The sequence below is a fragment of the Polypterus senegalus genome, chromosome 10, assembly GCF_016835505.1.
Source record: "Polypterus senegalus isolate Bchr_013 chromosome 10, ASM1683550v1, whole genome shotgun sequence".
Lineage (NCBI taxonomy): Eukaryota > Metazoa > Chordata > Cladistia > Polypteriformes > Polypteridae > Polypterus > Polypterus senegalus.
In genome coordinates, this window is record NC_053163.1 from 497,838 (window position 1) to 641,268 (window position 143,431).

At 45.3% G+C, this 143,431-nt stretch overlaps 6 protein-coding genes and 1 gene segment (V, D, J or C); all 7 read left to right on the plus strand.

Annotated features, from left to right (window-relative positions):
- The first annotated feature begins 6,799 nt into the window (after positions 1–6,799).
- LOC120536421 lies at positions 6,800–33,743 on the plus strand. Of its 2 annotated transcripts, XM_039764760.1 has the most exons (12): positions 6,800–7,288; positions 11,740–12,078; positions 12,192–12,470; positions 17,183–17,275; positions 18,380–18,745; positions 18,836–19,135; positions 21,346–21,708; positions 21,975–22,325; positions 22,417–22,752; positions 28,437–28,766; positions 28,843–29,193; positions 31,588–33,743. In XM_039764760.1, the coding sequence occupies exons 1-12, from the start codon at positions 7,243–7,245 to the stop codon at positions 31,626–31,628; spliced, it is 3,195 nt and encodes a 1,064-aa protein (XP_039620694.1). In that variant the 5' UTR covers positions 6,800–7,242; the 3' UTR covers positions 31,629–33,743. The 2 variants fall into 2 exon arrangements, with proteins under 2 accessions (XP_039620694.1, XP_039620695.1); XM_039764761.1 differs by lacking the exon at positions 17,183–17,275.
- Positions 33,744–37,717: 3,974 nt separating this feature from the next.
- LOC120536329 lies at positions 37,718–44,330 on the plus strand. Its single transcript, XM_039764655.1, has 7 exons — positions 37,718–37,754; positions 39,136–39,222; positions 39,452–39,507; positions 40,061–40,436; positions 40,528–40,827; positions 41,939–42,268; positions 42,383–44,330. Exons 1-6 carry the CDS (start codon positions 37,718–37,720, stop codon positions 42,124–42,126), a joined length of 1,044 nt encoding a protein of 347 aa, XP_039620589.1. The 3' UTR covers positions 42,127–42,268; positions 42,383–44,330.
- A 2,206-nt stretch (positions 44,331–46,536) lies between these two features.
- On the plus strand, positions 46,537–59,244 carry LOC120536422. Its single transcript, XM_039764762.1, has 11 exons — positions 46,537–47,484; positions 50,104–50,199; positions 50,554–50,787; positions 50,874–51,024; positions 51,114–51,158; positions 51,800–52,099; positions 53,469–53,831; positions 54,045–54,392; positions 54,475–54,804; positions 57,218–57,262; positions 58,252–59,244. Exons 1-11 carry the CDS (start codon positions 46,897–46,899, stop codon positions 58,299–58,301), a joined length of 2,550 nt encoding a protein of 849 aa, XP_039620696.1. The 5' UTR covers positions 46,537–46,896; the 3' UTR covers positions 58,302–59,244.
- A 1,377-nt stretch (positions 59,245–60,621) lies between these two features.
- Positions 60,622–85,414, plus strand: LOC120536423. The gene is made up of 14 exons (XM_039764763.1): positions 60,622–62,579; positions 65,043–65,381; positions 65,496–65,774; positions 66,715–66,807; positions 68,489–68,860; positions 68,972–69,271; positions 70,745–71,095; positions 74,824–75,174; positions 75,278–75,607; positions 76,198–76,557; positions 80,395–80,751; positions 80,955–81,299; positions 83,627–83,959; positions 85,107–85,414. The coding sequence occupies exons 1-14, from the start codon at positions 62,528–62,530 to the stop codon at positions 85,163–85,165; spliced, it is 3,921 nt and encodes a 1,306-aa protein (XP_039620697.1). The 5' UTR covers positions 60,622–62,527; the 3' UTR covers positions 85,166–85,414.
- Positions 85,415–109,747: 24,333 nt separating this feature from the next.
- LOC120536426 (tapasin-related protein-like) lies at positions 109,748–118,312 on the plus strand. Of its 2 annotated transcripts, XM_039764765.1 has the most exons (6): positions 109,748–109,898; positions 113,919–114,257; positions 114,401–114,679; positions 116,120–116,212; positions 117,787–118,142; positions 118,227–118,312. In XM_039764765.1, the coding sequence occupies exons 1-6, from the start codon at positions 109,853–109,855 to the stop codon at positions 118,281–118,283; spliced, it is 1,170 nt and encodes a 389-aa protein (XP_039620699.1). In that variant the 5' UTR covers positions 109,748–109,852; the 3' UTR covers positions 118,284–118,312. The 2 variants fall into 2 exon arrangements, with proteins under 2 accessions (XP_039620699.1, XP_039620698.1); XM_039764764.1 differs by lacking the exon at positions 109,748–109,898 and having other exon boundaries at positions 113,778–114,257.
- LOC120536424 lies at positions 118,285–139,560 on the plus strand. The segment is given in 6 exon segments: positions 118,285–118,526; positions 121,075–121,434; positions 126,162–126,512; positions 126,590–126,919; positions 132,369–132,719; positions 139,523–139,560. Coding segments are annotated over 5 exon segments (1,365 nt in total).
- A 3,228-nt stretch (positions 139,561–142,788) lies between these two features.
- Positions 142,789–143,431, plus strand: part of LOC120536427 — a 20,744-nt gene continuing 20,101 nt past the window's right edge. For 2 of the 3 annotated variants that reach the window (XM_039764766.1, XM_039764769.1), the window contains exon 1: positions 142,789–143,370. In XM_039764766.1, coding sequence (XP_039620700.1) covers positions 143,325–143,370 — 46 coding nt within the window. In that variant the 5' untranslated portion in view covers positions 142,789–143,324. The remainder of the gene's footprint in view (positions 143,371–143,431) is intronic. The other variant, XM_039764770.1, reaches the window with a different exon arrangement.

Sequence of the window (143,431 nt, forward strand, 5' to 3'; positions counted from 1 at the left end):
TGCACTTTGCTACTAAAGTGGCGACATCAGCCTTTTCGTGACTGTGTCTAAGGTCAATCATTTTAGTCTCAACTGCCTTATTAAGATCTCGTTCAGATCATTGTGTATTCATTTATGAGTCTGGACAGTAAGTGTCAGGTAGTTTTCACCATAACGTCGTCTTTTGCTTCTCTCTCTTTTATTTCCCTCTCGCTGCCTCTCTCGGCTCTCACTTCGGATGACCATCCACGTTTTCTTCTGCGGCGCTGATCGTGCCCTATTAACTCATATTTTTATTTTAAACCCTTTTCATTAGCTCTCTAATGACAGGTTTATCACCATGAGGGTCGAAGTGGGCAGTGGTGGGTGCCAGGCAGTGCGCTGCTGCCAGTGCTGTCTCTGAAAACTCGGACTTTTCCTCTTATTAGCACCCGCGTCACTCCAGTGGCACTCGACCGAGCAGACGCGTGTTAATTCAATCCTATGTTCGCATATTCTGTTGAAAGCAATTCCAGTAAAGGATCGCACAGAACAAACAGTGCAGTCTAATATGAATCTGTGATTATTGTAATATATTTGTATGATAAACGTTACTCAAAAGCCCAATCACATGAGTTCTCGTTCGCCGGAAATGATTTAGATCTAAACTGAGCAAATCCTGAACTAGACGGTCGCTACTTTCACTCGCGCTTTAAACATCTACAAGAAGGAGGCGGACTGCAGCACGCATGCGCTTTAACACCCCGTTTAAGTCCTACTCAATCGATACTTTCACGCTCGCGACTCCATTTCCATGATTCATTTAACTCCAAAATGTGCGCTCAAGACGCTGAAAACAGTGAAAAAATACCCACCAGCACTGTGATTATCAGGATTAAAAGTTAAAATTTTGTCATTTAAATCCTCATGTGAACATTTATTTTTTAGGAATTCTAAATATATTTGACATCTTCATGCAACAACATTATTATTATTATTATTATTATTATTATTATTATTATTATTATTATTATTATTATTATTATTATCATTATTATCATTATTATTATTTAGTTTATGATCGCTGTGGGTTTACTGGGAATGTAAGGCATGTGGCATTATATTTTAGGTGTCCTTGGGGATCTCCTCCCAGACCTGGATCAGGGCATCAATCTATGACGCTACTTGGTGATGTCAGATACACCATTACATAACATCCCAGTGGTCCTCAGTTGGATTCTGGCCTGGGGGATGTGCTGGCCAGTCAATGGCATCAAAGGCGTCCTCATCCAGGAGCTGCCCGCACACTCTGGTCACATGGTAGAGGCTGGGCATCGTCCTGCACCAGGAGTATCCCAGGGCCCAGTGCAGCAGCATAAGGTCTGACCAAGGCTCTGAGGATTTCATCCTGGTAATTAACAGCAGTCAGGGTACCGTTGCCTGGCACCTGGAGGTTTGTGTGACCCTCCATAGATATGTCCCCCTAGATGATCACCACTGACCCACTGCCAAACTGGTCATGCTGGATGATGATGCAGACTGTACAACATTCATCATGGTGTCTCCAGACTCTTTCACATCTGTCACATGTGCTCAGTGTCTATGGGGCACCAACAGACAGAGCTGCCAGTTGTGGTATTCTCTTGCAAATGCCAATCAATCCAAAAGTCAAAATCTAAAATAAAAATCTAAAATCCCCAAAACCAAGAAAAGCTAAACCTGAAAGCTCACAGCATCAGTAACCTTACAAATGAGTTAAGAAGATAAAGGAGCACAGCGAGTGTAGACTGACGTCACTGTACTCATGCAGAGACAGTCCTGGGTCTGAGGCCTAACATCTGAGTGCCCTGAGCTGATTTGGGGTCTCACCCTCAGACTTTACACAATAGACAGTGAAATAGGAGGTGAGACACGGAGAAGATTTCACAAAAGTACCAGAAAAACAAATTAAAGGACCATAATCAACAATTAAGAACAACATAAATAGAAGACAAGATGTACAGCACGAGGGAAAGAAGAAAAGGAATAAAATGGAGCAGAATAAGAAACCATAGACGGGGGGCGAGACTCCTGCATACCCATAAGATTTGGTGCGGCTTTGATCAAATTGATTGTTGCTTCAGTGATGGCATCTCGATATTGAAGATGATCTCCATTGTCTGCATTCTCAGTTGTCCACACACACTCTTGACCGGCGTCACCTGATGTCACACTTGATGGTTACACCTCTGTGTCCTTCGTCAATCTGTGTCCTTCGACTCCCACCATCTTTAATGGACACACCGCACAGCTTTACTTCTCCAAACCTTCTGCCCTTTCATAACCACAATTAATGACTTGGAATTATTTTAATTTTCTTTTATTTTTCTTCATCATTTTGGGTGCGTTTACTTTACTTTAAATGTTTCTCAAATATAGAGAGTCCAGTTTTGTCATTTAAATCCTTATGTGAATATTTACTTTTTAGGAATTCTAAATATATTTTTAACATCTTCATGCAACACCATTATTATTATTATTATTACTATTATTATTATTATTATTATTATTATTATTATTATTACTATTATTATTATTATTATTACGATTATTATTATTATTATTATTATTATTATTATTTTCTTTATGGTCGCTATGGGTTTACTGGGAATGTAAGGCATGTGGCATTATATTTTAGATCAAGATTAGCATTTAGTGTTTTGTGTTCTGATTAAACTGCGGTGGGTTGGCACCCTGCCCGGGGTTTGTTTCCTGCCTTGTGCCCTGTGTTGGCAGGGATTGGCTCCAGCAGACCCCCGTGACCCTGTAGTTAGGATATAGCAGGCTGGATAATGGATGGGTGGATGGATGTTCTGATGAAATATCGGGCAGATTTTTTGGTTTAGAAGTGTGGTTTGGTATTTGAGTGCGTCTTTCTCTTGGTCTCCATTAGAACAGCTGAGCTCTAAAGATGGTGCAGTAAATATTTTTCATTTTGTTCTCCTTCATTCCTTGTCACTTTTCTTTTGGTCTGAGATATTAGATGACAGTCATTCCAGTCCCACTCTTGTCTTCACTTTCATCAGCATCACAAATGATAATGGACTCTGCTGAAGGCCCTTTCCTTCTCCCATCATCCCCATCGTCTTCAAATGTTGACTTCACTGTAGGCCACAAATATTCACGACGTTCTCCCCTCTTCTTATTTGTTTCCTCTTCCTTGTTATCTGATGGTTTTCATACTTTATGATGAAGATTGTTTTCTGTATTCTTTTTCTTAACATAATCAGCAGGATCCATTCTGTCCACTCTCTCCCTCCTGATGTCCAACTCTTTCCACTAACTGTCACTACTCCATCCCTACTGTACTTTTCCATAGGACTCTCACTCTGATGATTTATGTCTCCTTCCCAGCATTCATTCTCTTCCAGTTAACCACAATCCTTCCTCCAGTCCAGTCCCGCGGCTCCCAGATGTTCATGTATTCCACTTTTCTTCTTCATCCTCCTCCTTTCCTTTTCTTTTTAATCGTCCTTGACAAACTCTGTTTTTCCATCTCTGCCCAGTCCTCAGACGTCTCTCCTCCATTTTGCCCTCACACAGAGTCAACTGAAAGAAAGAAAAGTTGAAGTGAAAAAGAGAACTGAAGTGAAGGAGAAGAAGCTGAAGGAGATGAAAGAGACGGTGGAGTGGATTCAGGTGAGTCTCCTGCTCCATTCACACCACCATGAAATGACATGAAGGGACGAGAGCTGATTTAGGGTCAAGGGAGGAGAAACGAAACAAACAAACAAACAAACAAACAAACAAACAAACAAACAAACAAACAAACAAACAAACACATAATTCACCTGAAATACATTTTAGAGCCTTTCAATAAAATATGAATATCCACACTAAAATGTCAGGCTGTTACAGTTTCTCTGAATTACTGAAACACTAAATCCCTTTTTAAAAACTAAACTGTCAACTACTAAAACTCTTTCATCAAATCAATCCCACAGTTGTCCAAATCTTAAACACCAGTCATCTGGTCAGGACACAATTTTCAAATCTGAATCTCCCATTTACTAAAACTCTAAGCACATTCTCAAACCCAAAACCCGTTTAGCAGTGTGGTGCACTTGTACCCAGAATGATGCCCACAGGCTACAGAAGTTCAACACAACTAACACACTGTTGTCATCATTTACACGCCAGCACTCCAAACTGAAAACACACACTCGTCCAATCAGTGAGCCCAATTAGTAAACAGTTTATAAGCCTCGTGAAGTGCAAATGGCATGAGTGGATCCAACAATGGAGCAATACAATAGAAGAGGAAGAGGAAGAGGAAGAGGAGTCCGTGTCAGAGGTGGTGGGCCAGGACTAAGACCAAGAAGAAGATCAGTAATTTCAAATGACATTCGAGCAGCTGTCATAGATGATGTTCTGGTGCGTGGCATGACTATGAGGGAGGCTTGGCAACGTGTGCAACCAAACCTAAGCAGGTTCTCAGTGGCTACGATAATCTGGACCTTCAGAGAAGAAAACAAGTAAAAAGTCTACTTGTCTCAGTAAGGGGACAATGAAAATCATTTCTCCATGGTAGTGTGTTTGAAAAAATTTACTGAAGACATAGATGTGTATATATATATATATAAATATAAAGTATACTTATAACTAAATGGAAAGACGGCCACATGAGGGTAGAAGAACACGCATGTGCTCACAACACCAGGAGACACTTATTGTGGATATGGTCCGTCAAAATAATGCAGTTTGACTGCGTGAAATACAGCAGCAGATTAGAGAAGACAACATACATTTTGAGGGAGTAAATAGTGTGAGTCTGTCCACAGTTGAACGTGTCCTGCAACGCAACAAGATGAGGATGAAACAAGTTTATCGGGTACCATTTGAGCGAAACTGTGAGAGAGTGAAAGATCAACGATGTCAATATGTGCGAGTAAGTAAACTGAGCACTAGAATGTATCCTGCATTGTCTGGGCTGCAGCACATGTGTACATCATACTGTGTCAGTTACAGAACTAAATGTAGTTTGGTGTCGCTGTGGACAGAGAATCCTTGAGCTTGACTCAATGGTTAGGCCTCATGAATACATCATCGTGGATGAAGCTGGATTCAATCTAACAAAAAGGAGAAGAAGAGGTCGTAACTTCATAGGTCAACGTGCCGTTATTGAACTGCCTGGCCAGCGTGGTGGAAATGTAACTATCTGTGCTGCCATCAGCCGCTATGGGGTTCTCCACAGTCATGTCACTGTTGGCCATACAACACCGAACTTCTAGTAACATTCCTGGATGGTCTACCAGGTGCTTTGCTTGAGCAGAGAGATCGCGAGCAGGCAGAGCATCCAATGTATCTTATCATCTGGGACAATGTGAGCTCTCACCGTGGTCCAAGAATACGTGATTGGTTTCACAATGAGCAGCATTTTATGAATGTGTTTCTTCCACCATACTCTCTGTTTTTGAACCCGATTGAGGAGTTTTTCTCGGCATGGAGATGGAAAGTATACGACCGAAACCTAAAGATCTGCTTCAAGCAATGAATGGAGCGCGTGGTGAGATAGGAGCGCAATCTTGCCAGGGCTGGATTGGGCGTGCGAAAGGATTCTTTCCTCATTGCCTTGCAAGGGAGACCATAGCATGTGATGTGGATGAAGTCCTGTGGCCTGACCCAGCACAGAGCTGTGAAGCTGAGGCAGAATGAATGATCTGAACATGCTGGGAAAAAAAATGTATATATACAAGTAGATAACTTTTTGGCTGCAGTTCTTTTTTTGTTAAAATGTGAGTACAAGAATAAATGAATGAATAAATAAATATTATTTTCCCGCTATCCCACAGTGTTTTGTATTTATTAATTTATGTGGTGTGTAATCGTTGCTAAGTTGCGTTTGCACATTGGCTGGTTTTGTGTGGTTTTTGACAGTAGTGCTTGATTTTAAGTAAAGTTAAAATAGTTTTGGGTCAAATGTTTGGTTTTGCAAGACAAGTCGAAGGTTTTGTGAGCGTAGCTTGAATTTTAGAGTTTGTGTTTAGTGTTTTGAGGCAAAGAGATGAGATTTTAGCAAATGTGTTTTAGCAATTCAGAAAAACTGTAATAAAGCCCCCTCAGTAGATGTTAACAGATTTGTGAAATCCCAGTATGTTCCTGATTTTTAGGGGGGTCTCGCTGCACACAACCACACGGCCCACTTCAGGTTTTCTACATCTGCTGGTAGCCCACCATAAATTCAAGATTTCTTTTTTTTCTGCATATTAGAATTTTTTCCAAAGCCCAAAGATCCAACTTCATCTGCAGAGCCCTCTTCCCAGTTCGAAGAATGGCGGCAAGGAGTCCAAGAGGACCCAAAGGACCCATCAGGGTGCATCTATATGAGTGTAGGTGACAGCACTGGACGGGACGCCATTGACTAGCGGCGCTCACACACTCACACTCACTCTCACTCACACACATCGGGACTGACACTCGTGTTTTAGGTTGGAGGAAACTTGACGTGCACACGAGGGGGACGAGGGGGGCGACCGGGAGTCGAAGAGCACAGAAGAAGCAGGCAGTGAACTGATACCGGAATACGGAAAATTAACGACACAGACGACCACCTGGGGCGTCATCACCCGAGGGGCGCGCGCGCTCCAATAAAATCGGCTGCACGTACACAAAGACTGGACACCGAGGTGGACCCCAGCAAGTCCTCCAGTAAGTCAGCTAATGCTGACAACCCGAGGGGCGCCGTCGGTTCACCCCGCCTTGGGCTCCAAATTGGCTTCGAACGGGACTGACGGAGGGGCTGAGATAAAGCAGATGACTCGTGTGTCGTCTAAATGGAGGGGGGCTTTGAGGTGCCACACAGACCACGGCAGGGGAGTTCAGCTCGCGTTTGACGTCAGAAGTCCCGTCTTGTCCGTGAAGTGCAGGAGCCAAACTGGCAGTCGCTTCGCATTACGGGCGCGGCGTGTCAATCCAGCGAGTCACCGACACACACACTATGGGCGACATGATCTGCAAAAAAAGGGAATGAACATTAAAATTATACACTGAACATGCAATCTTTCTTTCGCAATTTCATTTTTCGTTTACATTTTATAATTTAAAATTTCATTCCCTTTTTTGCAGAAAATGAGAGTCAAACGCCGTGAGCTGCCACTCGGGAGGTGTGACACGCTGCTATTTATTTAGTTTATTTGACTTTTCCTGTGAAACATCCAACAAAACCAGACCAGCTCACCCTGCGCCTCCAGTTTTCTGTTACACCGAAAGTGAAAGTGAAGAGTCGGTTCGTAGTCTCAGCTCGACATGCGTCTCCTGCCGCTCCTGCTGTTTCTTCTGCTTGGGACTTCAGGTTAGTTACGACCCCCGTGTTAGAGGTGGGATGTGTGTGTGTGTGTGTGTGTGTGTGTGTGTGTGTGTGTGTGCTGGGCCGCAGAGAGTAAAGCAGAGGCTCTGAAACTCCAGAAATCAGAGCCGAAACAGACGGGACTCCGTTTTGATGCGATGGCCGAATAGCTGACTGGTAACGAGGAAGAACAGAAGCAAAAAATAGTAATAAAAATAAAAAAAAAAGATTGGTTGAATGGATGGCACGAAAGGCACTACTGGCGCCGAAGAAAGACGTGAAGTGTGTGTCTGAAATGATGAGGGGTCCGTGATATACTGGATTAAACTACCAAAGGAGTTTTACTTTCACTTTGACTCTCACCCCTAAATAAAACAGGGTGGTAGCAAAAAAAAGTGTAAAGCTTATCATTGTGAACTCTGTCCACTTCTCGATTTACTGCACTAACGTGTAGTCGTCCTCCAGCACTCCCCTTCCTTAGTAGTTTTAATGTACCAGACCCGCCATCAGTGCGGTAGACAGACGTGCAGTGGGCCTGTTTGGTGACGTTAATCCTAAATAACTCGGGGGTCTGTCACTGGAGATCTACAGTGGTGCACCTGTCACTTCAGTTTGATTGACTTCATACAGACGTCTGGACCTGAGATACAACATCACGGCCATCTCTGCTCCCCTCCAGTATTTATAAATATAAATTCCAGATAAAACACACAACAGAGTCACCGTGAATATAAAGTCACCAGTAAGCGCTGCTATCTGAGAAGATACGACAGTCGACTGAGCTAAACTGAGCTAAGTAGAAATGCAGTAATGGCGTCAGGGTTGGTGTGAAGAAGCCAGGAGACTCAGCACTGCGCTGAATTCACACCAAACATTCCTACCTTGCTTTTCCTCCTCTTGTATGAAGTGAGGTCTTGGGGGCAGCAGCCTTACCAGTGAGGCCCAAACCTCCTTCACCCCAACCACACTTGCCAGCTGACACTATGGGATCCCAAGTCGTTCTCAGGCCATCTGGGACATATAATCCTGCCAGTGAGCCCTTGGTCTTCCCTGGGGGTCTCCTATCAGCTGGTGAAGCTCATAATCCCCCCACAGGGAGGTGTTCCTATAAGACACCTCAATTGGCTTCTCTCAATGTGAAGGTCGGCAGCTCTACTCCGAGGCTCTCCATTGGATGTCTGCCCTTCGCACCTCATCTCTAAGGGAGAGCCCAGCCACCGTGTGGAGAATCCTCGTTTTTGTACCCACAATCTCGTTCTTTCAGTTATTACCCAAAGCTCATGACCAGAGGTGAGGGTAGGGATGTGGACTGAGTGGTAAATCGAGACCTTGACCTTCTTACTCAGCTCCTTCTTCCCAGCTACAGATTGGTATAATGATCACATAACTGTGCTCTCCGTCCCAATCCATCTGTCGATCTCACCAACCCTTCACTCCTCACTCATGAACGAGACCCCGAGGTACTTAAACTCCTACTTTTGAAGCAGTAACTCACCTCCTGCTTGGAGAGGACAGTCCACCTTCATCCTAGTGATTTGGAGGTGCTGATCCTCATCCCAGTCACTTCACACTCGGTCACAAACTGTCCCAATACCTGCTGAAGTTCACAGCTTGATGAAGACAACAGGACCAAATCACCTGCAAAAAGCAGTGACGTGATTCTAAGGTCACCCAACTGGACCCCCTTCTCTCGTCAGCTCTGCCCATTTATCAGATTCATGAAAACCACAAACAGGACCGGAGACAAAGCAGAGCCCTGGTGGAGTCTCATCCTCACTGGAAACGGTGCTGATGCTTGTCTGAGTATGCGGGCACAGCTCTCACTGTGATTATACAGGGACTGAATTGCCTTTATTAGGGGTCCTGAAGCTCTGTACCACCCCACAGCATCAAACTCCTTCTCGAAGTCCACAAAACCACGTAGACAAACTGGGCGCACTCCCATAGCCCCTCCAGAATCCTCACGAGCCTGGATGGAATCCGTGTTGCTGCTCCTGGATCTGAAGTTCTACGGCTGGGCAGAGTCTCCTTTCCAGTACCCTAGCATAAGCTTTTCCAGTTAGGCTGAGGAGTGGGAACTGCTGATCATTGGAGCGCACCCTAAAAATGGGGACCACTCCAGGGGGACAACTCCTGATGACCTTGTGCCACTGAGTAGGTGTGTCGGCCATCAATGTCCACAGCCTTCGACATTTCTGGACAGATCTCACCCACCATGGGGGCTTTGCCAATGCAGAGTTGCTTAACTTCCTCAGTGACCCCCTTCAGCTTCTGGCTGTCCCTCCTCCTCCTCAGAGGGTTCACTTTGGGTTTGTTTGCGGGTACACTGGCTCTCCAAATAAAATATTAGTTAAGCACCCCTCCATTCACCACTACCCATCTATCCATCCATTATCCAACCCGCTATATCCTAACTACAGGGTCATGGGGGTCTGCTGGAGCCAATCCCAGCCAACACAGGGTGCAAGGCAGGAAACAAACTCCAGGCAGGGCACCAGCCCACCACAGTGCACACACCAGGGGAAATTTAGTATCGCCAATACACCTAACCTGCATGTCTTTGGACTGTGGGAGGAAAGCCACGCAGACACAGGGAGAACATGCAAACCCAGATGGGTCTCCTAACTGCGAGGCAGCAGTGCCACCACTGTGCCACTGTGCCGCCCCTTCCTCACTACCATATATATTAATAAAATTAATACTCTAAAAAGTGTTTTTTACAAGCCGATAAAGTGATCCTAAAAATAATTTTTCAGAATCATATTATAAATCTGCCTCAAAATCTGCATTAAAATAAAATATTAAAAATGCAAATAAATAAAGCTGAGGTAGACGTAAGTTAAAATAGTATTTACAGTAATCCCTTGCTATATCGCGCTTCGACTTTCACGGATTCACTCCATCACGGATTTTAAATGTAAGCGTATCTAAATATATATCACAGATTTTTCACTGGTTTGCGGATTTCTGGGGACATTGGGTCTTTTAATTTACGGTACATGATTCCTCAGTTTGTTTGCCCAGTTGATTTCATACAAGGGACGCTATTGCAAGATGGCTGAGGAGCTACCCAATCAGAGCACGTATTACGTATTAAATAAAACTCCTCAATGATATACAATGTGCTTCCCACGCGGTGCTTCGCATACTTGAAAGCTCTAACAGCCCGTATTGATTTTTTGATTGTTTGCTTTTCTCTCTCTCTGACATTCTCTGCTCCTGACGGAGGGGATGTGAGTAGAAGGGCTATTTGTACAGAGGCCATTTGCTTAGAAGATACGGACGCTCCTGTAAAAAATGCTGAAAGACTACCTTCACATTGATCCCTTCATTGTGGCCACTTTTTCGCAGCTGCTTCGTATACTTAAAAGCCCAACAGCCCTACTGATTTTTGATTGTTTGCATTTCTCTCTCTCTGACATTTCTGCTCCTGACGGCCCACCTTGAAGAGGACAATATGTTTGCATTCTTTTAATTGTGAAAAAGAACTGTCATCTCTGTCTTGTAATGAAGCACAGTTTAAACCTTTGACTAAAGGGTGTTATTTCATGTCTAGAGGGCTCTAATAATGTTAACAGTGTGGGAGAGTTTATAAGGGCTTAAAATATATAAAAATAACCATACAAACATATGGTTTCTACTTTGCGGATTTTCATCTATCGCGGGGGGGTCTGGAATGCAACCCCCGGCGATCGAGGAGGGATTACTGTATTCTTTTTGAATCAAAAAATCAGTTAAAATTTGAACCTTTAATAAATCGATTATCTAATTATATCTAAAATTAGTACAAATGAGGTGCTAAAAACACATCTTAAAATACGAAGGATATGTGGGTTAGCAGTGGGACCTGAAGAACAATTCTTAACCTCAGGGCCGCAGTTCAGTTATTAAGATTAGGGTTAGAGAATCAAATTAGGATTAGGGGAGTAGAGTGACGTTCAGCCATAGCTTGTCCACATTTTTGCCAGCCATATTGTCCTGAGCTGCTGGTTGTCTTACTGCCCTCTGTCCCCCCTTTCACCAGCGGCCTGTTTCTGACCACAGCTGTGCCATGTCTTTGGCTGGTGGTCCGTTCTCAATACTCTCGTAATGCCAGCAGGTCACAGTGGTGTGTCTGCCCTCGTTTGTAACCCTCACTCATTTCTCCATTATTACTGTCCTTCCTGCTTTAATCTGCTGTATGGACATCTCTGTTTGATGTTTCAAATGGACATCAGAAGTCTGGTGAAGTACGCTGAGATACACGGAGGGTCATACCTTTGAACTAAAGGCTGATGGCCTTCACTTTGTCTTCTTCTCTGTTTGTGCCTTCAGTGCTGACTGAGGCTCTTTAAGTCAAAGTGTCTGGAGACCTAAAGGTGACGACTGACCAGTAGAGTTTCTAGTCCATAGCTTTAGCCACTAAGCCGTGCTGCTTGTTCCCAGCTGTCCTCTGATGTCCCCTCTTGTTGTTTCAGGGTCACAGGCAGGAGTCACCGTGTTGACCTCACAGAGAGAAATCGTCGCTCTACGGGACTCTGATGTCATACTTCCTTGTAGCTTTTCTGTCTCACCGGGCACAATGGACCTCAAACTGCTGACCGTTTCCTGGTCTCACTATGGCTTCGTGATTGCCAAGTTTGAGAAAGGAGAGGTGACGGCGAGAGAAGAGGCCACTCTGTCTGAACAAAACATCAGACAAGGAAATGCCTCCCTGCTCCTGACATCCATCGTGAAGCGAGACGAGGGGCAGTACGAGTGTGAGGTCAAACATGCAAAGCAAGAAGGAGCGGCCAGCATGGCTCTGATCATCCAATGTAAGTGACGCTCCTCTGACAAAGCTGTCACATCAGTGTCCTAAATTTCAGATCATAAAGGCAGAGATGATGTCCTCATTTCTTGGTGGTTTTCTTTCTCTTTGTCTCCTCAGTGCCTCCTGAAGTCCTCCTACTGCCAGAGTCGGTTCATCTGCTAACTGAGCAACATCTGACCTGCTCTGCCAAGAACTTCTATCCCAAAAAAATCAGTTTCTTGTGGACGAGGAGCGGAGAGGCCGTTACACCTTTTAATACCACAGAGTCACAGCGGAACCCCGATGGCACATACAACTCATTGAGTGTTTACCGCTTTACACCCGTCAGCCGGGACCACCTGACCTGTGAGGTGCAGCATGAGGGTCTGAAGGAGCCGCTGAGGAGATCAGTCACGTGTGAGTAGAGCCGCCGACCTCTGAGGGGATCAGTGGGACTTTCTGAAGGCCGGTGTGAAGATCCTAATTCTAATTCTAATTCTGATTCTAATTCTAATTCTAATTCTAATTCTGATTCCGATTCTAATTCTAATTCTAATTCTGATTCTGATTCCGATTCTAATTCTAATTCTGATTCTAATTCTAATTCTAATTTTAATTCTAATTCTAATTCTAATTCTGATTCTGCTGCCCTCTCTTGATCCTCAGGTGCCTTTTATGGCAGAACATTTAAACTTCCATCACTACTCACAATCCATGGCTGCTCTTCTTAATCAGAAACATGCGGGTTGTTTGTTGTTTTGTTTTGTTGTCAAAATGGACCCCCAAACAAAGAATATTTATATAAAGATCAGAAAAAATATATAAGGATAAACATTTTTAAAGAGCACACACTGGCAATTACACCTTCTGACAGCAGATCTGTGTAGTGCGTCTCCACTGTTGAGGTGGTCCATTCAGACTTTATGGACCTGACCCTCCTGAGATGTAAGGAGATCTCCTGCTGAGGTGAACGTACAGCTCCTTCTGAACAAAGACATCAGATGGTAGGCACCTCCAGTGACCCTCACCACCCATTTGGTCTGTCCAGGTCTGTCCACCCCATCCTTCTGAACAAACTGACCACCCAATGGTGAGTAGTGACAGCTCAGCACGTCTCTGTACTTGAGCGTTTAGAATCAGATGAAATGACTACAGACTTGGCCGATGTCTTTTGATCAGCCTTGAGTTCCAACAATCCATGACAGACACAGAAATCCACCTAAAAATCACCACTTGAGCTCTGGTGTGTCTGGCTGTCACTCACAATGTCACACCTTCAGTATCTCCGTCATTCTCTACGTGAGTGTTGATGTCTCCCAGTGTGTCTCCACAATCAGTAGATGGTACCATTCTGAGCACCACAGCCAACCTCTCTGAACAGGCTGAACACTCTGAATAGTCGTAAAGTTCAGACACACAAGAAAAAGCCAAGGTGTGACTCTCTGCAGCTGATGAACCTTCAGGAGGGTCTTTGACCACAGAGTCCTGATGCATCAAGAGATACAATATCATGACAATGGCCAATGTGAAGCCCACAGCATGGTGGCACCTGAAGACAAAACAAAATGGTGTTTAAAAATCAAAGAATCTGCATTGCCATTTTCACTTTACAGCACATTGGACATCTCGCGCAGTTTCTCTCAGTCAGTTCTAATTCCACACGTGCTATTGACGTGCAAATCACATATAAGTTGTGCCAACTGTGCTGCACACCAAGTCAGTAAGCCATCGACAGGCACTCCAGCTATGAGCAAGTTATACAGAAGCTGCTGTACTCTTGTTCAGCTCTACACATCGCACAGAAACGACACAAATTATATTCAGATTAGAACACAAAATGTATTGTCAATGGAGAAATGTCACACAATTCTTCACAATGGCTCTGGTGTTCGCTGCCCAGCTTACATTTTTGGTCATGGGGATGCCAAGTTGCTTGATGTTCAACTCCAGTGCCTTTAATGTAAATTGTTTGATAAGATCTGGTTTTCTTCCAAACTCCAAAATAAGTTGTTTTGTCGTTGAGTACCAAGTCATTGTCATTGCCATATATGATGAGGGTCCTGATCAGCTGTCAATGTTCAGTTTGGTTATTATTATAATAGAGAGACCGAGGACTGCTGTGTCACTTGTTGTTCTTATAAGTGGCTTTACAGTCATAGCTGGGTAATGAAAAGAGTTTTGGACGTAAGCAACAGTCACGGGCTGCTCCTGTGCCTTCTGGTATTGAGGAGAAGGTCCCACCATCTCTCCTCACCACTTGTGGTCTGCCTGTCAAGAGGTCCAACGTCCAACTGCACTGAGAACTGGGAAGTCTAAGTCCCGTGAGTTTCAGCAGAAGCTTTGTAGGCCTGATGGTGCTAACGGCTGAACTGTAATCAATAATCAACATGCAGACATACGGAGTTTATTGTTCTAAATGCATGAGAGCAGAGTGTAGGGCTGAGACGACTGCAATGTCCACTGACCTGTTTGAATGATAATGCGAACTGCAGGGGGTCCAGTGGGTCAGGAATGACAAACTTCAGTATTAGTTCATTCAGGCATTTCATGGCTACAGAAGTAAGAGCTGTTGGACGGTGACGGTCATTCAGACGGGTCACTTTGGGGTTTTTAGGGACAGCAATAACAATGGAGCTTTAAAAATATTGAGGGACTGGCACAGTGAGATGCCATGTAGACGTCTGCCAATTTCAGAGCACAGACCTCCAGGAGTCTTGGGTGAATTCCAGAGGCTCCGGCTGCTTTATGTGGGCTTACCTGCTGTGGTACCCAGTAAGACAAATCCGCCCTGCGGTTCCTGGGCTTTGATGGCAACGTCACCGTTTGTGGCATTGAAGTGTGAGTTAAGTTAAGTTTGTCACGGAGGGCACCGTTAGTACGACTGGCGCTCACTTTACTCCCCTTATGATCTGTAAGCAGCACCTGAAGGCAGTTTTACGGGCATTGAGCGTTTTTTGAATCTCAGTGCTGAACACGGCCTTTGGTTTGGATAAGTGAGTGGCTTCTGGGCGAGTCGTATAGAAGGTCACCAGTTCATGAAGCTGCTGACTCCAGCTGGGCACTCATGGCTGTTGTTAGGACCTTCTCTCAAGATGTCCACACCCCTGCTATCCAGGCAGTCGTAGAGCTGGGCTGGCCATTGCTGGTTTGGTTTCCCCATTGGAGGTTCAGCCTTAGGTTTGTTTTCATATTCAGGTCTTAGCCAGATGGGTACGTGACCTGAGTGGCCCAAGTTGGGTTCAGGAACAGCACTGTAGGCATCCTTAATGTCGGTGGAGCACTGGTCCAGAATGTTATCACCTTTTATAGGGGAAAAAGGAAATATTATTAATGAAAGTTTGCTAAGCATTTCATAAGTTCACAGAGAATCCAACCTCCTGCTCTGACGTGAGGAGCGACTGGATGTGAACGTTCAGGCCTTGTGATGATGTCGGACAATTCTTATAAAGCTTCATCCTCAGTTTCTAGAGGGAGAAGAACAAATGGCTGTAAATATCATGAACTGCAGTCCCCTCAGTAGAAAGAACAGTCGGCCTTCAACTGAAAGGTACGAGCGATGAGGAGGACAGGATTCTGGTGTCGTGTCAGTGTCTGTGCACCAGGACTGTGTCTGATTAAATGTAGCGTAGTGTGGTCTGTGGAGGTCCTCCATTTTACTTCTCAAGTGATTAAATATCAAGGGGAGTGTCGTGAGAGTGTCGGCCCAGAGGGGACTGGGCGGTCTCTTGGTCTGGACCCCCTGCAGATTTTATTTTTTTCTCCAGCCGTCTGGAGTTTTTTTTTTTTTTTTCTGTCCACCCTGGCCATCAGACGTTACTCTTATTCTATGTTAATTAATGTTGACTTATCTTATTTTCTTACTCTGTCTTTTATTTTTCTATTCTTCATTATGTAGAGCTATTTTTTGTATGAAAATGTGCTATATAAAGCTATATAAATAAATGTTGTTGTTGTTGTTGTTGTCGGCTTCTCTTGGATGAGCAGGTTCTGTAATCGTCTCCCACGTCTCCACTTCGGATCTACTGAGCGGCTCCAGCCCTGCGACTCACCAAATCTCAGATCAGCCCTGCAGCAGTTGTGGTGGAGCCCAAAGCGCCTCAGCAAACTGAAGGTTCAACACAAGAAGATCTTCAATGTGTAGATGTGATCTGAGCATCCACAGACTTGACTCGAAAACCACAAGAAACAGGCAAACGAACAAAAACACATTAAGTGTGACTGAGAGAGCCGTGATGTTCTACACTGAGGAGCGCCGTCTTAATGAAAAGACAAAATCCATCCATCCATCATCCAGCCCGCTATATCCTAACTACAGGGTCACGGAACCAATCCCAGCCAACACAGGGCACAAGACAGGAAACAAACCCGGGGCAGAGCGCCAGCCACCACAGGGCGCACACACACCAAGCACACACTAGGGACAATTTAGAAGAAAAGACAAAATATTAAAGTAAACTTTTATAAGAAGACTGTAATCCAGAAGAAAATTAGATACACTAGAAATGAAAACTTCAGAAATGATACCAAGAAGAGATTTACACCTCAGGGGAAGCTCAGGAGAAATTCATAAAAAACTCAAATCGTAACAAAGAGAACTCCATAGTAATTAGTAATGGAGCAGACCCCCGTGACCCTGTGTTCAGATTCAACGGGTTGGAAAATGGACGGATGGATGGACTCGCTTTGGGTGACCACCGCACTCTGAGGGGCCCGTCAGAGACACTGAAGGCAGTTTGTGTGTTTGTGGCCTCATGGACACCCAGTGGACCCCCAAAGCTGCTGGTTCAAGCCCCTTCTGAGACTCTCTGATCTTCAGCACATCACGTAACCAGCAGTGAGAGACACAAACGTCGTCATCTTCACAGTGCGGAGGTTCACATGTAAGCACCTCCGGTTATGTAGAAGACAGAGTCTGACTGTGTGTTGTGCTGACTTGACTTGACGTGTCTCCTCCTGTGACTGACCAGTAGCGTGAGTGTTACCAGTCATGTGACAGTGGCTGTGGTGACCCTAACTGAACAATCTGGAGACCAGCTGATGGCACCGCTGAGACACAGGATGACAGATTATCATGTCTGGGGTCTCCAAGTGCTCCTCATGTGACTCCTGACTTGTGTTCTCTTGTACAGATGAGGGACTGACTGGCATAGAGGTGGCACTCATCGTGATCGCAGTCATCATCTTCCTCCTCCTCCTCCTCCTCCTCTTCTGGTTCTTCTCAGGTGAGTCTGCTGTGATCTCCACTGCCTGGCCTGTTGTGTGTTACAGTTGAGTCGCTGGTTCTTGATTCTCAAAGGTGCTTCTGTAGCAGTAATGGAGGCCTCAAAGAAACACCCGTAGACACTCGTGTGAGAAGGTCAAACAGCAGTAGTGGCAGGAACAGAATTACGATGAAGGACGTTGTGTGTTGAGTTCCACTGATAGTCAAACTGCTGGTCTTCATTCTCTTCACGTTCACTGCCAGGTGAACACAGCGCCCCCTGCTGGTGTCTGCTGAGCTGCCATTCAGTGAGCCTGGTGAGGTCGGTCACTTTTACTAAATGAGATTTTATTGAAGTTCCTGACCAAATCAGATGGTTTGAAGACTGAGACCCCTGCTGGTGAAGATGGAGGTCTCGGTCCTCATCAATGTGCTGTGCCCTCAGGTCACACTGGAGGTGTTTTCATATCCCACCGCTGCCACCAGTGACCCTGTTCATACAAGTTAATCTTCCTGACTCAGTTACACTCAGTGGTGCAGATGTGAAGAGCTTTTAATGTGTGAAGTGTGCTGTTAAAGGTGACCACGGACTGGAAGGGACCGCAGTACTGGTTTACTGTCACCTCCCATATTGGCACTCACTGCCTTTGTCACCTACAGTCCACCTTCAAGCTCACTGCTGGCTGTGCCTCTCAAGTCCTTTGCTATGTGATGTGGCCTGACCAGCGGTGGTGGTGACCACAGTTTAATGTCCTCAGCACTTTACCTTGTGGGCAGCTTTGGGTGGAAAATAAATGAAAGAAAACTGAAATATCAAGAAAAGAAATTGAGCAAGGAAATGGAAGATGAAGGGAAATAAAGAAATAAATGACACGTTAAGTGGCTACAAGTGGCAGTAAAGTGGGGACAAATGAGGCCTCACTGCAGGACACTGAACTATAAAACACAACTCAATTTGTCGTCATTGTCACCTCCTTATTTCATTTTTTGTTACCAAGTCACACATGTCACCTCCTTAAGATGTTTTCTGGACATTACTGACCACGTCACTCTACTCAGCTGGTCACTTCTGTCACCTGCTCTCTCTCTCTCTTTTTCTCTCTCTCTCTCTTTTTCTCTGTTTCAGTGTCCCTGTCACCTCTCGTCCCCCTCAAGTTGGTCCAGGGTGACCTCGGGTCAGTGAAGTGCACCCTCACAGGCTGGAGACTTGGACTGGTCACTCAGCACTGGTTTATCAATGACCAGGAGGTCATACTGGACAATCAGCAGAGAGACTGTGAGGATGTCGCCTCAGTGCCCCTAAATAGCCCCTCTGGTTACCATCTGAAGACAGACCCCCCTAAGGAAGGCTTCTTTAGGACAGAGACCCCCGTGACCCTGCAGTTTACACCGACCCTAGCTGACCACAAGGGGGCAGTGTGCAGGTGTCATGTCCGTCATCGGCTCACCTGGAGGAGCGTGGAGCGCACTGTCACATTACGGCCGATATTCAGTAAGTGACCTCCTGGTTGAGCCAGTCCAGCTCACTGTCCCTGACTCCATTTTGTCACTCACTGTTGTCTCTCCTGTCCCTGATCTCCAGTTCGTCCACAACTCTCAGACATCGAGAACGTCTCTCAGGACTCGGACACCGACGTGAAGCTGCAGGTCAGAGCTGATGAGTTTCACCCCAAAGACATCAACTTCACGTGGTCAGTGGGAGGCAGAGAAGTCACCTCAGAGTCAGCAGACATCACAGATAACAACAATGGGACCTCCAGTGCAGTGAGTGTCTGCTCTGTCCCACTGTCTGAGGTCCAGGAGCCTGGGTTCAAGGCCTCAGTGGTCATTGAGCACGAATCTGTGGGAAAAGTGGAGAAGACGGTCACCGGTGACACCCCAGGTAAGCCCACCACTCCAGTGGTTTAAAGTGCACAACATGGCCGCTCTGTTTTATTGTCTCTCTTTGACGTTGGAATTTAGAATGTTGTTGGCAAAGCAGAGGTGACAGAACAGTGAAGTGACAGAGCAGTGAAGTGACAAGGCAGTGAGGTGACAGGGCAGTGAGGTGACATAGCAGTGAGGTGACAGAGCAGTGAGGTGACAGGGAAGTGAGGTGACAGAGATGTGATGTGACAGAGCAGTGAGGTGACAGAGCAGTGAGGTGACAGGGCAGTGAGGTGACAGAGCAGTGAAATGACCACGAAATGAACGATCAGCAGGGGAGTCACAGGGTCTGAGTGGGAAACAATCAGCAGAAAGGCAGTCTGGTGACATGACAGTGATGTGAGGTCAGCGGCCATACTGGCCATTAAAATAAGGTCACAGTGCGGTCAGGCCATCGAGGTCACAGTCCAGTCTGATCTAAAGATCTGTAGGAGGAAACTGTGGAGACTCGACGAGCCAAACGAGCGCCGACTGTCCATTGAGTGACCGCTGACAGGACAGGCCTATTCAGGGTGTAATGGGGGACCAACGCAGGGCAGAATGCCAGAGCATCGGTGGGCACAACAGCAGACAATCTCACTCCGACCCAATTTACAGTCCCTGATTGACCGAATGTGCAGGTCTGTGGAATGTGAGGGGGGATTAAAGCATCAGGGGGGATCAAAAAGCAGACGAGGAGGACTGGGAAACTCAACACTGGAATTTGAACCTTGGACTGTGAAGCTGTGAGGCAGCTGTGCCAAGGACTGTGCCACTGTTGGGACAAACAGAACACTGAGGTTTATATTCTGTTGACTGATGGACACCTGGGTCAGGTGGTCTTTGCCTCGTATGTCCATCTCGGTCTTTCAGTGTCTTTGTTTCGGATTTAAGTTGTGATTTCAGACACTGAAGAAGTGGCCTCACTGGAGTGTAGGTGGCACAGCAGTTAGTGCTGCGGCCTCACAGCTGACTGGCTCTGCTCTTTGATGTTCTCCTCACGTCTGCCTGTCTTTCTGTGATCAGATCAGAGACTTTGGCCGAGTGCAGGATTCTCCCATTTGAGGACTGGTGTCCCATTCAGGGCTGACTCTGTCATTCACTGGGATCGTCTCTGGCCTTTGAGATCCTGAACTCCACTAACTGATATTGAAAGTGGCTGGCTGACTGTTTGGTGTCCTCTAGTGACACGTCTGAGAGCTTTGACAGTTTGGAGACGTCCCTGCCTCACATGACATCAGACTGGCATTGACGTGGACCCTCATAGAAACTTGTTAGGCTAAATTGACACAAATATGAAAAAGTTTGTCATCACACAGAGAGCCTCAGACACCTGGTGAAGGTGACAAGTAGTGTGGTGACCAGAAGGACTTCAGGACCCTCAGCTTTGGACTTGATGTTATGTTGGAGAAATGAAGTGAAATGGGGTCTGAATGAGGGTGAAAGGGTGAGAGGCCGAGAGGCCCGTTGTCATCAAAGTCAAGTCATTGTAGTGACAACATGAGCTGAGGATCTGAACAGAGAAGGCCAGCCATGAAGGTTATGATTCTGAAATATGACTCAAGTTATAAAGAGATGTACTGGGGTGATGAAGGAGGATGTCAGGTTATATAGCGCCCCCCAGTGTCCAGGGCTGTGTAACACACTAGTGAGGACTCACCTGGAGGACGTTGTACAGGTTTGGTGTTCATATTAAAAACGACACAGCAGAGCTAGAAGACGTCCAGAGGAGGGCGACTGTGAAGACTACGGAGAGCAAGTGAAGAAGATGAAGACGATGAACTGAAGAACTGGAAAGTGTGAAAGGAGTCAGTGCAGTGGATTTGGGCTTTTACTGTAAAGTGAGATGTTCATCAAACACAGAATGGACGTTTCTTACAGAAATCCTGGAGTGTTTTATTCACAGCGGATTCCTTGAAATAAACGAGCAAGTAGTGCGGCAGAACGTTGGGGACCTCCACGTCTGGACTGGCTGATATTTCACAGACGTCTGGTGGGAAACGTTCGTCATCAGCTCAGGTGCTGCACACTCTTGACGGTGATGCGGGGCTGTGATGTGGAGAACCCTCTCATCAGCAGTGATGACAAAGTGAATGTGTCTTTGGGTAATGAAATTAAAACTGACAATGAAACTGAAAGCCATTGTGATGAATCAGGAAGTGACTGACCAGTCCTGTTTGTTTTCAGGTATCGATGGGCGCCCCCTGCTGTCCGACATTGAAATGCTCAGGTTCACTAAGGTAGGTGAGCCCTGCACCCTCAGCTGCACCATCTCCAGGTTTTTCCCCAAAGCTCTCACAGTGACGTGGCTGAGGGTCCGAGCAGAGGGTGGACATCAGCCTGTCACTGCAGGGTCCCCTGAGTGGAAAGCCACAGTGACCACCAGCCACCCAGAGAGGAGGAACAACACGTATGAGGTGACCTCTGAGGTGCAGTTCACTCCTAACAGTCTCACTGAAGTGGAGGAGATGACGTACATCTGTAGGGTGGGACACGGGACCCTCATGGGGATCACCAAAGAGAAGACGTCCGGCAAACTGGAGTTAACAGGTGAGACTGGTTTACTCAGTGGCTGGTCCCAGTTAGACTGGCCGACTCTGTTAGAACTTCTTGTTTCAAGTTTTCTTTCTATTTCTGAATTGTTTTTACATTTTTCATTTTATTCTCTTTAAATATCAGAAATGCCAAAGTGTCTTCTGCTGCCCTCACTGAGACTGTGATGTCAAATTCAATCCTTTATTTCGTAGTCTGAAGCAAAGCCTCAATGTTGGTGTCCATCTCTCCACTTCTCACAATCTCGTCTTCTACTCTTCCAGCTGATAGCAGGCGTCCTCGACTCTCTGATGTGCAGATTCACTTCACTGAGTTTCGTCAGCCCTGCACCCTGACCTGCAACGTCTCGGACTTTTACCCCAAAGACATCAACGTGACCTGGATGAGGAGACACAAGGGAACACAGGAGACTGTGAAGGCAGAGACACGGGAGTGGGGGGCCGCAGTGAGTCAGTGTGGGCCTGTATTGACCGGTAACAAATACTCACTGGTGTCTCAGGCCCGATTCACCCCTCAAACCCTGAGTGACCTGGAGGACATGGAGTTCATCTGCAGAGTGGATCACGAGGCTCTGATGGGGAAACCCACTGAGAAGATCTGCTCAGAGATTCCTGGTATGATCTGTCATGTGACTCCTCACCTCCAGCCCGTGAGGTAACTTAGTCACATGACCTGCCGTGTCACCTTCTGTGTTTGTCTCCTCAGGTCTGCACAATCGACCCGTCATGTCAGACATTCAGGTGACTGAGTTTAAAGGACTCGGCCAGGACTGCACCCTGAGCTGCTCCATCCAGGACTTCTACCCTAAAGACATCAGAGTGACCTGGCACTGCCACAGGGCAGGAAAGATGGGACCAGACATCAGGACTTTACAGTGTGACCCTCAGGCAGGAGAACGAAGCTACCAGCTGGAGTCTAAGGCCATCTTCACCCCTAGAACTCTGAGTGACCTGGAGGATGTGAAGTACATCTGTAGGGTGAAGCACAAGACTCTGAGAGAGGACACCATGGAGAGGAGCAGTGAGAAGCTGAACATACCTGGTGAGTCCGTCTGTCTGTCTGTCTGTCTGTCTGTCTGTCAGCACTACGTGTCGTGTGGAGTCACAGTTTAAGATCCAGTCCTGCCAGTATGGGGTCTCCACTCAAGATGCTCTTCACACTTGACTTTTGTTGGATTTCACTACTGTGACATTCTGTCTTGACGTCAACACAACTCACTGTGTGTTTCAGCGTTCAAACTAAACTACCAGTTAGTGCTTTACTTTCTCTAATCTGCACCATTCATGGTTATGAGCTCAGGTTTGTTTCCAGTTTATAAAGTTAGACTTAGAACTTGACAAGCTGAGGCCACGTCCAGCCATGGAGCAGCTCCTTCATTACCAGTAATATCTAAGCCTGATGCTTCACTTTACCAGCTTGAAAGGACACTTAAAAAAAAAAAAAAAGTGGTCACAAGAGAAACCAGTGAGGGCAGACCAGGACCATGATGACCTGCTGCTGGCGTTGTGTGTGAATCTCCCAGTGGTCAGCGTGTTAGAGGCTTGTGATCGTCCATTGTGTGCTAAAGGTGTGCGTTCAGCGTCTGCTCTCCAGCTCTCGGCCTGCTCTTTCCTTATTTTTTCCTCTTTTATTTGCTCTTTAGACTCATCAGACATTTTTCTTGTCTATCAGCTGAGCAGAGTTGACCGCTTTTAAAGTATTCATCACCGCCTCTTACCGCTGATGTGCTGCTCCACTGCAGGAGTAAATGAAGAGTGAAATGTTTAATGATTAGACTTGGAGCCACTAGGGGGCACTGCAGCAGGAGGCCAGGCCAGAAGTGACCTTTACTGTGATTGGACAGCAGGGTCAGTGAAGTGTGGTCATAATGTCAACAGGCTGGGCACTGCCACTCACTTTACAAATGAAGCTCAAGCTGATTTATTGTCAGATGCCAACATTTAAGACTGGCAGAGTGTGTCCACCACGTTGTTATTTTATGTAGCGCTGTCCCTGAGTGAGCTCTCTGCGCAGGGTCCTTACACGTCAGGTTCCTTTGTCACCTATAGTGTGACCAATGACAGGTGAGGTGACTAATGCGGCCTCACTCAGGGTGACAGAGCAGTTTTACTGTCAGTGTCATTCCCTTCAGTTGACGTCTTTTCTGTTATTTCTGTATTCAGAGACAAGCCGTTATAAACCATCCTGAAGAAAACAGGAAGTTTGGCTTCTCAGTTACATCCCATAGCACACAGACATGAAATAAAACAACAAATAGAGGTCTTTCTTTGTGCCTTAATCAGCTCTCTTTTCATGGGGGTCTCATTATAATTAGATGTCTGTGTGATGCCCAGGTTGCCTGCTGCTGGCATCACCTAATTGAACCCGCATCATTGATGGGTTTAGACCGACGTGGAGCAGGTGAATGAGGACACAGAGAAACAAGAGGTTGGTGCAAACAGAGCATCGTGCAGTTTAAGTCAAACAATAAAGTGCAGTGCAATTCATCTTAAATCCAATAAACACGAGAGCTCATTTCGACCAGGAATGCAATGGTGGCTGGCAGTGAGTGAAAAGGGCTGCTGTCCTGCACAAGAAAAAGAGACAAGATGGCTGACCTTCTTCACTCACTGTCAGTTCTGTTTCATTCCTGGCCAATCTGACCAATAAAGTGGTCAGCAGTAAAGAGAAGCTTCACATTTTACTTATTGAATTGACATTTCACTTGGGACTGTCATCTTGAAATTCTGTATATAAGTTGATAAATATTTTGTACGTCTTTATTTGTAACTCAGGCAGTAGTGTTATATCATTGATAAGAACAGCAATGGTTTGATGGTTAAGACCCCCCACTCACCCCCCTTTAAGACAGTCTTTATAATTTTACTACAGGGTTGGGGGAAACCCCCTCAGACCAGTTTGGCCAGTGATTCTCTGCAGGGCTCATTCAGCCAACTACCCAGCTTCACCTTAACAAATGGTATTGGGTGGGGCGGCAGGTGTGAACCCCACTGTGTGGCAGCAGAATTCTATTGGTCTAAAGCTGCCTGAAGCCTTTAAGTACCACGACACCTGATTGGCTGTGTGTTTGGTCAGAGAGTCTAGACATGAGTTTGCTTTACTCCTCCATCTCTCTTACAACATCACCATGAAGAAGCCTCTCTCTGTCACACCACAGCCATGAGGAGCACAACTCGGCAGCCATATTGAGACGGGCATGTGGCCTGTTCTGACTGAAAATGAGGACTAAACTGGAGACATTAAAGTAACTACAAGTGTGTGAGTCGCCTGAAACTCCACGTCAGCATTGATCAGGCTGTATGGTGGCCAGTGTTCACTTGTACTTTGATTATTGTTATTATTATTTATGAATATTCTCAATAATTAATTTTTTAAAGTGTAACTTAACCCCTGCTTGTCTTTTTACTCTTTGTAATTCTCTGAGGTTATAAATATAGAAGGGAAGGTGAGGAGACGTTCTGAAGTACAACACCTGATAAAGTGGGATGAGTCTGTGGGATGTGAGCCATTCTGACAAAGGCTACACAATCAAGAATACAAAAGGGGGAAAGTCGAGGAATGGAGACCTAAACTGAGACAAAACAGACGCCCTGAAAAAACAAAAAACAGCACTCTATGTGGACATCTTAGAGAGCTCTTCACAGTCTCCTGTGATATGGAGACCCAAACCTGGTGACTAAGGGGTGTAAGACCACCAAACAGCTTCACTCAGGACCTTACTGACCAGGCCAGGCCTCCTTTGTCTTCCTTGAACAGCCTCACTCACTCCAATGGCCTTCATCCCAACTACGACTGGTCTGCCTGAGGCCTAGCAGGCCCAAAGGGGACCAAAGCCTTCAAGAGAAACTTAAGGGTCCTAAAATAAATCAAAGACCCCCACAAGTAGGAGGGTCACGTATAACCTTGGCATGAGAACAAAGAACAACATGAAAATGATTTTATAAAAAGAAAGATTTATTAATGATAAACAACAGAAAAGTGAAAAGCGAATCATCACAGAGCCAAAGACCCAACAAGTCCCCCTAAACAAGTCCAGCAAGTCCAAGAGATCATCGAGAAAAGACAACACAAGAAGGACAATCAGCTGGACATCCAACAGAACTGAAGGCTTGGCTGATGAGTGTGAAGACAGAAGGGGGACACAGCAGCCGTGACATCAGGGTGGTCTCACCTCTTGGGGGTCCTCTCACAGAACACAAGGAACACAAACAAACCTAAACAGACAGAAAAAAATTAATAAATAATAAAACAAAATCAACAGTAATAACATAAAAATAAGAATTAAAAGTGAACAACATGAACAGAAAACACGTAAAGACACGTAAAGACACAACAGGAGCCAACGGCTGAATTTGGGGGTCACCGGTGTGTAATAATGACATGCAGAAGACCTGCAGAAATGACTGATGTGCCACATGTTATGTCCCCTTAGCCCTGACTGAAGTGGTGGTCTTTGTCACTGTGGTCACCTGCTCTTGTCTTTTTTTTTTGTGTTCTGTTGCGTCCCCCCACTTTGTCAGACATGCAGATGTCCAGGTGGGACGGTCTCGGCCAGTCCTGCATGCTGAGCTGCTCCATCCTGAACTTCTACCCTAAAGAGACTGAGGTGACCTGGCTGAGGAGGGACACGATGGAGAGCAGTGAGGTCACTGCGGGGACTAAAGAGTGGCGGGCTGATGTTAGGACATCGATACCAAAACTGGAAGACCTGAGCTACAGAGTGGACAGTGCGGTCACATTCAGCCCCAGGACGCCGGGTGACGTGGACAACATGGAGTACATCTGCAGGGTGACACACAAGAGCCGGTAGGTGACAATCATTGAGAAGACTTCTGGGAAGCTGCTGTCCACAGGTTGGCACCTCGGTGGTTTCTCTCATTGCAGGTCCCCACTTTACACTGAAATGTGAGGAAACGATTGACGTGAACGGCCAGGAAAGCAAAAATTTAAAATGTGTGAGCTGACAGACAGCCACCATGACACTCGAGGGGACACTAAAGGGGACAGTCAAGGGGACAAGGGTCTTTATAGCTTTTAGATATTTCTTAATTTTTAGTTTCTATTAAGTTTTTAATTGTATTTTTTAGTTTTAATTTAGTTTTATATTTTTAGTGTTTTCTAATGTTAGTTTTTATGTTGTTGTTTTTCTTTGTATTTTCTTGTTTAGTTTGTCAGCAGTTAGTTTTTGTCACATTTTAGTTGTTTTGTCCTCCACACCACAATACTGAGGTGGCCACTGTTGAGCGATTCTGAAAACTCAAAGTTATCTTTAGAGTTGATAAAGTGAACATCAATCAGACTGCGTACCTGTCACCATGACGACTGGACACCCAAGGTGACACTCTGTGACAGACCTCCATAGTGTCCTGATGATGTGACACCACAGGCTCATATCGCTGTATACATTCGCTCTTATTCTCTATTTATCTTTTTATATTTCCTAAAGCTCACTATACGTCGTCTCCTCATTTATTCCTCACTGATTTCTTACTTTGGTTATTTTTGAGATTCTGTTGAAGTCGCTGCTTCTTAACATTCAGCCCTGCGTAGAGTGCGTTGGTACCAGCGTCTTTATGTCACCTACTGCTCAGAGTGACACCTCAGGCCATTCACTCCCTGCTGAGTCTTTTTTCTACTTTGCTCTGTGTGCCCAAAGGCCTGGCATGCAGCCCACCTGAAGACATCACTTACACCACAAAACACGTAGGAACAAACGTATTGTGGCAGTGACAACACTTAATGACATGCCAGTAACATCCAATGGTAAGGCAGGTCACCTCTGTCAGTCACACACTCAGCCCACATACACACGAGGAGAACACGCAGACTCCACGACCAGACTGGCAGTCATCCGGTGAGCTGATGGCACTGAGTGACAGGAACACAAGCTGTGCCACCACACTGCCTACGTTAAAACAAGTAAGTGACACGACTAACAGTAACTGAGTAATGTCAGCTCAGTCGATGACACTGATGTCACATGTCTACATGTCTGTGTTGATAGCCACAGCAAGCAGGTGACAACGCGGTGAGATGATTTACTTCAGTGTTTCTCCACCTTTAAGTATTTGTGACCCGAGTTTTCATAACAGTTTAATTTCGCCCCCTAACGTTTTTTTGAAACCCTAATAAAATGTATTCCTATATTTATTGCTGCCGATACATCGCTACAAGTTTAAAATTTCCCTACGAATATCGAAATTATGCCACATATGGCAACATTCGCACCATCTTTTTTGTTACGTCAGGGGGTGTGCCCCACAGTTTGAGAAGGGTTCGCTTCCCGGGTCCTCCCTGTGTGTAGTTTGCATGTCCTCCCCGTGTCTGCATGGGTTTCCTCCCATAGTCCAAAGACATGCAGGTGAGGTGGATTGGTGGTCCTAAATTGTCCCTAGTGTGTGATTGGTGTGTGTGTGCCCTTTGGTGGGCTGGCACCCTGCCCAAGGTTTGTTCCTGTCTTGCACCCTGTGCTGGCTGGGATTGGCCAGCAGACCCCCGTGACCATGTGTTGAACGATGACTGACTGACATGATTAATTATTTATTTATTTATTATTTACGACGTTTCATTTTAGTTTTTATTAACAAGTAGAACGCTGTGACCAGAGAGACCCAAGACCTCCCTCCTCAAGTGGCCCACCAGTCCTGAGGCAGACGTACGAGTCTGTCATGTGTGTCCCTGTCACGGAGGTCCACTGCTCCACATGACCCCCTTCTGTTTTCCAGCTCTACGGCGCCCCCCGACTGTGTCAGACATTCAGGTGACTGAGTATAAAGGCCTTGGTGAGCCCTGCACCCTCAGCTGCTCCATCCAGAACTTCTACCCCAAGGACATCAAGGTGACTTGGCTACATGTCAGTGGGGAAGGACAGAAAGAAATCGGAGCCCACCCGGTGACCCCAGTGAGAGGGGACAGGGACTACAGAGTGGAGGCTGTGGCTGAATTCACCCCGCAGACTCTGAGTGACCTGCTGGACTCGGACTGTGTGTGTGTCGTGCATCACGAGGCCTCAGATAAACCTGTGGAGAGAAGTCTTGGCAAAGGGTTTTTAAAAGGTAAGAGCAGAGGTCAGCCTGTGGGGGGCGCTGTGCACTCTCTGAGGACCCTCACTGTCTCTGCTTTCTCTTTCAGGTGTTACTTGTGAGCCCACCGTCTCAGATGTGCAGGTCCACTTCACTAAATGTGGTCAGCGCTGTACCCTCACCTGCGTCATCTCAGACTTTTACCCCAAAGAGATCAAAGTCACCTGGATGAGGAGACAGAAGGGAAGACAAAGGACAGTTGAGGCTGGGAAGGGGGACTGGAAACCCACCATAAGTCAGTATGGGCCGTCAGTGACAGATACTGGGTACTTACTGGTGTGTCAGGCTGAATTCACCCCTCAGACCCTCAGTGACGTGGAGGACATGGAGTTCATCTGCAGAGTGGAGCACAAGACTACGATGAAGACGCCTGTTGAGAAGAGCTGCTCTGTCATTGCAGGTGAGAGACGTGATGAGCCTCCTCATCCTCAGGCCCCCTGACTGCTGAGCTTAACGTCCACCTTCACTGTTTGCCCCCTGGTGTCAGATATACAGGTGACTTTACCCCCACCTGTCATGTCCCCTGTCATGTCCTTTCTTCTTCATGCCTCCTCACCTTCTTCTTTCTCTAATTATGTTTCATATCCCCCTCACTTGTTACCTGTGGTGGCCATCACTAGTGACCCAAGTGACCTCATGCCCGTCTTGCCCATCATGCTGTGTTCTTCTCTCCATCTGTCGCTGAGCTTCTGATTCTCACGATGGACTTCATTAGAGAAATTCATACGGAAATCACAGAGCTGATGTGAGGGGAACACAAAACTCGAAAGGTGTCAGATTAGTAAAAAATAAAAATGGAGCCGAGACCACCACATGACGGTCATGCTTAGTGATGGAACTTTATTAAAGTTTTTTATTTGTTATTTTCTGAAAGTCATCTGAGCACACAAACAGCTGACTTGATGTCGAGGTCTCCTAGTGGTGAGTGTCACATTTGTGTCACTCGGTCACTCATCTTGTACTCTACTGTGCCTGGCTGGCATTTGGGGGGTGATGGGATGGAAAGCACAACTGGACAGTGTGGTGGCCACCTTGTTTAAGTAAGCCAATTGTAATGAACTCCAGAAGGTGGACACGTCTCAGGACAAGGCTGATAGCCAACTGTGATGGGGAGCTCTGTGAAAGGCGCTATATAAAAAGGGTTGACTGATCTTGACAGACCTCCACTGTAAACACACCATTACTGTCATATACAGATCTGCATTTTACTAATGTCTTTATTTAAATGACCTTCTGAAAGTGACCACCACATGTGGTCTGACCGCTGGTGCCCCCCCATGCGCATGTCCTCTTTGGTGTTTTCTCAGCCAAATGCCCAGCAGGTCTGTGAGTTTAGTAGGACATTTGGTGTCTCACATCGTCTCACTTCTGACCCTCAAGTCCTGCAGATTAGTGACACACCTGCTACTCTTTGATCACAAAAGTCCCCTGAGGGGCTGGGTGACTAAACTGGCAGGGACATTTGCACACAGACACACACACACACGTGAGCAGACTCTCAAGTCATCTGAGGAATGAAGAATGGCAGACAGACAGCAGACGTCACCATCTTTTGTTTTATTTGGTCTCTTAATTTTATTGTCAATCAGAACCACACAATGCTGGACACGTTAAACATTAGAGGACACGTGTGACACACAGGCCAGCGCAGCCACGTATGTCCAACTGCACACTTCCAACACGTCCATTAACAGAGTGTAAGAGAAGTGCCAGCCATGGATGGGCGTGCCAGTTGAGTGAAGGGCAGCATAACACAAAGTCAGAGGGGCTCCACAGTGCCCCCCACAGTCACTTAGATGTGTCACCTGAAGACCCCTCTTTACACCTCCTGCTGGCTCCCTTTTGTAATTTTCGCGTATTTGGATCTTTGTTGGTCTTCCCTTTGACGTTTGCCTTTGTTTTCTGGTTTTGAGTTCTGATTCTTGAATTGGTTTTACTCTTTATTGGGGTTGCCTTTTCTCTTCTTTTCTTTTATATTTTGGTTTTCTTTTGACTTCCTTTTTTTAATTAATTTGTTTTACTTTGTAATTGATTTTTTTTAGTTCTTACCCTTTTTTCTTTGTTTGATTTTATGTATTTAATTCATTATATATATATCATATTGTATAGGTTTCATTTGATTTGTTTTTGTGCTTGAAATCAGTAAAAGTGCCGAAGATTTCATCTGTTCAGGGTGAAGCTTTGTGACTTTTCTTACAGATCTCCAAATGAATAAAAAGTTTAAAAAAAAACAACAAGTTAAACATCCCATAATTTAATTGCTTGGTCTTTCAGGTCGTGTTGCCCCACTAATCACTTCATTTTCCACTTGATTTAAGTGATCTGTTTGTTTACGGCCCATGAGGTCACCCAGAATGTCACCTGCTGTAGAAGTTGGGATCATCAGCACTGTGAGCTAAGATGGCAGAACACTTTGATGTCCTGGGCAGCTGAAGAGGGGCTGTCAGCATCGGAAGCAAAAGATCTGAAAGGCACCTGAAGGCGCTCTGAGGGTCAGACATTCAAACGTGTGGTTCATCTTGACCAGGGCTTTCTGGTGGTCCCTTCTCACTTTAGGGAGTTTGTAGCCCTTTGGCCTTTCCCAGACTGTGGGCACCTCGACCCTTTGTGAATTTGTGATGCCCAAATCACCACCTTTGTTCTTGTGATGGGTCAGGGTTACTAAATTCATTACAGGCCTGAAACTCAAACATGTGCTCCACCCCCTTAGCTACCCTTAGGACCACCACTGGTGATGTTTAAGATGGTTTGTTGTGCTCATTGTCTCTGAATTGTTTTTTCTTCTCTCTTTCAGGTGTCTGTCTGTCCGGTCAAAAGAAAACAGAAAGTAAATAAAATAACATCAAACTGTGTGATTCAGGTAAACCAGCAGGACGTCACTGACCTATCTGGCCTTTCTTGGTGTATCCAGTGGTCAGCTTGCTGCTCCACTGCCGTGTACTTCTAGGTCAGCTCATCCTGACACAATGTCCGCCTCAGTTTACTCACTAAGGTCCAGTTCTCTTTATCGCCTCTCCTTGTTATTTAGCAATCACAGTGGAGCACCCTGAGTAAACCCTGTGATGAAACTCTCAGTGTTTGAAGAAGCCACATCGACCCACCCAGACGTGCCCACCCACAGTCAGCTAAGAGGAGGAAATGAGCCAAAGTAACCAGAAAGCTGGTGGTCCTTGGGCTGCCCCTCCACCTCTGCAGGCCTCATCAAGTCACTTTGAGGACTCCTGAGTGGGCTGTCCAAGGTGGGGGGTCCTGTACACATTTCTATAACCCACCTGACTGTCAAGTGGGAGAGAAGCAGCTGCAGTCGGTCATTCTGGTGGCCACAGTGTCACTTGTTCATCTGTATGAGAGCTTCAGGGCTTGTGCTTTGGGTCTGGTTGGTGGTCTCCATTCTGGTTGGTGGTCTCCATTGCTGCTCTCCTAGTCCCCACATCTCTTCCCAGGTTGCACTGCTGTCACTTTGCTCTGCTGGTTACGACACTTCATTCCTGTGACTGTCACACGGTGAGGACGTTTACTTCTTGTGACTCTAAAGGCTCAGATGTTTCATTGTTGGTGGTTGAGTTTCTGTGGCTGTCGCTGCTCGTCTCACGTCTGCCTCTTATTTCACAGATTTTACTTTATTTGTGTTCATAGTTCACTCTGAGTGTTTGTAGGCCTCTCCACGCAGCACGTCGTCCTCGTTGTCGTCTTCTTTTTATTTCATTTTCAGACTTCAAGTCATCAGTTTGTTCTTCTTTGGTCACCTGAAGCCTAATAAAGTGATGGCCTGCAGAGCCAGGACTCCATGTCTTCTGTCTTCTTCTCCTCCACTTCTGTTCCTTCGACTCCACAGCAGACGTCAGAGCGCAGTGTTCAAGTGTGTGGCCTGAGCTCCACTTCTGTGTCCTCCATTGATAAACGACCAGGCCTCAGTGGACAATTCAGAGCAGACCACTCACTGCAGGGGGACACAGATGTAGACGTAGGTCTGATGAAAAAATGGACTCTTGGAGCGAGACCCTCGACACCCCTGCTGCCATGTTAAACACTAAAGTCAGGGTGTCGTCTTCAGGAGCTTCACTGTCCTTTTAGGGCTCACTGAGGGGTCTCACTTTAGGACTGGACTGAGGGGACCTGACTGCAGACCACCTGACGTGTAGACATCACTGACACCGTGTCTGCCTTACCTGTCATGGCGTCTTCTGGTTTAGAGCAGCACTGCCACCTGCTGGTGGAAATTAAAAACAGCACCAGCACTGCAGTTGGATTGAGTGCCCACCACATCAGAGTCTGAGGGGGGACGGAGCTGTGGAGGTGGAGGAGGACAAACCTGCTGATGAAGAGCCTGGGGGTCTGTGTGCCCACTTAGTGCAGACGGAGATGAATTCACTTGTAATTTGGACCAAATGTAATGGAGAAGGTGAGCGAGTTTGACAAGTTTGACACCTGAGTGACAAGTTCACTTGTCAGCAGTAAATCTAAATGGGTCTTTAAACTCAAAGTCTACCTTGTAGAAGGTCCACTAGTTGTGTGTGCTGTGGATTGGCGGTCAGTGAACCAACCACTGAATTAAAGCACCTGAGGCACTCATGGTGACACATGCTGGCAGGTGACATGTTGGGACGGCTGACTGGCTGTAATCGGGGGTCTCGTTGGTCTCCTTCTCAACTCCACGTGTGTTTCTTAACATCATTTTAGGCTCTCGGTGATCTTTCTGTATCTAACAATTCAAATCGGCCCCTGAAGCCCCTTTATCTGCCTCGCCAGTCAGTGCTCTGTGTGTTTATCGTCGGGGGTCCTGAGGTGACTCTCCCACTGTGGCCCCCATAAGTTGACACTCAGGCCTTTTCTGGAATCCTAATCTCTCGACCAGAAATCCTTTACATGAAATACTGAACTTCATAAAAAGCAGTGCTTACAAAAAAAGAAACGGTTGCTATTTAAAATAAAGAAGTCACATTTGTTTTACGGCTTTTCATACTCAGAGTATTATTTGAAGTACATTTTGGGCTGTAAAATCTCAGCCTTCCTCATTCTTGATGTCAGTTGAGGTGCAAAGACCCCGAAGTCACGAGCTGGCCAAGCGTTTTCTACTCTCAGTTTTTGTTTCTTCTTCCTTTGAAATTGACAGGAATTTCCATTGTGATGGTTAGAAAGACGTCTTTAATTATCCTGAAGAGAAGAAGTTGTTTGAAAGGTGTGGACGACGAGGGGCATCACTGAGCCCCCAAGCCGCCACATAACTGCCTGACCAGAGTCACGGGTTCAAGTGCTGTGACTTCCACTGGTCGTCTAGGATTGAGTGTGCTCAGTTCACAGACGGACCTCACGGCGTCACTTTGAAGGTGGTATGCAGGGTATCTGAACTACAGGACTGCATGATGACCTTCTTGGAGGAAAATCAAAAATGTAAAAATCTTAACTTCCTCGTGAATTTGCATATCTCAGAGACGTGTCGATGGCCTCCATTTAAAGTTACGAGACTCCAACACCCACAATTACAGGCGGAGACGTGAAGACGAGGAATGAAAAGAGGGGACAGTCCACAATATAATGGCCAACGTTCAAATACTGTAGGACTTCAAGTGTTCAGGTGGTCCACATGTTTCTAGAATAGGACTACACACACACACACACACGTGTGCACAGTGGGCACCCACAGGACTTCCCTGCTAATTCCACTCCAAGTCACCCTGAACCGCAGGCTGGAGGACCACTGAAGTCCCTTCCACCTCCAGCCCCCCACCACCACCCCTTGACCCTGCTGAGGAATAAGTGGGTTAACAAAATGGAGAGATGGGTGGGCTCATGTGAGAGCCTGGACATAAGATATTTGAGAAGTGAGAGGAGGCCATTCAGTCGACTAATAGCTGAGCTGTCCATGTATCTCGCTCAGGTCTTTTTTCAAGGTTCTTAAGGTTTCTTCTTCACCTCCATGTCTCAGGAGTTTGTTTCAGATTCCCACAAGTGGCTCCACCGGTGCCCTTGATTTATGTGATTCAACTTCATGGAGGTCAATAAACAGCAGACCACAGGGATTCTAAGTGTGGACACTCACATCTCAGCCCTACACAAATAGTGACCGGGCCAGAGAGCCCTTTAGTGCAGCACTGGAGACCTGGGAGAGACCATCAGTGTGACCTCCTGACCCAACCCTGACCCTCAGTTCAAGTCCAGGGCAGCGGCTCCATTCTGATTGATGTGGTGAAGATGTGCCTTCTGCTAGGCCTCAGAAATGACGGTGACTGAGTGGCTCTGCACTGCGACGCCAAACGGTTTCCAAAGAATCGTCCACATGAAAGTTTCAGGAGGATCTTATCAGATCTGTGATGGGTTTCATAAATAACAAGGAACAGGTTTGAGAAAACCCAAAGGACTTCTGATATCTAAAGGACTCTCCCAGCATGCAGTCATGGAGACTCTGCCACGTGGCCTTCTACACATTAAAGATTTCTGTGTTGTCCACATGGTGGGCACCCTTCAGAGCCCAGACTCTAGGCAAAGAACCTCAATTGTCAGGCAGTGAGACTACAAGGAGCCACAACGACCAGTAAGGAGCCATTAAGGGACTGGTATTTGTGCCCCAGTCTCCCAGTGTGAGCTCAGCTTTTCTGACATGTCAAACATTTAGAAACGGTGGCCAAGTCATAAGGTCGCCCACTTTCAGAGAGTCGGCAGCGCATGGTGGGCAGACACAGCGAAGTCTTTGAAATGTCTGAAGGACCCGAGGTGTGAGTCTGATAAAGAAGCGCGCAGGTGGAGCTGTCGCTGGATATCAGGGAGTTAGTAAACCTGAAATTCCTGCAGAGCAAGATCACGAGAGAGGAAATCTGTTATTGAAATCGACTGGAAATGAATGAGTGATGTGGCACGATGCCATTGGTGGTTTTTTGAAGTTGTTATTATGGAGGCCAGACACGTGAATGTGGGGTGGACCACCAGCGCCTTCCTTATGCCGTACCCTGAAGTAGTGAACTGGTTGTTTCACTTTGCTAATCAGGATTCCCCTTTCTTGGTGCTATGAGGAAACTCGCTCGATTTGCGAAAGGACTTGAACTTTCCATTCAGTTCAATTCAATTTATTTTTGGGTTCAAAAACGTGACTTCTAAACTCTGATATCATTTCAGCCTGGCACCTCCCGACTCACCGGTACGAGGAAACTCCCACACGTGATAAATGGTTTGGTTTGACGTCTGCTTATTCAAGGTGTTGAGCTTGTTGGGGTCCACTCCAACTGTTGGCCTCCTAGACTCATAGCACCCTCATTTCAGGCCATTTGTGGGTGTCATTGTGTGTTGGAGATGAAAAATAAACCAATGGCTGTCTTCAGCAAAAATGATCAGAGGGACTTGAAGTGCTGCGGACCACCCCAGCTGACTCCAGGGGAACATCCAGTAATTGGGACACGAGAAGTCAAAGGGACGCCTTTACACAAAATGGTGACTGTGGTGTGTCATTTACGTTATTTTGAGGCTGCCGGTCACAAATATGATCCTGTGTTTGATATTTAATAGTAACCGGTGGTCCCGGCCCTCTAAGAGCCACTTCCACAAAGATGAAAAATGACTCATTTCAGACTAAGCACGTGTGCGTTCAGCTTAGACTAACGTAAGGTCAATGGTTACAAAATGGGATGCCATTTCCAGAGGTGATTAGATAGAACTTTATTTGTCCAGAGGGGGAAATTTGGCTTTTTACAGAAGCTCTTTAAATAGATAGATAGATAGATAGATAGATAGATAGATAGATAGATAGATAGATAGATAGATAGATAGATAGATAGATATCACTATATAATAGATAGATAGATAGATAGATAGATAGTGTAGAGGCTGGCCCAGACACAGACAGGCAGACACATTCATGTCGTCACCCACAAACACATTTATTTACACTACTATATACAAAAGTCACCAAGTGCACCACAAACCCCCAAAGTCCCCAAAGTCCTGGCCACACAATGCCTTCACTCTCCTCTTCAGGCCGCCTCCTTGCCTCCTCCAACAAGCTCAGTCCACTCCGCTCCCGACTCTCGCCTCGAATGAAGGAAGGCAGCCCCTTTTATTCACACCCAGATGTGCTCCAGGTGCTTCCTGGCAATCTTCCACCGACACGACCCGTGTGGCGGAAGTGCCGGCTGTATCCTTGGAAGCACTACGGGTGTCCCTGGTAGATAGATAGATAGATAGATAGATAGATAGATAGATAGATAGATAGATAGATAGATAGATAGATAGACAGACACACTGGCCTGAACACACATTGGAATGACTATAAAGCAATACAATTCAAAAGAAAGAAATCTTCCGACTTGGCTGTGGCAGTCCCATTGAGGCTTCTGCAGACGCGTTGCTGTTGGTGTAAAGGACCACCAGTAGAGTTTCTTGACACACTTCTGAGATCTTGAAATGGTTAGGATCACTTCACTCTCTCTCTCACACACACACACACCAACTGCACCTTCTTTGGCGAAAGTCTTCCTGTTTATTCTTCAAATTCCAGCTGTGCCAGCGCCCCAGGGTGTCTCATCTGTGACCAGCTTAGTTCAAAGTCATTTGATAACAAAATATGACCCAGTCAGTCCCAAAATGTCCAGCCGTCTGGAAGCCTCAGCTCCGCTGGATCACTTTATCAGATTGATGTACGAGTTCTTCGCCTTCATATTCGCTCACTTTTGCATTAAAATGGGTAGAAAAACACACAGACACGTCTTTATAAAATGGAATGAAACCTGAATAATGTCCCACACCCATGAGGGGAACACACCTAGCCAGCCAGCAGTCAAAACACAAAGAGGAGTGACGAGTAAAATAAACAGGGTGGGCACCGAAAAGACACAGCGTGTGAGTGCCGGTGGGTCCATTTAAGTTCAGGTGGGCTTTTCATGTGCCGTACATATCAAGATGGGGCACTTCGAGTCTTGTTTTAGCACATGGGCGCCATGGCCCAGTGTTCGTGTGGTGTAACAGAGGTTGACGGTCAGCTACTTAACTCCACTCTAAACTTGTTTTGTGTTGATTGACCTTCTTAGCCCGCAGTGCTGATTACATTTCAGATGTTTTCATGGGCTTTAAACAGAGAACTTTAAATATTGAGTAGGTGGTGGGCTGAGTCTGGTATAAAGGTGACATTCACATTATATTCTTGCTCTTGGTGACCTCCTTACTAAAAGCTGACGAGGTGACGTGTTTCATGTTTGAACGGCTTGTGACAATCAAAAGTGACCCTAAAGATGTGGCGAGACTAACATTATTGAAGGCTAAGCAACTGGGGATTTGTTTAAATATTTTATACTGCTTATTAATTTGGGGGAAACGTAGAGAAATTCATGAAGTGCAAATCTGATCGGGCGAAGCTGAAGACGCTTCTACTGAGCGATTGATTCTTTATCATGTGTAGTTTTATTACATTTTAGTTAAGATTGTCCCGTTTATGATGAAGTTGTTTGAACTTGTGTCTTGTATTATGTGAGGCCACCGTGACATCACTTCTACGGGACCCCCCCCTTCATATTCAGGTGAAGGGATGAAGCCCCCCGAGTGTCATTGGGGTTGCTGGGCTGCAGTTGTTTTTAGGTTCTCTTCTGATTTTCTGGATTTGTGAGTATTTTAAGTTTGGTTTTCTGATTACTGGGTAATGGACTTTGAGTTACTTTTCAGACATGCCCCATTTTTCCTCGTATGTTTGCCTTTTTTGTATTTTTCTTTCAATTTTGATTATTTAATAAATTCTTCCATTTTGCGTTTTCCTAAAAGCTGGAGGTTTATGGTTGCCTCCCACCTGAAGGGTATTTTTGTGCGTTTTGTGAATGTTAAGGTACCTTTTGAAACTTTAAACGTCAGAGCCCCGTTTCAGGACTGTTGAGTTGAGTCTGAGGCCAGGCTGCCTGGGGTGAGGCCCCTCTAGGTGATCCCGGCCCGGTTTGTGAAGCCCGTTCCTTCTCCCTGTCCACTCTGTTTGTGTGACCATTTCACAACTCCAGGCTCAAATCCTGATGGAGGTTTAAGGGGCGACTCCTGGAACAGACGGAGAGGGGGTGGCACTGATGACCAGGACAACAACTGATGAAACGTTTGTGTGAGTTGAACAAGCAGGGTCAGTGTAATAAGTGAGGACTGTCAGCCTTAAGGCTAGAAATACTAAATATATAAGAAATAAATGTAGGCTTTTGCACGAGAGTGTGATGTTCAAGTAGTAAGAGAATGGTGGCTGAACCTCTGAGACTAAGATGAATGAACAGAAATGGATTTAATAAATAAAGAACAATGAAGATGGTGGAGACCACCGAGGCTCAGTGTGACTGGGATGCAGACGTCCTCCTGACGTGACTCTTGACCTCTGTCTTTGTCCCTTATGTAGATGCAGGACTCAGTGCTGCGGAGGTGGCCCTCATCGTGATCACCGTCATTGTCCTCGTCCTTCTCGCTCTCTTCTGGTTCTTCTCAGGTGAGTCTGCTTTGATCTCCAGCATCTCATCAGATGTGTATTGGGTGTCTACACTGAAGCCGGGCTGATTCTGACCTCTTAATATAAAACAACAACAAGTTATTTCTTGTATAACCCAAAATCACACAAGGAATGTCTCAGTGGGCTTTAAGAGGCCAAGTTGTTTGGTAGACCCCCAGCCTTGACTCTCTAAGAAGACAAGAAAAAAACTCACAAAAAATGCTTGTAGGGAAACAAATGGAAGAAATGCTGGGAAAGGCCATTCAGAGAGAGACCCCCTTCCAGGTAGGTTGGGTGTGCCATGGGTGTCAATAAACGGGGTGAATGCAACCCCCAAAACAGAACACAAGTGATCCTCGTCACAGAGCCCATCTATCATGGCCACCTCAGAAGTACAATCCACCATTCCAAACGATGGCACAACTCACTGAGTGCGGGCGCAGAGCACCATGACAACTGCTGTATATAGCGCCCTGCTCACGCTTCACTTCTCTAAAGTGTTTACCATTCACACGAGTTGTCGTCATCTGCTCAGACTTTCATCAGCGTGGTGGGTGGGTGGTGGGCTTCACATCACATTGTGTCAGAAATGTCAGAAATTAATAAATAAATGAAAAGGTAGAATTTGTGTTCTGGAAATGCTTGCTGCCATCAGTGGTGTCCTGACCTGCTCGGCTCCAACTCTCCGTCATCAAAAGGCAGATTTAAGAACTGACCCCATGCTGTGTGACACAAGACCAAGTGGGCGCCACCTGAGCTTCCTCTTGTTCTTTTCTAAATAACAGAATGTCACTTCTGTCACCTGCTCTCTCATCTTCTCTTTGTGTTTCTGTTTCAGTGTTCCTGTCACCTTGTGTCACCTTTAGTCCCCCTCAAGCTGGTCCAGGGTGACCTTGGGTCAGTGAAGTGCATCCTAGTAGGATGGAGACTTGGACTGGTCACTCAGCAGTGGTTTATTAAGGACCAGCAGATCAAACTGGACAGTCAGCAGGGAGGCTGTGAGGATGGGGTCTCCTTACCCCTAAATAGCCCCTCTGGTTACCGTCTGAAGACAGACCCTCCTAAGATAGACCTCTTTTGGACAGTGACCCCTGTGACCCTGCAGTTTACACCGAGCCAAGCAGACCACGAGGGGGCAGTGTGCAGGTGTCGTGTCCGTCATCGGCTCACCCGGAGGAGTGTGGAGCGCATTGTCACATTACAGTCGATATTCAGTAAGTGACCTCCTGCATGGCCAGTCCAGCTCACTAATCCAATGTTCTACTTTGTCACACGCATTTTGTCTCTCCTGTCCCTGTTCTCCAGTTCGCCCTCAAATTTCAGACATCGAGAAAATCTCTGATGACACAAACGCCAAGGTGAAGCTGCAAATCAGAGCAGACAAATTCCACCCACAAGACATCAGCTTCACGTGGTCAGTTGCAGGAGAGAAAGTGACTTCAGAATCAGCAGAAATCTCAGATAACAGCAATAGGACCTTCAGTGCAGTGAGTATCTGCCCCGTCCCACTGTCTAAGGTCCAGGATCCTGGGTTCAAGGCCTCGGTGGTCATTGAGCATCAATCTGTGGGAAAGCTGGAGACGCTGGCCACCCAAGAGAGCCTGGGTAAGCCGTGTGGTTGTGTAATAATCTTCCACATGTCCACACTGTTTGGTGTTTTCTCTGTTATTATTATACTGAGGTCATTAGATGATTTGACAGGTCAGTGTATTGGCCATTAAATGAACTATCAGTGGAAGAGCAGAGCGATCTGAGATAAGCAACAGCAGCAGGGGGGCTTGTGGTGGAAAAGACAATCCAGGGATGTGAGGTCAGAGGCCACAGAAGACAATGAGGGGACAGCAAAGGGAGCCAGGTCATCAGGCACAACTGTCCATCTGGACCCACCTCGCCCTCCACTTGTAGTAATTACACCTGATGACCAAAATGACTATTAACCCATTAACTGAACCTGACTGATCCATTTAATGTTGCGGAGCCTCTCCTGGCAGCAGTGGGCACAGGGTGGATGCCAGGCCATCACTGGTCACACTGACACAAAACCAAAAGGGCCAATTTAGAAGGCCATAAACAGGGAGACATGGGGAGATCATACAAGCTCTGCCTGCACAAGACAGCAGCAAGGCACAAATTTGAACCCTGGGTTGTCAGGGTTGCAGGGTTGATAAACACTGCATCACTTTGAGAAAAAAATGAATAAGATAATTTAAAATAAAGTTTGAACTGACTGTTAGACTGCTGCATCTTCTGTTCATTTTAGATGCATTGACATGTACTGCAAAAGGCACCTACTGTGGTAGTCATGAAACAGACTGACTGCCAGTTGAGGGACTGTATTCAAATGTGGCACAGCTGTTTTTAAGGGAATTTGTTCAACTCAAGTTCAGTTTCTGTGAGAAGTTTTCAATTGAGCAAACTGAACACATTTGTTTATTGAAACGCCCAGGGAGGTTCAGACTGGTCTCTCGTAAAGAAGAAACGTTCTGTGTGACTTCAGTGATTGGTTAGCTTACGGTGTCAAATGTACCTATCTATCTATCTATTAAATAGTGCCTTTCACTCTATCTATCTATCTATCTATCTATCTATCTATCTATCTATCTATCTATCTATCTATCTATCTATCTATCTATCTATCTATCTATCTATCTATCTATCTATCTATCTATCTCATCCAGCCAACTACGCTAAATAATCATTTATTATCATTTTTCAGATCAACTGAGCCCCCCAACTGTGTCAGACATTCAGGTGTCTGAGTTTAAAGGACTCGGCCAGCCCTGCACCCTGATCTGCTCCGTCCAGGACTTCTATCCCAAAGACATCACGGTGACCTGGCGACGGGTCACTGGGGATGAACAACGACCCATTCGAGCCAAAACGGTCACCCCAGAGAGAGGGTAGAGGGGCTACAAGGTGGAAGCTGTGGCTGAATTCACGCCGCTGACTCTGAGTGACCTGCTGGACGCAGACTATTTCTGTGTTGTGTACCACAAGTCCTTAAATAAGCCTATAGAGAAACGTCTTAATAAAGATTTTTTAAAAGGTAAGAAATGGTACAAGTTGTCATGTGACAAACTCATCTGCCACTGCAGGGCTCAGCCTGTAGGTGGCGCTATGCAGTCCCTGCTGACCCTGACTGTCCGTCTCTGTCTCTCAGGTTCTGTTCAGTAGCCCACCATCTCAGATGTGCAGATTTGCTACACCGTGTTTGGCCAGCCCTGCACCCTGACCTGTCAAGTGATAGACTTTTACACCAAAGATGTCAGGGTCACCTGGCTGAGGTGAAAGAAGGGGACACAGAGGAATGTTCAGGCAGGGTCAGGTGATTGGAAGGCTACTGTGAATGAGGTCTGTCCACCAGTAAACGGTTCTGGGTATATACTGGTGTCTCAGGCTACATTCACCCTTCAGTCCCAAAGTGACCTGGACAACATGGAGTACATCTGCAGAGTGGAGCATGAGAGGAGGACGGCCATGGAGAAGATCTGCTCACTGACTCGAGGTTAAAGATGTCTTGTGTTCACCTTCACTGTCTGTATGATTGGCTGCCTGACAGGTCTGCACTGATGCCCCCTAGTGCCAGGCATACAGGTGAATGATGAGTGACGAGGCAGTAATTTGCAGGAAAATTAATTTAAGAACAATTTAGAGAAACTTTGGCATTTCATGCCCAGCAGAACGTGTGCCATTGATACCAATATTTTCATTTCCTTTACGGTCATTTTTTCCCTAAGTGAGTGCAGATGATGTTAACCTCTGACCCCAAGTGAGAGTTGGCGTGAATAAGCAGGCAGTGGATTAGAGCAATGAGGGCACGAGGAGGGCACAGGGGCAGATCAGCGTTGTGGTATTGGTGTCACAGGGTGGCCAAGAAGGCAGATGCCAGTTTTGGTGGCAAAATAATCAATGGTTCTTCATCAGAGTGCGAAGTCCATCTGTCCATCTTTAATGCACCCTTCTCACCTAAGTCATTACAGACATCTTCCTCTCCTTAATTTGAATTTGGACTCTTCAACTAAGGACGTCACAGGTCCAAAAAACTGTCTGAACCTTTAAAACCTTTAAAATGAGTTTCATGGCTTTGAATGCCCATGCACAGCTAATTTTAGTATTACCTTCATGAAACTGGGAAAGGCGCTATATAAATAAAATGTTTCAAACTGCATGAGAAACACATCTCAACCATGAGTGAACTTCAGAGGACTTGGTCATCTTTGCACCTGAGCCGCTCCATCCACCTCAAAGATGCTTTGTCAGGCCCTCATTGCCATAACGCCTGTCGGTGGTCCGGTCACTTGAAGAGCTGACTGACCTGAAGTGAGAGGCTCCCACCATTGTGGCTCCACATTTGAGTCAGGCTTATGGTCGCTTGTTATGAGCTCTGATGCTAGTGGTGTGATATTTGTGCAGGAGAGGATGACAGACATATGAAGAGAAAAGATGACAGTCAGCAGGTGGCCTGTGTCACCCAATGTTCTGCTGCTGTCATTGTCAGGCATACAGAGACGGCTGAAATTCTTAGTGCTAATCAACATGCAACACTTCAGCATCCTCTGACACCATGACGTGTGAACAGGACTCCCTAAAGTCGGATTGACATTCAGTATCTGTTTGACGCTTGAATCCTGTCATCTCCAAATCCAAAGTAGCTGGCAGGTGGACACAGGAGAGACACATGGGTCCTGCTCAACATGGTCCTTCATATTAATAAAGAACCACCGAGAAGTCACAATGACAATTCAAGATGTGCGTCTGTTGGGGTCTGTGTGGCGTGGTCTTCTTGAAGTGATATCATAAACATAATGTGGACACGTGTGCTTCAGATGCCATCATGGTGGCCATTCCTTGGGTCAGGATCAGGTGGGTTTGGCTATACATTTCAAGAAGGTGAGAATTCGGACTCACGTGATGTTCATGAAGCAAAATAAATAAATAAATAAAGACAAGGCAGAGTAACAGGATGACACAGCTGTCCCCTTGTGGAGTCAGACATGAAGCTTAATGCTGACCCGACTGGCCAGGGTATAAAACTGAGGGGCTTTACAGGTTCAGCCAGCTCTGGGCTCCTATAATCTGGGAGAACAGAAGCAAACAAGCACTAAAGACCTCCAGACAAGTAGAAACCTCACCTGCTGGCTTTTGAATTGTCCAGCAGGCCCCTACCAGTGAGCACTGTGCCCAGCTCTATTGTCATGTGGCTGTTGTGTCAGGGGTGGGTGTGTGTGACATGGACGTCAGGCTTCACCTCTCCTTATGTCTCACCTCACTTATTTTATTTTTTAGGCAGTTAAAAATTCCAACTCCGCTCTCCATTCATCTAACCACAAGCACACAATCAGCCCGGCTCTGGTGTCTCCTCAGCTCTCTGCTCACCTGTGCTGCTGTAATTGTGGGTGCGGATGTCTCTCCTATCCTGGTATCAGCAGAAGGACGCAGCCTTGAATGGCTGAACTCTTCATGGCCTAAGACAGCCCAGTACACTGTGTGCCATTTTAATTTGGACGGAGCACAAGTTTGAAATCCTCTGTACATTCTGGGAATAAAATACGAGTCCACGCCAGAGACGTATGCCAGTCCAGTCTGTCTTGTGAGGTCATCAGGGTTAGAGGGGCTGTGGGCAGTTTAGGGGACCTCCCTTAGTCATCCATCTGATTTTCTGGAGAATGTCCTCTTGATATTTTGGAAGGTTTGATTTGATTTGATTCGATTTGCATTCGTACTTCACTCAGAGTGTTCACAGGTCTTCCCAGGTGTGTCTTCTTAATACTCCACGAACAGGTCAGACACATGGAGGGCCCTTCTTACTTCTTGGTGTGCATTGGTGCCCTGGCAGTGCGCGTCTTCTTTCTTCATTAATCCTGACACAGAAGTGTGGACTTCATCTGGAGCTGAGCGCTGCGGTAAACTAAACTCCTTCCCTGTCACCCACCCTGAAAATGAGCGGCGCTCCAGCCGAAGTGAGTCTCCTGTAACCCAAAGTCACGGCACCATCTCCACGATCTTCACTGTACTCTGAGGCGACTGCAGGCCTCCTTGTGTCTCTTTGGCCGCACACAACTTTGTAATTCCTCAGTTTGCCTCTTTTGAGATTTATTATTGAGCAAAATAATGAAAGCACTTGTTTGGAAAGTGCTGGAGAATTTCTGAATCAGTTCTTTACTTCCTGCACTGACCCATTTTTACGTTCCTAAGACTGACTTCTGAACTCCTTCAAATCATTTCTGCTTCATTCTTTATGTCTGATGCCATCCACATTAGATATTGTTGGACACGTCTTGATGTCTCATTGCACACGATGTTGAGCTTTTGGGGTTCCCCTCTGTTTTTGATCCCCAGTCCCTGACTGTTAAGCCATTTTTGACACCCTTATGATAAAGAGAGAGCCAATGGGTGTCATCAGAAAAAATGATTAGGAGGACTTGAAGTTGTCCTTGAGATGTCAATTAACCCCAGGGCTTCACCCTCTGAGTACGATACGAGGGGCCAAAGTTATTAATTTTCATAAGACTTTGATAATCTGGGTGTGTGGGGGTCCGATTGATAGTCTTTTAAGGTGGCTGATCACAATGATCATATTTTGTATTCTTTACTAGTGGTCTTCACCCACTCCTGACGTCACGCTTCCCCCTCCCCTTGGCCCGCAGTCTCTGTCTCAGAATAGCGCCAATAAATTGCTGCTGGAAGCCAACTCTGATACTTAACGTCACGAGAGAAGTCGCGAAATCAGCCGGAATGTTCAAGCACATTCTGGAATAAAAACCAGGTCTAGATCCGTTAGGTAGAAAAGCAGACATACAGACAGACGTTGGATTTTGTATATAGAGATGAACTCCTGATAATTCTGACTTTTTCATTGGATCTCAGCATTTGTTTAAATTCAATGGGAATAGATTGTTAACCCTTTCAGGGATAAGTTGTTTTTTAAATAAATAAAAGACCTTTTTATAATCTGTTTTTATTTGTAATGGGTAGATGGCATATGCACAGTTTTACATGGTGCCTAATGTTCCGAGTTTTAGAACGTTTAAAATAAAGTAATCTAAAGTAATTTTAATACCAGAAAGGGTATTAAAGGATCATCGATGTTTCTAAAACGTTATAAAAACCTCCGCTCGTGTTTCTTTTGCTGGGTTTGTTGTTATGAATGCGCTCTGCTTTGTAATTAAATCCTCGACCACCGCCCACCTCCCGAGTGCCAGTCGGCCCTTCAACGCCCCGCGAATGACGAGCTCGAGAGCACCGCGTCTGTCCTTCAGCGCCATCTAGCGGCCAGAAAAGACGCCGCAGCGAGTGAAGTCAGCGAGCCCTGACTGGGACGCTAAACGACGGGCGGCGGGCGCTTTCACCGCCGAAGGGCGTAGGCTCAGCTGCTCGTCCTGTTTTTCTGCCATTTATTTTTTCATTCCTTCCCCTCACAACTGCTGTGTCTTTTACTTAATGAGCGCCGCTGCTCAGTTTTAATTATTTGTAAGTAGAGTGGCAGGCGCCTTTAGAAATAAAACAGAAATAAACCGGCGACGCGAGCCCGGCGTGAGAATCTGGCCTCGGGGGTTCGATGCGCGGCGCTTCTCGTTATGGGATCGTCCGCCTCTGCATTCCTGAGCAGCCGGCCCTCCACTCTTTCACTTTTGGTTTTCGATTCTCTTCTTTGAATTTGGATCTCCGTTCACGATGGCGGCACTTCAGCTTTCTCTGTCCGTCGATCGGTACTCCTGCTCGGTGTGTCTGGACATCCTGAAGCAGCCGGTCACCATCCCATGTGGTCACAACTACTGCATGAAGTGTATTACAGACTGCTGGGACCAGGCGGATAAAGACGGGCTGTACAGGTGTCCCCAGTGCAGGCAGGTGTTTGTTTCCAGGCCTCTGATTATGAGAAATGAGATGTTGAAAGATATCATTGACAACCTTGAAGACGTGAAAGGTGGTGTCACTCCATCTCAGACTCAGGCTGGACATCCAGATGTGCCCTGTAGTATCTGCCCAGATACAAAACAGAGAGCCGTGAAGACCTGCCTGACCTGCATGATCTCCTACTGCGAGACTCACCTGCAGCCCCACCGGCAGTCTGAGGCCTATAAAAACCACAAGCTGGAGGAGCCGACTGGAGACCTCCAGGAGAAACTCTGTGCAAAGCACCAGGAAGTTCTGAAAATTTTCTGTAGGACCGACCAGAGCTGCGTCTGCTTACTGTGTGTGGTGACCGAGCACAAGAGTCACGACACGGTGACACCGGAGGAGGAGAGAGCTGAGAGGCAGGTGAGGAATGGGGGCAGTTAGGATAAGGGAGCTGGGGTCTGCACCTTCAACAATAACATTTATTTCTGTCGCATATTTTCATACACTGCGGTGGGTTGGCACCCTGCCCGGGATTGGTTCCTGCCTTGTGCCCTGTGTTGGCTGGGATTGGCTCCAGCAGACCCCTGTGACCCTGTGTTCAGATTCAGCGGGTTAGAAAATGGATGGATGGATATTTTCATACAGATAACGTAGTTTAAAGTGCTTTACATGATGAAGAAAAGAGAAATAAAAGACAAAGTACGAATTAGAATAAGACAACACTAATTAACATTGAATAAGAGTAAGGTGGTCCGATGGCAAGGGGGACAGAAAAAGCAAACAAAAAAAAAACGGCTGGAGAGAAAAAAATAAAATCTGCAGGGGGTCCATTCTACCTCACATAAATGAAACAGTCCTCTTTGTATTTTGGGTTCTCACGGAAGGACTTGATGATGATGGTCATGCAGACTTCTGGCTTTTAGTCCATCCATGTTGGAGCATCAGGGTCATCAGGGCCTTCTTTCATTCTTAATGCCGTTTACCTGACACAAGATCCAGGCAAATGTCCAGCTTTGCCATAGTCAGGGAGAGAAATGAAGGACAAAGCAAGTGGGACACACGGTGGTCAGTGTTAACCCATCTCACAGAGTGGATTTCTTGGGTTTGGTTTGTTCCCTTTATGTCCTTCTGAGTTTTCTCCAGATATTCCTGCGTTCTTCTCTATTTTAAAAGACAGACCATAAGACATTTGACCAACAGGAGGAGGCCATTCAGCCCATCAGGCCTGTTTGTTTAGCTAGTAGCCAAGATGTCCCCTTCTTACTGGCTGTCTGTCCACTCCACGTCTCGCACTTTGTTTCAGAGACCCACAGCTCTTTGTGTAAAGAAGTCCATTCTGGCCCCACGCACTTAAACACTCAAACAAAGTCGCTGTTGTTGTTCCCACTGTTTTGGGTGGTCCGTGTTCTGTGCTCTGATGACAGATAGGACAGAGTTTTGGGGTCTGGGGTTTGACTGCGCCCTTCTTTTGGTCACCCCTACGTAAAGGAGTCTCCTCTCTGTGAGAGCACAACATTCATTTGGTTTCCTTTTCTTGTTCTTCTCTTTCATTCCTTGTCAGTTTTCATTTGTTCAGAGATCTCGGATGACTGCCATTCCAGCTCCTCTCACTTCTTCTGACTCAATGACAATGGACTCTGCTGAAGCCCACCGTTGTGCTCCCTGCCATAATAATAATAATAATAATTCTTTGCATTTCTACAGCACTTCTCTCACTAGCAATTGCAGGTTAAGGGACGCCTTGCTCAAGGGCCCAACAGAGCGGAGTCCATATTGGCATTTACGGGATTCGAACAGGCAACCTCACAAGGGGACTTCACTGCAGACCCTAAACCATTGCCCACCTGACCTTCTCAGTGTTCACCTCACTCTCTCTTCGCTTTCTCTTCATTTTCTTCTCTTTGCAGGTTTTGTGTTCCTAAGAGTTCACTTTGAAGTCACCTCAGTTTCTGTTTTGTTTTTCTCTGGCATCTCCTGATTCATTGACACGTGAAGACCCCACATGTGATGCACCGTCTGACGGGTCTTCATGTCTGTTTATGCACGACATCAACCTTAATGCCCCCCCACCCCTGTTTTTGGCCCTCTACACCCAATACATTTGAGGCCATTTTTGGTGTAGGACACGACCCCGCTGTGATAAGAGAGTAGACCAGCAGGTGTCTTCAGCGAAAATGAACAGAAGGACGTGAACTTGTGGAGGACCCTCAGCCGACCCCAGAGCTTCACCTGCCAATGGCATATGAGGGGCACAAAACTTTGAAATGATGTGAAGTGCTGTTTGATGTGATGATCACAAACCGGTTCACATTTTTGATATTTGTTTTTTTTATCGGTGGTCCTGGCGTTCTAAACGTCTCCCTCAGAAGGTTCAAAATGCCAAATTTCAAACATAAGCTCACGGAGTAGCATTTTAATCTGTTTCAGACTATAAATATGACGATGTTTTAGACTGCTGATCCTTTACTGGGAGTGTAGCCCGATAAGGACGGCTGACAGACGGGGACAAGTGACAAATTTCTGTTGCAATCGAGAATATTTGGGCTTTAAACATATCAATGGACGCTCACACCTCCTAATATGTCAAACATCTGATGCTACTCTTCTTCTTTATTATGAACTTCTACCTCATTACGTAGAGCGCGACATTTCGTATGGAACTCCTGAATTAGGGAGGCTTACGCCAACTCAGACCTTTTCATACTTTATAATAAAGATTGCTTTATTTATTCTTTTTTTTTATAAATCCAAACTCCGTTCCATTCGCTTTCTTCTAATCTCCCATTTCTCCCTCCTCAGTCTTCACTGTAACTTTAACGCCTGATCCCTCCATGGAGCTCTCACCCTGGTGGTCCATTTTTCCTTCCACTCTCTTTTGACCGCCGACCAGTCCAGTCGCTCAGATCTCCCACATTCTCGGCTCCAGGTCATCCGCTTTGTCCTCCTTTGTTCCTCCTCCTTCCCTGTTCTTTCTCTGGTAATTCCTGCTGAACTCCGTGGTCTCCTCAGATGTCTCTCCTCCATTTTGTGTCCTCTCAGGGCCAACTGGAAAAAACAAAAGCTGAAATGAAACAGAGAATCGAGAAGAAGGAGAAGAAAGTGAAGGCGATGAAGCAGACGGTCGAGAAGATTCAGGTGAGTTTGGGGTGCTGCTCACACAATCCTGCTAAGAACGAGCGTCACTGTAGTTAGGATGAGATTTGCTGTAATGGGAGAAGACGCCAAAACTCACTTGTAGCTTCTTAGATGTTTGTCACATTAAAAGGCTGAGATTAGTCCTTTGAATACAAATCTGAACGTGCAGACTCCTAAGGTGGTCATCAAGCGTATAAACATCCTTAGATCGTCCCTTCTCCTAATTTGAGTTCTTAGCGGCTCTCCCTTTCTACACTCTGACATCTCACTTCTCTTCAGTGGTGCTCAGCGTCTCCATGTTTGGCACCTCCTCATTGTCTGTCGCTGACCCTTTCCCTGCTTTTCTGTAATCAGAGCAGCACAGTGCGAGAACTGCAGGAACACGAGGAGATCTTCAAGGCTGCACTTCAATCCATCGAGAGGCTGAGGTCAGACATCATTAACGTCATCAAACATTATGAGCAGAGGGAGGTGAGAAAAACCAAAAAGCTCATCGAAAAACTGGAGAAGGAGATCAGCGAGCTGAAGATGAGAGACGCTGAGTTCGCCCAACTTTCACTGACTAACGACCACATCCACTTCTTAAGGGTGAGAGGGACGACGATCCAAAGGACACCAGTTTGACACACAAGTCCTCGTCTCATGTTCTCCTTATCTTTGTCCCCGACACACAGAAGTTCCCGTCCATCAGCGTTCTTCCTGAAGAAACAGAGACACCCGACATCGGTGTGAATGAAGATGTTGTGCCTGTGACTCTGAGGACGAGTCTGTCTGCCCTGAAGAGGAGCCTGGAAGGGATCGGCAGCTGGAAGTTTGTGAAGACCGGTGAGGCTGCTGGGTTGGGTGTCCTCAGGTAGGCCTCAGGCCCTCCTGCCCCTCACGCTGACACTCTGCTCTTCTCATCTTCTCCTCAGGGGCTGACGATTCAGAGCACGTCCTGCAGAATTCCTTCTTACAGGGTACGTCTCTTTTTACTTTTTCTGGGCTTATGTTACCATAATGGAAGGTTCAGCCTGAGTCAAGTGTGGCAGTGCAGCCGCTCTGAGAAGGACACGCATGGTGACACCAAATCTTGGATGTGTCCTGCTGGGCTGTTCTGAAGCTGCACTGACCTAGTGAAGAGCAGCAGCAGCAGTGAATCGTTAATAATAATAATTAATAATAATACACTTACATTTATTTGCTTGGCAGACACTTTTATCCAAAGCGACTTACAAAAGAGTTAAATGTAATGGAGTAACATTAGGCTTGGGCCTGTTGGTTCAGCAAGTGTAGTAGGACAGGGAACTAAAGGTGACTGATGTAACAACTCATACCTTTACAATCAGATTACAATCGATAAGGCAATTCAGCGTAACAATAATCCACGACAATGCAGAAGATCACAGAGCCAAGTTGTTTTTTTTTCAATCAGTTAGACAGATGACAGTCACAGAACAGAAGGGTCTTCAATCACTTCTTAAATACATTGAGTCACCTCCTGTTTGACCAGTCCGGCTCACTGGCCCTACGCCCATCTTTGTCACACACACGTGTATGAACTTGTCGTCGCTTTGTCATTTTGTCACTCCCTGATGTCCCTCCTGTCTCTAATCTCCAGTTCGTCCCCAACTGTCAAAAATTGAGAACGTCTCTCAGAACCTCAGCAAAGATGTGAAGCTGCAGATCAGAGCAGAGGAGTTCTACCCGCAGGACATCAACTTCACATGGACAGTGGGAGGACAGAGTGTGGCCTCGGAGTTACTGGACGTCACCAAAAACATCAATGAGACCTTCAGCACTCGGAGCGTCTGCACTGTGCCCCTCGCTAAGGTCAGGGAGCCAGGCTTCAAGGCCTCAGTGGTCATCAAACATGAATCCGTGGGAAAGCTGGAGAAGACGGTCACCAATGGCAGCCTAGGTAAGCCAGTTGGTCAAACGTCCCCTCCATTTCAGTTTCTCTCATTTAAGTTTTTGCTTTATGATGTTGATGGGATAGCAAAGCTGACAGGCCAGTCAAGTGACCAATAGGTGAATTATGAGGGGAACGAAACAATAAGAAGAAAAGCAATGGGAGTAGTGGGCAGGTTGGCATGTGAGGTTAGTGACCACAGTGAGTAATGAAGCCTTTAAAACTTGGCCTTCAATTGCTGACCATCCACAATCCAACTCCAAATCCAGGGAATCAGCCCTGGACGGGGTGTAACAAATTCTGAATTTGAACAAATCGGCATAAACGTCAGGCTGCTGCACTTTGGTGGCAATGGGGACGTGGTAAAGAGCTGCCACCTGGTCAAGGAGGTCACTCACAGCAGGGACAAACTTGAAAAGAAACACCGAATATGGAGTCTTTGGTTTCCAGAATAACATGGAAGTTACAAGAATATAAATTAGGGGGAAATTAAGGATGAGAAACCGTTTACCCAGAATTCCAAACCTTTGGTTCATTTTCTTAAATTGAGAGGTCAGAGCCAGTAATGTGTCATCAAAGTTTGACCTGAAGGTGACGAGGTTGACGGCCTCCAACCATGATAATGACGGATGGGGCAGTTAGAATCAGAAAGGAATCATCAAGAAGGAGAGCAGAGGACGTTTGGGACATTTAGTTCAGGGGGAGACATTGTGGAGGTGGTCATCGGCTGAGTGGGTGACGTCTTTGAGTTTTATTCGACTGATGGTTCTTCTTCTTCTTCTTTATACCTCACGTTTACATTACACTTCATTCCCCACCACAGTGAGTTTCTCTTGCCGTGTTTTCTTGACCCTCCTGCTCCATCATACTGTTTGTGACGATTTGTTTGCCCACCTTTGCCCTCTTTGCCCGATTGTGACTCCTGATTCTCTTCTGCCAGGCCTGCAGTCATTTTCTGGATACGTCCACTCCATGAACAGACTACAGTGTTTGTGGACACCATAGTAGAGCCTCACCGTGTCATTGACTCGGAGGTCTCGTCTCTGTTTGCTCACAATGAACTTTGAGAAGTGAAGACAAAAGGGCAGGCTGCAGGATGAAGCGTTACCTGACAGTAGTCCTGGAGAATACTGTAGTTGAGATAGTGAAAGGCACTATATAACCGACGTTGGTCTGGTGCTGTGAGGACCTCGATGATTGTCGCCTTTACTAACCGTGTCCACCGAGCCATCTCAGGAGCTGTGATGGAGACGCCACGCTGCCGCTGTGGATACCGAGACCTCGAGACCACCCCAGATATTTTATATCAAACAGGAGACACAATAAGACCACCCGTTTATCTTTATCTCTGTCACTGATTGATCTTGTCTGTTTTCAGATATCGGTGAGCGCCCCAATTTGTCAGACATTAAAATGCTCAAGTTTTCAAAGGTGGGTGAGCCCTGCACCCTGAGCTGCACCATCTCTGACTTCTTCCCCAGTGATCTCACAGTCACCTGGCTGAGGGTCAGAGCACAGGGTGGACATCGGCCTGTAACTGCGGGGTCAGCTGAGTGGAGAGCCACAGTGACGACACCCACACCTGAGATGAAGAACTGCAACTTTGAGGTGACCTCGGAGGTCCAGTTCACTCCTGAAAGTGTCAGTGAGTTGGAGGAGATGACGTACATCTGCAGGGTGGAACATGTGGCCATCGAGGAGAAAACAACCGAGACAAAGTCCGGCAGACTGGAGCTAACAGGTCAGACTGGGTTACTAATTGACTTCTGTTCTCGCGTGGCCATTGACTGCCCATCGAGCCCCCTGATACGTGGGGTCATCTTTACTGTTAGTTATGTTTCTATGAAGTTCCCTCATTATCTCGTTACAATACAGACATCAGTGTTTTATTGTGTCTCTGTGTTTAATGGCGACTCCATGACGCCACTACAATCCGCCCTTCTCTCTCTTCCAGCTAAGCGTCGTCCGCAGCTCTCCGATGTGCAGGCTCACTTCACTCGCTTTGGTGAGCCCTGCACTCTGACCTGCGTCGTGTCAGACTTTTACCCCAAAGAGATTGTGGTGACCTGGATGAGGAGACAGAAGGGGACACAGAGGAAAGTTCTGGCAGGCTCAGGAGACTGGAAGACCACCGTGAGTCAATACGGGCCATGGTTAAAAGACAACACATACACGGTGGTGTCTCAGGCCACATTCACACCTCACACCCTCAACGACTTGGAGGACATGGAGTTCATCTGCCGAGTGGAACACGAGGGTCTCGAGGGGTCAGCCATTGGGAGGAGCTGCTCAGTGATTCCTGGTGAGGCTCCTCATTTTCCACACGAGACCACACTTAGTCACATGATCTCCACCTTCACCCCTTTTGTTCCTCCTTTTGTCAGGTCTGCAGAGTCGGCCCGTCATGTTGGACATCCGGGTCACCGAATTTAAAGATTTTGGTCAACCCTGCACTCTTAGCTGCTCCATCCAGGACTTCTACCCCAAAGACATCAAGGTGACCTGGGAGCGGGAAGGGGACAAAGGACCAGACATCAAGACTTTACCTTGCGTCCCCAAGAGAGGAGAGTGCAGCTACCACCTGGAATCTCTGGTCACCTTCATCCCTCAGACTCTAAGTGACCTGGAGGAGGTGCAGTACGTCTGTAAGGTTCAACACGAGACTCTGCATGACAAGGTCATTGGAAAGTCCAGCGGGAAGCTGGTCAAGCCAGGTGAGTGTCTGAGTGCGGTGTGAAGTAGGAGTTTAAGGACCAGTCCTGCCAGCTCAGGTCTCAAAGGACTGCTTGTCCATTTCATGTCTCACGCCTGATGTCTTCCTCTGCTGGTGACATCCATATTGACTCTCATTCACCTGATTTGTTTTGGGTCTTATTGAGGAGGTGGAGGATTGTGATGAGTAGACGTGTTTAGGAAGAGAGCCACACTTGAACATCAGGAGCTGAACATGATCAGCGTTTATGGACCTCCATAAAGAAGCATTAGTGAAATGAAATGAGGACGTGAATGGATAGACGGGCCAAAATGAAACACTTGATGAACAATGGAGATGAGATGAGAGCAGTAGGCCAGAAATGGACACGGGAGAGACCTCTGAGGACAGCGTACTCCTGGGTGTGTGTGTGTGTATCTGGTCACAGATGGTGTGTAAGAGTCCTGTGTCCATCCAGTGTGTGACAGACTTATTCTGCCTTTATGGTCTCCTCTCCTTTGTTTCTTCTCCTAAAGATGTCGTTCACACCTCAGCTTAGCAGATGGAGCAGCAGTGGCCTCCTGGGTACCGACAGTAATGACCTCCATGTCAGTTACCCTTTCATATTGTCGTCCACTCTGCTTCAGCAGTGAATGACAATGAAGGGACTGTGAGCCAGAGAAGGAGCTTGTCCTCGCTGCCACCTTCAGTAATTGTGTGGTGGGTGCAGCAGATGGAGAGTCAGAATGACCTGCAGCTGAATCTCCACTTCATTAGATTGGGCAGTTGGGAGAAGTGAAGTCCAATCAGTCAGCTTCGTTGGTCATAAGATGGCCACTCAGAGCTTTTGAATCAAAGTCAAGTTGAGCTTTAGAGCCTCAAGGCTGTGACCAGGAGCACAGGACAACGTGAAAGAGTGTCCATGTGAGGTCATTACACGTACGACTGCTGAGATTAATCGACGTAATTGACTATTCAACTAAAAAGATAATTGAATCGGATTTTCTTAATCGACTAATCGTCCCTCCTGAACCTCCACACATCCAGCACGCTGTGTCACTCTGCACTGTTGTAGTAAACTAATTATGGTGGCAGCTGCGCCACATTCAGAGGAAGAAGGTTTCTCCAAATATCGGGCAAAGCCAAAATCCTCCTCTGAATTTCACCTGAAAATCGGACACAATGGTTGATTGCTTATTATATAAAAAAACAGATGAGATCCCATGGCAGCCCCAGCTCAGTGCTGAAACAAGAACAGGCTGGACGTTCAGCGTAGGACAAGACAACACCACCGTAAGTAAGCCGCTTACACCTGCTCGTCGTTCGACAATAACGTCGTGAGGCTGCTTAACTCGAGAAACTCCCACTGGCAGTGATTAGCGTTGGCAGGTACGTTCATTTTTATGGCTAGAACAGACAAACGGTCAGTTAAACGCATTGGCCGCCATCATCACTCTCTTTATTCAATCAAGACTCGCACGCTGCATTCATATACCTACGTCAATTATTTGGACCGCACTGTTCATTAGATTCATCGATTAATCAAAAAGATAGTCGACTGATTAATCGTTCACAAAGTAATCGTTTGTGGCAGCCCTAATTACGTCCATGCAGTAAGACTGAATGACCAGATAATATCTGAAATGCTGGTTTAATGGGTTATCCTGACCGCTTGCCCACAGTCTGCATGTACCCTTCGGATGTTAACGCGGTGCTCAGGGTCCGTTTACTGTCAGTGCAGTTCAGTGGTCTCCATATACACCTACAGGATGACCACCTGGCCGACTCGCTCAGGATCATCCTGGATGTTGGTCTCCGTCACACACACCTGAGTTAAAACACAACGCTGCATGTGAGCACACGGGTGACACCTTGGACTCCACCAATGACATCTGCCTGCCACCCGGTGCGGTGCCACTTCCAAGCTCCACAAGTCAGTCACAGTAATTCAGAAACTGCATGACTGGTAGGGTCATCATGGCGAAGCCATTTCCTTAACATGTCTCTAAGTGAAGTGATGGGGGATCACCAGATGTTATCTTTAACCTGAACTGGGGGCACACAGACACCCCAGGGTGCATTTCAAGAGTGCTGTCTTTACACATTGTGACTTGAGAGATGCCACCAGTCTGGATGCATCTCCACTGCTCTCTAATCTCATTCTTCCATTTTCATGATACTAATGGTGTCCCACCAGTACTCTGATTACCTAGTGTGCCCACCTCGGCCATCAAGCAATGTAATGACTGCCATCTGCTTTTTGTAAGAATCTGGTGCTGGTAAAGGCGCGACAGCTGGCACTCAGTAGCACGTGCTTTGCCAAAAGCCACCTTGACATGTGAGTAATGAGCGCCACAGAGGCAGTGCCTGCGAGTCCTGAGGTGGTCTTCACGTCCAGAGGTCTCGTCTCTAACTCGTTTTCTCTTCTCCTTTAGGCCTGACTGGAGCCAAAGAAGAGGGAAACAAAGCAAACCCCTCAGGTAAGCAGTCGGCCCCCCACTTGCCCCTTACACCGGTGTGTCCAATAGTCAGCTGGCCTCCAGTGTACTGCTGGGACCCCAGCTCATTGTAACCTGACCCAGCGTCCCCTTTAGTTAGCACTCTGATGATGTGAGCTCCACTCTGACCTACAAATCGATTCACTTTCACACTAAAATATCTTCACGTTGTTTGAGGCTTTCTGGTTCTTTCACAGCTGTGACGTGTCTTCTGTGAAGTTCAAAAACACTGCAGTCACAGCGATCAGCAACGCCATCAGCTAAGAGGAAAGACTCGAGGAGAAGAACATCGTCAGCTTAGACAAACGGGCATTAAGTGGTGACCCAACATTATCAAAGCTGTTAGAACAGCGGCTTTACATTCACACAGAATATTGTGACGGGCAGATTTCTCACAGCAAGTTGGCACGTTCTCACACAGGGTACCACATATGTGCACAAGGGGGCTTTATAGACCTTCAGAACTTCAGACATGATGTTAAGTTAGGATCAAGAGGACCCCTTTATCTTGTGAAGACCACTCCAGAGTCCTAACAGTCGCATGTTTCACACCAGGCACTCATTCCTGTGGTGTGCTCTTCATGCTATGACAGCAGCCGTTCGTCCAAACCCACCAAATGCAATGAAGGCTCAAGGCGCCACTGGACAGGCCTGCTGTGGACTGTGAGATGAGAGCCCAACGTGTTCTAGGTTTATATTTATTTGGGTGGAGATATAAAGAGCCGTGGAATTCTCTTCCTGACTGAGCTAAGAAAAGCTTGAATACAACCTGGGAGAACACAAGATGGGATCTTAGCATCTCACCAGATGCCCACTGCTAGTCGCCACTACCTCCAGTGCAGTTACTGGGGTAATGTGGAGACCGGGCATCATACACTTGGCCATCCACATGCTGCTCTCCTTGGATGCTGTGAGATGACAGACGTGTCCTTGCATTTGTCTCACTTCTCTCTTTTTAATTTGATTCACAGGTAAAAGCGCCTGGCCTACACACTACTACCCACAAGGGTGGAAGCGCTAAGTAGTCCCAAGAACGCCAAGTGGTCCAAAACTGAACTCTGCTGACCAGTATGTGGCAGGTGGGACTGAAGGCACACGGGATACTAAAGAGCCAGCCAGCCTGCCTGCAGTTCCTCTTCTCTCCACTGGGGGTCACTCATCGATAGATGGCTGACCTGTCCTGCTCTCCAACCTGCTGTAATGATCTGTGGCTCCACAGATATCGCTGGCCCAGTGTCTACCAGTGCGTCACCCTAAATTATGTTCAAGATGGCTGGGGAGAGAATCTTCATCCTCATCTCCTCCTTTTCATCATCTTTGTGAAATTTCCTGCATAACAAAGCCAAGAAGACTGAAGCCAACTGACCTCTGCAGATGTGTCCAGCTTATGTCCGGTGCCATCACTTGTCATTCAACCCGGAAAATAAAACAACCAGCAGAACCCATAAAACAATGGCAGTGCTGTGGCCACTAATGGGTGCCCCTCTACTTTTGTGGACCCCGCTGGCTTTACATTGACCTGGGCGCCTCTTAGTGGATTTACAAGAATGGCCGAGGTTCTGGTGCTGTCCATAGCGAGGCTGACCACCTGAGATAAGGAGACAAACAACTGTGAAAGACATTTCAGTCAGGATGTCTGCACCGTCGGAGCATTCTGGTCACTGGACAGTAACTGGACCCTCTGGACTGAGGAGAGGTTTGGTGTCAGCGGTGGGATCTCAGCTTGCAGGCTGCTGGTGCCCACAACTGTTTTATGGTGTCACCTAACTGTCATTCTGCTTTGTTCTAATGGCTGTTTGACTTTATTTATGATCAGGGTGACAACTTAGAGGAGCTGAGGAGGCTTACTTGGCACTTTATTGGCATTGCTAATATTTCATTAGTCTTTGTTTGAAGGTTTCTATGACTGTCAATGTTCTACTGATGTCTCAGATAATGTGCCACTTAAATATTTTAAAATGTTTCATCGTTTTCACTCTCCACATTGGTGGGCTGCTCATATACTGCGGCTTCTTCTTTTAATGGCACTCAGAGTCTGGCGCATACCAGGCCTTTCATTTCTCCTGGTGTGAGTTTATGTGAGGGACATCATTCTTTATTCTTCTATTCATTGAGCACATCTGTATACTCATATATGGCTGTTATAAGAACTAAGGGTCTCCACCCGCCTCTCCCAAAGATGGCGCAGGCTTGGACATGTGACCAGTTCTTTGTGTCGCCTCGCCAGCTCTTTCACAGTCCATTAGATGATTTTCTGCTTTCTAGTTGTCTTTTCTCTCTGCGGGGACAAAACACCTAAAGGAACAAATGTCTTTGATAGCCGGAGAGACTTCAGTTGAGTCCCTCTGTGGTAATACGCGGGTCGCGTCTTACCAAATTTAAGTAAGTAGCAGCATGTATATCACTATAAGAAAGTGCACTTACCGTAGGCGCGTTCAGGGCGCTGTCGCGGGAACGCAGGGCCGTCTAGCGGGTGAGCGCTGTGAGGCGCGGGATGTTGGACACACGTGGGGCCGGTATAATGGCCAGTACGGGCTCCGCCGCATGTGTTCATTTTTACACTCCGGTGTCCTCGCAGCCTGCCTAGTGCACGCGGCGCGCCTAAAAGAGAAAGCCAGCATTTGATTGATTGAGTCAGAGATGGGAATCCCATAATGTTAGAGAAATGATTTTACTTACTGGTGAGTCAACCACGGTCGTGCTTGAGCTCAGCATAGCCGTTGGCTGTACCGGAGGGCTTATACGCGCGCGCGACCCGCAGGAGTTTGGTTTTAAATACATAGTTGCACGGGGCGTGTCGCGGCGTGTGGCGTGAATGCGCTACCGTCTACCGGGATAGGTGCATGAGGTAGACATGTTGGCAGATTGGCTGGACAATCTTGCCGGTTATATTTAAAGAGTTACCGGCCAACAGGGTCGTCAGTGGACCTAAGAGCGAGGTAGGAATAAGCACTGCTGAGCTATTTGGAGGAGCAGTTGTAATTTTGGCGGCTTTTGCATGTATTCTTTTGTATATATAGAGTTATATATCTCCTAGTGATTATTTTTGGTGGAGGTATGTATACTTATTTGGTGCTGGGATAGTTTTTGATTTTGGGTTTGGTGCAATTGTTTTATTTTTGTATGTACACACACACTTGTTTTTTGTGCATATTTCTTTCCTGCTGGAGGAACGTCTTGAACCCGGGATAAGAGAAGACAACCTTCATTATTGGAGCGTGTGTGTGTAGTTTCTGTAGGAGTGCACCATTCACCCTTCAATTTTTGTCTGTGTCTCATCTCTCCATTTGATCCCGTTCGGTTCATGAACTATCAGATGTCCAGAGTGTAGGCTGGGGCCACTTCCCACTACACGGGATATCACACCCTCACATTGAAATGTTAAATAAATAAATGAATGAATGAATGAATACAGTGTGTACCAAACCCTTTGCAGTTTGACCTCAGAACAATTCTTTAAAAGAAATCCACAAGACTTTATGACGTACTGCAAAATCTGACGGTCAGCGGACCCGAATGTCACCATCTTCTTTGACGTCTGCATCTCAACACAAAGTAAAACGCCACACAGGAGTCAAAGCGGGTCAGTCCTCCTCCTCCTCCTCCTCCTCTTCCTCCTCCACAGGTGATGAGCTGACTGGACAAATGAAGCCTGCAGGTAGCCAGCTGGGTGTCCAGCCTATGAAGCTGATGAGAATGGGGTCTGTGAACAGGTGCTGCCCCCCTGAGCGAGTCCTCAAGTCCTCTGCTGCTGTGCTAAAGTCATGGCCTTGACTGTCACTGTCCATTCGAACAACTTACTGCCCAGCTCGTTGATGCTTGACTGACCTCTCCGTTCTAATGATGTGCAGCTAATAGAAAGCAGGAGGACATGATGGCCGGTCGTAAGCTACTTGGCATGGCTGACGTCCACATTTCAGAAAGTCTCGTTTCTCCTTCTCAAACCCATCAGTCAGACTCTCTCTGGTTTTGATGTCTGGCCTGGCATACTCTGCTCTGATGGCTACCAACCACATCTCTCTGTCACTTAGAATCTCAAAGCCTTTTTTTGTGGTGTTTGCTGTTATCCACACCACCATTTTGTGCTCCCGCACTACTTGCTGTTCTCATGCCCATTTGATGTTTAGGTGACTGCTGACCTTTGACCTAACATACTGCAGTTCCTCAGAACACCTATGGGGGGCCCTCCTACCTCTGATGACCACCCCAGTGCACAACGTGTCTATCTGAGCATCATGGACATCTCCAGATTGTTTGGTGGTCAGAAAGGTTCAAAGAAAAGATGACTGCAGTGTCATAAGAATTAACCCGACTATCAAAACCGAAAGGATCAACCAGGAGGCTGCAACTCAAGTGTCATGTGACGATGACACAGGGGACTTCACAGCACCCACACCAGCAAAGGGAAAAGCCAGCCTTTAAATTGTGTGCCATGTTTAATTGATCACAGTGTGTAGGAATTACAGTTACAGAGCACGGGGTTAGTTTGACATTCTTATGGTTTAAATGTGCGTTTGCCTTAAAACACCTCCTAAGATATTCATTATTATTATTCATATTTTTAATTTTGCACGTTTTGTTTGCCGTTACTTTGGTTTATTGTATTAAACGAAGACAGTCGTGTTTTTCCGTCCATAATTATTTCTGCTTTGCTGTTTTTCATTTTTTTTCCTTCTAGGAGTGGAGGGCGCCGGGGGCTCCTGGTGGGCTTCGGGCGGCACTGCGCTCGGCTGCAGATCTCCGTAACTGCGATTTCGATCGCGGGTTTGAATTACAGACCCCAAAAGTGCAACATTAGACATCTCAACTACCACCTCAGTTAATGAAAATGACCTCAATAAGTTCCCCCGGCGTCAGCTGTTAAGACCCCGTCTTTATGCGCCTTCCACGTCTCTCTGATTTCTGGTTTGCGGCTCTTGTGTGTTTAACGGGTGGGTCTTTTGGTCCTCGTGGTCCTTTGCCATTTCCGCCCGCGTCTCTTTTGTTCTTGTTAAATTAACTTTCATTTAAAGACCCCCGCAGTGGTCCCTTCTCTCTTTTTCAGACAGTTCTTTTATTTTCAGACACTTGAAGCCCGAGTCACGACTCTCTCTTCAGTTCCGGATCTGTCGTGTCACTTCTCCATTGCTCCGCTGCCTGCTCACTTCACACGGGCCGCGGCTTTATTTACGATGATTTGGCGAAAGTAGCTGCTGCGGTCACAAGATCGACGAATGTAAAAACGAAAGTCAGAGACGAGCGAGCTTCATGGCCGGCTGGGCGCTGCCTGCGCTGCTTCTCCCTTTGCTCCTCGCTGCAGGTGAGTCAGGCGCAGGTGGGAAGGGCGGAGGGTTTCGGGGTGCGCGTTGACTGCGCAGGCGCGCGTCTACACAGCGACTCGGCCGAGCGAACCGCGGGTTTTATTGAATAGGGGGCCGTGAAGTGGGGTCCGTCGGCCTGCGCTTTAACACAATTACTAACAATACCGCACGAAACAAGTAAACGGTTGTTTCATCGCTCAAAATGAAAGATTGTTTTTTTACCTTCTTTCCCTGTTCAGCTCAGTAATAACATTTAATTATACTTATATAGCGCCTTTCCCGTGCATAATGCCCTTATTGACTTTCCAAAATGGTGTTTCACAAGAGTCAATATTTTGTGGCTGCTTTCAATGAAGCTCGTATGAAAATAACTTAAAAACTGTTTTGACTGCCACTGAAATGAATTCCACAGTAAAATCTGACATGGAAGGCCAGACGGTGATGGGCTCCTTTAGGAATATCCATTGTCTTATGTTAAGCAGGGCTTTGTTTAATACAGAAAGATACTTGTGACCTGTAGGGTCTGCTTCAGACCCCCAAACACAATAGTGCTGACACCAGTCACAGGTTCAAAAGCAGGTTTTACTTGCCTGGTGTGTAATTACAATAGAGACAACCTCTCCATCCGCACTTGAAACACAGCCATTCACATTCTTTTGCTTTTCTTCATCCTTCCTTCACACCAACTCCATCGCGCCTGGTGAAGTGACATGGTGGTCCCTTTCAGACTGGACCCAGGTGTACTGCACCCCAGAAGCAGGCCAGGGCCAGGTGGAACATCCTAACCCTAAACCCTAGAAGCCCCCAAGGACCCCACCAGGACTATAACTCTGACAATGGGGAGCAACGCCAGAGGGACGCTGGCATCCAGTGGACGGGGGGGCGCACACAACGCTGGAAGGCAATCACCCCCATACCCCCTGTCCATCCATTATATAAACATCCTGAGCAGGAAAGTGAATTACAGTCCCCGTGTTCGGGACGCCAGTCTAGAGTGACGTCCTTTAAATTGTACAGGCGGTACTTCGTCAAACGTCACTCTTTCAAATCCTGGGTGTTGTGTCCCTGGCTGAATGACGGTCACCTCTCAGCCAGGTGCTTAATGAAGGGTCATTGTCGTTTCTCTGACCTTTTCATAAACACACTGTAAGGGTTGTAAAGGCAAAGTACAAAATCACACACATTGCTAACTTTTACTCTTCATGTAACACACAGATGAGTGTCTTCTTCACATACTTCTCCAGTGTGTCGCCATTTCATTTCCCTTTCAAAAGTAATTAAGGAAACAAAGTAAAAAACCAATCAAAAGTAATCAAAGCCCCTCAAAGCGCGTGGCTCAAGCTCTCCTACAGCAGCACGTGTCCTTCACCCAGGGGCTCCTCCAGGCTCGGTGGGTTTTCTCTCCATTACAAGCGACCTGAGGCAGAACAAAGACCGCCGTCTGCCGTGACTTCCGTCGTATTCGGCAGCAGCACAGACGTGACCCCGACTCTGTGACTCAGGCCGTTAACCTGCCTGTATTCACCTCTGGTAGCCATTACCCATCAGGCCTTGCTCATATATGTATTTCAATCATAGCACGACTTCAGCCAAGTGGACCGTTACGTCAAGTGGCGCCATAACAGCCATCTCACTCCGAGACCCCCGATCACACGAACGCTCTTCCATTTATGGGGGTTTCACCTTCTGTCCACTCTACTCCGTCGTTTTCAAGCCTTGAAGATGAAGACGTTTAAAATGTTGGCTCTGAACACGAAGCGTCTGTGCTGTCGTGTGGTGTAAACGCGATTTTCTAAAAACGATTTTCTAATCTCCCTCTGATTGGCTCGTGCTTATTGCAAGGCCTTCCCTGATTGGGTCCTCTCGTCACTCCCTGACTGGTCAGACTGGTCAGTTGAATGTCTTTTTCCAACTCGCTTTCCTCGGCGCTTGTTGTCCTGCTTGTCCCTCTGTTGGAACGCTGCATGCCTGCGTCAAAGTCACTACAGTCTTGTGACGTCGCGGCCCTCGGCCTTGTTTTTAATTGTGATGTCACGTGGGCACCTCATGGTCACGGATGCCAGACCAGCCTTGAATTCCCCACTTGACACGCCACCTTCTCAAAGTTAAGCTCCCCTCTGCTGTCCTTTTACTCCTCGGACACATCTATTTAGATAAACACTCAGCGGTGACCACAGCAGGAGTTAGAAACCCACCAGCTGAAAGCTCACAGACTGGCCAGAGGTCCGACACTCAGAGGCCGTTACCATCATAATGCCCCACTATGTACAGACACTGAGGTCTTCTACTTCTGCTGATGCCCCATAATTCACTTTTTGGTCCTTGATGTGGCCCCTAAATCAGAGAGCCAGTGTGGCCTACAATCCAATGGCCATAAAAGACCCCAAACCACACCTTCACATCCCAAAGCAGACAACACCTTCAGAAGTCCATCTAATGGCACAAGCTTGTTGTGTTTGTAGGCTCGGAGGCCACCATCAGCGTCTTCTCATCTGAGCTCAGTATAATCGCTCTGAGGCACTCGGCTGTTGTGCTGCCATGCACCTTCACGGTCACACCAGGCCCCATCGACCCCAAAGGCCTGACTGTCATCTGGTACCAGTATGGGTTCCCAGTGGCCAAGTTTGAAAATAAAGAGTCCACGGTGAGACAGGAGGCCAGCCTGTTTGAAAATGACATCAGAAGAGGAAACGCCTCGCTGCTCCTGGAATCCATCGTGAAGAGGGACGAGGGACAGTATGAGTGTGAAGTCACCTATGGAGGAGAGAAGGGCTCAGCCAGCCTTGTGCTGACCATCCAAGGTGAGTGACCTTCAGGTAGCTCTGTCAATGCCAACTTAACCCTGTTGACTTTATGGATACCGTAGAGGTGGGGATGCCAGTAAGGACGATGTGTCTGTCTGTGTGTCTCCTCAGTCCCTCCTGAAGTCCTCCTGTCCCCCACGTCAGTTCAGCTGCTCCATGAGCACACGGTGACCTGCTCGGCCAAAGGCTTCTACCCTAAACCGATCCATTTTAGTTGGAAGAGAAATGGCAGGAGTGTCGACCCCCTGGGCACCACAGAGCCACAGATCAACTCAGACGGCACTCTGAACATGGAGAGCAGCTACCGCTTCACGCCCAAGAGCCGAGATGACCTGACCTGCGAGGTGACGCATGAGGCCCTGAAGGAGCCGCTGAGGAGATCCGTCACATGTGAGTGAGCCCGTCGTCTTTGTGTCAATAAGTACAAAAGGATGGGCCTGTGTGACTGGCGGCCATAAAGTGTATGTGTGTATGTGTGTGTGTGTGTGTGTGTGTGTGTGTGTGTGTGTGCGTGTGTGTGTATGTGTGCTCACAGCACTCCACAAGGCCTTCACTCCTTTTTCACATCCAGTTTCGAGGCCTTTGTCTTTTACGACTGGAGCTCAAGTGTGATGAGGGACCCGCCGAGGGTCTCAACGTAAGTTACCGGCAGACATTAAACCAACAAGCCTGGGGTGTGAAGCCTCTGCAGAACACCACCTGACCTTAGGGCCAATGATGGCACTGAATTCAAGCCCCCCATGTCATGGATGGCCCCTTATGCTGTTCACCCGTAGCCGCTTGGCTAATAAGGTCGCTCTTTAGATTTACAAAAGGAAACTGCGAGCCAGCAGAGTAAAACATTTACAGTCGTCTCATAAAGCAGCAGTGAAAAGTATAACATGATGATGTGAGAAAAGTCTGGGAGGAAACACAGCGGGCTAGTCGCCAAACTCCAAAAGGAGACCACTCTGAAGGTCCCCAGGGTCCAGTATGTGCTTACTTATCCTTCCATCTGTAGTTCTTAGTATGGCGTATTCCTTCTAAAACTCACCTTTCTGTCCCCTCTCTGTTTCCGTTAACCGCTTGGCCTGGTTTCAATGTTTCGTTAATTTCCTCTTTGCCAGTCTTTGCCGGTGGTTGGTGTTCTTGTTGTTTTCAGTAGACGCTGGCACTTGCCCAGCTGTGCCCTGTCCTGTCAGCACAAAGTGCCAGTGAGTGTTTAGAGGCCTCATGCTGTGTTCATTTACCGGACCCTCCAGACCCCCACCGACTGGCCGACATGCCGCACATCAACTTCTTTTGGGGTGCCAACTGACTTTTTCTTATTTTGTTCTTCTGATAACTGCAGATGTCGGACTGACCAGCGCAGAGGTTGGACTCATCATGGCCGCAGTGATCGCCTTCTTCATCCTCCTCCTCACCCTCTTCTGGTTCTTGTCAGGTGAGAGAACATGTGACTTGGGGCCATTGCTACTGTTGGTGACCCGCAGTGCCAGGACACAAGGTGGTGCCCTCCTCTTTTCTATCTAAAGTACAATTTAGTAGCCCTGGGTGCAAAAAAGCCATTTTGAATTGGATGGGGGGGGGGCATGTAACATTTGATTGTGGACCCCCAAACTGCATTCGTTTTAGGAAGTAAAACATTCACAGGAGTCAACAATTACAAGTATGGATGTTCTCAGGGGCACCTAGATGTTGAGGGCCTGCATGACCACCTTACGTGCCCCCCTAAGAGCAGCAGTTTTCAAAAGCAAACACATTTAGGAACTCAAATAATCAAATCATAAGAGAATATCAGAAAGCATTCAAAGCCATTTTATTAGGAGAGATGGGCGGCAGAACCCTCTGGACGTCACCGACGCAGCTCAGCAGCGACACGAGTCATGGTCAGGGTTAGTGCGGGGGGCAGGCGTCTTTAAGAAAGGGGGCCGCTTCGCTTGTTCTTTTGTTTTCTTCATTGTTAGGGACGGCGTTGTCTTCCAGTGACTTTGTAAGAGTCGTTTGGATCTTGTGCTTGATTTGTGACTGAAATGAGCCGAGTATTCAAATAAATAAATAAATAAATAAATAAATAAATAAATAAATAAATAACCTTACAGCCAACAGCATTTTCTGTGTCTGATGTTCTAACTCTGCCAGCCTATAAAGGCCAGCGTACCAATCACCAGAAGGTAAAAAAGAAACAATAGAGGAGAAATGGCGGATATTCATTTTCAAATCACCTTTCCTGCCTTACTGACTCACTGACCTCTCAGAGGGCTCAAGACCCCAAACCATTCACCTGGGCTCAGCCTTCAAATCCTCCGCTGTTTTACTTTTGACGAGGGTCCACAGGACTTTTGGGCACTGTTCAATCACTCGGGCACACGTATCGTTTAACTGTGGTAAACTGGTAGAGCCCACCTCATGCAGACTCTCTTCCTTCCTTACCCAGTGCCACTCAAAGTGCCCAAGTGTCTGCCAATCACAACCCTGCTATTTAAATCAGTGGCGCCACTTGGTGCCCAGCTGCTGAATCTGTGGACCACCCTAGAGAGCCCCCTTTTAGTCAAGTAGACAGGTGGCTACTCCGCCATCTCTTATGGCGTATCTACAGGTACATCACCATCACTGACTGTGCCAACTTCAAATGCAGATGGCATCACTTCATTAGCCCACTGCTGCTCCAGGCTGGCACAGCTTGTCTAAGTAAGTTAATGTGGCCCTTCTATTCATTTCACATTAACATCACTCTAATGTTCTTCATAAAGCATTTTAAAAAGGAACATTATAATAATATCTGGCAATTACGAGGGTGGAGAATAAAAAAATAATAAAAACAAACAAGCTCAATTATTACATCAGTGGTGCCAAAAGTGAAAAAAATACTGAAAGAGAAAGCAAAAGAGAGGAACACAAATAACTTTTGGGAATAAAGAAAGAAAGAAAGAAAGAAAGAAAGAAAGAAAGAAAGAAAGAAAGAAAGAAAGGTCAATAGAAAAAATAAAAAGAGAAAAGAAATCATGAAATGCCAGGAGAGGAGCCAACATTAGTGAAGAGCATCAGAACACCTGGTCAGTTAGTGCCCACCGTGGGGCTCCTCACATGCAGCTCTCATTCTGAGCCCATCTCCTGTCTTTCAGTGTCCCTGTCACCTCTCGTCCCATTAAAGTTGGTCCAAGATGAGCCGACGTCCATCCGGAGCACCATCAAGGGCTGGAGGCTCAGACTGGTCACCCTGCAGTGGCTCATAAATGACGTGAGACTGGCCTGGCACGCACTGGACAGACAGCAGACAGACTGTCAGGTGGACAGTATGCCCCTCGTTGACCCATCTGGTCACACCCTGACTAAAGGACAATCTGCAGGAGGCCTTCTTCTAGTGGAGACCCCCATAGAACTGCACTTTACACCCAAGAGAGGCGAGCACCAGGGGGCCGAGCTGAAGTGTCGGGCGACTCACCGGCTAACCAGAAGGAGCGTGGAGCGCGTGGTCAGACTGGAGCAGGTGTGTGGTAAGTGAGCCCCTCTGTGTCCTTCTCTCTAGTCTGCTGTGCTGACCACCATTAATGACGTGCAGTCGCAGTTTTGAGCTCATCGATGTCTCCTGTGTTGATGGCTTTCAGTTCGGCCTCAACTCTCGGATATCGAGAACGTCTCTCAGGACTCGGACTCCGATGTCAGGCTGCAGATCAGGGCAGAGGAGTTCTACCCAGCAGACATCAGCTTCACGTGGAAACTGGGAGAAGACAGAGTGCCATCACAACTACTGGACATCACAAAAACCAACAACGGGAACTTCAGCACTGGCAGCATCTGCTCCATCCCCCTGTCTCGGCTCCAGAGCCTTGGGTTCAAAATCTCAGTGGTCACTGAGCACAAATCCATGGGGAGAGTGGAGAAGACGGCCACCGGGGACACTCCAGGTAAGCAGGTATACAAGTGGCACTGGGGTCTTAACTAGAATTGTTAGACACTGAGCTGAATGTACGGAGTATGTGGTCCACGATGAGAGTATCAAGTGACTTGTCAGGAGTTTTGGAAGTAGTCTGAGGCTCTCAGTACTTTTAACTTTGAATGCTACAGAAATAAAGACCACATGCTGTTAGCCCCCTTAAATAGTCATCAGGCAGGTTGAGATGGTAAGATAAGGTGACAACTGTACAGGGATGGACCACTGGCTTGACCTCTTGTGTTTGCTCAACAACTGACGATCCCTCCTGAGGTCCTTCCCTGTGCTGAGGGGTTTCTAACTTGGAGACCAGAAGATGGAGGAGAAGGGTCCAGCTGCAGACCTCCAGAGCTCCATGGTTTGGACAGTGCGGTGAACGGCTAATCGGGTTTCATGTTTAGGTCACGGGGTTTACACAGCAGAAAATCAAGCTGGTGGCACTCCATGACAGTGCTGCTACCCGAGAGAGAGTCCAATAATGACACGCCCACTGCGAGACACACCCACTCGACAGCTGTCACTATTCATGAGGCAGATAACTCCTCCCATCTTAACGCATGGGCACGCTGGGCAGTTGCCGATCTCTGTATGTTGGACGTGCCGAGTGGTGGTGTAGGGTGGGGGTCCCAGTGCACTGCTTTGCCTGTAATGTTGTTACGATGGCCCTGGTGGCCTGTGGGCACTCATGGCATATCTTATTGAGAATTGAAAATGCTTTGGGCTTTGTTTGCTTGTCTCGTTATCACACCTTGATTCCCTTGCTACGTTTTTCTTGCCATCAACTTTTATTTGCAGTCGAGTCGAGGAAATGTCAGAACCACCAGTAGCTGGAGTCCAGTTTTCAGCATATTTTGGATTTTATTAATTAGATAAATGTAATCTAAATGTTCATATTTTTCTGCACACTTTTGAAGTTTTCAAACAATCGTATCTTGAACTCTGAGTGTAAGCAGGCAGCCTCAGTGTTGAAACTGCATATGTTACTAAAAGGTCTGTAAGTATTTGGACGGTGACACCACTTTCAGAACTTTGGCTCTGTGTGCCACCACAATGGATTTGAAATGAAATGAAGTGCAGACGCAGAGTTTTAACTCAAAGGGTTTCACTAAAATGTCACATGAGCCATTTAGGAATGGCCGCTCTATTGAGATTTTCACGCCGCACATGGCAGCCACAGGAAGAGCAGATTTCCAGCCCCAAAATGAAGAGCCATACTTATCTGGTCTTCATTTGAATGTTCATCACTTACACTGCCCAGAGAAATCAGCTGAAAGAAACCCAATGGGAACAAAACATTCTTCATCGTCTCTCCTCTTAGACTCAGCCCATCAGTTAGCATATGAAGTTTGCTCTTCTTTAGGATGAGTAAGCAAATCATTGACAGATAAATAAAGATGTGGCTGTGGCTGTCCAAGTGTCCACCACCAGCTGCCCTTCTGTGTTTCAGGTATTGATGGACGTCCACAGCTGTCTGACATTGAACTGCTCAGTTTCTCAAGAGTTGGCCACCCCTGCACTCTGAGCTGCACCATCTCCAAGTTCTTCCCCAGTGGTCTCAATGTGACGTGGCTGCGAGAAGGAGGGGAGACTGGACTTCGGCCAGTTACTGCAGGGGAGGCGTGGGGAGCCACAGTGAGAACATCAAAGCCAGAGCAGAAGAACAACACTTACGAGGTGACGTCTACGGTTCAATTCACTCCAAAGAGTCACGAAATAGAGCAGGTGACGTACGTCTGCAGGGTAGAACATGTGACCTTGCAGATCCCCAACGAGAAGGACATCAGGCTGACGTCGGCTGGTAAGACGGCTCTTCATTGTGACGTTTGTCTGTCGGCTTCGCTTCTGTCGGTAACTAAACCTGTTTGGGTTTCCCTTAAACTCCTCATTGTTACGTTTCAGCCATTGTGTGTCCTCTGCCTTCTTTGTTCATTGTAAAGTGTTTTTTATGTTTACTATATTGATGTATTGTTTATGACTAGTACTCTCTGTCTTCATTTACGGCGTGGATTTTATACGTCTGTGGTGGGCTGGCACCCTGCCTGGGGTTTGTTTCCTGCCTTGCGCCCTGTGGTGGCTCCAGCAGACCCACGTGACCCTGTAGTTAGGATATAGGGGCTTGGATAATGGATGGATGGATGGATTTGTATGTTCTTCTTTGTTCTTTGAGGTTTTGTTTTGTGTGGAACTCCAACAGGAGGCGCCAAACTGGTGTCACTGCCAATGGAACGGCCTTTGGCAGTTCATCGATGTTGGGAAAGTGTTTCTTTCTTTTTAGGGAGTATTCCCCATTTTAATGAGATTTATTTGTTTTTGTTTTAGACTTTCAACTTTTGGATTGCAGGTTAAAGTTTATTGTGGTGGGTTTCCTTGTTTGGCCAACTCTTTTTGCCTTTGCAGTCGTATTTTTTAAATTCTTCATTTGCTCATTTATAAACTTTCTCTCAAGCCAGAGGTTTTTACAGTTCCTCTCCCTTGTGGGGCACTCGATTAGATGATACTTTATGTGGATCTGAGGGGAAATTAAAATTTTACAAAGTAATAATAACAACAACAACAACAATAATAATAATAATAATAATAATAATACTGCGGTGGGTTGGCACCCTGCTCAGGATTGGTTCCTGCCTTGTGCCCTGTGTTGGCTGGGATTGGCTCCAGTAGACCCCCGTGACCCTGTATTCGGATTCAGCGGGTTAGAAAATGGATGGATGGATGGATGGATAATAATAATAATAATAATAATAATAATATAGTGTATTGTGTATATTTTGGGACATTTAAAGAAACAGTTTGAACTTTTAAAGTCCAATTCCCTTTTTGAGTGTGAGTAGGCCGAAGCCTGCCTGTGGAATTGGGTGGTGAGGCTGCCTGGGCTGAGGCCTACTCTAAGCAGGCTAGTGAAGACCCTGAGATTCATGGAGGGCTTGCCTGTCCTTCTCTTCATGTGGGTGTGTGTGTGTGTGTGTCATTTACTCTTTCTGCACAGTTTTTAGCACTGGTGTGTCTCGTGGAAGTCCTTTGACAGGTCATAGGCCCCGGTGTTCAACAGTGTGACGGACGTCAGTTCCCGTGTATTTCGTTTCTTTGAGATCTATTGTTGGCACTGTGCCTTGATAAATCTATTTCACTGGTTTCTTTGTATCAGTGTACTGCTGCTGGATTATGTGAATTTCCCCTTGGGATTAAATAAAGTATCTATCTATCTATCTATCTATCTATCTATCTATCTATCTATCTATCTATCTATCTATCTATCTATCTATCTATCTATCTATCTATCTATCTATCTATCTATCTATCTATCTATCTATCTATCTATCTATAACAGAAGGTAAAACACAATGATAATCTGCCCGTAGTTTCTTTTAACACTGATGGCCAATGAATAAAATGACAGTTACAGTCCCAACTTATTTTTTGTGTTGCGCCCTTCACTGAGTGCAGGTGAACAACACTGTGAACAATTCTCAGTTAAAACACACGTATAGGTTACACTAACTACTAAATACAGAACTAGTTAACATTAAAATGCAGATTTATTAAAGCATGCAGAGAGCGAGGCTGAAACTGGTTGAGCATTAATTGAAAGCAGCGATGCTTGTCAATATTTGAAGTATGAACTACAGTCAGCTGACAATGGAGGAGATTAAAACCGTAACAAGACCTCGGCCACTGGCCGCCTGCCCCCTATAGTGGACTCGGTGCTGGCCGCCCAATCTGACGAGTGGCACGACTCTGGGCAGCCCCTCAAATGCTCGTCACTTCCTGGCCTTTATCTGCCGGCTGCCCCCTTGAAGTACTCAGAAATCCCTTTATCGTCGTACCCTTTACAGAGTCTCTTATACATTATTATTTAAATTTGCTCTGAAGTAAACCTACTAAAAATAAAAAAGCGCTTCTCCCAAACTCACACAACCACAAAATATTATTAAAGATGTATTTAAAACAATAAATTGATAAGAAAAACATGATAACCTAGTTCATATTACACGAGAGCAAGCTAAAGAAACAAAAGTGAACCAACTGAATTAAAAAAGAAGTCGAAACGTTAACAAGGAAAAACAAGACAATGAGAATAGAAGAGCAATAAAGACGCACACGCCTAAAGAATTTAATCAGAATTAACAGAGAGCCGTTAGACGTCAGGATTCTCGTTTAATCTTGTAAATGTTAAATCTCAAGAGTAAAACCAAACCAAACCAGAAACAAAACTCGAGGACAAGACGAGGACCCCAAACCCCAACCCTAATTTCTCTACACACAAAATGAGCCTGCCACCCAGAACTCGAGGTGCAGGGTTTGTGACCTGCACTGACAAAATGGGCCTAAAATTCTCAAAAGGGAGAGGGGAACCGTCAAACCCCTTGTCCCAAAAATGAACCAATAATGATCATCTTTAACATGAAGTTTTATATTAACAAAGATTTGACAAAGAAAAATAAGAACCTTGTCTCAAAAAAGGCAACTCAAAAAATAAAACAAAAAACCTAATCCTGGACACAATGAGGAAAACCTCGAATGAGAAGAATTCCAAAAACCAGAAATTTAAAACCAAGTACTTTAAAACACTCAAAAAACACAATCCAGAAATCTAGAAATGAAAGCCAAACAGCACAGTCAGGATCAGGGGATACCTAAGCAGCAGTGCTGAAGACTGAAGGACCCTCAACTTCAACACCCTTTAGGCTCAATACACTGAAGGAATGAAGAATAACTTGTAGAGCCATTCTGAAATAAACTAAGAAATAAACGAGACAATGCTAAATTAACAACTGAATGATACTAAAACCAGGAGAGCTGTCCCCTCGACTTTCTGGTTTACTCAGATATGACGATGGATATTTGAGGAGTAAACCACAAGACAAGGATTAGATTATTATATTCTGTACGTTATAGAGCCATCAACATCAAATCAAATCAAATCAAATTAATAATATATCACACAATTATTATCAAAGTCAAGTTGAATAAATCAGACTCTTCAGCTGCATGAATAAAAGGTGAAGTAGCACTACTGGTTATCAGAAAATGGCCAAAAAGGTGATAGAAATCTACAGTTTATACCGAAGTCGTCCTCAAGTTATCGTGTTTACACACACTCACTCAGACACACACATAAACACCAACACACACACAGAATGTTATTTTTGGACTCATGGAGGTCTAAAACATCGAGATTCATTGAAATCTTGAAAATCTAATTTTTGGACGATTACAGTACTTTCCTTATACTTCGTATACAAGAAAGTAAAAAGGAAGGAAACAACGACACACTCATAAAACCCAAAAAAGAAAGAACGTTATAAAAACGCCAATATACGTGAATAAAGAGAGAATGAGGGTCCCGGTGATGAGTGGGGTCACACGTTGTGTACAAAGTGACTGTAACCCTGGTGACACCTCAGACGACACGCAAACCTCAGCCACACCAAGGGTCTTCCACCTCCATCCACACAGACCCCACCTTGAGCTCAGACCACACAGGTCGTTAACTTTGTCGTTAATGAGCTCTCTTTGCTTTTCCAGCTGAGAAGATGCGTCTCGTCGTCTCCGACATGCAGGTCGCCTTCACTTGCCTTGGTGAGCCCTGCCTCCTGACCTGCACCGTGTCAAACTTCAGTCCCAAAGAGATCACCGTGACGTGGCTCAGGAGGCAGAAGGAGACCAAGGAGCTTCTACTTGCTGGGGCAGGCAAGTGGAACCCCAGTGTAACCCACTTTGGTCCAGCGATGAGGAGCAGCAGGTACTCACTGGTATCCCAGGCAGAGTTCACCCCTTTGTCCCTTGGTGACCTGGAGGACATGGAGTACATCTGCAGAGTGGACCATCAGAGCCTTGGAGATAAGGCCATTGAGAAGAGCTGCTCAGTGAGTGCAGGTGAGTGGGGTCTTGAGCCAACAGAATGAAACCCACCTGCATGTACGCCCACCTATTTGACCCTCATTCTCTCACTCTTTCTCTCTGTCTAACCAATGCCCAGTCATGCAGCATCACCCCATCATGTCAGAAGTACGTGTCAAGGAGTTTAAAGCACTTGGCCAGCCCTGCACCCTGAGCTGCTCCATCCAGGACTTCTACCCCAAAGACATCAAGGTGACCTGGCAACAGGCAGGTGGGAAGGGACGAGACATCACAGGGGTGACATCTGAACCCCAGTGGGGAAAACGGAGCTACCAGCTGGAATCTGTGGCCACCTTCATCCCTAAAACTCTGAGTGACCTGGAGGACGTGGAGTACATCTGTAAGGTCGAGCACAAGACCCTCAACAAGAAGGGCATTGAGAGGTGCAGTGGGAAGCTGGTCATACCAGGTGAGTGTCCCACTGTGTCCTATGCCAGCCATCACAGACTGCTCTTTAGTGACAGAGTCTCGATTTTGATTAAAGTTCTTGTCCAGTTTTGCTGTTTGTCATCCATATTTGTTAAAGACAGCTCTGTGATGTGCGCTGAGGTCTTGATTTTTAATCTAAACCAGCAGACCCCGACTCTTTAGCTCATTTCAGGGAGCAGAAGTGCCAAGAGTCTCATGAAGTGTCATGCTAGTTTAGACCTCTGCTTCTGTCTGAACTGTGTCTAGCCGAGGAGCTCAGTTCCCAACTGGTATCTCCTTACATGTCCTTCACTCTGGACCCCAACTGTCACATGTGACCAACTTTTAAAAAGTGGTGACAAGAGTGAACCAGTCAGGTCAGGCTGGACTGAAGCAGCCAAGTGCTGGTGTGGCGTTGGGGTCCGGTAATGGGCAGCATGTGAGAGCTGTGTGTGTTTGTGCATTCAGACATGTTGTCACTTTTATCTCTTTGGCCTAAAGCAATGACTTGTTGTACAGAAATCCACGTCACTACCTCCTCAGTGACGGTCACTTTCACAGTGGTCACCTGCTCTTGTTTTATTTTTTCAGGCCTGCTGCACCCACCCGTCATGTCAGACATGCAGGTTTCGAGGTGGGGTGGACTTGGCCTGCCTTGCACCCTGAACTGCTGCATTGAGAACTTCTTCCCCAAAGAGATTGAAGTGACGTGGCACAGGAGGGACAAAAAGACGGGCAGTGAGGTCACTGCGGGGACTGATGAGTGGAAGGCTCAAGTTAAGACATCACCCCCAGAAGTAGAAAATGTCAGCTACTGGCTGAACAGTCAGGTCGCTTTCACCCCCCAGAGCCTGAGTGACGTGGACGAGGTAGACTACGTCTGTAAGGTGAAGCATAAGAACCTGGAGGAGACGTCCATGGAGAAGACTTCAGGTGAATCGCTGCCCACAGGTAGACGTCTTTTTATGGTTGACTCAACTGCACGTACACAAATAAAGTGACATGAAGGAATGACAATAAGTGTGTAAGTCACAAATGTGGCTTAGTCTTGGACAGAACATTCAGAGTGACCAGGCTGGGCTTTGAACCCGAGTCCCTGGAGCGGTGAAGCAGCAACATTAAGCTCTTTGCCACACGTAGTTTTCAATTCAATTGATTTAAAAATGTTTTGTTAGTGAATTCTGAGCAGCAGCAGCCTATTAGCTGGATCTCTCACTTTATGTAAAGTCTTCAGGGTTTAGATTTATTCTGGATGGTGTAACATTTAGTGAAGGTGTGGCATTCAGAATGTGACAGCACATGACAACACAATGGGCATCGGTCAGAAGACTGTGCCTCATCTTCTAGGGTCGGGGGGACTTCCAGGTCTGTTCTGCTGCAGGTTGTTCTACTCCTGCTCCCTAACCCTTCACACACACACACACACACTCAGAGACCCTGCCCACTCGAGCCCTGATTACAAGTGAGGCCCACAGTGCCCGTCACCCCTCTGTACTCCACGGTGGGGCTCGCTGGCTTTAGCATGGCCAACTCATGGGTGACCCCAGATGTAACCTGAGATCTCAAGGGGACAGACTGACCCCTGAGAATATCCTGGACACACAGAGACTGATGTGCCTTGACCAGTGCCACCTACCCACCAGAGAGGTGACACTTCAACTAACCCCGTGGCATCTCCCCACACCAGGTGACCTGTACTTACTTTATTACTCGATGCACTGAAGATGCACAGACAAGATCTAGAAATGTAAAAGTGTCCAAGTATTTATTAAAATAGAATAACAGCAAGTGACCTTAATGAAATAAATGATAAAAAAACACTTAATGATGATAGTGAGGTCTTCATGTGAAACGCTAATTCACCATTTAAAGTCAGAAAGCTTCAATCCCAGTGTCTGTAAAGACTGAGGTGACGTCACCATCAGCGGAGGAGTCACATTGGGTGACGAGAAGATTCAGCACTCGAGCTTTGACTGGCAGGTGAATGGCGGGCGTCTTCCTCGCGGTCTCTCTTCTCTCATTGGACGAGCTCATCTTTACATCTCAAGGCGTATGCGGCGTTCCACCCCTCGTGATGCTGCTGGCAGAGAACTGATTGGCCACGCTGATGATGGCAGATCTGCCTAAAAGCCTTCATGCCAAACGTAACTGAAAAGCACGTCACCTCGTCATGGGGGCTTTAGTAGTTTTCTCTCCCGTTTCCGTGGTGAAACAATTTCTCCCATTTAGAATCCGATTTATAGAAGTGCTGGTTATCCAGTTTAAGATTAAACATTTGAGTTTTGTCAGGTACAGTCTGAGGGGGACCCTGTGTTTGTATGAAAATGTGCTTTATAAGTAAATGTTGCTGCTCCATTTCTACTCTTGAACCATGTCTCTGCTCCAGGCCTTAAATGTTACATTATGATTGAGGACCAGGACAGGCAGGACAGAATGTTACACATTTAATTGTTTATAAATTAGCTTAAGGGGTCCAGAGTGTAAATAAGCAGAGTCAAATGAGTGTCACCAAAAGAAAAATACAACCCAAGTGACTGATTTGTGACCCGTTTAGTGTTTGTTACCACATGGCCCACGAATGGAGAGAGAGAATCACAGGCAGCCTGGCCTCTCCTATGGATGGAAGAGTAGAAAGTCACAGAGGGACATGTCCTCTCCTCAGGATGACAAATGGCATGCGAGACGCCGCCTATCACACACCTCCTGGACCAGCGAGTGGGCGCAGCATTCGCTAATGAAAGAGCTCAGACGCGGCACAGACCCCCAGTGGGTCTGCTTTGTTCCTGCGTGTAAGCAGCCATTGCGATTTCACACAAACAACAAAGAAAGGATAACCCGGTAGTTTGGTCGTAAACTGCCCTCTCAAACCTGCTGTCCAGTCCACGCTTTCCTCCTCGCATGGTGGGCTCCTCATACAATGTGCAGCATCTCTGTCTCTGAGCAAAGGACCCTCATGAAAACGACTACAAGCAGGTCGATGCAAAGCCTTCAGCCCCCCAGTCCAGCTGGCCAGGCACCCCCTGCTTTGGCTAACCAGCTGTGACCAGGAAGGGCAGTGAATGGCCCTGAGCTACACCTCATTTATGAACTTTTATTGTTTTCTCAAAATATATTTTTATCATAATAATTTTACACCTTCCACATGATAATTAGATTACAATAAAAGAAAATGTGCATTGATATCAAAAGGAAATTGCACTGAATTAGAAGAGCGTCTCCCGGGGGCTCTGACAGCAGTGGTCCGTCACTCACAGGACACGGAAGTCCGTCTGAGCCTGGCAGTCTTTTAAATGTGGGGCTCCTCCTGCTAAACTCCTGTTTAAATACACTCCATTCACACAGCATAACGTTAGTTGTCCCAGTTTATTTACTGAATAGCTGTGTCTTATCTAACTTATCCCATAATAATCTCAATATCCACATAAATGAAATATGCAAGTCTTATTGAACAAACTCTAAAGAGCTCCATTTCTTCTCCTTTGCTTTGTGACTTGAATGTTTTCTGAGTGACATTGTGGGACCCCATAGGCTGGCATGAGGTGACTGACCCTTTGTGTTGGTGCAGCCGTGTGCCGTGGTGAGCAGGAGGACATTTGAGATGCCAAGTGATGTTCTGATGTCAAGTCTTGTGAGATTTGCTTTAAAACAAACCTCAAACTGATGTCTTTGTAATTCACTTTGGATGAATGCGTCTGCTATGTGAATTAATTTGAATGTGCATTATGGACTTGACAATAATGAGGTGCAGATCGCTGAGAGGAGGCCAGTGGTAATGGGAAGGGGACGCAGGTGACACATACAAGTGACACTTGAGTTTGAAGGGGGGTAATGAGAAGCAGACCGGTATGTGAATAACTCTGATTGGGGTGTATGTGGTGTGGACGCTGATGCCCCCTTAAACCCAACAGAGAGACACTCAGGACACCAGGTAAAAGCACCAAGAAGATCTTTTCATAATTTAAACAGTGCCCTCCAAGCACCACAGCCACAACACACAAGTACATAAATTTAATAATCACAATTCTCTTTCTTCTCCACTCCTCCCAGCAAGCTCCGTCCACCTCCACCCAACTCCAGCTCGCTTGCTGGGTCTCCAGCAGTCCTTTAAAGAGGGCCGCACCCGGAAGTGCTTATGTTCTTCCGCCCACGTGACTTGTCAGCACTTCTGGATCAGATACAGAATTCAAGTTCTTTACTATAAGGACTATAAGCCTATAAGGGAAGCACGGCTCCTCAGGCCCTTCCACAGCACGACCTGGCACTACCCATGGCATCCAACAGATCAGGCGAGGAGAGTGATGGACCGTAATTCTGTATGGCAACCTCAGAACTTTATGTTAATAATGAGATTCACTCACCTCGCCCACAGAGGGACTGGACAGGAGTGGGTGGCCTTGGGGGGCTCTGCTGGTTAAATGGTGGAATACAAACAGGGGTAAGGAGTACAGAGGAGGATTTGTGTTCTCTGTCTGATACAATGAAGTTGTGTATTTTAATACGTTATGGTGCTGCCTGGTGGTTGGACATCCATCTTCCCATCCATCCACTTCCAAGCCCACTTCTCCCGTTGCAGGATCTTGGTGAAGCTGGCGTCCATCCCAGCAAGCTTAGGGCACAAACAAGTAGACAGAACAACTTGATTACAGCTACTGTCACCACACGGCTGTGCGAGAGGACCACCCAAGATTAAAACACAAATCCACAGCTTGGGGGGCTGGAGTGTGTGACAGGTCTCTGATGCCCAAGTGGCCCACCCTTCTCTAATCTGCTGTCTCTCCATGTTTACAGCTCTGTGCCACCCACCCTCTGTGTCTGACATCGAGGTGGCTAAGGACACATCAAATGACAATTCCTACATCCTGAGCTGCTCAATCCTGGACTTTTACCCCAAACTGATTGAAGTGACGTGGCTGCAAAGGAGTCTGAAGGCAAGCGGCGAGGTCTTGGAAGAGAATGCCTGGTGGAAGACTTCAGTTGATACACCCAGTCCAGACATGAAGGGAAATGGCTACAAAGTGCAGAGTCGGCTCACTTTTCCTCTTGACTCTTTAGCTCAGCTTGAAGACATGGAGTTCATCTGCAGGGTGGAACACGAATGTCTCTCTGCCCCTTTGGAGAAGCACTCTGGGAGGATTGTGATACCAGGTATGAGCTTTAATGGAGGTCGGCCATGTCGGAGCAGGCTGGTCCTGAGCCAGTTGGTGTGTTTCCGCTGTGCTCTTTTCTTCTCCTTTGCTTTGTGACATAAATGTTTTCTGAGTGACATGGCATGTCTCCATAGGCTGGCATGAGGTGACTGACCTCTGTGCTCTCTAGTCTGTCCCTGACACTCTGTCTCTCTGTCACAGATCTCGTTAATGAACCTCTAGTCTCTGACGTGGTGGCCCAGTTCACTGAATTCGGTCAGCTGTGCACTCTGAAATGCACCATGATGGCCTTCTACCCCAAAGACATCACGGTGACCTGGCAGAGGAAGTGGAAGAAGAAGAGGAGACCTTCTGCAGCAGAACTGGATCCTCTCAGCGTGACTCAGGATGGGCCGTCATTGAACAACATCAGGTACTGGGTGGTCTCCAAAGCCGAGTTCACCCCCCAGACCCTGAGTGACCTGGAGGACGTGGAGTACATCTGTAAAGTGGAGCACGAGACTCTGAAGGGGAAGGCCATTGAGAAGAGCTGGCCCAGTGCTAGAGGTGCGTCACCATCTTCTCACTTCTTGTGCTGTGCTGTCTGTCATTTTATTAATATTCAATGTTACAGTAAGATGTGCAGATTTTCTTGTCAATACTTTAGGGTTTATTTACTTTTATTTAGCAACGCCACCCAATGCTGGTCATGTATGTGTGGCGTGTGACATCATGGCCAGCACAGAGGGAGTGTGAAGGACGCCGTCTGCCACTGAGCTTTGGGGTCCTTTTGATTAAAACTACAAGACGTTGGAAGTTTAGCAGTTTTTAGGGCTTTGGTGGCCACTGTTTTGAGATCAGGATCACATTTTGATGCTCAATTTAAAAAGAGCTCCTAGCAGGTATTATGACCACCCTTTGGTCCACTCCTTTGATAGCCCACCGTCCCTCCATTTTAACTAATAAACTCAAATGCAGTAAGGCCAAGTCTGGTGGGCCAGGGGTTTGCGGTTTCTGGCCATAATAAGTGGCTTGTGTGACGCTGGGTCGGAGTTCATGAGGCTTCTGACCTTTAGACCTTCTCTGTGATTGGGAGGGGATTGTGGGTAAGCTGTGATGTCACGGGGATCATTTAAAGTCATTATTTATTGAGTGACGTTCCTGATGGCATTTAATCGTTTTAGTGGTGTTAAGCAGCACTCTGTCTGAAGTAACGCTTTATAACGTTTGACCGTAATGTTCACTCAGGTGTGGAGACAACGCCAAACGCTGATCACTTTAGGCTCCCATTATTTCAGAAACTGTATTCACAATGAAAACTTGACTTTGAAAAGATTTATTGGTCATTACGACAGATTACGTAGCTTACTGTTTAAAAAATCCCAGTTTTGGGTGGAAAACTCTGTTAAGATCAGCAGTGATGAAGACAGAGAAGTTAGCAGCCTGTTTTCAAATGTTGTGCTGACCGATTCTAACTCATCACCCCTGCAAATTCACTTCAGTGAGTTCAGTTTAGTAACTGTGCTCGTTTTGAAAATCCATGTTTACTGCTTCTTCTTAGTCTAAAATCCACTGTGCCGTATTTACAGTACCTGGCCTTCACTGAATCCAGTTAAGACCTCGTATGGACTGGCATCATGCTCGGGGTCTTCAAAAGAAGCTATTCTTAGTTTCAGTTCTCAGGGCGATGACAGATTCTGCTGCCAGATATTAGAGTTTCTAACAGCGACTTTGAACTGTTTGGGAGAGTTTTAAATCAAAGTCATCATTAACAGAATAGCTTAGATCAGGGGCTCACAGATTTTAAGTCAATGCCACCCAAAATATTGTACCACCTGATCAGGACCCCCACTGATATAAAGATAATAATGTGAAGCAGAGCAGGACCTTGGATCTCACTTACTGTTAAGACGCTGGATGATTTTGTATAACAGCAGAAATATTAATGAAAGCAAATGTTTAACTATAATGCAATAGATAGACAGAAGTGAAAGGCACTATATAATAGATAGATAGATAGATAGAGTGAAAGGCACTATATAATAGATAGATAGATAGAGTGAAAGGCACTATATAATAGATAGATAGATAGAGTGAAAGGCACTATATAATAGATAGATAGATAGATGGAGTGAAAGGCACTATATAATAGATAGATAGATAGATGGAGTGAAAGGCACTATATAATAGATAGATAGATAGATAGATAGAGTGAAAGGCACTATATAATAGATAGATAGATAGATAGATAGATGTGAAAGGCACTATATAATGGATAGATAGATAGAAGTGAAAGGCACTATATAATGGATAGATAGATAGAAGTGAAAGGCACTATATAATAGATAGATAGATAGATAGATAGATGTAAATGGTGCTATATAACAGATATATAGATAGACTGCAGTAGGCTGGCGCCCTGCCGGGGTTTGTTTCCTGCCTTGTGCCCTGTGTTGGCTGGGATTGGCTCCAGCAGACCCCCGTGACCCTGTAGTTAGGATATAGTGGGTTGGATAATGGTTAGATAGATAGATAGATAGATACTTTATTTGTCCCAAGGTGGAGATTAAAACTTTTTGGAAGATCTAACCATCTCTACCTGCTGTATTCTAACCAATCCAAACTCCCAGACACACTCAAGGATGTCTGGTTTGGACGATGAGAGACGCGCTGCTGCCAGTAACAGGAGTGTTGAACAACACGATTAAAGAAATCTAACGCATTACTCCTTTGGATCTGAATTGCTTGTGTTAATGTATTGACTTTAAACTGAAGCCGAGGTCCCACGGCGCCATCTTATTTGAGTTGGTCCTTCAGTTGGCAGCCTCTGCCTGGCACTCTGTTTCCTGGTCCGCCTTTAATCCTCTGTCTTCTTGTTTCATGTTTTTTGACAGAGCCACGCATTTCCGACATTGAGGTCCACTTCACTGGACTCAATCAGCTCTGCACTTTCAGCCTCACTGCGTCAGACTTCTTCCCTAAAGAGATTAACATCAACTGGGAGAGAAAGCGCAGCTCAAAATTAATGAATTTTGTCAAACAGAAGTGGAATCCTCGAGTGAGGCAGGATGAGCCATCTTGGAATGACCTGAAGTACTCCCTGACGTCTACAGCAGAATTCACCCCCACGGCTCTGAGTGACCTGGAGGACGTGGAGTTCATCTGTAAGGTCAAACACGAGACTATGAAGGGGAAGGCCATCGAGAAGAGCTGCTCCATATCTCCAGGTGCTCGTGTGACCCCATGTCAGATGTTCAGTTTCCTTCCCTGCGTGTTCTCCATGACACGTCTTGTTCTGTTCAAACCTCAGTAATTCAGAAACATTTATTTTGTTTTATATGATAATCAGAGGTGTCAACATAAAAGTTGAATGGTATTTCTTCAACATTTCCAAGCCTGCCTAATCAGTTCAGAGTCGCTGGGAGGCAGAGCTTCTCCTGGCGGCACTGGGCATAAGGCAGGATCTAACTGCCCAGAGGGTGCCCCCTGAGTGCACAGCCCACCTATCAGCACCAGTCCAGTAAACCTGAATGCCTCATTGAAAATGGAGACCCTGCACCAACACAGCACCCCGCTGTGGGGCTTCAATGCAGGACTCTGGACTTGTGAAGTGGCAGCGCCAGCCACCACACCAATGGATGGCACGACTTAGTGCCACCTGATGGCCTGTAAGGCTAGCTGTAGTTGTGTCTGGTGTGCCCAGCCTGACTACTTGTTAAAATCTCTTTAGGCCCCATGAACACACTGGACAAACCTAAGGAATGTACAACTTTTATTTGACATTTTTAAATGACCGAATCCAGGAGATTTCACACTTCTGTCAAACTGTCTCCATTCAGTTTTAACATCCGCCGTGTCTGCTTGTTATAAGCTGTGTGGTATGGGGCTGGTAAAAGCAGTGCTGATGTTTGTGTTGCACCATCTGTTGGAATGACAAAAGCAATGAACTTTATTACTATGTACATTACAAAATCCATTCCAACAGGTGGTGCACTGCAAATGTTAATGCTGAATACGCCAAGTTCTACGCTGATTTCAACGTCTACAGCTACTAGCATAACAAAATGATTTAAAGTATTCATTTAATGTATTCACAATGATAAAAGTATTCTGATATAAACCAGTGCATCACAAACACACATCACTGCCCCTCACGAGAGAGGAGATGCCAATCAGTGGGAGAGGGTAAATAACATCTGGAAAGTGTCTCTTTATACACACCGTAAATAAGACTTGACTTGGAGTTAACATGGCGTGGTCTGGTGTGAAGTGGGACACGCTGGCGCTGCGATTTGCTCTTCATTTCTTCTCGTCTTCTGCCACTAATTCTTTTTCCTTCTCTTTCTCTCCTTGGCTCCTCCTGCTGACACACAGAATCCCTGAGACCTTCACCTCGTGATGCCCGCCGACCTCTGAATGGCACCTCGGTGTGACCAGACGACGCTAACATGGCGGCCCAGCTCGAGACCTCCATGGTCTGATCGTGAGGACCCCCTGGAGAGCCGACAGGTCGACGCACCTTTGACTTTGAGTCGACATTCTTGATGTTATTCTGACCCTCAGCTTTATTTTCCTTCCCTGCTTTATGTGAAGCCGTGAGGTTTGGTTGCTTTTTTATACCTTTGATACATTTTGTATGAACCACGAAGAATAAGAATTGAATAAAACTGAAATGAACTTCCCAAGTGTCCATATTGTTAGGATATCGTGATGTCGGTTTGTGTTTTCATTCAGTTTTAGATTAAGAACATCTTGTTAGCTACAGGGAACTAAATGAATGAACCGAAGCAAATATGGCGGACACAACGGGCAGAGGGAGGCGTCCTGTGCGGCTGAGTTTGGTGGACACTTGGCGACAGCAGGTCAGCACGGGGAGATGGCGGCGAGTTAAATTACGAGAAGAGACGGGCGAACGTTCAGTTAGAGAGCAGTGAATGACCCTCAGCCATACAGAGGCCGGTGACAGAAGGACTTGGAGGAGGCAGGTGACGAGTGGGGCAGAACTGTGTGGCCATCGCCGACACGACAGTCACATGTACAAATGAGCAAGTGCTGGGGGTCTTTGACAAAGGAGGGCTAACCAAGGTCAACGTCTGATAATGGAGACAACAAACTGACCAAACCAAACCGCGAGCCAAACTCAAAGTCACAAAACAAACATCGGCCAAATCCCAAACAAGAGGTCGTGGACTTATTAACAAGGGTCTGGACGTCAATCCGAGGGTACCACCGGCTTCTCCAGTGGTGGTCTGATGACACCACGCAGCACAGTTCACAAGATAGCAACGGACATTGTAAAGCAATGGCCTTGAAAATTTAAAACAATGGTGACTGATGACATCACAATTAAAATAACAATACTAAGACATAAACAAATTATACAAAATAAATCAGGGGAATGCAAATGTCTTCTGAAATCGGACACTCACCCTCAGAATTTGTAGTTGTCCCCTAACCTGAATGACTGTTGGGATAAAACCAAGAACACCAGGGGGCCTGCTGCCCCATCCTGACTCCTCCCAGTAGTTTGCATATTTTAATATGCAAATCAATATAAACAGCTCTTCCCAGTCAGTGTTTGGTTAAAAGACAATGGAAAAAGAATTTCAGTGACTGTGAAGTTGAGGCTGTGACGGGTGGCCGGGGCCCATGCCCAGCTGGGATGCCCCTGCCGCTTATGGGAAACCCAGTATCTCCCCCAGGATGCTAGATGGCAGCCTCCCTGGGTTGCAGCAGAGCCTCAGACTCCCACAGGGCTTCATGGGGATTGGAGTTTGGTGCAGCCCTGTTGGGATCTGCAGGCTCTGCCAGGGGGTGCTGCAGCAGAAGCTTCTAGGCTCTTCTGGGCACTGGTTTCGCAACACCTGGAAGTGCAGCTGGATGTCGGCAATCTAGCACCTGGAGCACTTCTGGGTGCCCAATAAAAGGAGCCAGCGACCACCACTCAGTGGCAGAGTCGGGTGGAGGAGGACAAGGTTGCCTGGGAGGAGTGGTGGTGCAGAGAAAGAGCGCTTTGTGCTGGTGTGCTGTGCCTGTGGGGATCACGAGGAAGACGTACCTCACAGGTGAAGATCAATAAAAGTCTATAAGTGCCTTCAGTGTGAATCTGTGTCGGGTTGGGCACTTATATAGCGCCTTGTGACAAGGCAAAGAAAAACGTACTGTTTGTTGGCTTAAGCAGAGGTATAAACAACAAAAGGAAGTCGATCGAGTGACACAGAGTGCGGAGAAACTCGAATGTTCAAGTGAAGAAAGTCACACAGTGTCTGAAATAGAAAAGAAATGGTCGGATATCACAGTCGCCGTACAAAGGGGAGTCGTAGCCCACCGTCTGAGTGTCATATGAAAGCTTATTAGGGCAGAGAGAAAAGGAAGATAGATAGATAGATATGAAAGGCACTATATAATAGATAGATAGATAGATGTGAAAGGCACTATATAAGAGATAGATAGATAGATAGATAGATAGAGTGAAAGGTGCTATATAAGAGATGGATAGATAGATAGATAGATAGATAGATAGATAGATAGATAGATATGAAAGGCACTATATAATAGATAGATAGATAGATAGATAGAGTGAAAGGTGCTATATAAGAGATAGATAGATAGATAGATAGATAGATAGATAGATAGATAGATACTTTATTAATCCCAAGGTGAAATTCCCATACTCCAGCAGCAGTATACTGATAAAGAACAATATTAAATTAAAGAGCGATAACAATGCAGGTATAACAGACAATAACTTTATATAATGTTAACGTTTACCCCCTGAGTCGCATAGTGTGGGGTCTCCTCAGTCTGTCCGTGGAGCAGGACGGTGACAGCAGTCTGTCTGATGCTGAAGCTGCTCCTCTGTCTGGAGATGATCCTGTTCAAGAGGGACACAGTTGTAAAAAAAGCTTGAAATGTCCACTCGTAGTTTATTTGGTCATTAAAGTCGATCGTTGTAAACTTCATCTTAAAATCATTTAATTAACCAGTTTCTCAAATCCCATCATAACTAAAGTCGCACGTTAAATGCTTTGCTTTGTATTTGATCCTCCATGTGTGTGAATCACTACTTGCTTTTTAAACCGGCTCTCTTCCTCCGACTGGACACAGAATCCATTACATTCGTGATATTACAGCTCTCTGAATAACTAACATACCGAGATGTATATGTGATGTCATTTTCATGATGATTGGAATTAAAGCACGTTATTAAACATAGGAACACGGTGGCTCAGTGATTGTAAAGAGCTTGCGCCCCGTCCAGTGATTGTTCCTGCCTCACATAAGATGTGCTGTGCTGTGTGTGACCTTCGATGAACTCATTTACTGTCTCTCTCAAACATACTAACCTCCAATTCCTGTCCTTCCTTTTCTTTCTCCAAATACCCAATCGCCACACAATCAGCTCTGTAATAGACGTTAAGCCATCCATAAGCTGAGAATGACGATTCTTCAAAACTTTTAAGGAACATTGAAATATCTTCTTATTCTACACGTCTATCCTTCCAGTCCCAGCAAAGCATGCAACAAGAGGCAGGACCAATCCCTGAACCGGGCGCCCCTAACGCATTGATGTTAAAAATGTATATGTGTAATGTAATATACTGTACAGTATATACTTTACTGCATTTCATCTTAAAAATGATATCAAGAGCTCCAAGAAGATAGCGCCTGGAAATCTAAATTGACTTAGAAGCCAGTCGTCATCATCTGTAAATACGAGGTGCTCTCTTCTATTCTATTGAATTGCTTTATTGTTATTCTATGGTGCAATGAGATTCAATATGCAAATCCTCCATAAACTTATTTTCCTATAAAATGATAAAATAACAACAACGATGATAATAAAATAAAAAAAAAATGAAAATATACAATATGTAAGCATAAGTGGCTCAGGTTATGCATCAGGTTATTATAACTGCAGCGTACGTTTCCAGAGTGGTGATTGTACTTATAAGTCCTAACAGGAGCCCTTGATGGACTGACTGAGTGTGTTTAGAGCTCTTGGGATGAAACTGTTTGTGAACAACAAGGTCCGTACAGGAAATGCTCTGAAGTGTTTGTCATACTGTATGGGGTAAGTTCAAATAGACTGTGTGCACAGCTAAGACAGCATCTGCTCGATGCTGTACCTCGATAATCCGATCAGCTGCTGTAGAGCGTTGATTCCACACTCAGATACGGTCTGTGAAAATACTCTGAGTGGTGCAGTGAGAGTAACAACGCTAAAGCAGCTCTGGTAATCATTTGGCTAGTCCGTGGACCATTACATTGTTACAGGTTAATTACAATCAGATGTCTTAAACTAATAAACGATATGCAGTTAGTATCAAATTAGTATTTTATAAAGACACATCAGGGATGAGAATCTAAAAAAGAAAGGGAAACCACACAGGAACAGCAGCACTGCTTTGACGCTGGGTGCCACCAGTCTGCCAAACCCAGCCAATATCATTGAGCTGGCATGAGAATGGGCGTGGCTTTACACCAAGTTTACTTCTTATACATCGTGATGTGAGCGTGGAAACGGCTGTAGGCAACATTTGTGTGTGTACGCACCACTTATACATGAGGCTCCAGATGTGGTCTCATCATATCGTCTAACCCCTAGATTTCTGTTCAACACGTCTTACACGACCCTGTTATTTGTCTCTTTAATCTCATCTACACATTTTTAGAAGATAAAAGTACCAAACAAACAAAAATAAAAACACCAACAAAAATACAGAAAGTACATAAAATGTAAAAAAAAATACATACAAACAATTGAAAACATAAATTAAAATAATTGAAAATTGCAAATAAAAAGTTGAAAACACAAATTAAAAACTGAAAGCACAAGCAAAAAAATAAAAATGCAAATTAAAGTGAAAGCACAAAAAAAAAAAGAGAAAACGCAAGTGAAAAAGTGAAAGTGCAAACAAAATATTGAAAACACAAACTAAAAGAAACTCAAAACGGAAATGATGTCACAGGTGAGGGGCGGTGGGGTCTGCGAAATGGCGGAAAAGCCAAGGCAGCGTTGGTGACGATATTCTGTGATCCTGACGAAGTTTAGTGCGACCCGTAAAGCTTCTGTTACTGGTACGGTATAAACAGATAAGGCTGATTAAAGTAACGATTTCTAATTTCAGAAGGTCTGCGGCTACTCTTTCCTTTCACAGATATACATCACGTTTGTTTTGTGCGGTGGGGTGTCTTGTGGGCTCGCAGCGTGATTAAGAAAAAAACAATCTGTACGTTAGAATGGATTTGGAAATTGGGAGCGCTAGTGGTAAGTATAATAAATCTCCGTCTTTCTTTAAATCGGCCAGTATATGTTACAAGGAGAAGATGGATGTCTAGCATGATATTCAATCTTAGCCTGGCATTCTGTCACTTTTTAGTGCACTTTTTAGTTGTCCGTTTTGTGGGACAGTCCTGGAAAGAATGCCGTCGTTTTGCCCGGAGTGTGGCAGGTCTTTGGGGATTTTGTCACATAAAAACTCGGCCATTGTGATTCCAGAAGAAAAGATGAAGCAGCGGCCACATGCAGCTTAGGTTCGTAGCTAATGTCCTACGTGTCAGTTTTACAATAAACTTTATTCCTTGTGTTAAGGTGAAGGAAGGTCTAGCACTCTATCGGAATTTCTTTCATTCAGGGACCAAAAACAAAAAATGGTCGAAAAATACGAAAAAACATGCGGAAAGGTCTGTGCAGGTAAGTTTTAGATAAAATATGTTTGTGTGTAGTTTGAAGAAAATGTCAAAGTCAGGACCTAATTGGTGGTGGTTTAATAATAATTTTCTCTATCTTACACTAAAACATAATCGTTAGAGCTCTGTAATAATTTGTTATTTAAGTAATATAATATTAATAAAATGTATACGCAGTTCATTTTTTTTTAAATTCTGTCACGTTTCTGTAAAACTTGTTGCAGATTGCAAGTTAAGTTTTTCTCATAAGCATCAAGTGAATGAGGTTCCCGCAGGTCGCACTCATTTATTTTCTCACATTTATGTACAAACGGTATAATTAAAACATGATTTATAATTCTAGAAACACATTTAGTGCTCTTAATAACATGGCAGTATCTGAAAAGCGTGATTCATTTTATTTCAATGTTGTCATTGATTGTCACTGTGTTGTCATTTACAGTTGTCACTTATGCAATTTTAGATTCATGTTTGAATAATGACAACCCGTAGTGGCGTACTGAAAAAGGAGAGAGGAGAACAGTTGGCACTGCGTGTTTCGCCATTGTACTCCAAAAGACAACTTTTACAGGCAGCGGAAAGAAAACTGAGAATATTTTTAATATTTCTGATGAGCCACACCAGCTTTTACATTATAATGGGTCAATTGTGGATAAAGTACTGCAACTGGAACTGAAAAACCATTTCTGTTACAAGATTTTAAGGATGCCATTGGTAAACCATTTACCGTAGATACTTGTGTATAACTCGAAAAATGTACGCCTTAAAATTCATTCAAAAAAGCAGAGTCGACTTATCTGTGGGGCAACACAACTTTCCATAGAATTTGGCTAATGGCACAGTGCACAGTGCTTTTATTTAAAACAGTCAATCAAAATCAGTGTTCAAAGTAAACAGTGCAGTGATTCAAAAGAAGTCTTCATTAAATAAATAATCCATAAAGCAAACGTGGAGGTTTAAAAATCAATAAAATAGAAAAACAATCCTTTAAAAGCCCAGCCTAGCACCCAGGCTACCACACAGCTGCCAGCGAGCGCTCGCCCACTCACTCGCCCACTCGCTCGCCCCCTCGCCCACTCGCACACCCTAACCCTCTCTCTCTCTCTCTCTCTCTCCTGCTTTCTCCAGTTCCCTCCGTCTTTCTTTCTCTTCCTTGTGTTTTTTTTTGTTTCTCCGTTCCTCTCTGACTGACTTGCGCTTCTCTTGATATGCAGAGCGGACATAGCAGCTGCAGCACATTAGCCACAGGAACAATCACAGACGTGGGCAGTCATTCACCTGTGCACTCGGTCAGAAACGCCACACGCAGATCGCCCTGCGACTCGCTAAGTCGCGAGCGCAGCGATAATTTATTTAAAAACTAAAACGGCCTTTGCTAAGAGATCTGTGGACCCATAACACCACATAAGCCTTTGTTGGAATTTCAAGCATCGGCTGGCTGGTGTACGCGGTTTATGAACAGATATGGACTGTGCGATCGTCAGCGGACAAAAATCACGCAGAAGCTACCGAAAGATCTAGAAGAAAAGGTCAGTTCCTTTCATAAATTTATTATCAAGCAAAGACAAAGGCATGACTCTGATCTCAGTCACATTGGTAACATGAATGAAACGCCAATGACATTCGATATGCCGGGGAATCGAACTGCAGCAGGTATTGGTGAGAAGACCGTACTTATTAAGACAACGGGCCACGAAGAAACCCAAGTTTTACCCTTGACTTATACGCGGGTCAGAGAAAATTGTGTAATTTTCAGCTTAAAAAATACACTCGACTTATCTGCGAGATCGACTAAGACGCGAGTATCTACGGTAATAGACTTCGCTTTTTCATCTGCACTGAGAAAGAATACAATGAAGTTGGAAAGTAAGAAAGAAATAAGCAGTTTGGCTTTTGTTGTATTCAGATTATAGGATCCTTCCTGTATTTGTTAGTTTTCATTATAACAAACATTTTGAACTTCTTACTTTAGTTGACTGTCTCCATATGAAATGCACTTTGATGTTTTTTATTAAAATGTAATAATTCATTCCTTTAACTCAAAAAAAAAAAAAGAACAAACCCCTGACGGCGTATGATGATCAAAAGACTGAATCCTGTGGCCTACTGCTGTTAATTCACAGTTTGTCTCATCGCAAATTGTTTTATGTAAAAATGCATTCAAATGTTACTTTTGTACCAGAGAATAAACTTGAATGGCAATGCAGTTGGGAAAAAATATCCAGTTTTATTTGTACTCAAGTCCAAAGTTGTGCAGTGCGCTCTACTGAAAAATAAAGACTGTTAAGACTGGACACACTGCATCACCTGTTCATTGTGATGGTGACACGGCAACGTCCATATTATGTTCACAAAGGTACATAAGACTGAAGATCGTGATAATGAAGTAGCAGTTCAGTCAAAACACTCTGAAGAAGACTCACTGAATGGCACGTGTTGGAAAAACATTAATATGTGTCCTTATTTACAGATGTGTCTTTTTAAAGCTCTCAGTCACTTGTTTACTACTAGTTACATGAGTGATGTCTGTAAAATCATTTATCATCTTTTTTATGTTAGTTATGATCCAAACAATACGTCTCAGTGGATTTTCTCTCTCTTTTCCAAGCTGTGGTTTCAGAGCTCAGCAAACACTGCGGCCATTAAGACCAGCCATGTGAATTCACAGATAAAGTATTATTATTATTATTATTATTAACTTTATATAATTCATACCATAACTCATTGCCTTCATTGTCTATGCTCCAGACATTTCATTTTAAGGCAGAAGTGACAAGAAATGACAAGTGATAACAAAGTCACTTTTATGTAAAACGTTCATTGGTTTTGACACCAGATATATACAATGTATAGACATGTAGCAACATGTATGCTTGCTGAGTTTAATTTAGTTTAATTTAATTTTAATTTTAGTTTTATTTTTCACTAAAAATGAGTTGAATTTCATCATAGCTGTAGGCCATCTTTAAACAGCTGAAAGCCCCGTTAACTCCGTGTTGCCTCCTTTTTTAGGACCAGAGAGATTCATCTGAAAAACAAATGAAGTTTGCTGACGGAGTGAAGGTGCCTCCATTATTGAAGGGGTCGCTGGTGCCGGTGCTGCCTGCCATGCAGGATTAGAGGTTATCCTCCATACCGTATATAGCAGTTCATTTGTAAATTCAAAGGGTACAGACGTGTATTTTTCAATAAGGACACTAATGGTGATTAATCCAAGTAGTTGGTTACGGTTTACAGGACTCAGAGCTGCAGTGAACAACACGAGTCTGTGAATTGAATGAATAATTCAACTTAACTGTGAAGGCAACAAATGACAAGTAGCTTATGATTTTATCTTAGATGAACGGCTATGATTTCTACATACTGTATAAGAATACAAGGTATTAATAAAAAGGGTGTTCAATTGCTGCTTTAATGTGTTAAGTTATGTTTTATGCAAGTGACCAGAGTCTAGGGGATCTGTTGTTTGTTTTATTTTTATATATTTAATGTAACTGTTGGATTTTTTTAACCAGGCAGGTTTTTTGGGTATTTAGTATAATATAGAATGTAAGATTCCAATGTATACTTTGGGGTGGCACGGTGGCGCAGTGGGTGGCGCTACTACCTTGCAGTTAGGAGACCCGTCTGGGTTCGCTTGCGTGGAGTTTGCATGTCCTCCTCGTGTCTGCGTGGGTTTCCTCCCACAGTCCAAAGACATGCAGGTGAGGTGGATTGGCGATTCTCAATTGGCCCTCGTGTGTGCTTGGTGTGTGTGTGCCCTGTGGTGGGTTGGCACCCTGCCCAGGATTGGTTCCTGCCTTGTGCCCTGTTGTCGCTGGGATTGGCTCCAGCAGACCCCCGTGACCCTGTGTTCGGATTCAGCGGGTTGGAAAATGGATGGATATTTTGTTTTACATCCTGATATAGAAAAATGTGTAAATTATTTTAACAAAGCCCTGAGATTCTAAACACACGTAATTCTTTTATTTAGAAATGATACTGAGGTGTCACACCAGACCTTACTGAAGATGAAGACGGCACAACACGACAGGAGTCTGTGGAAACTGTGGAATGGTGAGGTTTAAAGTGCATTAGGGAATACTTCATATTTATTACAGATTTATATTTCAAATCGCACAAATGACTTGCAGCCTATTAGCGCTGACTTTGTTTGAGTCTCCTCTTCCTGATGATCCACATGTGAGGCTAACTGAGCAGTTTAATGAGAGAGAACCTCACCGAGCTGAGCTGCGTGAAGTACGATTGATAACGTTGGGAGGACGTTGCCAGTGTGTCCCTTCCTTCACTCCTGACAAAAGCCATAGGACATCTGAACAAACTGCAATTTACTGGTCATTTTTATCATAATATTTATTAGTATTGTCTTATATTGTACTTTGAGTCAGCATCTCTGCATTTTATATTTAAGGTTTTGTCGTGATATGCATTCAGATTTTCTCTTGGGGATTAATAAAGTATATCTAATCTAAATGTGTGTGTGTGTGTTCATTGTTTATTCCGCTATATCCGTCATTCAGTAGGCTAACTGAGCACAATATTCCAGTGGAAGAAGACATCTTGGCTGAACTTGCCAAACTGATTCAGAGCAGCTAACAAGGTGTCAGGATTGAGTATAAATCGTGGAGATATCTGGGATGGAGCTCTCGGCGGGTTTAGACGACGCACTTATAATCCCACTTACACTATGTCGGTAAAATTTACTGACGATTCTGGGAATACTGAACATGCAGATGATCCTGGTGGACCAAAGAGTTTCTTCAGCTCTTAATTCAGGATTTACAGTAGCAAAGAATGAAAATGAAAAACTATTGAAGGTGCGATAAAGCAGGTAAGGTACAAGAGTGCAGTTTTAACATGAAGAGTGTTTGTTTGTTTGTTTGTGTTGTTTGTTTTTTTGGCTTTGCCCAAATTTGCATAAGCAAGACATTAAGAAACTAGAGCCTACATAAATAAGAAGTTGGACTTTTCCAGACCTTTCCTTGTACTTATGTTTTGTTTTTTACACTGGGTTTAACACTCTATCTAATTTGTATCTTATAGAAATTAAACTGGTTTCTGAGACATATTTACACATTAGCAATATAGAATTTCATTATCTTATGTTTCAACCTTCTGAATATCGGTGACATCTGTTTCACTCGACTGTTTTGTGTGTCTGCGTGTAACTTGTGTATTCTGATTTACAGCCCCTTCTTTCTGAAGCCCTCACCACTGAGGAGTACTTTACCATTAGAAGATGGTCGCTGTATCACTTATCCATGGAGGTCCTGGCCCACCGTTTTTATCTCGTAACCTTGTGAATTACATTGGTGGGATTTCTCCATCAACTGAAGATATTTCAGATCCTGATATCTACAAGACGCTCCAAAAAGTATGACTGATATTAAAATATTTTGGGGTGTTTGAAAAGATCTCACCTTATGAATGTTCATCTCTTACATGGGTCTCTTGAGTTTTTTTCCCTCAATATGGTGTTTCCTGTCATTTTATTCTGTGAACCCACATAGTCCGCTTCAAAATGGAAGGTGGCAGCAGTCAGTCATAGAGAGCACACACTGACCTACCGTTGGTTATTATGGGCTACCAAATAACAAGACCTGCATGTGATAAGAGGAATTTGAAGTGCCAGGTACACTGATGAAAACGATCAAAACCCACAGCCATTGACTACACTGGGATACTGGGATACTGGGATACTGGGATACTGGAACTCCGCGTTTTATACAGCAGAGCGGCACCTTTTTAAATACGGCGTCACTGTGGCAGGTTACAGTGTGGTAGAGAACATTCTAGAGAAGTTTGTTACGTGTGGGGCGTTTATGGTCCAGTTATTTAAAAAGCGTTTAATTTACTGTTTCCTTACATTTGTCTTTATAATATTGGAGTTTAATGTTACAAGTGCATGTCTGTGAACGTCTGATAGCCCTGTTGTATATTAAATCCAGTTAAAAATGGCATCAAGTCTCAACATCCTGAGAATGCGTCACCACCACCCGACCAAAGCACCGTGCAGCCCTACATTGATGGATGGAAGGCCAGAGGTCCACATGACCATCATCATCATCATCGAATTCTTCCACATGGAGCCTGAAAACCCTGAGGACTGATGAGGTCACTGATGTCAGGTAGAATACCTAGAGGGGGCTTGGTGGTCTCATGGCCTGGCACCCCTACAGATGTAGTTGTTTTTCTCCAGCCATCAGGAGTTTTTTTTTATTTTTTCTGTCCTCCTGGCCATCAGACCTTACTTTTATTCTTTATGTCAATTAGTATTGCCTAATTTTATTTTTATATTTTGCCTTTTTTCTTCATCCTGTAAAGCACTTTGAGCTCCATCTTTTGTAAGAAAATGTGCTCTAGAAATAGATGGTGTTGCTGTTGAGAGAAGGAAATGGCCCAATGCCTCTGACAGCAGGATGCTTTAGCATGTTGAAGAAGTTGATGAAAGAGAGACGCTTGTTCAGGATTATCTGGATGGCACTTCTTTATAAGAGACAGCCAACCTGCTGGAAGGTCATCTACATTTCATACAACTGAGAACAGCGGGTCCTTCTGCTGTGCCTTTTAAACTCTATTTGAAGTGTCCATTTGTGTCCTGAGCTTTTTGTCTTTTTCTTCATCACAGATTTAACGATGGATTATCAACTCTCCATCAATTGAAAAGCTGAAGCGGTACTCCGGTGTATTTGTAAACTGCATGTGCTCTTCTCAAAGTAAGATCAATGCAGAATATAATATAATATATAATATAATATTTTTAAGATACATTTCAGTGAGGCTGGCAGCAGCTGGAGACACGAGGAAGGAGAACTGCGGCCTACTGGGCGACCACCTCTGGGATACTGAAGGTTAGGAAAAGTAAAATCGTATTTTGAACCAGCAGGATCAGCGCATTGGCCTGAGTTGATGTAATTAGCAAGACGTCTGCAGAAGGTGATGACAGATCTGTTTGTCCTGCTTAAATAGAATGAAATGTTAGTGTATTATACTCTCAGCTGCCATAACGTGTTTGTAGATGTTGAGATACTTTATCTAAATAAGAGAGTATTTTAAACATTTTGAGAAAAGTACTACTTAGTAACTGTTTTAAAGTACATTTAAAAAGGCGCAGAGGCCCCAAAACAACGTCTATAAAGTACTTTATTGTTTCTTCTCCCTACGGCCTCTGATAAAACTTCATCTTGTGATCCTTCATTAGAAGACATTTTAATGTTTGCCATTGACCTTCATATTATACCACCATTAGCACTGCAGCCAAGACCAACAGTTTGCTTTCTCCATGATGGGTCACTACTGCCAGTGGCCAACATCTTAACTCTGCCAATCTTAGTGTAGATTTTATGTTAGTTTTGGAATTTTTAATTTGCCAGGTTTAGGCCAGTAGTAACCTGAGTCACTTACAGTCGATAGACATTTCACAGTAATCGGCTGTAGTGTGCAGTCAGAGACGGAGTCTGAAAAGCTTTAACAACGAGTGAGGAGCTGCCATCATCAGAGTGGCTATGAACGTTAAGAAGAATTAGAGGTGAGGAATCACCGACAAAAAAGAGAATAAAGAACCACCTGAGACGAAACAAGCAATCCTGGCTCAGAGGACTAGAAAAAAAGGGCAAGACAGCCAGTGTGAAGGACGGTTGACTAACCTGGGAATTAAACCAGAATCCCGGTCCCGATAAGCTGCCCTTCATGTCGTCTCTGCCATTGGACACTCGATGCCAGCCTTGATTCTCTACAAGCCCCTCCACTCATGAAATGTAAAGACTGGCTGACAAGCGTCACTTGAGTTGGGTTACTTTTAAAATGTTCAGAGTTCTGAAAAACTTCCGATATGCTTGGATAAACACTTTGGAGTCAGTGAATTAGTTCTGGACGTAGTTGACGGCAGTTTAAGTAAGGCCAACAGTTTCACATTCTGTGTTCTTTAAAATCACAGAACAATGTTTCAGACATTAGACATCGTTATAGAGAAGCATTATAGAAATTATGCTTTTAAAGTCGAAAGATTTGTGTAAAATATTGAGATATATCCTTTATTGATTAAACTAATGTATAATTCTGTAACTTTGGAGACTACACTTAAGAGATTCTTTGTTAAATTATTTGCAGAATGTTTACATGATTGTTGTATGATCTTCACAATCCTCTTCTTATCAAACAGAGTAACGCACAGTTGAACAAATCAAGTTCTCTTTACAAATCAGCTCTCTCTTTCAGCTTTAAGGTCAGAGGCCGATTCCCATGTACAGTTGAAGATGATTTTGCTGGTTTATTAATGTGAAGTATTCCTGGATGGCCAGATCTCCACACATGGAAGTTTCTTCACAGTAAGCTGATAGATCCTGAAGACAATTCCAGTTCAGTACGTATCCACAATCTCGGGCTTGAAACCTAAGAGCAAAAATAAAAAGGTTTACAGCTAAAGGGCCGGTTTAGCTCTGCTAAGGACATTATAAAACAGTCGATATGTACTTGTACAGTATTACAAACTAACACGGCCGTCACTTGTTACATCTCACGTTGTATTACCGCTGTGGTAAACTGAATATCTCATCTGGGATTCCTGATGGACAAGATGACGTTCTTGAAGGTCTCATTCTGTGTTGGTTTCAGAGCATCTTCACCTCATTCAAATCTTTCTGAAGGACACCAAGAAATGCAAAGCGCAGCAAACATTTATACTCATGACGACCATTAAAATGGCCGTATTGCCTAAGGTCTTCGAAAAGCTCCAACCAAAATTGTGATCTGTAAAATTAACAGAAAGAATCAAATATATGAAATGGGAATTCATTTATTTTTGCGACTTAAACTGTATGCCTAACACAATAAGTATTTCTCTCCTCTTTTAAACCGTTAGTCAATTTTGTTAATAGTTTGAAATCTGGTTTATACAGACAGACAGACAGCAGCACGTCTTGACAGCAGTGAACACAAGTTCAGAATGTAAATACGATGAATGATTTTGTTGCATGTGACAGCGGAGGAGTTGACACAATTAGTCGTTGACTCCAGCATTCAAAGTCTGAACAGCAGCAGGATTCCTGCCAGTGTGCATCTTCTCACTTTGTGTGGAGTTCCTTGAAAAAAGTATACAGTTGGAGAAAATTAGACACTGCAACCACCAGCCCAACTGCTTTAGGTGGGTTTGAAAATGTTGAAGAAATTTATATAAAGGGATGAGAATGAAACAGACGTGTCTAACCACACTGTGACGATGTAATAAAGATGTAAAAAAAATCACAATTCTAATAAGGAATTGCTAAAATGTAACCATATTTTTAAATTGTTAATCTTTACAATACCGTTGTTTTCTAAAATGTGCCCACCAGGATTTGATCCTCTGATTTGTAACAGATGTTCCATAATTGTGACTTCTAGCATCAGAAAAGGTCAGCATGTTGAGCTCTTAAAGTACACTGCATAGCGGCCATTACACCATTCTCTGTGCCACAAGCCGTTCTTAAACACATCGCTAGGCTACGATACCCAACTCAGATACGCATTTCACATAAAGAGAAGCGATGACCGCAGGGTTACTGTTTGTTGGCCCACAAGTTAACCACAAAAGCCATCCACACATCCACTGACTGCAAAGCCGTACGGTTTCAATTTCTCATAACCATCGACATGCCAAACATAATTCGGTCCTAATGAATGGTAACTCCTGCAAAATCTTCTTCTTCTTCTGCAAAGTGATCCAGCCGGATTCATCTCCGATATCAGCTTCATTACACTCCACCTTCTGACACGCAAGAAATATTTTTACTTTATCAGATTAAACAAAGTCCTGTATCCAAATAAACGACCAGGTCCTCTGAGCCTCCTCTGAATCGCAGCTCGCAAAACATGTCGTGCAGGAATAATTACTACGTTTTGATAAGTCGAGATGCTTCAGACGGTTTTTTAAAGTACGGAGTCAGATGGTTATTCCGTGATGTGTTTCCAGAAAGTCCAAAATCACCTCATCCGGGTAACCTTTGTTGAAGTATCCCTGTAGGTCAGGGGTCCTCAATCCCAGTCCTGGAGGGCCGCAGTGGCTGCAGGTTTTTGTTCTAACCCGGTTGCTTAATTAGAAAGCAATTCTTGCCAATAATTTTCATTTCATGGCTTCTTGGTGCTTTAACTCTGCTATGTCAGGTCATTCTGATATCCTGGATTTTCTTCCCCTTTCTAAGGATATCGTCCAAATGATTTGAAGGCTAAAATGGAGGAGTAATTCTCAGTTCTTCACTTTTGTCTCTTCACTTTCCTTCCAAGTATTTCATTAAACCCAACAGTGCATGATAAATACACACAGAGGTGTAAATAGTAACCAGCTAAACGGAGATCTGCTGGTCTCTTTTGTCATTTGCATGTTATTGCTAATTAGGAGTAATTAAAAACAAAGAATACGGCTGTTTAAGACTAAAATTACCAATAAGGGTTCAAAATCTTAATAAAGCGACACAACTAAAATGAAGCAGAAGAGTTACTTGGGCAATAAGAGCTTCTTATTAAGCAACTGGGTTGAACTGCGGCCCTCCAGGACTGGGATTGAGGACCCCTGCTCTATAAGGTGCTTTTCACTTGGTCCATTGATAATTCCTGTTATATACATATATATAAAACTTCAAACAATATGCGCATATAAACACATTTTTATGACGTAAATGAATGAATGACTTGAAAAGATTTCGTCCTTCGCCATCCTCTATGTGAGTCAGACATTCCAAAGACCTGCCACACTCCGGCAAAACGACGGCTTTCTTTCCAGGACTGTCCCACAAAACGGACGAAACATATCAGCGCTAAAAAGTGACAGAATGCCAGGCTGAGATTGAATATCATGCTAGTTATCCATCTTCTCCTCGTAACATATACTGGCCGATTTAAATAAAGACGGAGATCTACTGTACTTACCACTAGCGCTCCCAATTTCCAAATCCGTTTGAACGCACAGATTGATTTTATTTTCTTAAGCCCACAAGACACTCCACCGCACAACACAAATGTGATGTATATCTGTGAAAGGAAAGAGTAGCCGCAGACCTTCTGAAATTAAAAAGCGTTACTTTAATCAGCCTTAATCTGTTTATACCGTACCAGTAACAGAAGCTTTACAGGTGGCACTAAACTTCGTCAGGATCACAGAATATCGTCACCAATGCTGCCTTGGCTTGACCGCCCATTTCGCAGACCCCACCACCCCTCACCTGCGACGTCATTTCCATTTTGACTTTCTTTTCATTTGTGTTTTCAATTGTTTGTATGTGTGTTTTTTTTATTTTTTTGTACTTTCTGTATTTTTGTTGCTGTTTTTATTTCTGTTTGTGTTTTGCCCTTCAGGTCACCGTATCAAAGTGTTGTGTCAACCTAAAGCCTCAAACCCTTTGCAGAAGTTTCTCCCTGTAGCTCAGCGTCTCCCGTCTTGTCTTTATAACTGACGTTCCTGGTGCCCACACGTCTAGCACTTTGCACTCCATTTTCCGAGTGTGTCCCCAGTTCTGACGCCTGTCCCTGTCATTTTGAATTCTTTCTGCTGCCTCCTCACTGACTGCTCCAATTTTAGGGTCATCTGTAAATTTCACACGTTTACTAATTTCTACCAGAATCCGTGTCTTTAATATAACCAGAAAAAGTGATGAGGGTTCAAGGACAGACCCCTGAGAGCCTCCACCAGATGACCCCTCTCCATTGTCCTCATTTCTGTACTCTTTGTCACCCGCCGGTCATCCAGCTCTGGTGGTCTCCTCTGATGCCTGCAGCTCCTTATTTCAGAATTCATCGCTGGTGTGGGCGGCCGAGTCAAAGGCCTGCAGGTGAAGGCTGAACTCGATTCTGTTGTGTGCTTTACTTTGGTCCGCCTGCTCACAGACTGGTATGGCAGGACCTTCCTCTCATAAACCCATGATGGCTTTAATTTAGTATATTGTTTTATGTTTAGGCACTTTACTGATTTATTTCATATTAGTCATCAGTCAGTCGGTCAGTCAGTCAATGTCCAACCCGCTATATCCTAACACATGCCAATCCCAGCCAGCACAGCGCGCAAGGCAGGAACAAACCCCAGGCAGGGTGCCAGCCCACCGCAGGGCACACACACCCACCCACACACACCAAAGACAATTTAGGATCACCAATACACCTAACCTGCATGTCTTTGGACTGTGGAAGAAACCGGAGTGCCCAGATTAAAGCCACGCAGACACGGGGAGGACATGCAAACTTCGCAGGTCTCCTTACTGCGAGGCAGCAGCGCTACCACTGCGCCACCGTGCCGCCCCTCGTTCTTATTATAATTTCCATCATTTTTTCATTGCACAGAAGTGAGGCTTATTGCTCTGTAACGCATATTTTCACAAGACACTAAACACTTTACTCAGATACATTCAAAGATAGTTTTGGACCGTCTCACACTTCTAACCTTCACAAATGCAGTTTAGTCTGCAAAAATCGTATTTTAATTCTTTGAGAAGCATGAAGATAATTCTCTTAAGAGTGACTTCCACAGAACAATCAATCGTATGTCAATATGATAAAGATTGTTTGGCCTTTTTATTGGTTAATTTTAGAACTTTAGCATTTATTATAACTAATGTTTTTGAAAAAAAATCTATTTAAAATTTAAAAAAAGCAATTACTGAGAGTATTGCCATAACGTAATGACATGGATGATGTTGGAGCTGACAAATAAAAGTGCGTGATCTTTACTGACCACAAGAGGGCGCTCGTCTTCCAGGTAGGAGGCCGCTCTGCTCCGCTGAAGAAAAAGAAACCGCGAAGCGCCGAATGACGAAGTCAGCCGCTCGATGTCGTCGGCTTTACTCGTAAAGGTGACACTGAGAGCCACTAAATCATCCAGCTTGATAGGAGGCCAGTCACACAAAAATCGAAATACTGAGATGTAGACTTGATCTCATTTTCATGATGACAGAAATAAAAGCATGTTATTAAACACGGGGACACGGTGGCGCAGTGATAGTGACGAGCTGGTGCCCCGTCCAGAGATTGTTGCTGCCTCCCGCAAGGAGCTTGCTGTGCAGCCTTCACTGTAAAAAATCAATCCTACACCCAATTAAAAAAAAAAAACGGATTACAATCGCATTTTTGAGTTTGCTCAACATTACACTGACAGATCCTGCCAATTACAAAATTTGAGTTCACTGGATACAAGCTACACTATGCCAAACTAAAAAAATTAAATTAGCTCAAGTAGAAATAATGAATATGTAAAACAGCATTAAGCCCATCTTACATACATTTTAGAGCTGTGACAATGCCATCTCTAATTGGCGTAACTAAAAAACCGAAGTTGAGTAAATGTAAGTAAATTTAAGCAAACTTCAAGGTAGAAATCCATCCATCCATCCATCTATTATCAAACCCGCTGCATCCTAACTACAGGGTCACGGGGGTCTGCTGGTGCCAATCCCAGCCAACACAGGGCACCAGGCAGAAAACAAACCCGGGCAGGGTGCCAGCCAGCCCACCGCAGGGCACACACACACCAAGCACACACTACACACAACAAATTAATATATTTGTTTTTTTGCAAACTCAAAAAGCACATTATAATCAGTTACTTAAAAACTCTGAGTATATTGAGCAACATATTGTATTTTAACACAAAAGAAAAAACAGCTTTTTTTGAAAATAATGCAGCTTTATTTTCTTAGACATGGCATTACAGTATTATTACAATGTGAAATATGAACATCTCTTACATAAATGTTTTTATATTCAGTACGTTCAAATTTTGCCTTAATAACATTGTATGTATCATTACTAATCAGCACAAGCCATGCCATCTCTGATGCTGTGGGATCTTAATTTGAAATAATGTTACATCAGTCATCCCAAAAGGTCTTTGTGAGCAGAACCTGCCCAGGCCAAAGGGATTGTGTCGTAACGTTAAGACTAATGTTTCACACAAAGAGAAGCGGCTCGAGCAAAGTTCGTCTAACATCAAAAGACAAGCCCGTCGTATTCTGCAGATCTGAGTCTCGTTTGTCTCACGTTTATGTACGCGGCGTATTTCTGAGTGACAATACTCTGTGAGTGTGAGTCTCCAGCAGTTAGAAACACCTTCTGCTCTTTTCAAACATGTATTTCAGTTCTGAATGTTCAGAGCACACAAAAGACCAACCAACAAGTGAGACACAAGCTCTTCAGCTCCTTCTCGACCTTCTACCATGTCAGCCACGTTCACTGGTGCCGCTCCAGGACGGGTCTCATGGGGCCTCACAGCCTCTGATATTCTTACCTTCAAGTCATTTGTGAATATCTGAAGGGAGTCTGTACCCTACAACAATGGTAGAGTTGAGGTGTGATAAGACACACCACAGTTGACTCTTTTCTAAAGCCGAGTGACAGGCTGTCTACCAACTTCACTTTCTAGTTTGTTAATCAGTTAGTCGGACATTTCCAGCAGACCTCACGTGACGTGTTGTCGATAACGTCTTCTATTCTCTACTGAGTACTGAGGTGGTCCTTGTAGATCTGCCGCCCTCTTGTGTGGTAACGTCCATAGTCTGAAAGTTAACAAGAATGATAGTCATAGAGGTAGAATATACAAAGAAATAAAGTTTGAACAAAATGACAACTTAAGACAACAAAACAACTACTTAGATTTGACATCTTGTTTTCCACATTACTGCACATACACAAAAGTCCATCTTTGTTAAATGAATCCAAATAATGAAAGGGTGTTGCACATCTGCAATTTATTTAAAATGTATGCACACATCCAGACACACCTGCTATGAACCTGCATAACTGAACTTGTGAATTTCTAATAAACACGACAGCTCAGGATTTTGTTGATTACGCCGTCAAGTTGCTGGTCACACCTTAGGTGTAAAGAAGGGATTGTACTTTTATTGTTTGTGTAAATCTCACCATTGAAGAAAGATGTAAATGAATCCATTATGAATTTGTAGTCCGTGACATTGGAGTGAATCTGCGCAGTGCCAGAGACTCAGATCTACAGTCGAATTTAACTTCTTCTCTAAAATCATTTTGCACGCACTCAGTAACAGTCTATGGGTTTGTCACATTCACCTTCATATCGGCCCTAATTACAACACTTTTCAGTTCGTGTTTATGGCTATTAAACTATTCTTTCCTGGTCCTTATTACGTTCCTGTTCATCTAGTGATTCTAAAAGTGATTTCAATTCATGTCCCGTCTTGCCTCCTGTTTCTCTGTACATTTTGATCAGAGCTGTCGAATTGGCCAAGGATGTCAGAAATGTTTCTTTCAATTGCACCAGGATAATGTGATGAAACTCTGCATATACTGTAACAAAATTCAGGAATTAATAAAGTACTTATTATCAAGATGCGATCATCGCTGCTCGACAACTGAATTCTAAGATTTGATCAAACTGTCCTGCTTCTCTATGAAGACACCTGGCCATCCCTGCTGGACTACAGAGCCCAGTGCTTCATCCACCACAATCTCCTTCTTCTCAACGATAAAGTGAGGCCCATTCTGGTGTTGACTTGTCCAGGCTCATATTGTTCTTCTTCACTTCATCCTCAGGCTGCTGTCTGTCTGTTTCAAGATCTTCATCTTTTTGACCACCAGGATGATTTGGCAACACATCGACCTCACATTAACGAGGTTTCTTAAGGTGAACCAACTCCTCTTTTGTAAACGTTTGCTGCACTTCTGTAATAATTCACAAGTCACAAATGTCTAAGGTGTTATCTAAACAGAACACAATAAAACTGCACGAGCTGTCACGTGGCGAGTCTTAGGTTTATTCACATTTGTTTGTGAATTTATTTCTTTTTCTTCCTTGTAGTTGAGGTCGCTCAGTGTCTTCATTTCAGATTCGTCCCCCTTTATTGCTCGCTTTCTCCCTGTGACGCGCACCCCATTTTCCTCAATAAAAGAAACTTATAAATTGAATGCACACAAGAAACAAAGGAGAACTCCAGCCAGTAATCGCGTGTCTGCCTTTACAAGCCGTTACACAAACGCACCCTGCAGCGCCAGAAATAATTTACAGAACATTCAGTTTTTTAAAAAGCCCTCATCGTGCGTGGTGTGCGCGCCATCTTTTTTATTTTTTTGACTGCATGCGATTTTACGAAAAAAAAAACCCAAGAACGGTACAGAATATTGATGTCATTTTATCAATTCAGCGTGTAAAAAACAAACTGATCTGACCGGCCCTGTGCGCTCTTAATGCTCAATCCACTTGAATAAAATATGATCATCCGCAGCGTCCAGTCTGCTCTAAACGTTGTGGTGCCTCAAATGCTGGAGTCGAGCACCGCCGCTATACGGGACTCCAGACCGCGAACTTCACGTGAACAAAAGTGTCCTGATGTCGGGTTTTGAGGTATAAAAACACAACAATTGTTATAATGGAGAAAAGGGAACTGCCGCAATGGCGTGGCTTTTGTTAAGAGCGTAAAGCCACCACAGTAAGCACCTGAGCTTTCGTTTTCTAATTATTCATTTCAGATTCTGTGATAGTCACTAAAACCTTCCGTAATTAGCAGAACCGCCGTCATTACACGTCACACGTAAGAGAAGCTAACATTAAACACGTAAACACTTATTTACGTTCGTCAGATTATCATCGATGGTCGTCGAGGTTAGTAAAGTTACTCGAGTGGCTCCTGTTAGTAAACCGTACCCTGATTTTTTATGGTTTTAACAAAGTAAAGTCCTACTCTTGTAAACGCACGTACTTACTTTGAGTCGTTGGCTATCAGACTTTAGTAATTACAGATCGAGGAGTCGTGGAGTCGAGCACGTGCACCCGAACCTCAGAAATCGAGAATATTCTCACAGAACATGCGCAGTGCGTAAAAGAAAAACGCACACAAACAACAGATTATGAGTCCTCACAATGCTGATTCTTACATTTGAACCCAAAGAAAAACAGAATTCACATCTGCGCCGCACAACAAAGAAACGATTGTCAAGCTAAACATTTAAAACTGAAATGCTGGAATAACAAACATTTTCACACTGCAGGGTCGACTATCACTTCGTGACATTTTTTACGGTGTTTGATGAAATACTTTACTGCGGCAGTGCTGTCTCTTTCAAACGTACGAACTCCCAACTGCTGTCCTTCTTCTTCTTTCTCCACACAGTCAGCTCTGTAATAAACGTCAAGCCGTCTGTATAATGCTGATTCTTCAGAGCTTTTAAAGAAATATCTTTTTAAAGAAATATCTTCATAGTATTGTTTAGTTCTTCTGTCCTTCAGGTCGCGCCAGTCCCAGTGACGCATACAGCGCGAGGCAGGTGACACCGACAGTCACAAACTCACCCAGCTTGATAGGAAGCCAGTCACAAAAATAAAAAAAAAATGTTAAGAAGGAAGGAGGTAAAGTGGGACTGCGGTGGGGACTCCGATAAAACGGCCGAAGTTAATGAGAATCTAAAAGAAACAGAATTTATAGCCAAGCAAATCGATTTCTTTACAGACAAATAGATCTGGGAAGTCTCTGCAGGAATCCTCTGGGAAACTTTGAAGGCTTTTTTAAGAGGACAGATTATCTCATATCTTACCTGCAAAAATAAACTGGAAAGCAATTAAGGCATCAGAGCTAACCAGTGAAATCTCCAGAGCAGATGAAGAGCATGTCAGGTGTCCAAATGCAGCACTTCATAGGAGAAGACAACATCCGTTTATTATTATTAGTTTTACTCTGCTGGCCCGGCGCTATTTCTTTTGGGTGAGGGTCGATTTGGTTCGATTTTGTTGAACTTGACTTGATTGTGCGGAATGTTATTTTATTTTAATTAAATTAATAAGATGTTTATAAAAATAACAAAGCAAGTGCGTGTGAAATGAAGATGTGACCACTACGGGGCTGAGAACTGTGATAAGAAGAAAAGAACAGTTGAGCTGCGGGGCTCAAGCGATGCCGGCCACAAAGAAAAGTCATAAACTGAGAAAGGGATTGATTTCTAAAGTCGAAACTGAATTGAGCGTATCACGCAAAACTTCAATCCATCCATCCATTATCCAAGGCGCTACATCCTAACCACAGGGTCACGGGGGTCTGCTGGAGCCAACACAGGGCACAAGGCAGGACACAAACCCCGGGCAGGGCGCCAGGCCACCGCAGTTACACAAAACTTAAAAACTTGATTTTGACGCGTGAGTCGAGTTTGCCCTAAATATGCCCTGCCCTGGATAAACGGGTTGGGAAAGTGAACGGATGGTTGGCAGGTTTTTCTCGCGAGTTTGCTTTACATTTTTGCATGACAGCGCCATCTGCTGGTTCAGTGCTCACCTTGCACTTGATGCAGTGACGAGTATTGCGATTACTAACGTGCGTAAAATAAAGCGTTCGCCGTGACGGATGTGTCACTTTAGACGACTTTCTAGCGGTTTTCAGTCATAGAGTTTATTTCCATGGGCTGCACGATGGCATTCAATCTGAGGTGCCCAGGAATTGTCAGTCATGTAAGCTGACGCCGTCCAGTCATGAGATCCGCAGCTGCACTGGCATGTCTGACATCCCCAACAACTAAGGTGACATGGGTAGCATTGAGGGTACCCAACAGATGACTAGCAGCCCCCATGCATTGTTTTGAATAATTGCGTTAAATTTGGTCAGAATATTCAGGCTGTGTATATACAGTTTATTTCTGAAATAAAACCACTCGGTGAAATCAAATCGGTTTCCGATGTGACCGTTTGCTTTAAAATGACAGAACTGATCAAATCAAAATGAAGAAAAGCAAATCAAATATGAGGTGCTGGCCTTTGTGTAATCCTCTCCCCCCGTAGTGACCCTCACCTCCAAGCTTCCTCACCTGCTCGTTCAAATTGACTGACTGCTCCTGCCTCACACCTCCGAAGGTCGGCGTTTGAAATGTTAACTCGTGTGTGGGGGTTGTGTGTTCTCTCTCCGTTGATTGATTGATCGATCTATTGATCGATTTCTTGGTTTTTCAGAGCCATTGAGCTCCTCTCTTGAAAGCTCTCAGATGAATCGGCGAATGTAAACTCAGTGCGTGAGCGCCGTGGCGTCTTATTGGATGCCGTGAATGATTGGCTCCTCCCACGTGCCCTGCTTTTGCCACGGCACCGCCCCTCGTTAATTTGAAGTGAATTCAACGCTAATGAACGGACAGATTTTTAAAATTCCAGAAGATCTAGCGTGCCCCTTGACATTGGCACTGCCAGGCGTTTTGTTATTCGAGCTCCTCAAAGACTCGTCATGAGTAAAACGAGGAGAGCACACCGCAGAAGTTAAATAGCACATAAAAAAGAGAAAGTGCGCTTTAAAAACCGGCCGGGCTAAAATAAATGTGTAGATATGCAGCTTCATCCACTCGACCCCGCCTGAGGGTCGCAGCGTCGTTTAGTTGGCTGCCGAGCCCCCCAGGTCCCGTGACCCCTCATGACAGCTGCTCTGGACGATTTCGAAACTAAAATCAAATCGACCTGATCTCCGTTAGCCATGAAGATCGGGGGTCTGCTGCTCCTGACTGCACTGCTGTGCCGAGGTGAGTCTGATTGACCGACGGCGCCTGAGAGCTGGAGGTGAAGTTGCGGTCCGTTAGCTGTGCGACCCTGCATGGCCGTTAAACTGCTTGAGAGCTTTTAGAGACGCGTCTGGCCAGAGTCCCGTTAAATAACGGTGACCCACAGATAAGAAACGTAACGAATGGTATCCAGTTCTGAAGCTCGGCTCCTCAATCGCTCTCGGGCGGACGTACACGGTACGTGTTAAAGTTCCGCCAATTTCTCCAAAACAGCCTGCGGGTCCGAGCAGCGACTGACAGCACAACTTTGACACCAAATATGGTGAGGGTCTGCAACACGAGATCAGCTGTTCAAGGAAGAGGGGCGTCTCCGGGCTTTCACAGGCTGCGGTAAAACGGCCATTAACGGTGTGTTAACGTGATGACGTCATCGTTACCATTCACGGGCTGAACTGCGCGGAAAATAAAAGTGCGGGCGAAGCTTTGGGGGCTTTGGAGGGCAGAGGGGGTCTCAGCTTCAGTCCTGGCACCCCGTGCTGCACATTTCTGTCCCTGCCAATCTGCCGTCAGTCAGTTTCACTTTCAAGCGATCAGCACGATCAGTTCATTAGCTGGCGACTCGATTTCTATCTGTTATTTTTACATTCAGAAAAGTTACACGAGCCTTGACATTTGTAAATATATATATATATACATATATATATATATATATATATATATATATATATATATATATATATATATATATATACGAGAAAGTTTTGAATTTTTGCCTAAGTATTAAATATTTAAGTCTTTCTTTCATTTTCCTCTTTATTCACATTTTATTTGTTCAATTTGCCCGACTACCACACCAAATACTGACAATTAATAACATCGAATCCAAAACGGCAGTCGGTCTTTATCTGAGTGTTCGCCACTTCTGTGCTTATGTATAAAAAGATAAAAAAAATCGAATTAAAAAAAAAAATATATATATATACAGTATGCTTTTCTTTCTTTTTAATTTTCTTGCTCTATAGACATTCTGCTGTGTGTTCAAACCAAAGTGTGTATATTAATTACTTTATTTTTATTTCTTTATCTATTTAAGTATTTAATTATTTATTTTAAGAGCTTCTGTTAAAGGCCGAATTTCTCCCTGGGGTCAAATAAAGTCCTATGTGTCTATCTATCTATAAAGTATGTGTTGTCAGTGATGACAGAGAAGACTGGGGTACGAGCCCAGCAATTTACTTTTAATACCAAAAATCAAAGATAACAGAAACAAAAGCAAAGAAGAAGAAGAGGGATATCGGCTGCAGTGACCTTAATCTCCTGGTTTTGTTCTTTCCCTCTGAGCTGTGCTGTTGTGTCTGACGGGTCCTTTGGCACAAACTCCTCTTTCTCTTCAGGGCCAAAATTACAGAAGGTGACCCAGAAAGGGCGGGGCTTCAGGAGCCTGGGGTGTGGTGAGGAGTCACCTGCCATTGGCTCCTCAGAGATGGAGGTAAAGAAGGAGAAAAGTTTAGTGGCAGCGCCTCCTCTTGTCCCGGAGTGGCACCTTTAATAGGCACAGAGCCTTGAAGGTGTCACCTGCACACATCTGTGGCACTACACACACTCACACTCACACAAACACACACACACACACTCACACACACACTCACACACATATATATAAAATATTGGTGGCCCAGTAGTGGCACTACTGCTTAACACAAAGGAGACCAGGGTTCATGTGTCACCTCCTTCTTGTACAGTTTGCATGTTCTCCCAATGTCTGTGTGGGTTTCCTCCAGCTACTCCTAGTTTCCTTCCGCACTCCTATGAAAAGCCGATTAGGTAGAACACTTCAGCCACAGCACGTCACCTCAGATTAGTCAGGATGAAGTCTAAAGAGATCGGCACAGACGTTTTAGTATGTGGGCACAGTGGTAGCACAGAGCTGTCATTCCTGCCTCACAGTGTCGGGTCCTACATGGAGTCTGCATGTTCTCCCTGTGTCTTTTTGGACTGAATGTCCTCAGTTCTTCTATTGCCATATCCTCAGCAAGAGCGACTCAGCATGTAATTCTTTCTTTTTGTGCTTTGTGGTTCTTCGCTATCTAAATGAATGATTTTGGACTGCATGTGCACAAGCTGCTGTCTGAGGTAACGCTGAGTTACCACCAGTGCTGACTATCAAACCCCAGCATAGTCACTAGCAGCGTATCTTTAAATCAAATGATTCTTATATTTGTATATAATATATATTGTGGCCTCTTAAGGGTGTCATGACACCAGTCACAATTACTCAAGTTCCAGTTCTCGTTCTTATTTGACAGAGAGACCTTTGTCTCCACTAAACACAGAGGGCACAATTCTCATCCTTTTCTTTTTAGCCTCCACTCCTTCAAGGTGAGTTTTGAGCTCCTCGTCTCCTGACTCTTAATCCCCAGGTGAGTTGAGGTGACTCCATTGTATGCCATTTCCCTTCATACAACATTGCACAGAGGAAGTACGTCCAGGTCAGGCTGAAGCCCCTCATCCATTTTCCGTATCTCCCACCGGCAGCACCCACAGCACTCAGCCGAACTTCCCAGTGGGACTGCAGTTCCCAAATTGCTACGCGGGCGTATGAGGAGGAGATCAAGCAAAGGGGTGCTGCCACCTAGTGCTCTGGCAGAGTATACAGCTCTGATAGGTGGTGGTCTATCCCTGTCCTCCTCTGTCCTACCCAGGAAAGGGAACACCAGCCATCCTGGTCAGGACATCCATCAATCTGCAGTCTCCTTCCACTCTTCTTTACTTTTATATATCGCTTTTCTCACTACTCAAAGAGCGACTTCCATCTCCACTAATGTGTAACCTTCACTGGATGAGGCGATGACGGCCATTTCTGTGACAGTACACTCAGTGCACATGAGCTGCTAGGGGGTGAAGGGGTGACAGAGCTCGCCAATCAGAAACAAGGAATGATTTGGGGTCATATTAGCCTGGACATCGGGATATGAAGGACATCCACAGAGAGTCAGGACCTCGTTTTTGTGTCTCATCTGAAGGACGGCACCATTGTGCCCATCACTGGCCTGGGGCATAGGGAGCCACATTTATACCCCAGGGTAGTGCCCCCCATTGGCATCAGGTGGATGAGCTCTTCTGAGGCGCAGGTGTGGTGTGGCACACACACACACACACACACACAGCATATATCACATTCTCATTTTAAAATGACAGACTTGTCAGCCCCCAGAGCCCGTGTACTTTGACAGGTCAGGTCCGATGTGCTCTCAGACCTCATTCACCTTCACACTTATTGTGTTGCCTCCAACTGGAAATTCTCAGATGCCATCACGAAGGCTTTTTCAGGAACGTTCTAAAGTCGTGCGTAAGGTGGTTAGGCGGCAGGCCCTGTGTTCTCCCCGCTCACTCGGTGGTCTTCTTGATTACTCAGCGCACCACTTTTGAGTCCTCCATTGCCTCGCACTGCCCTTTTGGTTGGCCTCACCCGTGATGCCCTCTGACATTTGTGTCCCTATCGGTCCTCCTGGCTGTGTCCTCCATGTGTTCTTGGACTGCTCTGCAGTTTCTTTTTTTCTTTTTCTTTACATTCTTTAAGTGGTCTTCTGTTACCTCATCCCCTCCGTCTCTTCGACCTTGGCATACTGCCCCTCAACTTTCATCTTGGCGCTTTAGCAGGTGAACTGCTTCTGCGTCTTTACTGTGGAGCAATTAGCCCCTTTCATTAGCGGTCACTTTCTGACCACAGCACTGTCACCAGCTGGATGTCTTTGGGCGGCGGTCCATTCTCAATACACTTTTGATACTGCTGGTCATCCCAGCTGGTCATCACGGTGGACTTGGCAACCCTGCCATCCTGGTTAGCGCTGTCCTATCCACTTTATTGCACTTGTACCCATGAGTGGGCACTCCTCATTAGTATCTGTTGGCACAGAGGCACATTCAGTGTTTGAGTCGGAGTCTCTCAAATGTTTACTGTGGGGTATCACCCACCCAGCGCCTCAGCCCCTTCTACGCCACACTGCCCGTTTTCTCTGATGTCACTCCTTGTCTTTTCAGGGTCACAGGCAAAACTCAGTGTGCACTCATCAGAGTCAAACACCATCGCCCTGCGAGACTCCCACGTTGTGCTCCCCTGCAGCTTCTTAGTCACACCGGGCTCCATTGACCTCAGACGCCTGACTGTCTCCTGGTATCAGTATGGGTTCTTGGTCGCCAAGTTTGCCAATGGAGAGGTCACGGCGAGACAGGATGCCAGTCTGTTTGAACCAAACCTCTCACAAGGAAACGCCTCGCTGCTCCTGAAATCCATCGTGAAGCGGGACGAGGGGCAGTACGAGTGTGAAGTGACACATGCAGGGGAGAAAGGGTCAGCCAGCCTGGCTCTGACCATCCAAGGTAAGTGACCTCCATGTGACGAGTCTTTTCCTGTTCACATTCTGCTTTTAATCGTCCCACAAAGGCCCACCGTATCATTGGAGGTCATCGATGTCCTTTTCCTAAAGTCTTCCTGCTCCTGCTGTTTCCCTTTATTTCCTCAGTTCCTCCTGAGGTTCTCTTGCTCCCGGAGTCAGTTCATCTGCTGGAGGAGCACCATATGACCTGCTCTGCCAAGAACTTCTATCCAAAAGAGATCCGATTCATTTGGACGAGGAGCGGAAAGGCTGTCTCACCATTAAACACTGCAGAGCCAAGCATGAACCCTGATGGCACCTACAACTCCGAGAGTGTCTACAGCTTCACACCAACCAGCCGGGATGACCTGACCTGTGAGGTGGAGCACCAAGCCCTGAAGGAGACGGCGAGGAGATACGCCAGGTGTGAGTAGATCGCTTGAGGGGGTCGCTGGTGTCAGATGGGCACTGACAAGTCAAATGTAAGCACATTGTGGTCCACGGTGGGTGCCATCTGCAAGTCAGGTGGTGGGATTCACACTTGTAGGAAGTTCAAATATCATTTTATTTCGGGCACTGTGAACGTCTTTGTCGTTTAAACCACTGCTTAAGCCAACAAGTAGTACGTTCTAATTAGCTGCCACTTTACATTCCTTGAAATTCTTCTTTTTTCCACGTGATTTTTGCCATTGTCTTCTAACAATACACCAAATAGAAGGTGAGATTTCTATTTATTTGCATATTAAAATATGTAAAATTCTAGGAGGAGTCAAGGTGGGGCTATAGGCATGTGCACGTGTGTTAAAATTCACGTTGATTGTGATTTATAAAGGTGAAGTGCATGGCACGTGGCGCACACACAGTCTTATGTATCTGAATTGCTGTTCTTCATACACACATTTCCAGTTTTGTCCGTACGCCATATCCATCCATCCATCAATTATCCAACCCGCTATATCCTAACTACAGGGTCACGGGGGTCCAATGCCAGCCAACACAGGGCGCAAGGTGGGAAACAAACCCTGGGCAGGGTGCCAGCCCACCACACCGTACGCCATGTTTTAGTGTGAATTCTATGCACAGCGTTACACATGAGGCCCCTGGTCATAAGAGAAGAAGAGAACAACTGAAATGGATGAACAATCGAAGAAGAGAAGACTGTGAGGCAGGTCCGTGGAGAGGAGTGGACAGGAAATGTGACTTTAAGGCCCAGTTAGATAACCAGGACAGAACTGGTGACAGCAAGTCTATGGAGGGATGAGCAGCGGCTCGTAGCAGCAGACCCCTCAGCTCAGACTGAACATTCAACAGACGAGGAAGGAGTTCAACGACCGGCCTCCGTCTCACTTCACTGGCTGGTGTTCACCATTGAAGGGGTCCATTTAATGGAGGGGGGTCTTGTACCAGGGTCACATGACTGTGTATCACAGCGGTGTCCAGTAAAGCATTCGAAGGCCGTTTGTTTCTGGGTTGAGGTGACTCGATCTCCATGGCTAACTTCAAGCTGCCATTTGAAAGCCCCACCTGTGACTCGGAGTTTGATTATTAAATTCAAATTAAAAATAAATGTGCAAGGACGGCCGATTACTGGATATGGTGCGTCGCATGATGACGCTGTATAAAATGCTCTTTGCTTTACTTTGTGTGTCTTTTCCTTTGGGGTGCCAAGCAGCATGTCCAAGTGTCACTCTGTGAGGTCACCTCCTCTCGTCAGTGAAGATGGCGTGTGGGCTATGAGTCACCAGGTGGTGAAGGTTAACAGGACCGACTGGAGACAAGCTAATGGCACCACTGACCCACAGGGTGACTGTGACACCAATGTCCTCCGCTTGTGGCTCCTGACTCGTGTTCTCATCTCTCACACAGATATGGGGCTGACCGTCACGGAGGTCACACTGATGGTGTTTGCGGTCTTTACTTTCCTCCTCATTCTTCTCGCTGTCTTCTGGTTCTTCTCAGGTGAGTCTGCTTTGCCCACCACTGTCTGATCTGCTGTGGTGGGTCTCACCATTGATCCCCCAGTTTAGAGCTCTGCTTGCACTCCACTTTTCCATGGCATGTGACATACACTATGAATACGTCACTTGTGGCCATCGGCTCACTCTTTCATTTGCATGGTGGACCACTGGCTTTGCATCACAGTATACCTGACTGTCCATAACATTAGCAGTAAATAAGGAGATACGTCCAACGAGATTATCAAAGGTACAGAAATGCTTCCTGTCCTCAGTGACTGCCTGGTCTGCTCAGCTCCAGCTCTTCATATTGGAATGGCAGGTTTAAACTTTGAACTCGTGTTGTCCTTCCATCTGCCTTTATGATCAGAGAACTGAGCGGCTAACAGAAGTGACCACAGGGCCACGTCACTGACGGTGACATCTGAAGGGCTCGGTCAGCAGACGCACAGAGACCTGGGGGGCCGGTGTTGTGCAGGAATGTCTGGCCTGTGTCCTCAGTACAAAGTGACAAACATACGCAGTCCACTGTGACAGTCACTTTGACCTTTAACACCTCTCAGCCCAGTCAGCCCCCCATTGCCGCACTTTCCCCTTTGATTGACAGCTTACCTGAGCTCTGACGTGTATCCCAGCATTCCACACTCTGGTACTCCAGTCTCAGTGGGTGTCTACAGATGTGGGGACCACCAGGCACATCACACAGTAGGGGACTTCATTAACATTTCAGTTGCTTGTTCCTGATTCACAATGGCAGCCTGCAGAGGCTTCACAAAGACACGCCTGGCCAAGGACACGGGCGCCGGACCACAAAGGACCAGAAGTGACAGGAAAGTGTGCAGGGTGTTGTGCTTCATCGATACTCGGACTGGAAGTCTTCATTCACTTTGTGCTTACTGGCTGAGCGACTGGCCGGTAAAGACGGCGCCCCCTGCTGTCCGTCTGTGATGAGAGGAGGACCTCAGCAGGCCCGGGGAGTTTTATTTAAAGTGCTGTCTGAGCGAAGCCACCTGTGAAGAGTGTGACCCCTGCTGGTGAACATGGGGGTCACGGGCCTCGTCGGCGTGCTGTCCCCTCAGGCCATTCTGTGCCCACTTTGAGTCACAGCCCTCCAGTGCCACCCTGTTCAAGTCACTTGGCCTTCCTGAGCCCCCCTTGAATAAACACAGCTGCTCTCTGTGGTGTGAATATGAAGATGTTTTAGTTTGAAAGGCACTATAATGGGTAGACAATGACGGGAAGGGGCCATTGAACTGGTGTCCAGTTACCATTCCTGTTTGCCTACAAGGCCATTTACTGGTCACTCCACTGTGCAGTCCTGCAGGACTTTACTGCCCCCATTGTGTGTCTCACGAGGCCTGATGTCCTCAGGAGTGAACCACAGCAGCAGATGTGACTTTGTGGCCAGCTTTTCAACAACATTCAGGGGACCTGAAGGGACTAAAAGAAATTGAAAGACTAAGATGACCATAAGTGACCATTAAGATAGACATGAGCAGGACCCCTGAGGTGTCAGTAAAATGTCAAATGCTCCATCACTTCTGTCACCTGCTCTCTCTCTCTTTTTCTCTGTTTCAGTGTCCCTGTCACCTCTCGTCCCCCTCAAGCTGGTCCAGGGTGACATCGGGTCAGTGAAGTGCATCCTCACAGGCTGGAGACTTGGACTGGTCACTCAGCAGTGGTTTATCAATGACCAGGAGGTCAAAGTGGACAATCAGCAGAGAGACTGTGAGGATGTCACCTCAGTGCCCCTAAATAGCCCCTCTGATTACCGTCTGAAGACAGACCCTCCCAAGAAAGGCTTCTTTAGGACAGAGACCCCTGTGACCCTGCAGTTTCTACCGACCCGAGCTGACCATGAGGGGGCAGTGTGCAGGTGTCGTGTCCGTCATCGGCTCACCCGGAGGAGCATTACACATTACAACGAATATCCAGTAAGTGACCTCCTGCTTGGCCAGTAAGTGCAGCTCACTGGACTTCTGTCACTCAATGCTGTCTCTCTTGTCTCCAATCTCCAGCTCGACCTCAACTCTCAGACATCGAGAACGTCTCTCAGGACTCGGACACCGACGTGAAGCTGCAGGTCAGAGTGGACGAGTTCTACCCAAAAAACATCCGCTTCACATGGACATTGGGAGGAGAGAAGGTGAAAACAGACGAACCGGACATCCAAGACCACTCCAAGGAGACCTTCAGCACAGTCAGTGTCTGCTCTGTCCCGCTGTCTAAGGTCCAGGAGCCGGGGTTCAAGGCCTCAGTGGTCATTGAGCACGAATCTGTGGGAAAGCTGGAGAAGACGGTCACCGGTGACACCCCAGGTAAGCCAGTTAAGAGGTCATGCTGCTGTTTGAAAACTCCCCACATGTCCACCCTGTTTTACTTTCTGTCATTTTATGAGACAATCGGCAGACTGGACAGGTCAGTGAAGTGACCATTACATGAATTATCAGTGAAAAAGCAAAGGGATGTGAGAAATAAACAACCGGGGGTCCAGTGGAGAAGGTCAGTTCATAAAGGGAGTGCTGGCCACTGGGCCCACCTGGCCATCTGCTCAGTGATAGACACTTGAGGACCAGATCAGAGTTCACACAACGACTGTGCCCGACTGATGGAGTTAAAGTTGTGGTGCGAGCAGGACTGCGGCCCTCCACTGTGGCCCACCACAGACACACAAACCCTGACTGGCTAGTTAACCCAACATGCATGTCTTTGAGATGCCAGAAGAAAACATGAAGGTGACACGTGGAGAACATGGAGGGAGTGAGCGGAGTGGGACTTGAGGCAGTCGTGGTACCCGCTGTGCCACTGCGACGAGTCTCCGTCTGTTTAGAATGAAGTGCGTTTGGCTGGCAGGCATCAGGACCAGCAGCTCATTTGTCTTCTCTTTAGGCGGAGTGGTGGCTCTGAGGTTAGGGATCTGCACTGGTAATCGGAAGGTTGCTGGTTTTAATCCCAGAAATGCCAATAAGGACTCCGCTTTGTTGGGCTCTTAACCTGCAGTTGCTGAGCGTTGTGAGAAAAGCGCATTAGAAATGAAAAGAATTGTTATTAATATTTAATGGCGATCACACCTCCGTCTCTCAGTGACGACTCATCCTCTTTGTTGTCTTCATCTCTGATTTAAGTCAGTCAAGTCAGTCGCAGGGGCTGCTGGGTTCAAATCCTAGCTCATGTCCTACCTGTGTGCCGTCTGCATGTCCCCCCGTGATGACGTCTGGTTTTGTTCTGGTGCTTCTCAAACCAAAGACCCCAAATGACGGACTGTGGCTGAACGCAGGGGTCTGCAGCTTGGTGGGCTGCTGGGCTCTGCTCTGAGATTAGCCACTGGGGTCTGATTTGGTCTCAAGGGTTAGGGTTAGGGTTAGGGTTAGAGCTGAAGACTTGGGATCAAAGAAATCATTCGCTCACATGTGGACATCTGCTTGTCATTCTGTTACGTTTAGAGATGTCTGTTCATGTGAGAGGTTTGCATCGTTAGTTGACTTTTTATTTCTTGGTCTGTTGTACTTTGAACTGGTGGGATCAGACTTCATGATGCTGAAGTCAATCAAAGTGAATGCAAACACATTTGTCTGACAGTTGAGACCCCCAGTAACAGACCACCGGCAGCTGCTCTGCTCTTTCACATTTTTTTAGTGCCAAACGCCTGTGAGTCTGCCAGCTCATGACGGCAAAGAAGTAAAATAGAAAATAAAAACTCGCGGCTGTCACTTTGAGTGCGGTAGTCACCGCTGGTCTGTGGGCACCAGAGGCTAATTAGGACTGGTGGAGCAAACTGTGGAGGAATTCAAAGCAAATCAGCTGGTCTGACAAGTTCAGAGTGTCATGGGGAGTTCAGCTACTTACGTCAACGTCTGTCTGCGAAACTCTCTGGGAAGAAACACAATTTTAAATCAGAAGACGCTCAGCAATCAGGCCACGCTGGCAGGTGACAGTCACGTTAGAAAGGTGAACCACTGTTTGTCTTTGAGCTGCCAAAGGCCTTGTGCCACGTCACAATGCTGGTTGGCATCAGGCTGTCCCTAGGAGACGCCACACGGGACGTCCACTGAGAGGCTTCATTTAGAGGCACTCCCACCTCGAGCGTTCATTCACATTGAGCGTGTCTGTGTTGTCCCAGTTATTACACAGGTTAATGTCACCAAAATGGAGATCCCTTGGTTTTTGGTTTTATTTGTGTATTTTATGTAGAAAGATCAGATCTGAGCAGGACTGCACGTGGGATTTTTAAAAAGAGGTTTTGTTTCGCTTTGCCTTTCTAGTATGTTGGAGGTGGTCAGGAGCCTGGAGAAATGGGGAGGGTTGGCGTCAGGAAAGGCATCAGGCCATAAAAATCAGGTCCAAATCCTCAGAACAATGACCCGCATAGAAGGGGGGAAAGATGAAGAAGACCGAGGAGAAGTCTGACAAGTAACCTGCAGAGATATCAGTGACCTGGTCACTCTGGTCTGCACCCACAAACTGCCAGGCCAGAGACAGTGGAGCACTTTGAACATCTGGCTGTGCCGAGTCCACCTCTGAAGTTCAAATTTGACTTCCATTTCTGTGAGACGTTGGATTTAGTGAGACATGCTGCTTAAAAAAAATAACTTCTGAAAATAACTCACGTTTTGTTTTCTGTATTAAGTATTGTTGGTGCTCAAATTATTATCTCAGATTTATAAACCCCATGTGTGCCCACCTGCTGCTGTCCTTCAGGTACCAGCTATGATTTCAGGTGCCCTGACAGAAACACCACACTGCCACTGTGGACATGGAGACCAAGGAAACCCGTTAGATATTTTATATCAAAAACTACAGAAGATGTCACAAGTCTGGTCTTGTATCTCTTCCTCTGTCACTGACTGGTCCTCTCTGTATTTTCAGGTATTGATGGGCGCCCCCTGCTGTCGGACATTGAAATGCTCTGGTGTTCAAAGGTGGGTGATCTCTGCACTCTGAGCTGCACCATCTCCAAATTCTTCCCCAGCAACATTTCAGTCACCTGGCTGAGGGTAACTAAGAGAGGAAATCAGCCTGTTACTGCAGGGTCACGCCAGTGGACGGCGACAGTGGACACACCCAGGCCAGAGAAGAAGAACATGACCTATGAGGTGACCTCTACAGTCACGTTTACTCCTAACAGTCTCAGTGAGTTGGAGGAGACAACGTACATCTGTACGGTGGGACACGTGACCTTCCTGGACAAAACCACGGAGAAGAAGTCTGGCAAACTGGAGTTAACAGGTGAGACTGGCATCCTGGATGGTCGGTCACTCGTGTTAACGTGTCCATCAGAGTCTCCGGTCACATGGTGTCTCCTTTTACTCACAAGTTTTTTAGTCTTTTTAATTTCTCCAGAAATACGCCAGCATCCCACTGGGGTTTCATTCCTGGTATTTGCTGAGTTTTATTCCTCTTTTTGCTGAATGCTTCAACCTGTTTGTTCCTCTGATGAATGTTCCTCATGAATTTCACTTATTTTGTTGGTGTTATTTTTTATTTCATTTTTAATGTGGAATAAGGTGAATAATCTACCTTCTTAAAAATCTGCTGTTGTGTCTGAGTTAAAGTGGAAAAAACGGATGGAGGAGCCGAAGTGGAAGTGGACGAGAGTGAGGAGGAGACATAAAAGTGAGGTGCTTGGACTCGTTTCCTTGTTCTGTCTTTCAAAACGTACAACACCTGCCTTTTCATGTGCAAGTCCACTTGTGGAGATCTCCTCTGACAACATCACTAAACTGCACATTAAAGTTCTCATCGACCGCCGTGAATGAGCGTCTCCTGAGACCGTCCAGCGGAGTTTAGAGCTGTGCGTTAATCTGAAATCCTGAGGCAGATTATTACCAACATGATCTATTTATTATTATTATTATTATAATTAAACGCACCCTTGGAGTGAATCCCAAAGGGCCGGAGCTCTGCGCTGGACTCTGGCCTGCAGTCACTTGATGGACATACAAGACCCCTGCTTTGCCCCTGGTCTGTAGTTAGCCAGTCAGCTTGCTCTGCTCGTGGCTTCCCTTCCCTTTAGGACTTGTGTCCTTGTCAGCACTTTCTGTTGCTTTGCTATGTTTGATTTTATGAACTTTACTTTAGAGTTTAGGGTCCCCATTTTGGCTCAGGTACCTCACTTAGTGTTGACAGCTGGATTTTGATTTTCTATTTTCTGTGATTTGATTTGTTATAAACAGCGAGAGACAGAGGTTGGATTTGAACCCATTTCAGTTTTTTGTCAGTTTTGCTGGCCTCACCTCCTTCTCTTAGTTAACGTTTTGTCTTTTCTGTGCTGCTGCTGCTTTCTACTCCTTGATTATTTATTGTGCCAGTTTAGTTGTTTAGTTGTTGTTCAGGTTGAGTTGATGTCTAAACTTCATTACAAAGGTGTTGGTAGTTAGCTGGGCTTAGTTTGTAAATGCTGAGGTGCCGCAGCTCACAGTGACTGCCCGGGGGCTGAATGTGGGTGACGACAAGAGCAGTCTGGGCATAGAGTGTGGCGCTGTTAACCTTGAATGGCCTAATAAATACATGAAAGCAGACCTGCTGGCACATTTACTCGCACATATAAATTCCGGTAGTATTTCACGTCACATCAGCAGTTTAAACTGTTCTGTTGTCCACAGTCAGTGGTGCCCACTTGTGTTGGCATTGTCACTCTGCTCACCATCTCTGACGTGTCCTCGTCCCCACTGCCTCACTTCTCCTCCTTTTATCTCTCAGCCTCCATGTTGGCATCCACGCCTGCTGTGTCATAACTGGCGATTTTATTTGATCTTTTTTTAAATAACCTAAAGTATTTTTGTGGGGTTGATGGAACTCACCAACTTTATTTTTGGATTGGTCTACTCATCCACCCATAAGTTGAACTCACACACACACACACACACACTCACAGACTTCATCCACTTAAGCACTATTTATGGGTGAAGCCTTCAGTGCCCGTCACTCCTCAGAAGAACCTGAAGGGGCTCACCAGTTTTGGCGTGGGCAGCACATGAGTGTCCCTGGACATAACACAGACCTGCAGGCTTGATATGCCGTCATTAATGCCACTTGCCATCCAGCAATGCGTTATTGCCAACCGTGATGTCCCCTCTGCTGGGAAGTCACATCAACCTGCTAACCTCATGGGAAAGAAAGTGCCAATCGGCCCGGGCGCCCTGCCAGGCCAGCTGCCCTGCATGTTTGTTTCAAAGAAATTAACAGCAAAGTACTAACTATTAAGAACTAGCGAAATACCTGTGCTTCGCAGCGGAGAAGTAGTGTGTTAAAGAAATAATGAAAAAGAAAAGGAAACTTTTTAATAATAACGTAACATGATTGACAATGTCATTGTTTTGTCATTGTCATGAGTGTTGCTGTAATATATACAGTATATATATATATATATATATATATATACATATACAAACACACAAACATATATATACATATACACACAAATACTGTATACAGTATATATACATATACATCCATATATACATATATATATATATATATATTAGGGGTGGGACGCGCGGAAAAAAATGAATCTAATTAATTAGAGGCTTTGTAATTAATTAATCTTGATTAATCGTATGTAATTGCACGCATAAATTTGTCCCAAAGCGCAAATGTTTTTTTTTTATTTAAAACGGTTTCAGTGGGCGACAGAATCAAATAACAGACATGGACATGAATATTGTAAACTCAAGCTTTTTTTATTCCTGAAAAAAAAAATGCGTTTCAATTCAAATCAGAATCATCATCCATGGCTAAAATTGGGCAGACTTAAAAATAAAGTGGTAGTTTAAGTACTTTAAGTACATGTTCAGAATAGTATTGTCTTTAAATAATAATAACCAAAATGTCAACATAATGTCAGAAACATAAAAGGTAATTTGACGAGCTTCACCTTTAAACTCCTTGAAACCTGCCCAACTTTTGTAAGTAAACTGTAAGGAATGAGCTGCCAAATTTCAGCCTTCTACCTACACGGGAAGTTGGAGAATTAGTGACGAGTCAGTGAGTGAGTGAGTGAGTGAGTGAGGGCTTTGCCTTTTATTAGTATAGATAGAGTAATAGAAAGAGAAGAAAATAATAATACAAAATATAAATGGACAGTAAAGTCTGAAAGTGTAGAACTAAATAAAAATGAACCCTTTCATTAAAATCAGAACACTTTAAGAACATTAGAACATCTGGACAAGAAGAGGCCATTCAGCGCACCAAAGCTTGCCAGTCCTGTCCACTTAATTCTTCTGAATTAACTTCATTCTCAAGTTTCGAAGGTCCCTAAAGTCCTGCTGTCCACCACACTGCTTGGTCACTTACTCCAAGTGTCTGTGCTTCTCTTCCTGATCCTAATCTCCCCTTCACAAGTTTCCAACTGTGTCCCCATGTTCTTGATGACCTCATTTTAAAGTCACCGTCTTGACCCACTGGACTCATTCCCTTCATCATTTTAAACACTTCAGTCACTCAGGTCTCCTCTTCATCTCCTCTAAAGGCTCAGCTCTTTTAATCTTTCCTCCTAACTCATCCCCTGTAGCCCTGGACTCAGCCTCGTCGCTCTTCTCTGGACCTTCTCTTGTGCTGTTATGTCCTTTTTGTAGCCTGGAGACCAAAACTGCACCCAGGACTCCAGATTAGGCCTCACCAGTGTGTTATAAAGGTTGAGTATCAACTTACTGAAGATTAACAGCAAAGGCAACATCAGCGCCAATGGAGGACGTCATCCAGTGTGAATTGTTCATCTTCTGCATTCAGGCAGACGCATGGACCACATCTTCAACGTTCAAGTGAATGGAGTCTCGCTTTTGTCTCTGACGTCTCTCCTTTCTTTTTCACTTGGATGGACTGTTCTTCATGTCCTAAAGCAACGTGGGCTGGTCACCTCATGGTGTTACACTCAGATGGTTGACTTGCTAGCCTGGTGGTGCTCAGCTTCACCTGACAGCTTTGATCCCGGGGCTTTATCTGTGTAGACTTCTGCGTCTCCTGTGGCCTCCAGTTCTCTTTACTCTCAGGCTGTGAGTCGTCTCCTTATTCTAATTTAAGATTATAAACTTGGATACGAATGAAAGATAAAAGCATGGATCCTAAAACAGCTTTGCTTTGGGTGAAACAGTCCTAAAGAATTCACAGGCAGTCCATGTGAGTGAAGACTTGGGATTGCGGCTCACTTTCTAACATACGGCTGGGCCTGCACCTCCAAAGTGAAGATTTTCTCGCTCCGTGACATTTGATTTCGATTTGTGTGACTTCTGGCACTTTCTTTGTCACATCAGCCCATCAAAACAGAATCTCAGCATCACATTAGCAAGAATACTTCTATAAAGTTAAAGAAAGTCTGCACAATAAATAAGACATTCTAACAAACTAAAAAGGCAGATGTTGGGGTCTCGGAGCTCATTTGGAGGTCCTTGAATTCCGAGCTGAGCTCTGGTGATGGTTTTCCTTTGTTTTCATTTTAACATGATTGTATTGTTAAGGCCATATTTCCCCCTAAAGTGTGTGTTTTAATGTTATTTATGCTGTAGAATTGGTGGTGATGGCCATGAAGAGTTTTATCTTTTAATTTTGTGTTTTCATGCAGTCTGGAGATGACAAAGTTTCTGATATAATAGGAGTGTGTGGCCACCAACACTGGACAACAGCAAACGACATGATAAAAATCTCCTTGTCGTTGACGGGGGGCTCCTCCTGCAGTATTTCCTGAATGATATTTTAGTGAAATGTCTGCGTTTGGCACATTGTGGGCACACGACTGGATGACGAGACGTGAAGGTTGTGTGACGTGAGCTATGGGTACATTTTTTATGGACGGTTTTGATGTCACTTGCTGTTGTCCAGCGTTGGTCACCATAGATGCCCAGTTTATCCTCAATGCTGTTAGCTCCATTCTTCATAAGATCACTGGGCTGTCGTGTTTCTCTGCCATCACTACAAACTACGACTCCATGACGTCTACTCTGCTCTGCTTTCTCTTCCAGCTGACAAGTGTCGTCCCCGGCTCTCCAATATGCAGGTTCACTTCACTAAGCTCGGTCAGCCCTGCACTCTGACCTGCGTCGTGTCAAACTTCTACCCCAAAGATATCGAGGTGCTCTGGTTGAGGAGACACAAGAAAACACGGATCACAGCTGAGACAGGGAGAGACTACTGGAGGCACAATGTGACACAGATTGGGCCATCAGTGAAAGATAACAGATACGCGGTGATGTCTCAGGCTGAATTCACACCTCAGCACCTGAGTGAGCTGGAGGACATGGAGTTCATCTGTCAGGTGCGCCATGAGGCTCAGACGCAGAACCCCATCGAGAAGAGCTGCTCAGTAATCTCAGGTGAGAAATGTTCACCCCCGATCACACTTAGTCATGTGACCCCCCTCCCTCACCATTCGTAGTTTCCTCCTTCTCAGGTCTGCTCTCCCGGCCCATCGTGTCAGACATTCAGCTCTCTGACTTTAAAGGACTTGGCCAGCCGTGCACCCTGTGCTGCTCCATCCAGGACTTCTACCCCAAGGACATCACAGTGACATGGAGGCGGGAAGGCTGGATAGGACCAGATGTCACGGATACAATGTGTGACCCTAACAGAGGAGAACGGAGCTACAATCTGGAGTCCAAGGCCACCTTCACACCCCACACTCTGATGGACCTGGAGAAGGCACAGTACGTCTGTACGGTCAACCATGAGACTCTGAAGGGGAAAGGCATTGAGAAGAAGACTGGAGAGCTGACCTTACCAGGTGAGTGTCCATCTGTCCATCTGTGTGTTTATAAGGGACAGTCCTGCAAGTAGAGATTACAAATGGCTTCTTAAGAGCTGTTACCGAGACGTTCTTGACTGTCCTTGAAGTCCTCGTCCATTTTCATCCTCGCTTGATTCACAGCTCTTGTCTGCCTTGATTCATTCAGGTGACAAGATGCCTTTGCTCTTTGATCTTTTATTGAATTTATTAAAAGTAAGTAACATTCCACACAATCAAGTCAAACTCAACAAAACTAAAATCAAATCAACCGCCACCCGTGAGAAAGAGAGGAAGGCCGACAGCCAAAGTGAAGCTGCTGAGAGCAGTAAAGAGAGAACGGAGTCTCTCGCCTCAATTTAAATGTTCATTCTAGAATGTTATTGATGCCATCCTGCCAGGTTTTAAAGACGTCCTTCACAGATCCTCGAAGTGACAATCGGATTTTCAAAGAGTTTCAAACAGTAAAGAACATCAGATACCCGCTGACTTAGAAGACGAGAGTTAGGATTCTTCCAGCTGAGTCACATAAGCCAACGTGCCACTAGTGAAGTAAAGGCAATGACAGTCTGTTTGTCCTTAAGCCCCTCAGTGAGCCCACCAAACACAGCTGTTAGGGGATTAGGAGGAATTGGGACCCCCAGGCTGTCTGAGAGGCATTGTGGTCCAGAATGATGTTAATTTGGGACACGTCACCAGAAACATGAGGTCCAGCGAGGCTGGGGGTCGATTGTGACGTTGGCAGGTTGGATCACAGCCTGGAACATCTGAACAATTTAAATGAGAGAGATGAGCTCAATAAAAGATTTTAAGTTGAATCATTGAATGCTTTGCACATACGGAGCTCGAGTGAATTCTGTGCATGGCTGCCTTCCTCTCCGTTTCTGAAATGTTGAGTCAGAGATCCTCTTCCTACTGAACTCTGGGGTCTTTGAAAGAGAGGGACTTTAAAATGTTTTTATATGTTAGAGAAATGCTGTGTGAGTCTCCAAGACTGACTGATATCTAATGTGGAACAGAAATAAGTGGGGGGTCAGGAAAAGTGGGCCGAGTTAGTTTAGCAAAGTTTCTCATTTGGAGATTATGGAGAACTTGTGTTCATGGGAGATGACATTTGAGTGTAATTGTTCATAGGATGCAAAGACGTTCTTTATGTACAAATCTCTAAATGTTTTAATCACATACACTTTACAAACATTCAAAACTGTGTACGCTTGAGAGGCTGGACAAAGGTGGTCATCATGTAGAGGCGTCACAGATAAAAGCTTCTCTGACTTGAAGTGCTTCCTGCATTGGTCCACATTCTGAGAGAGTGAAGCACAATTGGGTTTTAGTATATTGATGATAAGTCGTATTTACTGGGCTACAAAGTAAGGAATATAAAGACGTACTGCAGGATTTTATTTCTACTGCAGACCAGGCCTGTGTGTGTTCGTCTCTCTGTGTCCATGTCCAGGTTTTGATAGTTTGTATGTTTGTCTCCCAGTAATAAAACTGATAGTTAGGTAGCGCCATGCCACCTTCTGCCTTAGGTCTTTGTAGGGTCACCCTTTAAATGTGTGAAGTTTTCAAATTCTAATAAATGAGGTTATAATTGAATCTGATTTCTTAAAAAGAGATTAGTTAATGTATAAGGGGATAGAAGCTAAAGGAGGAGACTCTTCTTGATTGTGCTAATTCTCCCTGCTAAGTAAGATGGAGGGCAGACCATCTCTGCATGTCTTGTTTCATTTTATCAATGCAAACAGCACAATTATGTTTAAAGAGAGCTTTATATTAACTTGTGATGTTGACCTCTAGATATTGAAACTGATCTGCGATGATAAAGGGACGGTGTGCAATCTAATGCTGTTTGCTAGAGACGTCACGTGAACGAGCAGACTTCAGTTTGAATGAATTCTAAGTCCAGATATCCTTTGAAATTCTGTTAGCTCTGTTAGGACTGTAGGACTTGTGGGTCTGATATATGGAGTAGCACATCATCTGTCTATTGTGATGTTCTCTGTTCAAGTCCTCTGACAAACCCTTTTATCTCTGAAGCATTTCAAAGGTAAACTGCCAGTGGCTCGATGACAATTGCAAATAGCAGTGGTGACAGGGGGCATCCTTGTCTTGTACCGCGCTCAGGGTTCCCTTCATCCCAAATAAATCTTCCACCTTTTACTAGGCAAGGATCCTTAAGGACACAGAAGTTCATCCGTTCCTGATTCCCTGAAAGCTGGTTTACATTTTTTTATAAGAATACTGAGACAATGCTGAGGAGCCGCTCCATGACTGTCACTCACCCTGAGCCTGGCGTTGCACACTGCCAGCTTTAAAGGGCATCAAAATATATTGAAAGTAAATGAAGTAGAAAGGAGCCGAGTGAGAAAAGTGACACAAAGGGACCTGCCAGGGTAGCAGGCAAATGATGGGATTCTGTTTGTATCTGGCAAACGACAGACTGTGAGAATCTGGTGTCCACTCATGTGTCCATATCTGAGCAGACACCAGTTCACTGTGCCACCCTACTGTGTGTGGTCTCAGATCTGGACTCTCCATTCCAGCCATCTGATGAGCTCTTTTTGTCTTGTCCTCTGTGTGCTGACCTCACTTTCAGATACAACAACAGGGGTGACGTGCAACTGGACAGTAGTGACCTCAGTGTCAGTCGTCACCACTCAATGTCACTAAGCTGACTGTGGGTCAGTGTAGGAGTGCAGTGTTTGTTCTCAGAGGGGACACTGCAGGTAAAGAACAGAGTGACCAGCAGCAGGAGACGAGGACAGGCGGTCTGTCATTTATATAAAGTGTCTACATGGTCACAAATATGAGACAAAGGTGACCAGTCTGTAAGGACAACGCAATGGCTGCTCTTGTGCGTTTTGGAAGACATTTGCACAATAGAACCTGCTGTGGACACGTCTGTTGGTAAACTGAAGGCCGATTTCTCTCTTTTTAGTAAAGTTGATGGATTATTGGAGATGTTTGAGCAGTGAAGCGTCTTCTGATGTGTGCAGTGCAGAGTTTTACTCCTGGAGCTTTGAGTTTTATTGTAAGTGTCACCGGTGCAGTGCAGGTGGTCTCTTCTCATAGTTTGTGCCTCTTCAGGTGACAGGATGTCACTGTACTTGTTCGGACTCGACGCCCACTCAGTTGTGTCACCTTATAGTTGTGTGTTACTCTCAATAACAATTGCAGCTCATCGTCAGTCCACACAGTCTGGTTAATGTTTTTTGGATTTGTCATTGCTGTTCTTCACGTGTAAACGCACGTCATTGACGTTTTCCATCGTGTTCGTGTCGGTGGTGCTCCTCTCGTAAACGAGGTGAAAATGTTTGTGTGGACGGAGGTCTTGTTATGTGTGCCGTTCTGTAATGAAGGTGTAGTAGTGTGGACACAGCTACACAGTCACAGGGCTGAGGGTCCTTCAGGTGGGTCCGTGAACTCATTCATCTTCATTCAAAAAGACAAAAAGCTTCCGCACATCGACACAGATGTTCAACACATCAGCCCCTTCATTAGCGTTTCATAGCCTTCAACACGGTGACCCTCATATCAGACACTTTAGTGACTTTAAACAACATGGCATTTAACATGGAGGGACAACTTGGGGACATTAAATCAATAAATAGAGACATAAAGAAAGGAATTGTGACGTTAAGTGAATACAAATGGAATAAAATGTAAGCTTACATAGTTCATTAAATGTGCCACAAAATATCTGACTTTATTTGCTTATCTCTTTATTTTATTTCTTTCTTTATTTTTTTCAATGACATCTGAACATAACGTGGACTAGAACTTGAAATAAAAACAGTCATACGAAGACATCGTGATTGGCTGAGCGAAGCTCTAGTGACAGCAGTTTGGGCCAATCAAGTGATGAGCCGCAGTTGTGACTGTGGTGGACAGACGTGCAGGAGAACGTTGGCCAGAATGACAACATCAAGTGGCTGCTGTGACCTCCTTAGTGTTCTGTTTACACCGAATAAAAAAAAATGTCAGCCTAGTCACAGCAGCAAGTGTGTGTCGAGTGTCCACAGCCGCACCGATGAAGTCCTTCATGTCACATGTTTCGAGACAGTCACCAACGCACGACCCACCGTCACATTTGGGACAGTTCACGGGTGTTTGTTTGTTTTTTTTAATATTTTTTCTATTTCTTGCACACGAGAGGGTAGAATGTCAGTGCCAACACACACCATCAACGCACCTCTTGTGTTATCGTAGGCTACCACAGCACAAGACGTAGTGACGTCCACATTCACCGGCACCAGCATTGATGGCTGATCATGTTTTTCTTGTCCTTTCACTTGATTGCAGTCATTCTGCCTTTCCGCCACACACCTACTTGTACCTTCAGGTGCTGAATTCACCAGGCATATCATGGCGGCTCAGTCGTATGGTGACATAGGCATCAGTTTTAGTATCCATGTCACCGTCTGATGACCGATTCTCGTTGTCCTCACTGTCACTTGATTCAACTAATGGTTCAGTTTCTGCTTCTTCTAAACGGCCTTTACAGCATCTCATTTACATGCCATTGTGAAGGCCCCACCCAGCTCATGAATATTGATGAGTTACCATTGAGTGGCAGGACTCTTTGAACTGTTCATGATTTTTGTTGCAGCACAATGTTACTTTCACCACTAGATGGCAGTCACATTCTGTGCCAAGTGTCACTCAGCCCTAACGCTCAAGACAGGAGTATAACAACTAAATCCTGAGTGACAGCTGGCATTAACCATATTTACACAGAATTTCAATCCCACCAGGCTGTTGGGGTAACACTGAGCTCTAAATTCCTCCTCGTCCTCAGCAGTCTTCATCCCAAGTGTCTTCTGTAAATTGGTTCTTGATAGCTGAAGATCGACATCCACTCTCTTGAGATTCACCCATCAAAAAAGAGAAGTCGGTAAAGTCCACTCTATCGATTCTTGACCAGTTTGATTTCAAAGTGTAGTTCATGCTGTGTGTGGTGTCATTGGAAGTAATGAATGAAGAAATAAAATAAAGAAATAAACAACACAAAATGTGTGCTAGTGACACACACAAAATACATCCTTACACTAATGTACAAGTGTGTGGTGTGAGGACATGCGAGTGATGTCTACGCCTACGTGTCTACCTAGACCCTGCTCTTAACCGGCCATCTTGTGTTTTCCAGCCTTATGGTGTCCTCCAACTGTGTCTGATGTACAGGTGAGTGACTTTAAGGACTTTGGGCAGGCCTGCATCCTACGCTGCTCCATCCAGAACTTCTACCCCAAAGACATCAGGGTGACCTGGAGGAAGGCCAATGGGGATGAACAACAAGACATCAGAGTTGAGCCAGTCAAACCAGTGACAGGGGACAAGGGCTACAAAGTGGACACTGTGGCCAAACTCACCCCACAATCTCTGAGTGACCTGCTGGACTGTGTGTGTGTTGTGCATCAGTTCCTGACGGCCCGTTTTTGTCTTCCAGGTCTTGTTCTGAAGCCCAAAGTCTCAGATGTGCAGGTTCACTTCACCAAGTCTGGTCAGCCCTGCCAAATGACCTGCATCATCTCTGACTTTTACCCCAAAGAGATCACGGTGACCTGGGAGAAGAGACAGAACGGAATAGGGAGAAGAGTCAAGGCAGGGTCAGAGGAGTGGACGGCCACGGTGTGTCAGTTCGGGCCATCAGTAACAGATACGGGGTATTTACTACTATCTCGTCTTGAGTTCACCCCTCAGCCCCTCAGTGACCTGGAGGGCATGGAGTTTGTCTGCAAAGTGAAACACATGAGCCTGGAGGAGGAGACCATTGGAAGGATCTGCTCAGAGACTCCAGGTGAGAGAATCCTCATCTTCAGCCACACTGATCATAATGTCCTCTTCACTGTTTTCTGTTTCTGGTGGCTTCATAAGTCTGAGATACCACAAAAGATTTTTCTTACCTAATGTTATCCCACCTGACGGTAGTCTGAACATTGGATTGAGATTCACTTTGCATACAAGGCTACCTGAGAGTTTTCAAAAAGGTCGTAGTGAGAGAGCTGCTTGGTAACTTTCACAGTTTGGATTCTTTGTGACAACAAACTGCCGTCCCCTCCTCTGTCCCACTGAACAAACAATCAAACGTCTGTGCCTAGAGGTGTCCCTTACACGGTGACGGCTGTTTCAAGTGCTGAGCCGATAACTTCATGCAGTGCCACCTTCGGATACACAAAGCTAATAGTCGAGCAAAGTGACGTGAGAGCAGCATAATGAGAAGGGAGCGCCCATGAGAAACAAACAAAATGAAGTACAATGAAGATAAAAGAATAATAATAATAATAATAATAATAATAATAATAATACAGACTGATATAAAGACAAAAGGTGACAGTCAGGAGGTGACACACATCACACATCATCCTGCCTCACCATCAGTACTCATTTGGTCTTGTTGAACGTGGATATCTCCAAAGCCAGCAGACAGGAGGTGCGTTTATATCACTGGCCGTGTGAGGGACACGTCAGCTCTTCTCAGCCTTCCTTTTCATGGTTTCAAGGATCGTCTGAAAACGTATCCAATGGAACAGGAATGAGTGCGACTACAGCTGATGGCAGTTTAATGGACGAGAGCAAAGGAAATGAGGACAGTGCAGGGAAGTAACAATCTATACAGTATATAAGATAACAACAATAATAATAATAATAATAACATATTTAACAATAATTATTATGTATATAGCGCCTTTCCAATGCTCATGACACTTCACAGAAAGAGGCAGCAGGTAACACTGGATACAAAACACTAAAACAGATAAATACCGGATATACAAATCATTAAACAGAGTAAAAGACAATAAACCATCCATCCATTATCCAACCCACTATATCATAACTACAGAGTCACGGGGGTCTGCTTAAGGCCAATCCCAGGCAATGCAGGGCGCAAGGCAGGTACAAACCCCAGGCAGGGTGCCAGCCCACTTCAGACAATAAATCAGAGTAAAATACTAAATTCTATGCTAAAGGAAAAGCCTAAGAAATGACGTCATTTGTGATATCACACACACACACACACACATTCTCCTGAGTATCTGCACAGAGAGGTGAACTGAATGAAGAAGCAGAATGTCAGGTGAAGGTGAAGTCCTTCCTGGTCAGACAAGTTTTCAGTTGCTTTATAAAAGAATGGATGGAGTCAGCTGACCTCATTAATTTCGGGAGGTCATTCCTGAGTCAAGGCACTATACAGCTGAAGGCCCTGCTGTCACCCATAGAGGGCAGGTTAGAGTGGGGTACACCAAGATGGCCAGAATCAGAGGACCTTGGAGGGCACACAGGAGCAGAGCGATGGAGAAGGTCACTGCTGTCCTCCGATGTGAGGCCATTTAAAGCTTTGTGGGTTGTTAATAGAATTTGATATTCAATCCTGTAAGACACGGGGAGCCGGTGGAGGTGAAGCAGGATGGATGTGATGTGCTCGCTGCTGCCAGTCTATGTTCAGAGTCCTACAGCAGAGATCTGAATCATCTGGGGCTGTGATAGAAGATGAGATGGGACACCTGCCATTAGGGAGTCATGATAATCGATGTGGGATGTGATAAAAGCAGAGACAAGGAGAGGAATGAGCGGACACGAGATATGTGACGGAGGTGAAAGTTTCTCAATGTGGCTTATATGGGTACAATAAGAAAGGGAGGAATCAAAAATGACACCAAGAGACCTTTTACCAGAAGAAGGTCTGATGAGACCACCATCAAGAGTAACTGAGGAGGAGCTCATGCTCTTAAGCTGCACTTTAGTGCCAATTTGCAGGAGTTCGGTTTTGTTTCAAATTCATTTTAAAGAGTTCTGCTCCATCCAGGTTTTTATTTCATAGAGGCAAGCTGTGAGCTGAGAAAGCCCTGATGGAGTTTCACTTGAAACATTGAAATAGAGTTGAGTATTGTTAGCTAAGGTTGGAAGGTTTGGGGACAAAGTCAGAGGGGCGAGAATGCGTTGGTTTGGACATGTGCAGAGGAGAGATGAGGGGTGTATTGGGATAAGGGTGATAAGGATAGAGCTGCTGGGCAAGAGGAGAAGAGGAAGGCCTAAGAGAAGGTTTATGGAACTGGAGCAAGATGCAGAAGATAGGAAAATATGGAAAAAGAGGATTTTTTAGTTTGCATAAAAATGACTACTTAGTCCATAGCTATGAATGATATGGCCAAGGGGAAGCATATCGATACAGAAGAGCAGAGGGTCGAGGACAGAGCACTGAGGACCCCCTTGTGTGACCGGCGCTGAGGTGGACTTGCTGTGGCCTTACACTCAGATAGGATGTAAACCACTGGAGACTTCCATCATGTTCTCCATTCTAAACAGTGCAATGCCGTGTCTGACCCGAGTGTCAAATGCTGCACTAAGATCTCACAGAATGAATATGCTGGCTTGTCCAGAGTCTGCTGCCATTGGCAGATCATTGGTTAACCTGACGCAGGGCACGGCTGTGCTGCACTCTGAAGCCACACTGAAATTAGGGTTCCATCAAATGATTAGAAGTTAAGTAATTGGTGAGTTGAGAGGCTACAACACGCTCAATAACTTTTGACAGAAAAGGTAAGCAAGAAATCGGACAAACATTGTTAAGATTGTCAGCATCAAGAGCAGACTGGGGTTTCAGAGGTGATTTTCAAAGTGAGCAGCACAAAGTCGGTGTCAGATGACGTGTTTCTTATTGTCGTAACAGTCAGGATTAGGGCATGAAGACAGGATTTAAGACGTGTGGTGTGGATGGGGTCCAGCACACAAGTAGCGGGCCTCATCTTACAAAGCAGATGTGACTGGTGAGAATTTAGAAAGGGAGCTGGATGGAGTGGGAAGACAGGGAGAGATGTAAATGGATGATGGATGATGGATTTATGTTAGCTGAATTATTTAGATCTTTAATTTTATTGTGGAAAAAGTGGAGGAATTTCTCACAGACCACTAGAGGAGGTAACTGTGCCAGCTGCAGGCTGAACGAAACCCTCAGGTGATCATGGCCGGTTGCTGTTATTCTGCCTTAATGTGAGTGCATCCCTGTAAGCCCTGTGATGGTCAGAGAAAGTCTGGACGTGAACAGTGAGGTCAGTCTTACGTGATATTCTCTCATGGCGTCCGCCAGCTGCCATAACTCTGAATTGTGCTTAAAGGAAACCTCCTTAAGCTTTAAAGGAGCTGTTTTATCAAGGGCTGAGTTCTAGTAGTCAACCAGACTGTCTAGTGTTGATGGAATAGATGAGCGAGTGATTCAGCTTTGTTATCATCATTCAGGTACAATGAAATGTCGTTATCGCATACCTGATTTCCACTTCAAGTTGGCAGTGCCAGCCTTTCAACACTGGTGAGACGAATCCTTGCCCATGCAGGTCCCCCTTTGCTTGCTGCTCTTTACTCTGCCCAGTGCCATCCTACTGGTGCTCTTGTCCCAGGTGGCCTTGTATCAGCCTGGCATCCCTTTTTTAATTCATCTTAGGGTGCTACTGAGACAACAAATACACAAACATCTTAATGGCCGCTTAAGAAGCAACAGGTAAAACTCGACTGTTCACATTCCCTTTGACTCTCCCCTTTCCTTCTGTCATAGTGCTGTACGAGTCTCGCCCCTCAGGTTTGCTGGTTTATGTCATTGTTGTTTTATGGGGGCATTCTGCTTTAGTTTAGGACTTGTTATTTCACTTTCATTTTGGTGTTTCTTTATGAATGTTCTGCCACTGCTTCAGGCGTGTGGGAGGAACGCGAGAGGAAAGGAGCAGAAAATGTAAAATTAGTGAAAGTCAAGCAAGAGTCGAATCCTGGAGGTCAAAACGAGCAAAGGGAGAATCGGAAAGTCAGCCGTGATGAGTAAAGCACTGAAACGATGAGAACAGCGAGAACGGTTTATATGACATCAACAACGTAATTCAGTTTGATCACATAAAGAACACGAATCCCAGCAACTGACTTTGTTTTTAAGACTCAACTTTGCTAATCTTTCGTGTTTGTTTAACAGATTACAGTCAGTCGGTCAGTCGGTCAGTCAGTCAGTCGGTGAGTCAGTCGGTCAATCAGTCAGTCAGTCAGTCAGTCAGTCAGTCAGTCCATCGGTCAGTCAGTCAGTCAGTCAGTCAGTCAGTCAGTCAGTCAGTCAGCCAGTCGGTCTATCAGTCGGTCAGTCGGTCAGTCAGTCAGTCAGTCAGTCAGTCACTCATTGTCCAGCCCGCTAAATCCTAACACAGAGTCATGGAGGTCTGCTGGAGCCAATCCCAGGCAGCACAGGGCACAAGGCAGGTACAAACCCCGGGCAGGGTGCCAGCCCACCGCATTATCAGATAGCAGGAGAATAGTAATTCCTAATGTAAGAGGATGATTTTGTGTTTTTGATGATGTCAGTCAAGACCCTCAGGTAATCGTCAGACCCCAGGCGCTCTAATGGTCTTCTCTGCAGCGGGTGTTGAGTTGGCAGCACATGAAGTATAGAAAGTTATTTGAGGCCTACCAAACGTACCGTATGTGCTCACGTGTAGGTCGGCTCTTGAAACTCGACACATCGATCATAAAATCAGACCCCGACTTATACGCCCGTTCAGATCTGCGACACTTCACTTTTTTTGTTTTTTATCATCTTCTTGCTCCTCTAATCTCACATCAGTTTCTCAGACACACTGAATTTTGTCTCAGCAGCACAGTTTCCAATTTCTTTCGCTACTTCAATGACTTTTAATTTCAAACCGGCTTCATATTTTCTTCTGATCGAACGCTCCATCGTAGGTAAGAGATGCTCTTACCATAAAGGTGTGTGAGGGTGTGAGATACAAAAAGCACAAAACGGTGCAAATGTCACTTCAGAATGGTGCGGGTATTAAATACCGTGTGGTCACGTTGGCACAATAGAGAGACACAGAGAGGTGAGGAGGACACGCTGATACGGCGCATTACCACACACACATAGAAAACTAAGGCCGTGTGCCCGGTGGTCCCTCTCTCAGGTGGCCGTTAGCGTATCACAATCTCTTGGACCAGCAGGGTGTGTTTTCTGTATTCGACTCTTATGACCGACATTATAAAATACCACAAATTATAAAGTAAAATCAAGTCTCGACTTATCCGCGAGTATATACGGTAATCACCAAGCTGGCTCAAATCCTAACCAGCCTACCAGGTAAGATACACTTTAGGGCCGCCCAGGTTTCTACTTTATTAGACTGATCAGGTGTAGACGGCCAAACAGGCTTTTATTTCAAATGTTCAGAAATATTAAAGTAATCATCGTAAAATATATCCTAAATTCCACCAGAGGGAGGATGAGCCTGTGGTTTAGTGTGTTATGCCTAAGCGTCCCAAGGCACAAACGTCCCAAAAGGAACTTCAAAGTGCCCACTACAGAAGGGTATATACTGTACCTCCAAACCACAACTAAATGAAAGGAAAACACAACATCTTCAAAGAAAATTAAAAAGGTTTATTTTGCACAAGGTGCTGTTTCACAGGTGAAGTTCCACGAAGCACAAAAGACGTCAAGGATTTGCCTGAAACACAAGGCCACTCTGGTGAACAAATCAGAAAGCTAAGCACCAAAAACAGTCGAAATGCAGAAGAAGAGGTCAGAAAATCCAGCAGAGCGACGCAAAAACAGAAGAACTCACAACGGGTCCACTAGCAGGTCTGAAATGAACCCCCGTGAACTTCGTGAGACCCTCCAGATTAATTGGCCAGAAGGCGGTCTCTGGTGGTGATTGGCAGGTGGTGTCCCCACCTCTTGGGAGACCACACATAAAACACAGAGAACATAACGCAGGCAGCTTACATATGGAGACACAATGAAAACAAATCAGTTACGCAAATAATTAACAAAGGCAACGGTAATTTAAATAAAAGAGTCAAAGAGGAACAAAACTGACCTAAAACATGAATTGGAGCCACAGTCCGGGAGGCCGAAACATGACAGACCCCCGTTTCTACTCAAGGGGGGCTTCCAGACACGCCAGCCCCCTTCATACACTCCATACGCCCACGTGGGGACACGAAGGGAAACGACTCGAACCCGGCTGGGTGGATAAGATGAGCAGACTTGAACCAGCGAGAAGATTTGGGCAGCAGATGAACGGGGCAGTCGACCGCCTTCTCAGTGTCCCAGCAGGGCAACCAGTACAGGCTGGGCACTACCTGCTGGCGGCTCGGCCCGGCGGGCACACAAATCTGTCCGACAGGCACTTCCTTCTGGTGGCTCATTACTTTTGTTCTTCACTCTCCTCTGTCATTTCGTATGTTTGTGGCTTTTTGTCATTTATTTCTTCTTATTTCAGATATTTCTCTCCTTTGAATTAAAGTGCGTATTTCTGTACCTCAATTGATTTACTTTCTTTACATTTCTTTTTGAGAATTCTCTCAGTTTTTGTTTTATTGATGGTTTCTGTCTGCCATGGTTTGTTTTTTAAGTGCATTTGAGGTTTTATGTTCTTTAATTTTCCTTTACATCTAATTACTGACCTTCTTTACTTCTAGTTTTCTTATCTTGATTATTAAATTCACTCTTTTCTTGAATTACAATTTCTTTTTGGTTTCTACATGCTATTAAAATGTGTGGTTAACAGAGATTTGCGCTTTCTTTGATTTGTAACCTTAACTTTTGTTTTTATTTTTTTTATTTGTTATACTGAGAGAAGTGAGTTAAGGATGGAGCTGCCAGTCGAGAGGAGGAGAGGAAGGACTGAGAGGAGGTGGTGAGAGAGGACATGCAGGTGACACGGGTGACAGAGCGAGATGACGAGGACAGGAAGACATGGAAGAAGGTGATCTGCTGTGGTGACCACTAACGGGAGCAGCTGAAAGACGACGAAGATGAAGATGAAGATGAAGAAGACGTCTGTTTCTATTGTGTTGTTGATTTTACTGTCGTTTCCCATTTGCTGTTACTCTCAAAGTCCCATGGAGATTACCTGATTATTTCGTCTTGTTCTTTGGATTGACTTACTCACGATTTCCTGCACTTCTCCTGCTACTTGACACATTTGCCGGTGTCGGTGTTCTGAGTACGCATGTTGGTTGCTGTTCTGCTTTTCATACGTAGCGCGGCCGCACAGGCGTATGTGTGTCCTGTTTGGTGATCGTTACATCTCAGCAGCAAATCTGGTCGCTCAGATTCCTGGTTTGTAGACAATGGGTTCGAGTCAGGAGACTGGTGTGCACAGAGGGGTTTATGGGGTTTGTAGTTTGTAGTTGTAGGTCCTGACACATAAAACTGGAAGAGCAGGACGTGGCAGGACGTTTGACTTCTCCACTGACTTCATCATCACTAACACCTCAAACCCTTTTTGAAGTGCTTGTCGCTTGGCCATCAGGTACAGGGACGACGTGGGTCCGTTTTCTCCCAACCATTTGATTCTGGGGTCCGTCAGGGGTCTGTTCTGCTCCTACTCTGTTCAATGCTTGTATGGACTGGGTGTTGGGCAGCTCGTGGGGTCCAGCGGCTGTGGGGCATCTGTTGGTGAAGAAAGATTCACAGATCTTGACTTTACTGACGATGTTGTGATCTTCACAGAGTCAATGGAGGATCTGATCAGGGCGCTCGAGAGACTGAGTGAGGAGTCTGAGTGTGAAGAGAGGATAGAAATAATTGTGACAAATGGGAAGACCCTCGTCACTTTCTACAGAGGCATCACAGAGAGTGTACTGACCACCTGCATCTGTCTGGTATCGGGGCTGTGGTGCCTCAGATTTACCTGCAGCAAGTGGTGTAAGCTGCTGGCAAACACTGTAAAAAAGCAGGACCACCGACATTATCAAAGACCACACAAAGGGCCCTTCTAATCTGTGACAAGCGATCTCAAAGTATCGGGTGAGAATCATCGCACAAGCCATTAGACTCCTCAATAATGATCACTCAGTGTGATGTGTACAATATGGACTTCTCTTATTCACTGTTAAGTTTAAATTTATTTATCGGGTGCTTGTATCTAAGTATGTAGGTGCGTTTGGGATTCTCTGCTGTTTACTCGTGTTATTCCAGCCGTTATTCTGTTTATTTCTTCTTTTCTGTTCTCACACAATCTGCTGGGTGATGCGGCCTTGTTCTGCTGAGCACTGCTGTGTGATATCAAATGACAAATAAACTCAACCTTCACCTTAACCCTAATCCTAACCCTGATACTGTTATTGTTCTGTATCGTAATTCCTACAGAATATAAAAACAGACAAATGGCATAAAGGTAAATTTTAAAAACAGCATCAGAGTGCACGCTTGTTACTCCATTGTCCAAGAGAGTCGGTTGATGTACCTTCATGTTTAAGGAATATTAGCACAAAACAACAACTCAGGGAATGTTAAATCAAAAGTGAAAGTCGGTGCTCGTGATCCAGATATAACCGAAGATACGTCACAGTCCACTCTGAGTTAAGGGGTCTTAAATGAGGGGCTTTCAAAAAGTTTGCAATTCATTTAGTAAAAAATAAACTACAAGGACCTTTAAGTGAGGTAGAAGTCCCTGTGAGGAATTTTTGTACTAAAATCTTTCAGGTTTGTCCGTTCCCTCATCCAGCACCAATCAGCAACCCCAGAATGGCAAAGTAAAAACAGAATTACTGTATACAAAGTCTTACAAATTTATTTTACATCAATTGCTGTGGTCTTATCTTTTCTGGGTTGCAACATCTAACAATGATGGCAATGGGAAATGAACATACACATGTCCTACTATCTGTTATATAGTGCCTTTCATGTCTATCTATCTATCTATCTATCTATCTATCTATCTATCTATCTATCTATCTATCTATCTATCTATCTATCTATCTATCTATCTATCTATCTATCTATTATATAGTGCCTTTCATGTCCACCTATCTATCTATCTCTCTCTCTCTCTCTTGTCAAGCATACATACCAGAGGGTCAACTTCCAGGTTTGCCTAAAGTAAGTAGTACCACCCCGGGATGACAGGGGGCACTGCACTGCCACTAACAGCCTTGTCTCCTTGAGGGCACTGGAGCAAGGGAAGCCCCGCCCCTTCCAGTCCACTCAGCGTACAGGGAGGGCACTCCTGGAAGGTGGCTTTTCATTCCAATGCTGGTGTTGCTTCTGTGCTGACCTAAGCCAGAATGCTCTTTAGAAGCTTCAGAGAGGACAACTGCTGTATATTCATTAAGAAGGCACATTAGGCACGCCATTTTTGTTTCATTTCTTGTTTTTTTGCTCCAATTAAGTGGGGGTTTTGCCCAGTTGGCACTCCAAGCATTTGCTTTGTCCTGCAACTTAATTTGCCGTGGCTACCCTGCATCTATCATTCCAACAGATGGAGCAACACAAACATTTGTAGCAGGGACAAAAGCCCTGCTTTCATGAATCCTGTACCAAATTGCAAATAACAAAGACATAATCACTGCTTATGTAATTTCAACAGATGGCACATCACAAGCTACAAATATTTGTAATACAATGCCTTTTAATACAACATCCATTACAACATATCTTTCAATAGATTTTTTTTATTTATTTTTTATTACTTAGTTTTTTGCATTCCCCTTGGGCTCAGAGTGCAGGGTGTAGATGATGCACTGTAAACATTAACATTGGCTTCCACATTGATTGTTTAGATTTCAGCCTGTCTTAAGAAGCGGTTTAAGGTGGGACGGATCAACGAGTTTTTTCGTACCCTCTGGTAATTCTAGTCTTAAATGGATAGCACGGCTAGAAGATTTTTTTTTTTGTTCTTTATTTCACCTCATACAATTTCTTGTATTAGGAATTTGTTTGTTTTCGCATACCCTTTGGGGTCAGAGCGCAGGGTCAGCCATTGTACAGCGCGCCCCTGGAGCAATTACAGGTCAAGGGTCTTGCTCAAGGGCCCAGTAGAGTAGGATCTCTTTTGGCAGTGATGAGGATTCGACCTGGAAAACTTCAGGATACCAGCACAGATCCTTAGCCTCAGAGCCACCACTCCACCCATGATGTATAAAACGATAAAATGTCCGTCTGGTGTCCAGGTGTAATGTTGTTTGGCTTCCACCAGAGGGCAGGCATGTCTGACAAACAGAGGCAAGTGTTAAAAGGAGATTTAATTTATCAGCATTGCAGGAGCAGACTCGCCACCCCATGACCTTCACATAGGCCAACGGGTTTAATCAGTAAAACAAGTAAATGCATTTGCTTCACGTTCCTGGTCAGTAGCCCCCCTTTAATACGTATATACTTCCTTTTGCCTGGCTGTGATCCACATATGTAACTTATCAGTAATTGAGCCTTCCCATTGTATGTCACCTTCAGCCATCACAGACCAAGTAGGCTCTCGATCGCTAACCTGATTTTTTGTCTTTGTGTTTCAAGCTAAACTGGTTTACCTTGTGACAGCGGCAGGTGTGTCCTCGCCGGTGCTTCTGATCGTTATCTTCTGATGCAGAATAAAATACAAACATGACATAAGAAACGCACTTCTTGTCTGGATAAGCCGACAGCGAGGCGGTCGACATGAGGCGTCTGCTGCCAGTCCTGCTGCTGCTGCTGCTCACCACAGGTAGGCTCAAGCTCAGCTCCGTCTGGGGCCGTGGGGGGCGATCAGCTGGAGTCAGGGGGCT

Coding starts and splice junctions, on each gene's coding strand:
- LOC120536421 (XM_039764760.1), top strand. CDS start 7,243: ATGCGTCTCCTGCCGCTCCTGCTGTTTCTTCTGCTTGGGACTTCAG. Junction 7,289..11,739: donor TCTTCTGCTTGGGACTTCAG/GTTAGTTACGAC, acceptor TTGTTGTTTCAG/GGTCACAGGCAGGAGTCACC. Junction 12,471..17,182: donor GCTGAGGAGATCAGTCACGT/GTGAGTAGAGCC, acceptor TCTCTTGTACAG/ATGAGGGACTGACTGGCATA.
- LOC120536329 (XM_039764655.1), top strand. CDS start 37,718: ATGGCCCAGTGTTCGTGTGGTGTAACAGAGGTTGACG. Junction 37,755..39,135: donor TGGTGTAACAGAGGTTGACG/GTCAGCTACTTA, acceptor TCCCTTATGTAG/ATGCAGGACTCAGTGCTGCG. Junction 40,828..41,938: donor GGCCACCCAAGAGAGCCTGG/GTAAGCCGTGTG, acceptor ATCATTTTTCAG/ATCAACTGAGCCCCCCAACT.
- LOC120536422 (XM_039764762.1), top strand. CDS start 46,897: ATGGCGGCACTTCAGCTTTCTCTGTCCGTCGATCGGTACTCCTGCTCG. Junction 47,485..50,103: donor AGGAGAGAGCTGAGAGGCAG/GTGAGGAATGGG, acceptor GTGTCCTCTCAG/GGCCAACTGGAAAAAACAAA. Junction 51,025..51,113: donor CTGGAAGTTTGTGAAGACCG/GTGAGGCTGCTG, acceptor TCTTCTCCTCAG/GGGCTGACGATTCAGAGCAC.
- LOC120536423 (XM_039764763.1), top strand. CDS start 62,528: ATGGCCGGCTGGGCGCTGCCTGCGCTGCTTCTCCCTTTGCTCCTCGCT. Junction 80,752..80,954: donor TGGGAGGATTGTGATACCAG/GTATGAGCTTTA, acceptor TCTCTGTCACAG/ATCTCGTTAATGAACCTCTA. Junction 81,300..83,626: donor GAGCTGGCCCAGTGCTAGAG/GTGCGTCACCAT, acceptor GTTTTTTGACAG/AGCCACGCATTTCCGACATT.
- LOC120536426 (XM_039764764.1), top strand. CDS start 113,828: ATGTTTACTGTGGGGTATCACCCACCCAGCGCCTCAGCCCCTTCTACG. Junction 114,258..114,400: donor CCTGGCTCTGACCATCCAAG/GTAAGTGACCTC, acceptor TTATTTCCTCAG/TTCCTCCTGAGGTTCTCTTG. Junction 114,680..116,119: donor GGCGAGGAGATACGCCAGGT/GTGAGTAGATCG, acceptor TCTCTCACACAG/ATATGGGGCTGACCGTCACG.